The following is a 144,179-nucleotide window of genomic DNA, read 5'->3' as shown; positions in this document are numbered from 1 at the left end:
TTTAGGAATTTCCCATTCTGAAATAAAGAACCATTAACAGACTGGGTGACTTTTTTTTCTAGGTGGCAAAGCCTTTTCCATTTGAGAGTTGACAGGAAAGTATTGATATTACTCTAAAATAACATTCCCAGCTTCACTTTGAATTTAGATGAAATGGAAGCTATCTGTCATAATTGCAGGCATAACACCCTTGTGATGTGATCATGCCACATCTTGTGTGCTAAAGATACTTGGGCTGGATCAGTATTTGGATAGGAGACCACAAAGTCAGAGAAGTAAGTTTGAAGGAGAGAGTGATAAAAGACTATGGAGCCTTTCACTATTAGGCTGTTGGTTTAAATGTATCCCAGGTCAACAGTGGCTGAAAGATCTACCAAAAGATTTGCCTGTTTAATGACTTTTGCCAAATGAGTTATGTGATCTCAAGCTGTTTCCCAATGAACAGGAGCCCAAATAATAGAAAAATACCATGGCAGCAGGCATTAAGTGGCATCCTTGTTGGCAGGCTGAGAGAGGCAAAATATTAAACAAATATGGGCACTGAGCTATTCTCTTAGCCACAAGGTAGGTCCTCCAGGACAGGTTGGGTTTGAGCCACACTGGTGGGGCACACTAGGGAAGCTAGCATTGCCACCAGCCATGTTTTAACTGTTCTGCAGGTAAAGAGGGCAGTTCATTCTGAAAAGCTCAGCACACTTTCACAGCTAATAAACTCAGATCTGTTTTAAAAAAATAGTTTTGAATTTAAAATAACTAAAGCTACTTTAATTAAAAGAGATTTGCTATTGGACTGTAGCAATTTTCAGACAACCCAGTGATGGCCTAACCTACTCTACTTTGAAAGCTTTCTCTAAATACCCTTGATCTGTGTGCATGCCTGCAGGGACATCAGGGGTCCTGTGCTTAGGGAAGATAATGGGACGTGCGCCAAGTGATTATTAGAATATATTTTCTAACCTCCACATAGCAGATACTTCTCTCTGACAAAGTTTATTTACGAGGATCTTTCAGGACAGATTGTTGTGTTCGACAGTCTATAAAACTAATGGGATTATGCCAGTTTAAATGTGTTTCTATCATTCTTGGGACTTTATGCACTATAACCCTGATACTGAAATACCAGCCATGTGCCTGTTCACATGTACAAGTGTAATCCTTCTGCTAGGTGTTGTCAGCAGCAACAATGGTGGGGTTCAAATAGCTAGGGCACTTTTTTAAACCTTACAAACACCTCCCACTCAAGTCCCAACCCAGAATTTCTGGGATCACTAAATACCTTCCTTAATAGGCAATACTTCCCCACTCACAAACACTGATTATGTGAATGAAACAAATGTAAATTATTGGAGCTGCTCAGTATACCAACCCGCTAGAGCACCAGTAGCATGCCAGGTGTACCACGACTCAGAGGCAAGAACTGTAGGCGCTTTAGCAGCTAGGCCTCATAAGTGCTAACACTGGTGGGTCCCAGTGACCACTCAGACACATGGCTAAGGGAAATGGTATTTTACTAGGGCTGACAGGGAAGGGAAAGGTTTCATATACCCTGAGTACAGAGTCTGAAACAGTTACAGTTTCAAGTGAGCAATAGCAGTAAATGTTTGGGTCCCTGGGGCAGTCCAATCGAGAGTCAGGCCTACTGCTTGGAGTGCCATCTCCTGCCCAGTCTCTACTGGATATTTCAAGAAATAGGTACTTGCAGGTTTCCAGACCAGACCCGGTTAGTGTCTCATTGGGGCTGTTCTGCAGTGGCTCTCTGCCCAGCTGCTGCTGCTTCCCCATAAGTCCCACTCAGACCTGGTCCCAGCTGTAATGTCCAGCAGTCACAGGCTGTTCAACACACATCTCTGCATATGGTTCCCAGGGAAGTTTTTCTGCCTCCAGCTTCCCTGCAGTTCCTGGCTCTCCATGTGTCCTCTGCATCCAGCTTCCCTGCAGATCCTGGTTAGCCATGTGGCCTCTGTATCCAGCTTCTCTGCAGCTCTTGGATAGCCACATGGCCACCACTTCCCAGAGCCAGGACCTTTCCCCTTACCAGGCCAGGAGGGAAGGGGATGCACAGTGGGAAGGGAGCTGGTGGGAGTTGTAGATCCAGCTTAGCAGATCCATCACACAAAGAAAACTTTCTTAGGTAGAAAGGGAACACAGCATCAACTTAGGAAAACACAGCAACAATATATCTATCATACATAAAACACTCCTCCACACCAACTTTGGCAGTAGTCTAATTAGTTCCCCACCCGCTGCTCTTGCCAGGGAATGGACTCAATGATCTATGTGTCATAGGTCTCTTCCATCTCTAACTTCTATGATCTTGTATTCTTCTGGCTCAGTTCCTGCTATTATGTTAGGGGAAATGTACAAATCCTAATAAAGTGATCACTAAGTAGCGTATTATAAACCTACTATTGATGTAATTTAGTGCTTTTAGATGACATAAAGTCAACACCAATGATCTCTAATGATGAGTTGGCACACAATGGCCTGTTGCCAAATACACTGTAATGTCACATGTTGCCATCAAAAGGAACACTATACACAGCTGTCAATTTTGTGCGTTGCAAATAAAATTCGGGTTAAAAATGTTTTTTGTGAGCTATGTGAAATATATGCACATACAATGAAAGGAAATATGATATATAAGGCACCACATTATTGACACGTAAAACAGTAAAACTCTTAAAGTATCTGTATGTATTCCTCAACATACGGATGATTCTTAAGGCTAGAATAACTTGCTAAACCTAGCAAAATGATGTATTATAAAGCAAGGTGCTCAATGGATGCTGCTGTCATTTGAAAGTAAATATCAAAACTGCCACTTTTACAACAGGCCTTTGGATCCTACTACCTTTTGTTTGCTTCATTCATTCCTTGAATGGGAGCTGACTGTGCGTGTGCACTCTCTAAATAGCTGAAAAAACTGCCATAGAAATTATTACAAGTGAGTAGATGATGGCTGATTTGACTAATTTAACAGATTCAATTTGCATTATTCACAGTAAACATAATTATACAGGTATGTCAACCATACCTCCAGATAGCACTGTAATTAGAGGCTGATTGAACAGGCCATACACCATGAAACCAAAGCCACAATTATTCAGTAGCAAATGTGAACATGGCAAGATGCTTGTGCAGAATTAGATTATAATGTCACATGATATGACAGACAGGAGTAATTATATTATAGCCAACCATTTAATGCAAAACCCCAGTACTTCAGCAAGGGGGAATTAAAAGCAACACATCTTCAGCCTAATTACACAGGAAAGGTTGTCAAGCCAGCAACTCAAGGCATATTAGAGAAGATGAGATTTTTCCATTTGCTGATTGAAGTCTGCTGCAGTGACTCCCGTACTTCTCTATATTTACTATGCTCCTTTCAGTCATCTCCCCTGGCTGCCCTATCACCCTCCCCCTGTGTTTGCACTTCAGTCATTCTGTCCACTATGGTAGGGTCAGCCTCTCATTCCACTGACTTCATTGGTTCCACTGCATTCCAGGCCTTCCGCATCCCCATCTAGCTAGGCAGGAACAGACCCATGTATTCCTTTTCCTTTCTCAATCCCCGCCTTAAAGTCACCTTGTCTAGTGAATCCTTCCCATGTATTTCTCCTTGCCAATGTCCTCTGCACACCATCCCATAACTAAAAGTGTGTGTTCTGTCCGATTATTAATATGTAAGCTCTCTCCAACAGGGACCATCTCCTGGGTTTTGTAAAGCATGTGCACTCACAGCACTTGATAAATAATTAATTATAACAACTCTGACCTTTCATGAGGGAAAACATATAAACCACTAGCAGCTAATAATTAAATGGAGGACAGAGCACACAGACTTGGAAAACAGTGGTTACTGTAAGAATTGCATATCCCTGACCTGGGAAGAGCAGTAGACAATATCCTTTTTACAGTGCAGCTCTATGTGTCTTTAGAATTGCTGCTCTCCAGGGGGAAAGGGAGAAGGCTCATTCAGTATTTCTCTCTTCTCTTGAGTTATTTGTATGTACTTTTGTCAGCTCGACTCAGCCCGACGAAGTATCTCAGGAGCTAACTTACATTTATCTGCATGTTACTTTAGGGAATGAAGCTGCTCAGTTTGTTAAAGCCAAACCAGGGGCCCTCTGACTAATGAAGCACTGTGAGCCAATCTCTGAGAAATGCTGAGCACTGGCAACTTTCTCACTGATATCAGGAGGAAATGCAGATGCTTCGGCACACCTCTGGATTTAGCTGCCTGCCATTAGTAACTGTTAAGACAAAAGGTAAGGAACCTGGTATTCCCCACTTAATTTACTAGTCTTGGCAGTTCATTAATCCTGTTCCTCCCCTCCACGCAGACTTAATGAGATGCCACAGGAGCATATAACTCCCTGAGGGTCAGTCAGTCACCTGCAAGTGGTCTATGTATTAGCTATCATACAGTCACAAATCCCCTACATAATAGGGATCTAGTTGTTACTACAGCTCCAGAGCAACTTATGAAAAGATCGACTTGCATGTTTCCATATGCCTGCAGTGCAACAAAAGGTTACCATAGCAACATAGTTCTTTGCCCACTGCTGAGGTACTACAGAGCCCTCTCTTAAAGAAACACATCAGCCGATAAATCATGCAGAGCTTAGGATTCTGCCAACCAGTACCTTTAAAAAAAGAGCCTTCTGTGGTAAAAAAAAGAGCCTTCTCCCCCTTAAATGGACTGTGGATTTAACTATGATCTCACACTGGTTTTACTTTGGCATAACTCCACTTGAACCCTTAGGGCCTAATTCTGCCCTTATGTATATGGATTCAACTCCCACTGAAGTAATTGGGGTTGATTCTGATCTCTCTTACAGTGGTATAAATGAGAATTACTCTTCACTGAAATTTGGTTGGATAATCTGACCTATGTAATGTCCCTTACCTACGCATTGGGAGTATTGTAAGAATTAATTAGTGAGTGTATGGTGCTTTGAAATCTTCACATGAAAGCCCCTAAGAGGTGCAAAATATTATTACAATTATTCTGTTGAATATAATTACTTGTTCCACAATATTCTAAGAAGGCCACATAAGATCAGGTGTTTGGGGTATGAGGCACATAATAATGAATCATATCTTACTTTCCTATTGCATTTTTCATGTTGAAGGATCCTAAAGACTTTTATAAACTACGGCAAAAAATTTTTTTTCTAAAACCTTACACATGTTTTGGCTGCTTTGGCTCCTAGGTGTCCAACTGTAGACACCCATTGCACCATGGAGTCTGATTTTCAGTGATGCGCTGAGCACACACAACACCACTGGAGGTATGATGCAGAAAGTGTCAAAAGTCAGGAACCCAAAAATTGAGACAACCAAAACGAATGGATATTTTTGACAATTTGAATCTACATAAATTTATTACAACACCCCACCACTGAAATGCAGCCACCAGAGGGGTGGAAAGAGGCAGCTATTTAAGAGCATACTGCAACAGTCTTCTGCGTACAATAGGAAATGAAAACGCAGATCGTTGCATCCAGCTGAAACTTTAGGTGGACAGAATGAAATTATCAATTTGGCAAGCACATGAGAGTGAACACTCTTGCTCCTGCATTTCATCACTGCACCCTTGAACACTGTGAAAGATACTTATTGAAGCTCAAGGAAGAAATACCCTGTTTCTATTTCTTTATGAATAATCTGAATCTTCCTCCTACTGGTCTGGTTGTTGATTTTATTTTATTCTCTGATCCATATCTCTGAATGTGTATCTACAAGAACACATAAATGACACACATTCTTTTTTTCCAAATGATTCATTTGAGATGAACTATGCCCTCTGCAGTTTAGAAATTGTTTATTTTTCAGATGAGTCTGCCTAGTATCCAATAGACATTGTCCTTCAGCTATGTTTCCAATAATGTATTTACTTGCGCTTCGGGCTAAACTCTCAAAGAGAGGGAAATGCAGAATACTTTTTCTCAGTGGCTACATTATTTAAAGGGTTACCAGTGCAAGGTACTGTAACCCAAGCAGATTTCAAGCCAGCATAGACTTCTAACTAAGGCGGAGGTAGGGCTGTTAAAGAGACTTACAGCCTCTCAGTGAAGAGTGGATTTTGATTAGCATGTATCTTCTGAACCTAAAAGAATGGAATCCATTTAAGTCTGAGCTCATTTAGCTGTTCTTAGTAGCACAGGTACTTGTCTGGATTATAGATGTGAAGATTCTTAAAAGGAGCTTCAGGGATGACAGTAGTCCCAACTTTCACAGACAGGACACTCATCAAGGCCCATTTGTGCATATGCAGTTGTTCTGCCAGCTAGACCCGGAAGGAAGAAAGGATAGTCTGGTGGTTATGCACTGGACTAGACCTCAGGATCTGGGTTTATTCCTAGCTCTAGATACACTTCCTGTGTAACCTTGGGCAAGTCACATGTAGCTACTTTTTTAGACCACCATCATACTTTAAGGTGGACCCTCCTCCATATATTTAAAAACAGGGATCTTGGTGGAAATCTTGCAAACTTTGTCTGGCTTCCACCTCCTTACCTAGTCCCATAACCTCTTGTAGGTTATGGGACACATTCTTGTAAGAATTATACCAGCTAAAATCAAGTGTGCGTTTAATTGAAAGCAAAAGTTATTTCTGCTTGGGGAAGTCTGATTCAAACTACTTATTATTCACCTGTCTTGATGTATCTCCAGATTTTGTAAGGTTGCTGAGGAAAGGAAAATAGACTGATTGGAATTCATCCCAAGTGTAAGCAAGTGCCACTGCATTAAAATCAGTTGTTGTACCAGGACAAAATTGGTCCAGTATCTGCATCCAAAGATAATATGGCAAAAGTTTGAATATGGAAATTATTTAAAACAAAATCTTGGCAAATTCAAAAAATGTTTGAAGATACCTCAGAACCGAGTATGTATAAATAACTCTTGTAGACATGATGCAACAAGTGGCCCAGAAGAAAAATAACTGAATGACTCCATATAGACACAGCCACACAATTAAAAAAGCAGAGGCCATATTCTATCTTCACTTACACTTGTGTGACTCCATTGACTGCCATGGCATTGCACAAGTGGATGGGAGGGCAGAGTTTAGCCTAAAGTGTGTAGGCAATACCACCAAAAAAATGTGTGCAGTATCAGTACTATTTGTTACAGTGTTTGACAGTTTACGGAGATGCCCTAGAGGTTTAATGAAGACAGCCTGGTTAATGGTTTTCCATTGCTAGTTTAATTTTCCTCTGAGTATTCACAATGTACCAAGTTTTTAAGTATTTATTTACTTAATAAAGTATCTCTTCTCCATGAGGATTCCAAAAATGTAACCCTATCTTCACAGAGATTTTTACAGTAAATACTTCTGCTCCCCAGACAGGGTTTGATGTAGCTAACCATGCATAGCAATGAATATTTATAAAATTTGCATAGTTAAGTAGTCTGCCACTCTCCTAAGTACCTATATAATTGAAAATCTAAATTGCACATTGCTGTATTTGAGTATATAAAACTCCTAGTGCTAGGTCCACAAAAGGGAATGAGGCTTAGCATTGCAACATCTAACTTTAGACACCCTGTCACCTAATGGAATGCATAGCCCCGAGTTAGGCACCCAGGCTCCCTATGCAATGCAGGGGGAAAATTAGATGCCTAAAAAGGTGTTCCCCAAAAGCCAGCAGGCTGAGCAGGTCACCTTAGCTAGTCAATAGGAAATGCCAAGGAGAGGAGTGGGGCCTAAGCCCAGCCCTTCAAAGAGAGTTAGGCGTCTAAGTCCAGGTTAGAGGGAAGAGCCTATCTTTGCTCACAAGTCACAGCCAGAAACCCTTTCCTGGAGTTAGGCATAGGAGGAGATAGTCACTCCCCTGCTTATAACCTTTAGCGCAGTGGTTCATACGCTCATGCAGGACCTAAGAAACCCAAGTCCAAATCCCCCTTCTGCTGGATTTGGACCTGTGTCTCCAGCCTCTCAGTTCTAAACACTATGATATTCTAGGGTTGGTTTCTCTCAGTCTTTCCTGTTGACACTGTTCCACTCTATATAAATAGTTCATTGGGTAAAAGAAAGCATGAGAATGACTCTGGCTCAGTGATTACAGCACTAAGTTAGGAGGCTCAAGTTAAAATCCCTGCTCCAATGACTGCTTAATTATTTATACAAAGTGGAATGGCTTCAACAGAAGAGCTTCAATCACAGCGTATCCCAGAGCCCAGTTGTTAGGGCACTGCCCTGGAAGATGTGGGTTTAAATAAAACAGAGTAGGAATTTGAACCTGGTCTACCACATCCTGGGTGAGTGCTCTAGCTATTGGGCTAAAAGTTATATGGGTGGTGGCAGCTGTGTTTTGAGCATGCCCAATCTGTTTGGCAGCCTCTGAGAACACCTACTGGATTGGGCCTTGCAAGCGAGATAGACATATGAATACCTAGTTTGAGGATCCTGCCAAGGCTTAGGCTCTGGGTTTTGGGACTTGGGTGGCTGTGTGCATGCTCACTGGAAGATTTTTAGGTCCCTAGTGGACTTTACTGGTGGAAAATTAGATATCTAGGGACTTATAGGGTTAGGCACCTATAAGGTTAGGGGGCAGCTAAGCCAGGGTTTTGAGGATCTAAATTTTTGACTTAAGAACCTAAAGTGGCAACGAGGCACCTAAATCTCTTTGTGGATCTAGCCCCTAGAATTTAAAATGCAAGTCTGCCAAGGAACTAGAACTATGTGGGTGGAGGGCTTTGCTGAGTACAGTTTTGGATAAGGGTCTAGAGGAGAATGGCAGGGGGGGGAGAAGCAGAAGAGAGAGAGAGAGCACAGGAGAAGCACCACAGAAACAGAAGGCGCAAGAAGCTCCAGCCTAGCCTGAGAACAAGCATGGTACAATGATCCTGCGGAAGAGAGCTTTGGGGGCATGCTGGTTGAAAGAGGTTTGGTGCTGTGAGCAGTGAAACTGTCTCTGGCTTGTTTGATTCCTCCTGTGTTTAGGAAAACAGGACTTTGTACATTCTCATAAATAAACAGAATGGTATCAAAGGTACCTAACTTCTGCATCAATTTCATCTCCTCACTGGAACAACTTGCAAGACCCCAAAATTTTGGCTAGCTGCTTGGGTCTAAAGGCGTAACAACTGCAATAATAAAATAGCTATGGAATGTTATCCAAGTGTGTTTTATTATCCCATAACATGCATATTGTCCTCAGGTGGTTGGGAATCAAGACATGTAATTACAGAATCCTTGTGTGGCATATAGTTACTTTATACCACCCCACTCCTGACTGATGGTATAAGGAGTGTGTCTAGTGGACAGGAAGGCATGACTTAAGTTCCCTTATGCCCTGGTGATCCCCAGCTGCCAATGCAGATTTGAGCAACCTGAAGGCTGCTCTAATCTACACTGTGGGACTTGTTGGTTGCAGAGTGTCTTCAGGATCAGGGGAGTTCAAAGGGCATCTTTGAAGCCCTGTCATCTCAGTTGTTCCTAGTACTCCTCATCTGCAACACAGAATATGGCCCACACTGTTTTAAAATAATCTAAAAGTAAACTAGGTACACTAGCCAGCATAATACATAATCTTGGTGGTTTTAGGCAACAACATACTCTGACAGACTCTAAATAGGAATACAACACTGTGTCAAAGAGGGTTACAGGAGTTACAAATAATGTTTAAAAGTCATGAAAGGTAACATGAAATTTTTAAAAGTCATGCTATTTCTGCTTATACACTCAATTATTCAACTCAAATGTGTTTCTGCTGAGGGACTTTGATGTAGCCAGAGCTGAAACTAACAGGCTCCTGTTCCGCTTGTTAAAATGAACTGCTGTAACAAACAATACAGAATGCAGGGGAAAGAGGGAAGGTAGGAGAGATTCCCTTGTTAAAGATGTAGCATCTGAGTCCTGGTTGTATCCATTTTTTTCTACTTGTCATTTTACATAACACTTTTGATCACAGGGACATACTTTTAACATGGTTGTTTATATCATAACAGATTAAAGCTCCAGTCTTGCAAAAAGTTCCATGCAGGTGGACTCCTATATCCATACAAAGCTCCGTGTAGGACTGGGACTTATTATAAGCCATTGGATACAATTTTCAAACACACCTAAGTGACTTGGGAGCCTAAGTGCAAATGCTATGAGTCCTGCCTTTCTCCTGCAATCCTCCACCTCATTCACTACACATTTTCCAACTTCTGTAACAAATGAGACAGGGATCCGATAGATAGAGCCCTGCAAATCCGCGGGTATCCACTTTACATCCGCAGATATCCACGGACCATTTCTGCAGATACCAGCGCGGGTGCAGATACAAATTTGGTATCCACGCAGCCGCAGGGCTCTGACAGTAAGACCTGGTGGGCAGCTGTAAGGAACGGCGGTGCGGATCCTCCACCTGCCCTGGGCAGAGGGCCTGGGGGACAGGGACAGCAGCCGGGGGCTGCTCAAGCCCCACACCCAGGGCAGGTGGAGGGTCCGCCACAGCCCCCCATAACTGCCCGCCCAGCTCTTACCATGGCCGAGCCGTGGCTCTGACTCGCCGCCCTCCCCGGCCAGAGCCCAGTCGGGGAGAGACACACTGGCAGCTGTGGGGAGCCTGGGTCCCTCCACATGCCCTGGGCGGGGGGCTGGGACACTGGGTAGGGGTCCGCCACAGCTCCCCACAGCTGCCAGCGCGACTCTCCCTGACCAGGCTCCGGAGTGGGGAGTGCCTCAGAGCCTCAGTCCGGCCCCCAGCATAGAGCCCTGCAAATCTATGGATATCCGCAGATAATTTTTACGGATCATGGATTGGATGAGGATACACATTTATATATCCGCGCAGGGCTCTACTGATAGACAAGAGTCTCATTCACTTCAGAGCCCTCATTCATCCTCAGAACTTGTCCATCTTGTGCGCTGAATTTCCATTCTCTTGTCACTTCACGTATCCGGGCAGAGTTTCTTTGTGTGGTGTCTGCTGGTTCCTTGGACTTCTGGAGCCCTGATTTAGAACCTTTAACCCACACTCCCTTCCTGGTTTTTCATTTGTCATTCCGAACATTCAATTGATCCCCATGTTTTTCTGGTCCCTAGCCTCTTCAAGAGGGGAGGGGGCATGCTTTCAGTTTTGTAGGCAGATCCCTCTCACAGCCCCCCCACCCCCACCCCAATCCCTCTGGTCATGATCTTTTCTTCACTGCATTTGAACAGGCAGCTTCGTCCTTCTTACTGCCTCGGTCAGTCAAGGCTAGTGGGGACATTGAGAGCACATTAGAGGCACTCTCCTTGCTTTCAGTTCCAGTGTTCAGCCCCAGCCCACAGCAGCACAGAGCTGCATTTGGAGGGAAAGTCCTGCTCTACCCCTACTGGCATGAGCTGGAGCATACCCAGTGTGGACAGAATCTTTGGAATTCTTAGCTGAGAAGCTCTAGTAAGTTTCTATTGAGCATGTGCAAACTGATTTTTTCCAAAAGTTTATCACTTGGCCAAATTTGGGCAGATTTTTACAGGGATAGCACAAGTCACATCCCTGCCAAATTTGAAATCCCTGCTCCAAAGCACAGGGGTCCCAGCCCATTTCAAAGAAAGGGTCACCAGAGGTTTTTTAAATGGGCAAACTATATATTTTTCCCTACTCATGTTCTCAAAAATGGCTAAGCTGTTTTGCTTGCAATTTTCCCAGCTAAAGTTTGGCAAAGTTATACGCAACTGAAAAAAGCGTCTTATAATAGGAAGTGCTGGGCAACCTTAACAATAAACATTGCTACCAGCCCCAGTTATAATTGTAAACAAATATGGTTCCACACCAGCCCTGGCAGAGCTCAAATTAGGGGAGAATTGTGTGTGTTTGGGTGGGAGGGTGTAATATCAGATGAACACTATGGAGTTAAGACAAACAATCACTTTACCGTATAACAGTAAATGCTATGCAGTGAATCTCATTAATATCATGAAAGTTTTGTATTCTTTTATTCCAAGGGCCCTAAATGTAGGCCTGGCTTGACATGAGTGGAAAGAGGTCTCAGAGGGAATCTCAGAGCTAAAGAAATGAAGAACGGTTGACACTATACGAGAAAATACAGCTAATGCACGAAGTAGAAGAAAATAAAAAAGACTGGGGGGGAGAATGCTTCTGAACTTTACAGTAAAAATAGCAGAACAGCAAAGAAAAGCAAGATGGAATCCAGAATACAAAAAAGAAACTCAGCAAAACGAACAGAACCAAGCTAAAGTAAATGATTAAAATCCAATGCCCCTCTGCACAGCTGAGCCAGAGGCATATTAATATTTCATAAACACAACTCTTTCCCACACAAAAATGTCAATTCAAAAGAAAATGTGAAATAACAGACAAGGAAACATTAAAGCAAACTGCAAAATATACTCCACATCCTACTTGCTTCTCTGAAACGAGGGAAAATATTCATAAACTCTGTGATCTTTGCTTTAGAACACGGGTTTTAGTAAAGGGAAATCATGCCTCACCAATCTACTAGAATTCTTTGACGGAGTCAACAAGCAGGTGGACCAAGGGGATCCAGTGGATATAGTGTACTTAGATTTTCAGAAAGCCTTTGACAAGGTCCCTCACCAAAGGCTCTTACGCAAAGTAAGCTGCCACAGGATAAGAGGGAAGGTGCTCTCATGGATTGGTAACTGGTTAAAAGATAGGAAACAAAGGGTAGGTATAAATGGTCAGTTTTCAGAATGGAGAGAGATAAATAGTGGAGTCCCCCACGGGTCTGTTCTGGGACCCGTCCTATTCAATATATTCATAAATGATCTGGAAAAAGGGGTAAACAGTGAGGTGGCAAAATTTGCAGATGATACAAAATTACTCAAGATAGTTAAGACCCAGGCAGACAGCGAAGAGCTACAAAAGGGATCTCTCAAAACTGGATGACTGGGCAACAAAATGGCAGATGAAATTTAATGTTGATAAATGCAAAATAATGCACATTGGAAAGCATAATCCCAACTATACATATAACAGGATGGGGTCTAAATTAGCTGTTACCAGTCAAGAAAGAGATCTTGGAATTACTGTGGATAGTTTTCTGAAAACATCCACTCAATGTGCAGCGGCAGTTAAAAAAGCGAACAGAATGCTGGGAATAATTAAGAAAGGGATAGATAATAGGACAGAAAATATCATGTTGCCTCTATATAAATCCATGGTATGCCTACATCTTTAATACTATGTGCAGATGTGGTTGCCCCATTTCAAAAAAGATATATTGGAACTGGAAAAGGTTCAGAAAAGGGCAACCAAAATTATTAGGGGTATGGAACGGCTTCCATATGAGGAGAGATTAAAGAGATTAAAAAGAGATTAAAAGACTGGGACTTTTCAGCTTGGAAAAGAGACAGCTAAGGGGAGATATGACTGAGGTCTATAAAATCATGACTAGTGTAGAGAAAGTAGATAAGGAAGTGTTGTTTACTACTTCTCATAACACAAGAACTAGGGGTCACCAAATGAAATTAATAGGCAGCAGGTTTAAAACAAATAAAAGGAAGTATTTCTTCACACAATGCACAGTCAACCTGTGTAACTCCTTGCCAGAGGATGTTGTGAAGGAGAAGACCATAATAGGGTTCAAAAAAGAACTAGATAAATTCATGGAGGATAAGTCCATCAATGGCTATTAGCCAAGAGGGGCAGAAATGGTGTCCCTAGCCTCTGTTTGCCAGAAGCTGGGAATGGGCGACAGGGGATGAATCACTTGATGATTACCTGTTCTGTTCATTCCCTCTGGGGCACCTGGCACTGGCCACTGTTGGAAGACAGGATACTGGGCCAGATGGACCTTTGGTCTGACCCAGTAGGGTGGTTCTTATGTTCTTAGAAACACAGCAACCCAGATTCAAAGAATTTAAAGAATAGAATCAGTGTGCTGAGGAAAATCCACAGAAGTTCAAGTGAATCCAGAGTCTGACAATCTTTAGCAAGTATTGCAAAACCTTCATCTTTGAAAAAGCCTTTCCAGCATAAGTGACACTCACAATATGAATATGCCCTTCTATTCCAAAACCAATACTAATGTGCCCACTAAAAAAACAAAAACAAAAACAAAAAAAAATCCCTACCCTAAGTGGAGTTTTGATCCCAAAAAGGAAGAAGTGCTAGAAACTCCATGAAGTACACTAAGGACTTTGCTATTGCTATTACATAGACAGTGCTCAGATACTATGGTGATGGCCAGCTGTATAAAACAGATTACATAGATAGATTATATAGACAGAGAGATAGATAGAGTTTAAGGACAGAAGAGACCATTGGATCATCTACTCCAGTGGTCTCCAACCTTTTTATGCCCAAGATCACTTTTTGAATTTAAGGGCAACCCAGGATCTACCCCGCCTCTTCCCTGAGGCCCCGCCCTTTCCCCAAAGCTCTGCCCCACTCACTCCATCCCCCCCCCGTCACTCGCTCTCCCCCACCCTCACTCACTTTCACCGGGATGGGGTAGAGGGTTGGGGTTCCTGAGGGGATGCGGGCTCTGGGCTGGGGCCGAGGGGTTCACAGTGTGGGAGGGGACTCTGAGTTGAACTTGGGGCAGAGGGTTGGGGTGCAGGAGGGGGTACAGGGTGCTGGCTGTGGGAGGGGGTCAGGGCTGGGGCAAGGGGTTGGGATGCAGGAGGGGGTATAGGGTGCTGGCTCTGGGAGGGGGACAGGGCTGGGGCAGAGTGTTGGGGTGCAGGAGGGGGTGTGGGTGCTGGCTCCTGGAGGGGGGTCAGAGCTGGGGCTTCAGGAGCAGGAGGGGGTTTGGGGTGCAGGAGGAGCCTGGTGTGCTGGCTCCAGGAGGGGGCTCAGGGCTGGGGGTTGGGGTGCAGCCTTCCACCGGGCAGCATTTACCTCCAGTGGCTCCTGGTTGGCGGCACAGCATGGCTGCCACTAAGGCAGGCTCTTTGCCTACCTCAGCCTCATGCCACTCCTGGAAAGGGCCAATGCGCCCCTGCGGTCCCTGGGCGGGGGGGCAGCACGTGGCTCCGCGTGCTGCCCCCTCTGCAAGCACTGCCCCCACAGCTCCCATTGGCTACAGCTCCCCATTCCCGGCCAATGGGAGCTGCGGGGGCAGTGCTTACAGGCAGGAGCAGCGTGTGGAGGGAGACCCCTTCCCCCTCACCCCCGGGGCTTCAGGGCCATGCTGGCCACTTCCGGGAGTGGCATGGGGTCAGGGCAGGCAGGGAGCCTGTCTTAGCGGCAGCCCTGCTGCAGACGGAGATCATGATCAACTGGGAGATCCTCCAGGATCGACCAGTCTATCACGATCAACCTGGTGGTGACCACTGATCTAGTCAGACCTCCTGTATATCACATGCCATTAAATTTCACCCACTTACTCCTATATTGAGCCAATAACTTGTGTTTGGCTAAAACATATCTTCCAAGAAGGTGTCCCAGTCTTGACTTGAAGACACCAAGAGATGGAGAATCTAACACTTACCTTGATAGTTTGCTCCAATGGTTAATCACCCCCATTGTTAAAAAATTGTGCCTGATTTTCTAATTTTAATTTGTCTGGCTTCAGACATTGTTTCTTGTTATACTTTTCTCTGCTGGATTAAATAGCCCTTAAGTTCTTGGTATTTTCTCCCCACGAAGGTATTTATACACTGGAATTAAGTCATTTCTAAATCTTCTTTTTGATAAACTAAACAGATTAAGGTCTTTAAATTTCTCACCACAAGAAAGTCAACACTTTTTAATATAGAATCATAGAATCATAGACTTTAAGGTCAGAAGGGACCATTATGATCATCTAGTCTGACCTCCTGCACAACGCAGGCCACAGAATATGTTGACACCAGAACTGTACACAGTATTCCAGTATTGGTCTCACCAGAGCAGTATACAGAGGTAAAACCACGTCCTTACTCCTATTCACTACGCCCCTGTTTATACTTCCAAGGATCTCATTAGCCCTTTTTGCCACAGCATGGCACTGGGAGCTCATGTTCAGTTGCTCATCCAGTACGACTGCTAAATCATTTTCAGAGTTGCTGCTTTTAAGGATAGTCCCCTGTTCTGTAGCTATGGCCTGCACCCCTTGTTTTTAGCTGTCTAACTTAACATTTGGCTGTATTACATTGCATTTTATTTGAATGGGCCAATCTTATCAAGCAATCCAAATCACTCTGACTGCCCTGTCCTCATTACTTAATACTCCACCAATCTTTGTGTCATCCGCAAATTTTATCTGCAGTGATTTTATATTTACTTCCAGAACTTTGATGAAAAGGTTGAATAGTCAAGACTAATACCCCTGGCTGCACACCCCCACTAGAAACACCTCAATGATAATTCCTAATTAACTATTTTTTGAGATCTGATAGCTAGTTCTTAATCCATTTAACATGTGCTTTATTGATATTGTATAATGTTAATTTTTAATCAGAATGTTGTGCAGTAGTAAGTCAAATCCCTTATAAAAGTCTAAGTATGTTATTCCATCTACATACACTGGACCCTCGCTAGAACGCGGGATTTGGGATCCATGCACGGTACCGCGTTAGTGCGGGGACTGCATTATAGCGGGGACCACGTTAAAATGAATTGCAATTAAAGTAATTAAATTAGGGATCCATGGCCGCATCCACGTTATATGCGAATTTGCGCAATATAGATGCGTGTTCTAGCGAGGGTCCGGTGTAGTTACCTTTATCAACCAATTTTTTAATCTCATCTAAGAATGAAATCAGGTTTGTTTGACAAGATCTATTTTCCATAAAACCATGTTGACTAGCATTATTTATATTCTTTTGCTTTAATTATTTATCTGTTGAATCCCTTATCAGCCTTCCCATGATTTTGCCTGGGATTGATGTCAAGTTAATCAGCCTAGAGTTACCTGAGTCATCCCGCTTACCCTTTTTCAATATTATTGGTAGTATCACAATCACACAGCCTGTGATTAGGGTGCTTCAGAGGTGCACCCGCCCTCCTGGGCTCCTAGAGACATTGTCTCTCAGGAAGGCATAGTGGCCCTAAATCTGATCTCACACTTGTTCTGCACCAGCATAGCTCCACTGCCTCAGTCAAGTTGCTCCTGATTCTCACCAGTGAGGGAACAGGATCAAGCTTACTTCTTCCAGGGGCCACCAGGGAGCATGGTTGCTGTACCACCCTGGAAAGGTTTGCTGGGTGATGTGTAGGGGGATGGAGCCATTATTTTTATTACATATTATTATATACTACAGTAGCACCTATGGGCTCCAGCTAAGATTGGGGCTCCATTGTGGTAGATGCTGTACAACTACATAGTGTACTCCTGGGGGAATTCTGCAGCACTGTGCACCCACAAAATTCATGTCCCCTGCAGATTTTTTTTCTCCACAGAGAATACATTTTGCTGGAGAGGTGGTGCAGTTATGCCTTTTGCTCACCAGGAGTTGCTGTGGCACCAGAACATAGGTAGCCAGCTCGCCGGACAGAGCAGTCAGCAGCCTATAAGAAGAAGGAGAGACTGCGTTCCTCACCGCGCCTTGCCTATGGGGCCAGTGAGGAGGCATGGGATATGGCAGGGACAGACTGGGGCAGGGGCTGAATGGGAGTGGGAGTGCAGGCACACATGGAGTTGGGGGGTGAAGGGCTGAAGAGCAACATGGGACAAGGGGTGGGACGGTGCAGGGATACATGGGGATGAAGTACAGGATGCATGAGGACTGGAGGAGGTGGGTGCAGGGACACATGGGGACAGATGTGCCTGACTGAATGGGAGAGGCTAGGGGTCAGCCAGGGTCTACGTGGGGAGGCTCCCCAACTCCCTAACAATCCCTCCCCCCACAAAAAAATGTTCCATACTTCTCCCACCCACACTCAGTAACCCTCCAGGTTCACTCCCAGTCTCCTTCTCAGCAATTACTTCCCTCTCCCTCAGCTCCTCTGTTACCCCTGACTCCCCCAAGCCTTTGCACAACTTCTGAGGGGTGAGGGAAATACGTTTATGTATTGTAGTTTAAATGAATTATTACTTAAAGTTCTGTATTAATAAGCCTCGTAAGGCATCTATTTGTCAAAAAACATTTCCTGAATCTTTTCTGTTGTCTGCATTGTTACAGACACACTTGTTGACAGGTTATTTGAAATAAATTACCAAAATAATTGAAACTGGTGTGATTATATTGTGCTATTTTGACAAATAAAATATGCAGAATTTTAAAATATTGTGCCATGCATTTTAAATTTTTTAGCTTAGAATTCTTCCAGAAGTAATAGTAAAAGAAAGTCCCTGCCATTGGTCCATCAATGCCTATTAGCCAAGATGGGCAGGAATGGTGTCCCTAGCCTCTGTTTGCCAGAAGCTGGAAATGAGTGACAGGGGATGGATCACTTGATGATTACCTGTTCTGTTCATTCCCTCTGGGGCACCTGGTACTGGCCACTGTTGGAAGACAGGATACTGGGCTAGATGGACCTTTGGTCTGACCCAGTATGGGCCATTCTTATGTTCTTATGCCCTGAGCAATTTTGTCACTTCATCTGGGGAATGTAGTGCCAGGAGCAGGGCTGGACTCAAGTAGTCTTTGCACTCCTAGACACTAGGATTCTGCCTGACCTTTATCTAGGTATGTGGGGAAGTCTCCACTTCCCTTCCCTTTGTGCACCAATGCAGGAATAGGCAGAACCTTGCTTTTCATCTCTGTATGCTTTACTTTCTGCTTTTGCAGAAGGACATAATAAAATTCTCTACCCTACTTCACCGGGGTGTTGTGAAAATGTAGAGCTCTGTATATGTACTAAAAACTAGTATTATTTTGGAGTCCTAGAAAGGTTGCTAACCTGATGATATTTATCTTCGTAAGTACTTCTCAAATCAAATCAGAAGTACAGAACCTCCTGCGCCAATGGAAAGTTTGTCTTTTAAATTAACTAGCTGATCAAAAAGGGGGTTAACAAATACCAGGGCTACCAAAAAGACCCACACCTTACAGGGGTACTAGAACAATTTTTATAGTGGGGGTGCTCAGAGCCATTGAGCCAAACTGTGAACCCTGTATATAATGGAAACCACTTCAAGCCAGGGCGTGCGGCAGCACCCCTAATTCCAGCACCTATGAGTCACCTTAACTTTTTAATTGCAGTAACAAGAATAATTTCCACTCTTCCTCCTGCTGCAGCTACAACCCCTCACAGCTCAGCTCACAGTAAGAGGTTGCAACTGAAAGGTCAGCAGAGTGTCTCTTTTTACCTGGCAGCTTAAACACATTCCATTTATAGCTCTAACAAAATGTTAAACTTTTAAAGGTTATATTTCTTTCTTGGAGTAGATTAGAGAGAGAAGACAGAGAGAGATGAAATCAAGTGCTCATGTTTCTTTGATTCATGTGTTTGCTCTTTCCTTGTTTAGCAGCTTTTCTGGTTACCCTCTGCACAAATAAATTAAAAACAAGGGTCTCATGCCATCATTTATTTTGAAAACACAAATGAAAAGAATGTTACAGCATGAATATCTTAATTAATCATTGGGGGGAAAGCTGTTTTACTCATAAGGTATTACTGTTCGTATTGTTGGAACAGATAAAAGCGCATGAGTATATTTGTTGGTCTCCATCTCAAAACACAGTTGGAAAACGACCAGCAGTAAGAGTGCTTGAGTACCTATTATTGGTACAGGTAGTGCTCAGTAGACTAGCCCAAACATGGTCCCTCAGTAGGTGATTCTTCAAATCACAGTGCTCTACATGATAAGAGTTAAAGATATTTTTGTCATCTTCCTCCAGACAGCTGATTAGCTTCTTCCTGCCTCCTTGTACACTGCTCACATATCTTTCAGAAGGAATTTGGACTCCTTTCACAATGCTAGTCTCCATATTAAAGCTAAATGACTTTGCAATCTCAGCAAGGATCCTCACATCAGCATTTGCTTCTGTTCTAGGCTCAGGTAAAGATGTTGGTTTTCAGCTATAATTTTTTTTTTTATTTGGGTCCTGGGTATTTTAAAGACCCTGCTTATCTTGGTGCTTTGCTTTAACACCGGAGTTCAGCTCAGATTTTCGAGCTAACAGTCCCTAGATTGACATGTATGTGGGAGATGGTTGCCCTCCAATGATAATTCCCTAATTCTGGAATTTGATTTTCACATGGTCCAACAGAACTGAATATGTTCTCCTTTCAAGGCTCATCTATTTATTCAGGTTTTTTTAGAGGAGGTGGGTTGAATTAAGAGGGTTGGAGAATTATTTTTTTCAGTGCATTTGGAAGCATTTTTGTTTGCTTGTTTTTGTTTTTATCATTGGGCATTGATATTATGGACTGTTAGTTTTGTAAGTGGTGCAACACTATGTATACCGAATAACAAAAGTATTTCTGGCATGCTTACATGATTTCTATGGGGCTTAGTAGGTTGTTTGACATTTCTTAAACAATAATCACTGTTACCAATTTGCTGGCAAATGGAATGCCAGTTGTTTGTTCACCACAAGTATAGCCTGGCTAACAAGACCATCCCTGACAGGTGTTTGTCCAACCTGCCCTTAAAAATCTCCAGTAATGGGGATTCCACAACCTCCCTTGGAAGCCTATTCCAGTGCTTAACTGCTCTTATGGTTAGAAAATTTTTCCTAATAGCTAACCTAAATCTCCTTTGCTGCAGATTAAGCGCATTACTTCTTCTTCTACTTTCAATGGACATGAAGAACAATTGATCACAGTCCTCTTTATAACAGCCTTTAATATATTTGAGGACTGTTATCAGGTGCCCCTCAGTCTTCTTTTCTCAAGACTAAACATGCCCAGACTAAACCTTTTATCATTTTTGTTGCCCTCCTCTGGACTCCCTCCAGTTTATCCACATCATTCTTGAAGTGTGGTGCCCAGAATTGGGCACAGCTGAGGTCTCACCAGTGTCGAACAGAGTGGGACAATTACCTCCCTTGTCTATATACAGTAACTCCTCACTTAAAGTCGTCCCGGTTTTCGTTGTTACCTTGCTGATCAATTAGGGAACATGCTCATTTAAAGTTGCCCAATGCCCCCTTATAACATTGTTTGGCAGCCGCCTGCTTTGTCCACTGCTTGCAGGAAGAGCAGCTCGTTGCAGCTAGCTGGTGGGGGCTTGGAACCAGGGTGGACCGGCAGCAGGGCCGGCGCAACCCATTAGGCGACCTAGGTGGTCGCCTAGGGCGCTAACATTTGGGGGGGCGGCAACCACGGCGGCCAGATCTTCGGCCACCCCAGTTGTTGTCGGTATTTCGGGGGCGGGACCTTCCGTCGCCTAGGGCAGCAAAAAAGCTGGCGACGCTCCTGACCAGCAGCCCCCCATCAGCTCCCTTATCAGCTCCCCGCTCCCCTAAGTTCCCTGTGCGGCAGCTGCCCAGCAGGCTACCAATTGCCAGAAGTTCAGCTGTCCCTCCCGCAACTGTCATGTGCGTCTCCTGCCCTCTGCCTTGGAGCTGCTCCCGGGAGCCTCCTGCTTGCTGTGCAGGGGAGGGGGGAAGTGGGAGGCTAATGTCAGGGTGTCCCCCTCCCCCCTGCTCCTGCCCCCCGCTTACCCCTTCTCCATATAGAGCAGGGTGGGGACAGGACAGGGCTCAGGAGGGAGAGAGCTTGCTGGCCTCAGCTGCTATCTCAACTTCCTGATCTTTTTAAAGGCGCTGTACTTAGAATGGTGTCAGCATACTTAAAGGGGCAATGCGCATCTCTCTCTCCCACACACAGGGTGTGTATCTCTGTCTCTGTCTGCCATGCTGTCTCCCCTCCCTCCATTCATGCTGCCTTGTAGAGTGTGAGGCTACATTAACAACAATGTGTTAACCCTTGAGGGCTCAGCCGAATGCTACTTCATCATTTAGCAGTAAGGCATTCCCCGGAAAATATCCCACCCTCTGACTTCACCACCTCAACCAAGCTTCACAATCATCATTGCTGTGTACAGTATTAAATTGTTTGTTTAAAACGTATACTGTGTGTATATATATGTATAATATACTTTTTTGTCTGGTGAAAAAAATGTCCCTGGAACCTAACCCCTCCTATTTACATTAATTCTTATGGGGGAAATTGGATTCGCTTAACGTCGTTTCACTTAAAGTCGCATTTTTCAGGAACATAGCTACAATGTTAAGCAAGGAGTTACTGTACAACATTCCTGTTAATACACCCCAGAATGTTATTAGCCTTTTTAGCAACTGCATCACATTGTTGACTCATATTCAATTTGTAATCCACTATATCCCCCAGATCCTGTTCAGCAATGCTATCACCTAGCCACTTATTCCCCAGTTTGTAGTTGTGCATTTGATTTTTCATTCCTAAATGAAGTACTTTGCACTTGTCTTTATTGAATTTAATCTTGTTGAATTCAGACCAATTCTCCAATTTGTCGAGGTCATTTTGAATTCTAATCCTGCTTTCCAAAGTGCTTGCAACCACTCCATTCCACCAGGTTGGTGTCATCTGCAAATTCCATTATCCAAGTCGTTAATGAAAATATAGAATGGTGCTAGACCTAGGACTGACCCCTGTGGAACCCCAATAAATACACCTTCCCAGTTTAACAATGAACCATTGATGACTACTCTTGGAGTATGGTCTTTCAATCAGCTGCACATCTACCTTATACTACTGTAATGTTATCTACAAAAACAACAAGGAGTCTGGTGGCACCTTAAAGACTAACAGATTTATTTGGGCATAAGCTTTCGTGGGTAAAAACCTCACTTCTTCAGATGCAATGTAATGTTATCTATTTCTCTAGTTTGCTTATGAGAATGTCATGCAGGACTGTGTCAAATCAAGATATCTCATGTTTACTGCTTCCCTGCTATTCACCAGGCCAGTAAACCTGTCAATGAAGGAAATTAGGTTGGCTTGGCATGATTTGTTCTTGAAAAATCCATGCTGGATATTACTTATTACCTTATAATCCTCTAGGACCAGTGCTTACAAATTGATTGTTTAATAATTTGTTCAAGTATCCTCCCAGGTTTTGAAGTTAGGCTGACTGGTCTATAATTCCCTGGGTCCTCCTTGTTCCCCTGTTTTAAAGATAGGTAGTATGTTTCTCCTTCTCCAGTCCTCTGGGACATCACCCATCCTCCATGAGTTGTCAAAGATAATTGCTAACAGTTCTGAGATTGCTTCAGTTAGTACCTTAAGTATCCTAGGATGAATCAGGCCCTGCCAACTTGCAATACATCCAATTTATCTAAATATTCTAGTTTAACCAGTTCTTTCCCTATTTTGGCTTGTGATCCTTCCCCTTTGTTGTTAATGGTCTTGAGTATCTGCTCACCATTAACCTTTTTAGTAAAGATTAAAGCAAAATAGGCATTAAATGACTCAGCCTTCTTGATGTCATCAGTTAGCTATCCTTCCTTGCTAATTAGAGGATCTACACTTTCCTTTGTCTTTTTCTTCCTCCTAATGTGTTTAAAGAACCTCTTGTTATTGCCTTTAATGTCCTTGCTAGGTGTACCTTAGTCTTTCTGATTTTGTCCCTACATGCTTGTACTAGTCCTTTGTACTCATCCTTAGCAATTTGTCCATGTTTCCACTTTTTGTAGGATTCCTTTTGATTTTTGGGTCATTAAAGAACTTCTAATGGAGCCATGTTGGGCTCTTCCTATTCTTTCCTTTGCACCAAGATAGGTTGAAGTTGTGCCTTTAATATTGTTTCCTTGAGAAATTGCCTGAACTCCTTTTCCCCTTAGATTTTCTCTCCATGGGACCTGCCTACCAGTTCTCTGTGTTTGTTAAAGTCTGCTTTTTTTAAGTCCATTGACCTTATTCTGTTATTGTCACTTACAATCATGAAATCTATCATTTCATGATCACTTTCACCCAAATTGCCTTCCACCTTGAGAATTACTATCAATTCCTCCTGATGGTCAGAATAAAGTCTAAAATGGCTGTGCCCTTGGTTACCTCCTCCACTTTCTGAAACAAAAAGTTGTCCCTAATATATTCCAAGAACTTAATGGAAATTTTGTATTTTGCCATATTAACTTTTCCAACAGATGTCTGGGTATTTAAAATCCCCCATTACTAGCAGGTCTTATGTTTTGAATACTTCTATTTGTTCTAGAAATGCCTCAGCCACCTCCTTGTCCTGATTTAGTTGTCTGCAGTAGATGCCTACCATGACATCCCTATTTTTTACCCCTTTTATCTTTACCCTACAGACTTTCAACTGGTCTGCCTCTCAGCTCCTTCTGATCTCCGAACAAATGCATATATTCTTGATGTATAATGCAAAACCTCAACCTGTTTTATCTTGCCTGTCCTTCCTGAACAAGTTATACTTCTCTATATCAATATTCCAGATCTGAGATTTATCCCACCATATCTATGTCATGCCAATTATGACATAATTTAGTTTACAGACTAATACTTCCAGTTCTTCCTTTTTATTTCCCATACTCCTTGCATTTAAAGTCCAGTCCTGTTTTCTAGGACAAGACAGATACACACAAGAGGTGAGAGAAAATAACAGCAAAGATAGAAAATGGAGCTTCTATCTCTAGTGTTAACTTTCACTTGTAATCTCACTGCTGGAGAGACACAAGCACAACCCACAGCTGGCCACTTTGAGACTTGGCAAACTGTACCAGCATCAGGCTGTTTACGGCATTATTTTTAACTGCCTCTTTGGTTATAGCAGGGGTTCTCAAGCTGGGGGTCAGGATCCCTCAGGGGGTCACAAGGTTATTACATGGGGGGTCATGAGCTGTCAACCTCCACCCCCAACCCCGCTTTGCCTCCAGCATTTAAAATGATGTTAAATATATTAAAAAGTGTTTTTAATTTATAGGGGAGGGGGGTCACACTCAGAGGCTTGCTATGTGAAAGGGGTCGCCAGTAAAAAAGTTTGAGAACCACTGGGTTATAGGCTTTCACCAGTGTTGCAAAATGTACAGTCTTGGCCAGCTAAGCCAGCCTTTTATTAGACAGAAGACAAAAGGAGAGGGATAAGAAAGAGAAGAAATAAGCTGGGGAAGAAAAAGGACACATGGGGGAGGGAAGTATAGCAGGCACTAAAGTCTCACATCCCAGGTGGAGTTTAGGATTCAGCTGGAGCCAGTGGAGGTGGTGATGTCATCTGGGTCTCTCTCTTGGCCCAGCTTCATCAGGACATCTTTCAGGATCAGGACAATGCAGGCCCAATGTTATAATGGTGGATCCCAGGTGACACTGTGGATAGCAGCCATGATGATGAAGTTTGTGCCTTCTGATCCACCTCTCAGATAGCTGCTGTTGTCAGGTCATCCCGCACCCCCATTTTTAAAAAAAAGGCACCTAAAAGGAAGTGATGGGCAGAATAGCCCATCCCCTCATTATTTTGTTAATCAATCAGGCCTCATTTCCAACACATCAATTTTGATTCATTGAGTTCCAGTCCCAAACTTTTCTAGTTTACCAGGCATGGTTTTAAAAGTCTTTGAACTATATTAGTAGGCCTTTTTGTTTGGATTAATTTAGTCTGTCTCCCTTTTGCACTTTTTCCTGTTAAAATTTATTGTTATAGGTTATTGTAACACTTTATGAACTTTCACTCACTTCTAGGGTGACCAGATGTCCCGATTTTATTGGGACAGTCCCGATATTCAGGGCTTTGTCTTATATAGGCACCTATTATCCCCCCGCCCCCATCCCGATTTTTCACATTTACTGTCTGGTCACCCTACTCACTTCTTACCATCAAACTCAATTAGGGTAAATTTGTAGGCCCAATTATTACAATAGGGGTTTGAGGAGTTCGTTGTTTTTGAAAGTTATGGTGAATTAGCCCTGCTGTAACCAAACCAAACTCTATCATGGTCAAAAGAGTTATGCCTGTTTGCACCAAGCCTGAATTTGGTTCCTACTAGCTCAGGCCTGCACAACATGCGGCCTGGGGGCCGCATGCGGCCCGCTTGGGCTCACTGTGCAGCCCGCGGGGGTTGAGTAGATGGGCTTACTGTGTGGCTCGCGGGGGGGGTGAGTAGGCAAGCGGCGGGTGAGGAACGGGGGGCTGAGGAGGCGAGTGGTTGGGCAGTGGCGGGGGGTAAGTAGGCGAGCCGGGGGGGGGGGTGGAGGGCTGAGGAGCCGAGTGGGCGGGCAGTGGCAGGGGGGCAGGTGAGCCAGTGAGCCGGAGGGGTGGGGGGCTGAGGAGGCGAGCGAGCAGACAGTGGCGAGGGGTGAGGAGGCGAGCCGGGGGAGGGGGGCTGAGGAGGCGAATGGTGAGTCGGTGGCTGACCTGTTCTACTGATCTGGTCTGGCTCCCATCCCCTCTCCCAGGGCCGGCTCCAGGCACCAGCAAAACAAGCAAGTGCTTGGGGTGGCATTCTGGCGCTGGCCATCATAGGTGCCGACTCCGGGGCATGGGGAAAAAGTGCCCTCGCCGCCCCAGCTCGCCTCCGCCTGCTCCCCTGAGCGCGCCACCGCCGCTCCGCTTCTCCCCCCTCCCTCCCAGGCTTGCCACGTGCAAAACCACTATTTCGCGCAGCAAGGCTAGGAGGGAGGAGAAGCCAAGCGGCGGGGTGCTCGGGGGAGGCGGCGGAGGTCAGCTGGAGCGGGGAGTGGTTCCTCTACCCCCCCCGTTACTTCCTGCGCCCCCCCACCCTAGCTTACCTCTGCTCCCCCTGCTCCCCTGAATGTGCCGCCGCTCCGCTTCTCCCCCCTCCCTCCCAGGCTTGCCACGTGCAAAACCGCTATTTTGCGCAGCAAGGCTGGGAGGGAGGAGAAGCCGAGCGGCGGGCGCTCGGGGGAGGCGGTGGTGGTGGAGCAGAGGTGAGCTGGAGCGGGGAACGGTTCCTCTACCCCCCCCGTTACTTCCTGCGCCCCCCCCCCCCAGCTCACCTCTGCTCTGCCTGCTCCCCTGAACGCGCCGCTGCTCCGCTTCTCCGTGGTGAGCTAGGGCGGGAGGTCACTGGGGGCCCGCAGGAAGCAATGGGGGGGGAGAAATGCGGCACGCCGGGGGAGGAGGCGGTGCTGGGGATTTGGGGAAGGGGTTCAGAAGGGGTGGAGTTGGGGTGGAGCCGGGGGCGGAGGGGCACGAAAAAGAAAGGGGAGGCGGCCAAAAAATTTTTTGCTTGGGGCGGCAAAAATCCTAGAGCCTGCCCTGCCGTCTCCAAGGGTTGCAGCTGTCTGGAGGTGCCTGCCTTCCACGCCTTCCTCATTCACACCTCATTCATTCAACAGGGCAATTGATTACAAAGTGGGGGGAAGATCTTATTCTACTTCTAGCAAAAAGACATTTTTCTTTTACCTTAATTATACTACCTTAGGGGCCCGCTATAACATATTACCGAGGTTCAATACTGCTGTTTTGGTGGGGCGGTGCTGGGGAAGGAGGGTTTGTTTCCGCGGGGCAGGTGGTGTGTGTGTGGGGGGGTGTTTCGGCGGCGCTGGGGGGGTTGTGTTTCGGGGGGGCTGGGCGGCGCTGGGGGGGGTTGGCGGCGCTCGGGGGGTTTCGGCCCTCAACTGTTTTCTTTGGAGTAATATGGCCCTCGCCGCTTTATGAGTTGTGCAGGCCTGTACTAGCTCTTTATCATGGTGAACTTTAATTATACAGAGCCCTCTACAGCTTTCCTTGTGTATAGCTGTCGTAAGAAAGATCCAAGATCCATCCATTTGACACTGTTGCATTTGGAGCCATAGTACTGTTGCAGAATTCTAACAGGAATAAAAATTTGTTCTTCCCAGCACGGAATGATCTGAGATACTTAGAGATGAGATAAAGGAGAACAATCTATAAAGGTTTTTTAGAACAGCTGGTTAAACTTTAGCTTCTGCCTAGTTTCTTAGAAGAGAATGGGATGTATTATTACAATATTTAATCATATCAAGAATTAGTGGTTTTTTAGGTTGGTTCAGCATTTTTCTTAGACTCAGGTGTGTGTGAGACAAGACAAGCAGCACTTTCAGAATGGGAATCCAGGTGACTGATTTTTAATTCTATGGATGTCAGTGAAATCCAAAGATGATAGTAAACTGGGTGGAAGTGTGAAATACCACGGAAAGCAGGCCTAATGCAAAGGGACCCAACGAGGTCAGGAACATCCCTTCAGGAAAGAACAAGGAGTTTCACTCAGACAAGAAGCAGCTGCAGGAAGAGGCCCCACGTGACAGCAGGGAGTGCTCTGCCATGGGCACTAGCCTCGAAGCGTCTCCCCACTGATACAGCGCCTGCTGCCGCTGCCAGCTCCGCGAACCTGCCTTGTGCCCTCCACGAGCTCAGAACAGCCCCCTCCGCGCGCCCAGCGTCTCTCCGCTCCCCAATCCGCCGCCCGTCCCGCGTCACGTGACCCCGCGCGCTGCCCCAACCCGTCCCTAGTCCCCAGGGTTGGGCAGAGGCTTCTTGCTCTCCACGCCCCATCCATTTCTTTCCTTCCTCTCCACGCTCAGGCCCCGCCCCCTCGCTCTCTTCGCGGCCGCGCTTGGCCCTTCCTGGGCTCCGTAGCGGCCCCGCCTCTGTCTCTGTCTGTGCCCTCTCGGCCCCCATACGCCGCGGAGCTTCCGTTGGTGGGTGCAGGATGGTGAGTGAGCACCGGGCCCGTGTCTCCGTCACCGGTAACCGGGGGGCTGCAGTCAGGAGACCGAGGGAAGGGGGGATATGGAGAGGGGCTGGGCCCCCTGCCTCTGGGGCCCGGCTCCTCCCCCCGCCGGCCCGGCTTATGCGGAGTCATCGCCCATCCCCCGCTGAGGCCTGTGCCCCGCCGGCCCCGGAGCGAGGGGAGCGGGGCAGGAGTGGGGGGATGAGGAACGGCATAGGGGGGGGGGTATTTACCGATTTCGGGAGGCAAATTATTTCTAAGCCGTAAAATCATCTCCCGGAAGGGAGCGTCCCCCAGAGCCCTGTCCAGAAGGGGCCGGTCCCCCTCAGGCACAGCCCCTCGTCCTGCGCCGCCGGCCAGCGAAGGGGGCAGATCCCCGCTGCTACAAGGCACAGGCGAAACAAAGGAGGGTGGAAATGGCAAAGCTGCCACCCATGTTAACAATCTCCCGTCTTATCCGGTACCCCATGAGGAGACTGAAAAGATCTCTCTTCTGTAGGCCTGCCTGGTATTTAGCAAAACGGAGAAACAACAAACTGGGGCTGGTGCCGGGTCCTGTCCCCTTTCCCACACCCATAATTGGTTTGTTAATCTTCTGTTTAAATAATAAAAATACCTAATTTTGACATAACGTTTTTCATCAGTAGATCTCAAAGTGCTCACATCGTGTGGTGCTGTGTAGGGTATTGCCAACACGAAGTGTTCAAAAACCCCAAGTACCTTAACATTCTTGAGATTTTTAAAATACAATTTTGGGTCTTTTTATCTCCTTTTTAATGTTTGAGTCTTTGGACAACACTTGGGTCACATTTTCAGTTTTCATAACCACAAGGTTGAGAAACCTGTTTGGTTTTTTCTTAATGGCAGCTGAGATGCTCCTATAATCACATGACTCTAGTAGCGAGTGCTTTGAGAAAAAACACCTAGAATCTCAAGAGCTGACAATAGTGTATTAAGCATACAATGCACAATTAAAATACACAGCTTTATTGTTTCATTGCCTTAATTGATTAGCAAAAGCTAACCCATTTTATAGTCTAACTCACTAAAAATGTGAAAAGTCATATAAAAACCTGTGGACTTAATAACACCGTTTGCCCAGTGAACACCCATGTCTGATAGTGAAGGGTAAGATTATGTCATGGATTTTGTGACTTTCAGAGACCTCTGTGATGTTTTCCAGCCCTGGGGTGGTGGGCTGGAGCTGGCAGCCGCCGTGGAGCCCTGCAGCTCTGAGCCGCCACAGGCAGCGGTTCGCAAGTGCCGTGGGCACTGGGGGGACCCTTGCAGCTCCCAGCTGCCATGAGCGGCAGGTGCTGGATTCCCCCACTGTGACAGTGGGGCTGGGGCTCGGGTTCTCATGCCCCTCCCCCGAGCTTGGGCTTCAGTCTTCCCCCAGTCAGCCCCATTTTGTTACAGTTATTTTTAGTAAAAGTCAGGGACAGGTCACAGGCAATTTAAAGGTGACCTGTGCCTGAGTTTTACCAAAAATACCTGTGACAAAATCTTAACCTTATTGATAGTACATTCTTTTCACTAGCTTTAATACCAATCCTTGATTTAGTACAGATGAGTACACTAGCTTTATGTGATTAGTTGTATTATTGACAAGGAAATCGTTTACAGGCCTTGGAAACAGGGATTGCCATCTTCCTGGCATATCTAGTTCAACTGTGGCCAATACCTTATGCTTCAAAGGAAGGAGATATAACCATTATGCACCAAGCTAGTGCAATGCTGTATCAGTCCAAAACATAGCCCTTTGGTCAGTCCATATTGCTCCACTCTTCAAATCCCTTCACTAACTCTCCTGCTTGAGAAGATTGATTTATTCTAGGATTTACCAGCAGTTTGTTTAGTCTTATTAAAATGTATCTAATTGCATATTCTTTTTGCAAGATTCTTTCAAGATTCTTAGTATTCCAGATACAAATAGCTTGCTTTCTTTCATTTGGGTGTCATCTTTGTTTTCCTTTAGGGTCAAAGTCAAAGTGGTGGACATGGTCCTGGGGGTGGCAAGAAGGATGACAAGGTAAATAATAAAAAATCAATTGCCCTTTTTTAATAGGGTAAACTGCATGACTAATTCCTAAGTTTTCAGCAATGGATTTTTAAATAATCTTTTGTTCCATGTACTCAAAACTCCCTAAAATTTGCCCATTGCTTATATTTCCTAGCCTCCCCAAATATCACTTTCATATGCATGTTGTAGAAGAACTCACATGGTTTATTCAGAAAATGGCTTGCTCTGTAAACTGTACAAGAGGCACTAAAAATTACATGGCCGTAATATCCTATTTACAAACAGTGAAATAAAAATAGCTCTTGGTCACAAAGGAGTTGACTTTTCAAAATCTGCAGGCAGATACCCGATTTGTGAGTACCGAGTCAGCACTTGAGCGCATCGGCTGCAAGTGCATTTTAAAAAATCCAACTAATACGGCTTTTTTTCTTGTGGTTTAGGAAGAAAAATGAGTCCTTCTGAGCTAGAATTCTGTTTATTCAGGCAAACTTATAAATATACAAATTAACAACTGAATTTAATATATTTGGATGTAGATTAAACTGCAAAGTAAACCAACTGCAAAACCTGACTGCTCCTTTATGTTGTAAAATAACACTGGGATAAGTCTCCACAGTGCAGTGCTGCTGCAACAGAGCAAAGTGTTCTGTTCTGCGTGTGGAAGCTGTGCGCTGTGTGACATAGGATGGCTAGTGTAAACACTTTGCCTTGCTGCAACTTACACCATCACACCAGTGCAGAGAGCAGTAGTGTGATTCTCTAGTGTAGACTAGGCTTGAGAGTCAACCTCCTCTCTCCCTTAAGCCTCACTTTAAGAGGCCTGGAAGATTTACAGTTCAGGTTTCAGCCTCCTGTGACATCAGATTCCTAGTTCTCCAAAAATTGGCAAAGTCCTTCATCTGAAAGAGGCAACTCAAGATCTGATATATCTAATGTATAAAGTAAGCAGGAAAAAAAAATTTTTTTTTTTTAAAGCCTCCCTCTTTATATATTATACATCATAAAGGTGGAGTAAAGGGCACAAACCCAGTATATTTTTGCATTGTAATTCACTTTCAAATTGAGTTATTTTTCAGCTTGGCACTGTGGTGGATTTCTGTGGCTTGTTCTTGTGATAGCTATTCTGATTTTTGTTTTGTGCTTGTCTGATTTGGTTTAAAAGGATAAGAAAAAGAAATATGAACCTCCAGTTCCAACTAGAGTGGGGAAAAAGAAGAAGAAAACAAAGGGACCAGATGCAGCCAGCAAACTCCCACTGGGTAAGTATGTTTATTTCTCCTACAATCTCACCAGGCTCTTATAATATTGTGGGATCTAGGGTTCTGATCCTGCAACAAGCTCCACAAGGGCATATAGTGGTCTGCTCCCACAGATCATACTGCAGGATTAGGCCTAAATCTCAAATGACTAAATTGTAAAACCAAAGGTAAAACTGTAAAGATTTTATTAGAAATAATTTCCCTATTGCTTGGTTAAGGTTATTAGAGATTATCTCAGTAATTCTTAATGTTTTTTCTGACGAACGCTCTATAGGGCACCCAATTTTTTTTCTTTTTCTTAAATGAGGTCAAAAGTGGGGAAGATCCTGTGAATAATATAGTTGGAGTAGCATTGGAATATGCAAAAGAGTGACTGACCCTCCTGTGCATTTAGGAGCTGGGAGAAGTGATGTTGAGAGTCTCTTCTGTCTGTATAAACAACAAAAATAAGTCTTTTATTCACCTGAATTATCAGTAAACTGTGAAACATTGTCCTTGTGCAGGACCAGTAGGATTTATTCTCTGTAAAATGCACACATATGTTTGAATGGGTTACCTATTCTGTCCAGTAGTAGAACAGTGACACAGATACATGGTAGACAAATGGACAGTAGTATATCAGGTGTTTTTTTAACTGTTGCAGAGGATCTGAACAGACGAACTCACAAGGGATACAGTATTAAATTATGCAATGTTGTGGTTAAGGTGCTTGCTCACAGTCATTAACAATTAGATTTTTGCAATTAGATTTGCTCTGTTATATGAGGTTAGGAGTTTGTTATGGGTTAGGGGTTTGTTACAGGAGTGGGTAGGTGAGATTCTGTGACCTGTGTTGTGCAGGAGGTCAGACTAGATGATCATAATGGTACCTTCTGACCTTAAAGTCTATGAGTATGTTTGCTGCTGTTGTAATTCTCTTCACATTCCCAAATGAAACTTGCAGAATGAAACTAAATGAAATTGGGGAGTGGAATGAGGTGGTTGTGGGGGCTGTTTTTTTTTTCTTTTTTTCAGAGGCCCTTTCTGGATTTAGAAGGCTGTTAAGGGGGAGAACTCTTGTTTTGGCACTTGTGTGAAACTTTAGCTGTGAGTAGGACATGTGAATTTGCTTTGTATCTATGGCCTTTTCTATACTAAGTTTTCAACCACTGGTGTAGCATGCTGGTGCAAGCAATAGAGCAAACAGGATTTACTCTGATTCCACATAATTTGTTGTAGCTGGAATAAGCTGCACTGGTATAAATTGTGCAGTACTTCTATAACTCATGTGTATACTGTGCTTTGCACAGGTGTAGCTAAGACAGTGGATAAAGCACCAGTTCAAGGAAGACCTGTAAAATTCCTCCTGAACTGAGCCTTTTGCTGTGAGATTGTGGCTGGCATTTTTGTTTTCTTTAAGTTCTCCATCAGGTGAAGCACTGGGGGTCTGTAAGGATCATTCAGAGTCCGGACTGAATACTGTAGATATGCCTAATATATGAGGCAGGACAAGGGAAAAAGGAAACTGTGGTTCCTGATTTTGTTTATAAACAGTGGTGAAATTGTGCATTCAGTAATGCTATTCCAGCTGACTTTTAGTAAAAGGGGGAGGAGAAGAAAGGAGAAAAACATTAAACTCTCTAGAATTGGGTCTTCCAGGGTTTGGGGCATTTAAGATGTATTGCAGCTGTTCTATTGAACTTGCTCTGTTTAAGGGCTGTACTTTTTGATTAGCTAATAGCCAGTTGCTTTGTTAAAGTAACCTTTTCTTTACTGTGGTTAATTTATTTCTACCACTGTGGTTTTTGTTCCGTGGTGTCTTAGTGATTCTTCTGTGAATTTTTCTCCTTTTGCTCTTCTGCTCAATATGCAACAGCAGTCAAAAAAGCAGTCAGAATGTTAGGAACCATTAAGAAAGGGATAGATAAGAAGACAGAAAATATCATCATGACACTATATAAATCCATGGTACGCTCACACCTTAAATACTGCATGAAGTTCTGGTTGCCCCATCTCAAAAATATATATATTAAAATTGGAAAAGGTACAGAGAAGGGCAGCAAAAATGATTAGGGGTAGGAAACAGCTTCCATATGAGAAGAGATTTAAAAGCCTGGGACTTTTCAACTTGGAAAAGAGATGACTAAGTGGGGTATGATAAAGGTCTGTAAAATTGTGAGTGGTGTAGAGAAAATTAATAAGGAAGTATTACATACTCCTTCATATAACATAAGAACCAGGTATCACCCAATGAAATTATTAGGCAGCAGGTTTAACACAAACAAAAGGAGCTACTACTTCACACAACACACAGTCAAGCTGTGGAATTCATTGCCAGGAGAGGTTGTGTAGGTCAAAACTATAACAGGGTTTAAAAAAGAAATAAGTTCATGGAATCTATTAGCCAAGATGGTCAGGGATGCAACCCAATGCTCTGGGTGTCCTTAGCGTCTGAATTCCAGAAGCTGGGAATAGACAATAGGGGATGGATCTCTCGATGATTGCCTGTTCTGTTCATTCCCTCTGAAGCACCTGGCATTGGCCACTGTCAAAAGACAGGGTACTGGCCTAGATAGACCATTGGTCTGATCCAGTATGGCCGTTCTTATGCTCCACTGTCTTTAAAGTGGAATAAAGTATTGCTTTACTATGCTGCCTGATGGTTGGAAACCCCACTGGGAAATTACATCCATATTCTAGGCCACTGGAGCTTTTTTGTGGTGAGGTATTAGCATGGTAGTGGCTATGGCTGCCAGAGCATAATCTTAGGCCTTATCTACACTACGAGAGTACTTCGATTTTAGTTAATTCGACTATGTGGAATCGATATTACAAAGTCGAATGTGTGTGTCCACACTAAGGACAGTAATTCGACTTTGTGAGACTTTGTGAGTCCACACTAACGGGGCAAGCGTCGACATTGGAAGCGGTGCACTGTGGGCAGCTATCCCACAGTTCCCGCAGTCCCCGCTGCCCATTGGAATTCTGGGTCGAGCCCCAAATGCCTTCTGGGTAAAAAAATGTGTCGAGGGTGCTTTTGGGCGCCTGTCGTCATCTGTCCGTCAATCCCGCCCTCCCTCCCTCCCTCCCTGAAAGCGCCGGCGGGAAATCAGTTCGCGCTTTTCTGATTACTGACAGCGCGGACGCCACAGCAGTGCGAGCATGGATCCCGCTGCGACCATCGCTGCAGTTGTGGCAGTTCTCAACGCCTCGCAGCTTCTCATCCACCTTTACCAGAGGCAGCTGCAGATAAATCATGAGAGGAGGCTACGGCACCACCGTGACAGCATGAAGTCGGACACTAGCTCCGACCTCTCAGAGAACATGAGACCCAGCGCCCATGACATCTCGCTGTCACTGGGTCTTGTGGATACTGTTGAACGGCGATTCTGGGCCTGTGAAACAAGCACGGAATGGTGGGACCGCATAGTGCTGCAGGTCTGGGATGAATCCCAGTGGCTGCGCAACTTTCGCATGCGGAAGGGGACTTTCCTCGAACTGTGTGAGTTGCTGTTCCCTGCCCTGAAGCGAAAGGACACCCAGATGCGGGCAGCCCTGACTGTCCAGAAGCGAGTTGCCATAGCCCTCTGGAAGCTCGCAACGCCAGACAGCTACCGGTCCGTCGCTAACCACTTTGGTGTGGGCAAGTCTACCGTGGGGGTTGCTGTCATGCAAGTAGCCAAGGCAATCGTCAAGCTACTGCTATCTAAGGTAGTGACCCTGGGAAACGTGGAGCTCATCATAGATGGCTTTGCCGAGATGGGATTCCCAAACTGCGGTGGGGCTATAGATGGGACTCACATCCCTATCCTGGGACCGGACCACCAGGCCAGCCAGTACATCAACCGAAAGGGATACTTTTCCATGGTGCTGCAAGCACTGGTGGACCATCGGGGACGTTTTACTAATATCAACGTTGGATGGCCTGGCAAGGTTCATGACGCTCGGGTTTTCAGGAACTCTGGTCTGTTTAGACGGCTGCAGGAAGGTCTTTACTTCCCGGACCACAAAGTAACTGTTGGGGATGTGGAGATGCCTACAGTCATCCTCGGGGACCCTGCATACCCGCTAATGCCCTGGCTCATGAAGCCCTACACTGGCGCACTGGACTCAGGGAAAGAACTATTCAACTACCGGCTCAGCAAGTGCAGAATGGTGGTGGAGTGTGCTTTTGGCCGTCTCAAGGGGAGATGGAGAAGCCATCTCAAGGGGAGATGAGATCACTCGCTGTGATCTCAGCGAGACCAATATCCCCATTGTGATAGCTGCTTGCTGTGTGCTCCACAATTTGTGTGAGAGCAAGGGGGAGACCTTTATGGCGGGGTGGGAGGTTGAGGCAAATAGCCTGGCTTCTGATTACGCCCAGCCAGACAGCCGGGCGATTAGAAGATCCCAGCGGGACGCGCTGTGCATCAGGGAGGCTTTGAAAGCCAGGTTCCTGACTGAGCAGGGTCTCCAGTGACTGTTTACTTTGTGGACACAGATGCTGAACCTGCCCCCGTTTCTTTACCCAGTTACTGTTGACTATCCTTCCAAGTTACATACCCCCTTCCCCACCTTCCCAACAAATAAAATCTGTTCCGTTTTGTTAATGAACAAAGTTCTCTTTCTTACTGTTTTCGCGGGAATTTTTTAAACCGGGGACGCAGACTGTGGCGGGGGGCGGGTTTAGTGTTCTGATGCAAATGATGCTTCTAAACTCCGGGAATGACAGGCTCCGCAGTGCTGGATTGGTTGTTTCAACGCAGCCTGCCAGCAGTCCTGGGCGGGACTGCGTGTATGTGTCGGCCAAGTGACTTTCTGGCAGGGGGCGGAGGGTAACAGACCCCCTGCTGCGTGGCTCTGTGATCCAGGATAAGGACCGCTGCATAAGATCTCTAACTGCCCTCCCCCGCCACAAAGTCACAGATCAACCCCCTTGCACCCCAGAACATGAAAACCGCCTCCCAGACTGACCAGGGTAACTGGTGACTGCACTGTGTATGTGTCCTGATGCTGGACCTGCCCCCGCCTCTGTAGCCTGCTACAGGTGACTGTCCTGTCCAAGTAACAAACCCCTTCCCCCCCTTCAGACAGAATCCCCTCTAAAAGACACTCTCGGAAACAGTACTTAACAGAAACAGATGTTTTATTATGAACCGCACATGAAAAGGGGGGGGAGGAAACTTGGACGTGGGCTAGTGTGAGATGGGTAGGAAAGGACTTTTCAAACTTTGTGGAACGAGAGCCTTCCAGTGCTGCAGCAGTGTGCAGGGGCCGACTGAAAGTTTTAACGGCCCTTGCCGCCCCTCCTCCTTTGGACTTTTGGTGAGGGGTGTGTGGGACTTGGTGGCGGGGGAGGGCGGTTAGAGATAGACAGCAGCAGGGCTCTGTCCTCCTGCCTCCGGTCTTGCAGAACATCCACTAGGCGCCGGAGCGTCTCCGTTTGCTCCCTCATTAGTCCAAGCAGGGTTTGAGTAGCCTGCTGGTCCTCCTGGCGCCACCTCTCCTCCCGTTCCATGACTGCTCTGTGCATTTGTGACAAGTTCTCCCTCCACTGTGTCGTCTGGGCTGCCTGCTCTCGTGAGCAGTCCATAAGTTCATAAAACATGTCTTCACGCGTCTTCCTCTTCCTTCTCCTAATCTGCGCTAGCCTCTGGGAGTGTGATGCCAGGCTGGGTTGGGAGACAGTCGCAGATGTGTCTTGTGGGAATGGGAAAAAGGGAGTGAATTCCTGAGACAGAGAAATGAAGTTGCTAACAAAGAACATAGTCTTTCTCTGTGAACAACACCATGCACTGGACCTTTCACATGCGCACTCAGGACAAGGTCGAATTTTCGGCCCTCGCCTTCAGTGCCTGGGGTCCTGCAGTTGCGATCAGAGAAGCGTGGCAGGACACCTCTACTTCTGTTGCAGGAAAGCATGGTAAGCCGTAGACTTGTGGCAGCTTAAAAATGTAATAGTAGCACTGGGCTCCTTTCGCACTGAATGCAAGGCCACTCTCTGCTGGCAGCAATCAGGGAAGCATGAGCTCTGCCCCTGTCCCACCACCTCGCAGCTGTCCCTGGGAAAGCTCCCTGTATGCTGCCCCTCTGCCGCCTCCACCGCGTGGCTGCAAAGCAGTCCCAATACTAACATTCCCCTCCCTAATTTAAAGCAGGGCGTCATGTGTGATATTACTCTCATGAGGATCTCGGAGACCGAGAGGGGAAGGATGCTTCGGGAGACCATGCAGAGGCCAGGGCCGTATGCCGCCATGCTGTGCCGTGCCATGATCCCGGACTACCTAATGGACTCATGGCGTGGGAACGTGTGTTACCATGGTGGACCGAACAAGATCGCCCTGCCGCGGAACCTGATGCGCATGCTTGAGCGGTACCTCCAGGAGAGCTATGCCGAGCTATCCCAGGAGGACTCTCTGTCCATTCCCGGGCACATTGACCGTCTTTTCCTTTAAGTGCAGCATAAGGGACTACAGAGTGGAGCGTCCTGTGGTGGCCTAATCATGAATATCCGGACATTATTTGATTTTTTTATACATAGTTAGGACTAAATAGTTGACTAAGCCAAATAAATCATGAACACCAAATTGCTAATATAGTTACTATTCCTGTTTTGTTATAAATAAAATTTTCTATGTTTAAATGAGTGAATGAAAAGCCCATTCTTAACAATATAAATATTCCAGTTATGTTAAAATGAAATGTTTAGATGTTTAAAGCACTCACTGCTTGATCCTTCCCCTGATTCGGTGTCCGGGGTAAGGGCTGTGGACGGTTGGTAGGGGATCTCGGTAAGGATGATGAAGAGCTCCTGGCTGTCGGGGAAATCAGCGGTGCAAGCGCTGTCGACTGCCTCGTCCTCCTCATCTCCTTCCTCATCTTCCCCGTCAGCTAACATTTCCGACGAGGAACCGGCCGTGGACAATATCCCATCCTCGGAGTCCACGGTCACTGGTGGGGTAGTGGTGGCGGCCGCACCTAGGATGGAATGCAGTGCCTCGTAGAAACGTGATGTGTGGGGCTGGGATCCGGAGCGTCGGTTTGCCTCTTTGGTTTTTTGGTAGCCTTGTCTCAGCTCCTTGATTTTCACGCGGCACTGCGTTGCATCCCGGTTGTATCCTCTCTCTGCCATGGCTTTAGAGATCTTCTCGTAGATCTTTGCATTCCTTCTTTTGGAGCGCAGCTCTGAAAGCACGGACTCATCGCCCCACACAGCGATGAGATCCAAGACTTCCCGATCAGTCCATGCTGGGGCCCTCTTTCTATTAGATTGCACGGCCATCTCTGCTGGAGAGCTCTGCATCGTTGCCAGTGCTGCTGAGCTCTCCACGCTGTCCAAACAGAAAATGAGATTCAAACTGCCCAGACAGGAAAAGGAATTCAAATTTTCCCGGGGCTTTTCCTGTGTGGCTGGTCAGAGCATCCGAGCTCGAAGTGCTGTCCAGAGCGTCAACAGAGTGGTGCACTGTGGGATAGCTCCCGGAGCTATTACCGTCGATTTCCATCCACACCTAGCCTAATTCGATATGGCCATTTCGAATTTAGCGCTACTCCTCTCGTTTTCGAGTACAGAAGTCGAATTTAAAAGAGCTCTATGTCGAACTAAATAGCTTCGTGGTGTGGACGGGTGCAGGGTTAATTCGATGTAACGGCGCTAAATTCGATATAAACTCCTAGTGTAGACCAGGCCTTAGTCTGCAGTGCCTACCTCTGCTTGATGCACTCTTACCTTGTTAGATTCTGGAAGTATTGACTCGTCTACTGATGTGCCATTGAAAACCCTGGTAGTGGTTGGGTAGATTTATAGAGAAACACACCTAAAGCCATTACCCCAGAGACTGTTGTGGTGGAAGGTAATTATGACATTTGGAAGAAAATCCGATTAGAAACTTTCATTTAAATAACTAGTATTTTGAAAAGATTTGCTGGTGGATTTCTTAGTTTACAGGCCTTTGGGTAATGATTCAGACTGGTCTGTTAATAAGGATTAGGCCAGCAATTTCTAGCAATGAATTATTGAATAGCTTATACCATATCTAAATGGGAGTCAGATATACAGTGATTCGACTTCTTTCATTACAGTGACACCTCACACACAATGCAGACTCAAATTGCTGAAATTAGAGAGAATTAAAGATTACCTACTTATGGAGGAAGAATTTATCAGAAATCAGGAACAGATGAAACCTTTAGAAGAAAAGCAAGAGGTAAGTCTTGAGGAAATTATTACACTCTTATTAAAACTGAGATACTACTAACCTAGATCTTTAGAAGTAAAATTGTAAACAATGTAAACTAGTTGATGCACAAGACCTGGAACTAAAGTGACTGAAATTTATAAAAACAGATTAAATATTTAATATTTATTTTAATTGTATTTAATAAAGCATAGAAGGTACAGTCTCCTTACCGAGCGGCTCCCTAGTTGAAGAACAGAGGGTGGAGGAGTCTACTTTCAGGAATATTGGGGACTGGACTAGTGGGTTGAGTTTCGATACAGTTTATTATAGGTGGGGCATGTGTTTTTGTTTAATGGGTCTCTGAAGGTGGAACTCTCCAAGGTGGCCAGCCAGCAGAGAAGGGAAGGAATGCGCTAGACACACACACATTCTTATAGGGTAAGCTACAGAGGCATAAAGCAACATGAGATTAAACAAGTGTTTTAGCTTCTTAGCTGCCCCAAAAAGAGAGCTCCTATCCTCCTCTGCTGGGGAAGCTACATTTTCAGGGACCGTGGGATCTATACCGCATCACAAGCAGTAGAAAGAACTTTTTTTTTTTTTTTTTCAAATAGTTGTCAGAAGAACTGGGTAATGAATTTCCATTTTTTTCCTCACACAGGCAGTAGTTCTTACTTTAGTATATATGTTTAAAGCAGTACAATACATGTTTTGCAGAAGCTATTTTTTTTATTTCTGTGTTTAGTTTTTTGCTTTTGCTTGTTTGTTTCTTGCAGGAAGAGAGATCAAAGGTCGATGATCTGAGAGGAACCCCAATGTCTGTAGGTACCCTGGAGGAGATTATTGATGATAATCACGCTATAGTGTCTACATCAGTGGGATCTGAGCACTATGTCAGTATTTTGTCTTTTGTGGACAAAGATCTTCTAGAACCAGGCTGCTCTGTTTTGCTCAATCATAAGGTAAGTGGTCTCACAATATGAAGATGGAGTGGTGTGAAAGTTCCAATATCCCTCTGAACTAGCCTTTGTTTTTGGATCTGTTACAAGAGTACCATAGTGCAAGATCCAAGAATAAGTGCTTTGTGTGTTTCATGTCGCTGTGTGAATGTACAGTACATTTAATCTTGGATTCCTGTGTAGTTTTGTGTTTTATCTTTAGGATCATTCTTCAGTAAAATGCATGCTATTTTACTTATGTTTGGTATTGGTATACCACTTGGACTAGGTTCATGCTGTGATAGGAGTCCTGATGGATGACACAGATCCTTTAGTTACAGTGATGAAAGTGGAGAAGGCCCCTCAGGAGACTTACGCTGACATTGGTGGCCTTGACAACCAGATTCAAGAAATTAAGGTATTCATATTTAGTAATTTATCTAATTAAAAAGAAAACTTTTAAGCATCTGTTATCAGGAAGTTACCTAGTTGATGGTCCAAAACTTGTGCATGAATTGTCACAATTGCTGTGGAACCCAAGACAGCATTGAGCTTTCTGGGATTTTGTACATTTTAAATCCTCAGCCTTAGCAGTCTTTTACAATTATATCAAGATTTTCAAAAGTGACTAGTGATTTTGGGAGTCCTATTTTGCCTCACTTTAAAGAGACATGATTTTCAGAAAGTGCTGATTTCCTACCCTCTGAAATAGGTACCTTTTAAGGGTGACTCAAGGTGGGCACCCAAAACACTAGTGAAAATGTTGGCCTTAATAATTGATAATTAACACATTGAGGAAACCAGATTTCTCTTGTTGAATAATCCTCAGATTATAGAGGCGTCCTCTAGTGCTCTGCACACAGGATTAGGAGCCATGAATTCCTGAATTCTAAATTAAGCTCTGACATTGACTTGCTATGTGGCCTTTGGCTGTGCACTCATTCAGCCTTACTGTTTTCATTTCTAAAATGGAGACCGTAATACTCAATTACTTCATGTGACTGTTGTGCGGATTAATTAGTCAATATTTGTAAAATACTTTAATACTTGTTCTTATGCTATAGGAGTCTGTGGAGCTTCCTCTCACCCATCCTGAGTATTATGAAGAGATGGGTATAAAGCCTCCCAAAGGAGTAATTCTTTATGGCCCACCTGGCACAGGTATCCTACATAACAGTAACTTTAAGTATGCTCAATTAATCCCATTTAAGGTATTAAGTGCAGATCCACAAAGATACTTAGGCACCTAAGTCCCAATTCTGGCTCCACTGCGATTCACAAAACTCCTACTGCACCCCATAGCTGCTGGATGAGGTTAGGGCCTGAGTCTTCAGGGTAAAAGTTCCCTCAGCGCTTGAGTTTTTGCCTCTGGGCGTGCACACTACTGCCTCCCTGTAGGTGTTCCGAAGCTTATCTCCCGCATAAGCCCTAGAGCAGTTCACAAACTGGGGGAAGATAGGTGTCTTCCACCTAAGTCACATGTGTAGCCACCCCATTCAGGTGGGTATGTTCAGAGGCCACTTCCTGGATCGGGCCCTGTTCAGAGTCTTCCCGGAGGAGGAGGTGGTGCCCACCTTATAACTTTAGCCAGTGGTTAGAGCACTCACCTGGGGTGTCAGAGACCCAGGTTCAATTTCCCCATCTGCTGGAGAAAGGATTTGAATAGGGGTCTCCCACTTTTCAGGAGAGTGCTCCAATCACTGAGCTATGGAATATTCTGATGTGGGGCTTCCTCAGTTTCTCTGGTTGAAGCTGTGGATAAATACTTGAGTCATTAGAGCATGGGGACTGGACCCTTGGTCTCCCATCTCCCAGGTGGATGCCTTAACCCCTGGGCTTAGAGTCATTCTCACTCTGTTTCTCACTGGCCCAACGACTGATCCACTGTTGATAAATACTTAAATAGTCATTGGGCCAGAGAGAGAGACTGACTCTGCATTGCAGTGGTTACAACACTCCCCTGGGATGTGGGAGGCTCGGGGTATGGTAGCTTTGCACCTGTCATGTCCTGCAAGAAATGCCTTAAGCACCTAAGCCTTTTGACTCAGAGGCGGGTCTTCTTTCATGGATCACTAAGCAGAGGTAGGTGCCTGTCTCCAGGATACACTCGTCATTGTCTAGCTTAGGTGGGGAGCTGCCTAGAACGTTGACTTTTGTGGATCATGTTCTAAGGCTCCTAACCCTCCCCATTCATTGTATAGGAAGCCTGTGTGCCTAACTCAATCATTGAGGATCCCAGTGTTGTTTCTGTGATTTTTCTAGGCACCTAAAAGTTCAGCGCTGTGATGCTCAGCATTGCAATGTCTTAGTCATTGAGTTGTAATTTTAATATAATTAGACTTGGTATATCAGCACTGTTCTGTATTTCATGCATATTTTTTCTTAAAGTTAATAATTGTTACTGCAAACTCACTGCAGTGTTTCTTTACAATTGATAATAGGTAAAACCTTACTAGCCAAAGCAGTGGCAAACCAGACCTCAGCAACCTTTCTGAGAGTTGTTGGCTCCGAGCTTATACAGAAGTACCTAGGTGATGGTCCAAAACTTGTCCGTGAATTGTTCCGCGTAGCTGAGGAGCATGCTCCATCAATCGTCTTTATTGATGAAATAGATGCCATTGGTACAAAGAGGTAGTGTATTGCATTCACGCTTCCACACTGAATATAATAATTTTGTCAAGAACAATAGGGAAGTTATCTGAAACATTTCCTTTTGTGTGAGTTTGTGTTGAATTTCTCCTTTCGTCATTGCCATTTTGGTAGGTTAAATCAGGGGTTCTCAAACTGGGGGTCGGGACCCCTCCGGGGGTTGCGAGGTTATTACATGGGGGGTCATGAGCTGTCAGCCTCCACCCCCAAGCCCTGCTTTGCCTCCAGCCTTTATAATGGTATTAAATATATTTAAAAGTGTATTTAATGTGTAAGGGGGGTCGCACTCAGAGGCTTGCTATGTGAAAGGGGTCACCAGTACAAAAGTTTGAGAACCACTGGGTTAAATGATTTTTAATGCGAACAACATTTCCATTTGTTGACAAGTAAAATTTGAAGTAGTTACTACAAAATTCTCAAAAAATTTATCTCAAAACATTTTTTGTTATAAGATATGCCAAAAGTTAGCTGCTAGTGTAGTAGAACCTAACAGTATAGCTAGAGTAATGATGGATTGCTTTAGGCAGAAAGAGATGGCTTGTGTAACAAATAAATTCATCATGCCTCCAACATTAGCTGAGTACGACATTTGATTACTTTAACTTATTTTTCTATTGTGTTATTATTTATATAAATCTGTAGATGCTTGTCTATACATTCTGCTATGTAGATATGTAGGACTGTAGATAAGTTTAAAATAACATTGGGTGTATCATGGTAAAAATCCATGCTCAATAACTTTCCATAGCTTTTATAGCATTTTTAATTGTTACGCTGTCCACAGCAGAAGTTAATAAAATTGATCCATGTGAGTGAGCCATTATGTCACACTGAACTAATGTCAGCTTGCATCCAGGCTGTGCTGTTTTAAAGATGGAGCAAGGTTTAATTGGGACTGACGCACTTCACAGCTTAAGGTGTCCTTAAAGCAGCCCATTATCACCCTAAAAATCAAAGTGTTGGAAATAGCAGTATATATTTGCACATTTTGGGATGTCTGGAGGTGCCATTTTCATACTTCTGTTTAAAAAACAAACTGTTTCAGTAAAACACACTGCAGGTCTGACTTGAATCAGCACAGGCAAAGAAATTGTTAGAGGGATGCTGTCAAGTCCTAACAGCTGGAAGCTAAAGTCAGCAATGGTCAAATTGGAAGTGACACACATTTTTAACATTGAGGGTAATTAATCATTGGAATAGCTTACCAAGGAATGTGATACATTCATCACTCTACGCCTTTACATCAAGATTGGATGTGTTTCTAACCTGTATGTTCTAATTTTTTATTATGGTACTGCCTAGGGGACCAATCAAGCATCAGGCCCCATTGTGCTAGTCCCAGTCTCTGCCCCCAAAAGCTTACAGTGTAAATAGACAAGACTGAAAAATGTAAGGGGCATTATATACCAGCAGAATGATTGTTTGTAAATGTCATGTTAGTTCTTAGATTTAAAAAAACATGGGGAGGGATTTGTTAGGAGGGGATTAGATAAACATAGGGCTCTGGTTCAACCTGAAATTATTGGACTAGATGCTGGAATCATGTGAAATTCTGTGGCCTTTTCTATGAAAAGGTCAGACTAGATTATTGTAATACTTTCTGACCATAAAATCTGTGCATATATGAAAAACTGGAAATGGATTAATTTAAATAATCAGTTTCTGAGAACGCACCCTTCTAAATAGTATGTTTACAATTTTTTTAAAATTCCTGTTAAAAAATTGAGGATTTTTCTGCTTCCCTATTTATAAGGGCCTTTTCATTAAGGGACAAACTAACTATTCACACTGATGCACAAAGTAAACACTGGAAAAATAAAAGAATATTTGCTCATCTTTCAGTTTAGTGTTACACCTCTACCCCAATATAGCACGAATTCAGATATAACGCGGTAAAGCAGTGCTCCGGGGGGGGGGGAGGGGTGTACGCACTCCGGCAGATCAAAGCAAGTTCGATATAACGTGGTTTCATCTATAACGTGGTAAGATTTTTTGGCTCCCGGGGACAGCGTTATATCGGGGTAGAGGTGTACTTCTAACTGCAGAAGAGCCAATGTTTTCAGTCAGAAATGTGACTTTAAAGTTGGGTGTCCCTTTTTAAGGCTGTTTCTCTGTCTTCTGCTTACCTTATTGGACCCAGGTGGTATATAAACTGACCTATTGTGAATGCTTTTGTATTTGAGGGCATATTTACATTCCTATATAACCTGGGTGTTTTAAGCTCTGACGGAAAAAGCTGTTTATAATCATTGGTAGAGTGTCAGAGCATTTATTTCTGATATGCTGATCATTTTATTATTGGTAAAGAAAAGTATTTTTTGAACAGGGTTTAATTTGGTTTGGTTATATTTCTTTCTCTTGCCCATCCTCAAAGATATGACTCAAATTCTGGTGGTGAAAGAGAGATCCAGCGTACGATGCTGGAGTTGCTGAACCAATTAGATGGGTTTGATTCCCGTGGGGATGTGAAAGTTATCATGGCCACAAACAGAATAGAAACATTGGATCCAGCCTTAATCAGGCCAGGTAAGAGACTTTTTATTATGCATTTTTATTAAGTCGCATTTACTCCAAAAAGCTTCTTGTGCCAGGTACTGAATTTCATTTCTGCTTTTCTTTATAGAACATTGTTTGAAACGCTCCATAATCGTTTTATGGCTTAGAAGGAATATTGATTTAGGAGTATAAAAAGTCAGTCCTTCTGAACAGGATGTAAAATATGAATCATGATGTATGTGCATGGAGAAAAAGGATAGTTTTCAGTTACAGGAGAAATCGCATTATAAATGCATTATGTATCGTTAATCCCGAGGAAGAATATGAAAATTATTTTAAATGTATCATGCTGTTGCTTAGGTATTTTATATGTCCATCTTTACCATTGTAGCTGAGTATCTCATCATTTGTTAATCATTTATCCTTAAAACATCCCTGTGAGGCAGGGAAATGATGTGATATCCCCATTTTACAGATGGGGAGCTGAGGCAGAATGACTAAGGGCTATATTCACAAAAGGACTTAGGTGCTTAACTGACACTTCAGGTACCTAAATCCCCAAATCAGGTCACAATGGGGTTAACAAAAGCCCTGTTCAGCTGCCCCAGAATGCTGTAGGCACCTAAGTTTTCACAGTAAAAGTTCCCTACATGCCTATATTTTTGCATGTACTCATGTGCAATGCAGCAGCCTTCCTCTAGACGTCCAGATGCCTAAGCCCCCAGAGCAATGTATAAAATAGAAGAAGATAGGTGTTCCTCTGCCTAACTTGCCTGTGGGGCCCGATCTGGTGCGCGGCTCAGAGCTCACCTACCAGATCAGGCTCCCATAGGTGAGCTCACCCAAAATACTGGGGAGGTGCTGGGGAGGGGGAGACCTCCCTCTTACATTTTAGCCCAGGGGCTAGGCTACTTATGCAGGAGACCCCCTCACCCCCCACTTCAAGTTGCTCCTCCACGTAAGTGTGAAGGGATTCAAACAGGGCTCTGCCACCAGTAGGTTATGGAATAGTCTGTGCGGTTCCCTCAGTCTCACCTCTTGAGGTTGTTCCACCATGAATAAATGATTAGTCACTGGTCTAGAGAGAGAACAAACATAAGAATGACTCTATAATGGGGGGTTAAAGCACTCATTTGGGCCATGGGAGAGCCAGGATACAGTCCCCCTGCTCCAATGACTTTTTCTTGTTTATTTATCCACAGTGCAACAGCTGCAGTAGGAGCGAATGAGGGAGGCCCACATCAGATTATCTCATAGTCCAGTGGTTGGGCACTCACCTGCGAGGTGGCAGATCCCTGTTTGAATCCTTTCTTCCCCTCAGGCAAAGTGGGGACTTGAACCAGGGGTCTTCCACAGCCCATGTGAGTATCCTAACCACTGGGCTAAAAGTTATAAGAGAGGTCCTGGCACCCCCAGCTCCTTGCAAAATGGCATAGGCACCCACTGCTAAGAGAAGATTTGCACTGAGAGTCTCAAGCAGTGGGAGGTGCCTCCCTGCAGCCCAGACTTAGGTGCTGAACTCTGAGAGGGGTGGGGATGAGGACAGACCACTTGCCTTGGCATCACCCATTGATGAGGAGCAGCCTAGCATGTTGGCTTTTGTGAATCCCCTTCTAAGGCACCTATCTCAGACTTTGAGAATCCCAGTGATTTTCTAGGTGCTGAAAGGGTAGGTGTGATGATGCTTAACCTCACCACACCTAAATTCCTTTCTAAATCTAGCCCACATTCATGCAGGATGTCTTTGGTAGGGCTGTCTGTCCTAATTGCTATCCTTCCTCTTAGGCCTGGTCCACACTACCCCCCCACTTCGGACTAAGGTACGCAAATTCAGCTACGTTAATAACGTAGCTGAATTTGAAGTACCTTAGTCCGAACTTACGGCGGGTCCAGACGCGGCAGGCAGGCTCCCCCGTCGCTGCCGCGTACTCCTCTCGCTGAGCTGGAGTACTGGCGTCGACGGCGAGCACTTCGGGATCGATTTATCGCGTCTAGACAAGACGCGATAAATCGATCCCAGAACACCGATTGCCTGCCGTCGGACCCGGAGGTAAGTGTAGACGTACCCTTAGTCTAGAAGCACATTTTCCATTCAGCTATCGAAAAATAGAACACCAGTATTAAATACCAGTACCATAATTTCTGGGCTGATTTTATTTTTTTCCTCTGAGTATAAACCTGGCACCTACCATTCTGTCTGCTCTGGAGTATGCTGCTCTTTAATAAAGGTAAAACTATCCAAGCACTTAATTCAGTGCAAACACAATGTGAAGTGCTTGTTTTTGATCACTTGTATTTAATTCACAGATAAAGCTGGTGAACTTTAAGGTTACTTGGAATACTTGTATACAAAGGAACTCCAGTTTGAAAAATAAAAGTCTAAGCATTAAAAGCTTTAAACCTCACTCGTGTTAGCAGGTACCTGTTTTAAATAGGAAAGGGCGAATGCCAGGATGTTCTCTGTGACAAGTTTTTACTTATTGAACTTGCTTTCCTTCCTTTGCCAGAGCCTGGATGTGGCAACCTTCAGGCTATGATGCAGGAGTGTCCTGTTTGGTTGGAATTTAATAATAGGGAATGGAGAAGATTGGGCTGGATGATGATGTTTCTTTTTAAAGATCTATAGGGTTCAGTCCTTATGTGGGTTTCTTGCCTGGAAAAATATTAAAAATCAGATATAAAAGCTGAGCAGCAACAAAACTTGAGCTGGGCACAGATACACTGCTGTAAAGTTGTAAAAACAGCCAGCAAGAGATTCTAAGTGTTTGGGAAGTAAGAAGGAAGCTACCCCACATCTGCCTACTGTGAGGTTCTTACACCTTTCCACTGAAGCTGGTCACTATTTGAGACAAGATAATGGACTAGATGGACTTCCCTCTGATCCAGTTTGTCAATTCTTATGTTCCTTTATTTAAATATGACTAGGCCAGTAGTAGTTCTCTCCCTATTTCATTTAAACATTATGGGGCAGTGACTGTCTATTTTGTCTTGCACACAGACCCTACAGTGCAACACTGCATAAACATTAATAAAACGGTCACAGCTTGTTCATATTCTCATGAGCATGGAGCCTCACCTACCTTCTGACCTCAGTTTTTCTTCCAGAATATGGCTGTGGGACATTGCCTCCACACCTCTGCCAATGTGGCGGAAACAGTGACAGCTCATTCTGTACTTCTTCAGGGGACAGAGCACTTCAAACTTCACTGCTTTCAATCCAGAATCACTTAAATGTCTTTCCTACACACAGGGCGTATTGATAGGAAAATTGAGTTCCCCTTACCAGATGAAAAGACCAAGAAGCGCATCTTTCAGATCCACACAAGCAGGATGACTTTGGCAGATGATGTAACTTTAGATGAGCTTATTATGGCTAAAGATGATCTGTCTGGCGCAGATATTAAGGTAAGGTGCACTAGTGCTGACTAAGTTTGTAAACATCAGTTATGATAAATGTGTAATATCTGGGGTGAATTAAGACCTTGCGCTATGATCCAAATAAGCAGCCCCTTCCTCTACTACTGTAAGACAGTCAAACTGTCCTTCAAAGCTTTTACTGTTTTCTCTCCTTTGTCATTGATTAGAGCAGTGATACTCAGGCCTCAGTGGTGCAGAAGCCAAATTAGCAATCACCATCACCCAAAAGAGCCACAATAGTGTGAATTCATTGTTCATTTACTATATGTATATATTCTTACAGCAAAATGACCGACCAAGTATTGATTTTAGCAACTATAACAACATAGTAAAAGCATCCTGATTGGTTAATACAGTAACTCCTCACTTAAAGTTGTCCTGGTTAATGTTGTTACGTTGCTGATTAATTAGGGAACATGCTCGTTTAAAGTTCTGTAATGCTCCCTTCTAATGTTGTTTGGCAGCTGCCTGCTTTGTCCACTGCTTGCAGGAAGAGCAGTCCATTGCAGGCTTGGAACCAGGGTGGACCGGCAGCCTCCCTATCAGCTCCCCTAAGTTCCCTGTGCAGCAGCTGCCAGCAGTTCAGCTGCTCCCCGAGACTCCTGCTTGCTGTGCGGGGGGGAGGAGAGGAAGAGGGGGGCTGTCAGGGTGTGTCCCTCCCCCCTGCTGCACCCCACTTACCCCATCTTCCATAGAGCAGGGGACACACACCAGGGCTCAGGATGGAGGGAGTTTACTGGCAGCAGCTGCGGTCTCAGCAAGCTGATCTAATTAACAAGGCAGTGTACTTAAGAGTAGGGTCAGCATACTTAAAGGGAAAATGCGCATCTCTCTCTCACACACGGTGCGTGTCTCTGTCTGTGATGCTGTCTCCCCTCCCTCCATTCCTGCTGCCTTGTAGAGTGTGAGAGTTAACCCTTGAGGGCTCAGGCAATTGCTAGTTCATCATTTAGCAGTAAGGCATTCCCTGGGAAATATCCCACCCTCTGACTCCTCCACCTCAACCAAGTTTCACAATCATCATCACTGTTTACCAGTATTAAGTTGTTTGTTTAAAACTTATACTGTGTGTGTGTTTTTATATATCTATATCTATATCTATCTTTTGTCTGGTGAAAAAAAATTCCCTAGAACCTAACATTCATTCTTATGGGGAAATTGGATTTGCTTAACATCGTTTTGCTTAAAGTTGCATTTTTCAGGAACATAACTACAACGTTAAGTGAGGAGTTACTGTAACTAAAATCATAGTGTTTTAATATGTGCTACAAAGAGCTGCAGGAGACACATGAAAGAGCTACTTGCAGCTGCCAAGCCTCAGTCTGAGTATCACTGCATGAGCGGGGACCATCAGTGCCACTCTCTAGCTCCTCCATTTTTTTTTATTTATTTATTTATTTATTTAAACATCAACAATCTCCTGCATTTGGGTGTCAACAAATACCCTAGTGCCATAAAAACCTCTTCATTTAGTGTAGGTGGGTACCAAAACTCTACTTACCACACCATTGCTAATGGCTGAGGAGCATGTTTTTCTAAATGCTGAAAATGCAAATGTTAGCAGTGGTTGAGTAGAAATTAAAGTCTAAGGGGCTAGAGTCACAAAGGGACATAGTTCCCAGAATCAGGCCCTACTGGAGTCACAAAACCCCTGCTCAGTTGCTGCTGCACCCTATAGGTGCCTGGGTTTCTGCCTCTGCGCATCCACAGTGCAGCCTCATTCTGTGTACCTAAGCCCTACTGTGATGTACTAACTGTGGGAAAATAGGCATTCCTCCACCTTACTTGTCTTTGGGCACACGCCAGTATTTATGCTCAAAGCTTGCCTAGTGGAGTGGGTCTCCTTAGGCAAGCTCCCACAAGAGCTTGCTGGGGACCATCCTTCATAACTTTTAGCCCAAAGGATATTCTGATGTGGGGGTTCTTCCGTCTCTCCTGTTGAAGCTGTTCCAATGATTTTTTTTAGATAATTTATCCAGTGGAACAACTTCAACAGGAGAGATTGAGAGTGCCCCACATCAGACTTCTCATAGCTCAGTGGTTAGGGCACTCTTTTTCCCCCTCAGGCAGAGGCGAGACTTGAAGCAGTCTCTCTCACATTACTGGTGAGTACCCTAACCACTGGGCTGAAAGTTTTCAGGGAGTGCCTCCTCTTGCAAAATCATTGGAGATACTGAACTCTCTGAGGGTAGGGAAGCTTAGTACATAGCATCTCCCATTGGCTAAGGCAAGGGATAACTTAGGTGGGTAGCATGCTGGCTTTGTGAATCTAACCCAGTATTTCGTATCCCATCTAGAGGAGCCACTGTCTTGGAGTTGGTTAGTAGTCCTTAGCTACAATGCTATTCATCTAAGGCTTTTGAAGGAGGTCACAGTTACAGGCTCTGTGAAGCTGCTGTACCCAAGTTGTAGATGAGAGAAATTTTATATGGAGATAGTGTAACTTGTCTAAAGCCATACAGCAGGTCAGTGGCAGAGTTGAGAATAGGGACTAGGAGTTCTGGCTCCTTGTAATTTCACCTCTAGAGAGACCCATTTTAAAGTTCTGCTTAGCTGATTAGTAAACTGATCTACAACAATCAAGTTCACACACTGGCAGCCTCAAAGAGGTAGAGTTATGGACTGTGCTAAATGTATCTGATTTCCTGTTGGCATGCAAGCACTGCTTGGATTGGAAACAGAACTATTTGTTCAATACAGGTGTAGAGAGAACTTGAGTTCCAGTCTTATTAGCTTTATAACTTAATATGGCAAGTAATGATTAGCGTGGTTTTGATTAGTTCTGTTTGCACTGGCCTCTAGAAAATATTTGAAAACTGTGCGTCACAGTAATGCATGTGTGGTTTGAATTAGTTGTCTATAGCTAGCAATTAATATCAGCTTTTCTCTTTGGTAGGCAATTTGCACAGAAGCTGGTTTGATGGCTTTGAGAGAACGCAGAATGAAAGTAACTAATGAAGACTTCAAAAAATCAAAAGAGAATGTTCTCTATAAGAAACAAGAAGGCACCCCAGAGGGGCTTTATCTTTAGATTAACTATGTCCACATAGGGACTTTTCTCATTTTCAAAATACACAAAATGGCAACAGATGTTTCTCAGGCCTCATCAATAGAGCATAATGTCTTAGCCTCTCCAAGCATGATGGATGGGACTGTGTTTAGTTGTAAGTCTATAAAATACTTATTTCTAAATAAAACATTTGTTTCAGAATTATTTTTTTAATTGAATGTCTTTATCAACACTTCAGCCATATGTATTAAATTGCCTAGTTACCTATTAGTGGCTTGATGAATTTTTTCATCAAGCTACTGGCTTCTATAGACTATTTCAGAAAACAAGACCTGCAGCCATTGTTCAATCTCATAACTTACTAACTACTGTGAGCAATTTTGACAAATCCAATTCAGAGAAATTTTATAATAGTTATATAGTACCTCTGCTGTCTATACATCCTAAATGAATCTCCTATACTTTTGTGATAACTAGATTTAGGCTTACTACAAGATTAACAATTACACCTAGTCCAGTAACGATGGTATTCTTTTTATAGGATATTTCAATATAATAGTACCCAGGCAGTTATAAAAATGGTTAGGAGTTCCTTTTTTTTTTTTTTTTTTTTTTTTTTTTTTAAATTAATTCAGACCCTGTTTGTTAGAATCACAGCTGACCAAAACTTTTCACTGACACCTTAGAAAAAGACAGTCTCTAGGTTATGTCAGTTAAAACAGCCTTTTGAAAAGGTCACATTCATAAAGTTAAATGCAACAAAATAATAAAATTAGTCCATTAGTAATACGCTGATGTTTTGGATAAGTTTTAAAAGCTGGTGTTCATATTTAACAGAGTTTTAAATACAAGTGTTACTAAGATGACTTAGGCTAAGATAACACAATTGTTATTTTCCCAGACATACAAGTGGTGTATTTTCAGTTTGAGAAGATTCTGCATTTAAGACAACCACTTTTTTTTAAAATTAGAACAGTAAAGTATACATTTTATAAATCCTGACATCTGCTGAACAATCGTGACTTCTGAAGTTTTACGAAATTGTTCAAAGCACTCACATTGCAATCTCCCAGCTCCTGCCCCTATGAGAATAAACAAAGAAAACTGCTTAGATTACTATTTTTTCATTTCCACTTTATTTTAGTCACAAAGAATCTCTCATCACTTACTTCAAATTATTCTACTCATCCTCTGACCACAACCTGAGTGAAATGCAATGATTTATAATATCCTGATTATCTGGATATTGCTGCATTCCATAAGCATTGTAGTATATTAAGTTCTGTATATATTTTCCCAAAAGTACTGAGAGCTTCCTAACATGTAGCCACAAGAAAACCCAGAAAGAGAGCTGGGGACTCTGTATTTCTGCCATATTTGGTCTACTCTCCCTGCAATCACATTCTGATAATTAGTTCTTACATAGTGTTAGGGGGCTTATTCCTTCACCCTCTCACTTCCCTGGTCCTTCTCGCATGAACAGAGTACAATAATACCTGAAGTCCAAAGGTGCAAACAATTCAATGTTTATTGGGGTGAACTTCCAGCAAGCATGATTCTAGTTTCCTTCCTCAGTGTCCTCCTTCCCAGCTCTGACGCCACAGAGCCTTGCCTGTGTCCCTGTTCCCATTTCCTCCCCCTTAGCGAAACATGATTCCGATTCCCCCACCCCCATTCCCCCCTTACTTCCTGATTGACTGCAGACTATATAGTAAAACTTTTGAGGTCTGCTTAGCTATACCTTAACCAATCATTTTACTGAAATTTAACCAACCAATCTTAACATATTGTAACATGATTATTTAACCAATTATATCCCACCACCTTAACTGGTTTACACCTAACAAAATTAATTATACAGCAAACAGAAACAATCACAGAACCAGACAGAGATTGTACAGACAAACAATAGGGAAATGGGGACTACAGTGATAGAACAACAAAGAAATGAAGATTTCACATCCCAGCTATTGATAAGTGAGTTCTTGCCTGACAGGATGCTATCAAACTAAGTTTCCTTTTACATCTTCTAGGCTCTTCCCTTTCTCTGGAGGTGATAGGAATATCAGGACAGGATTGTATTCCTAACAGCCCAATAGCACCTTATTTCAATGTGACTAGTTTGGAATGTGAGGATGTGACCGTTCACTTCCCAGCTTATGGCTGCCTCTGCTGCTTAGCCTAAGAACAGGGCCTCAGACTGTCACAGTAAGAGACAACGTTTACACCAGCAGACAGTGATTTTGATTCTTTCTTTTATACCTCTGACTAGCTAAGTGATAAGAATACACCTAAATTCTTAAAGTATAGGCCTTTGCAGACAGGCCTGAATATCTATATCTTAACACACAGCCACGGAGGTACTTCCCTGTAATATTGAAAATTTGTTGTTAAAATCCCCTGTACATTGATGTACAAATTATTAGGGTGTCTAATCTTCCAAGGGTCTCATGTCATTGATTCTTTTCCATTATTTATTTAAATGTATACTACGGTAAATGAGCTCTCGACAGACTTAAAAATACAAATCCGAAACATACCCCAGTAATCACTCTCAGAAAACACCAGCTTGGCAGCAAAAAGATTAAAAACTAGTGCAAACTATGACACTATGTGAATTAGTGACAGAGCTAAAATTTAACACAGGTTAAATTTTCACTCTTCTATACAATAGTTAACTTAGTTGATGTAGCACTTTTCATTCCAGACATAAACCATAGTCATCACTTACTACAAAAATGAAACCGTGCAAAGCAACACTACCCAACAACTTAAGAGATGAATACTGTATCGAATCAAAATTGCAGTTAAAATGTATGTACTTACCTGTCCAGTTAAGGCCGTTGCACAGCAATGGAAAGCACAGTAACTTTGATCTGATAATTTTAAAGATATACTTGACAATGGAAAGCAACAGAAATTCGCAAGTTACTCACAAACAGCAATCCCTATGAAAATATCCAGTGCTAAAACGATGATGGCAGCAAAACCAGAGAACTGGTGTTCATGTTAAAACAAGGTGGTTCATTGTCAAAAATCAGAACACGAATTTAGTTGGTCTATCTCAAGGATCTTGCCATCCAGCCAAAGGCAAAACTTGTTCTTCAGCTGTAAAGAGCAAACATGAGAGTGTTATTTCCTGCTCCTGTCAATGTGATGCATGCCTAATCCTGTGCACTGTTCAGGAAGAATCAATATTTTGTGCTAACCTTTATGTTCTCTTGAGGTAACTGGATTCACTACAGCTTCAAAGTTAGGGCACAGTTGCTTTAACAAAAATGGGCATAATGAAAACACAGGATGCTGCAGCAAACAATAATTAAAAGTCCCGCTTGCCACGTGTGATCTCTACACCAGAAATATGTGGAAATCTTAGAAGGAGTTTTGGAGAGGAGCAACAAAAATGAAGATGCTGGATTAACAGGCTTGCAAGGAAAGCTAAAAAGTAGTAAATGCAGACAGTTCGACTCAACAATAACTGAGGAGATGAGATGACATTTTTGGTCCATACTAACAACCTGACAATTACCATTTGCAGGTAGAATTAAACTTTCTGCACTTTTTGCAACATTTCTATCCCTAGAATATGGAATGTTACAAATAGAGTAATCTTGCTGCAACTTCTATGTATCAGGTTTAAATGGCACCATAGTACAAACTTCAAAAAGGGAGAAAAGTTATTTTGTGCAGTGGGATGGGGAATACAGTAATTGCATGAAATGTTAAAAATTAGGTGGAGATCTGGTAGAGTATGGAATAGTCTCCCAAGGGGAGTAGTGGAAGCCCCATCACTTGGCACATTTAAAATTAGCCAGGATAGAATACTGGAAAGTGGACTGTAGGGAACAATTTTGTATTGGCCGGGAGCTGAACTTGAATCCAACGAGGTGAAGGGGGCTGCTGAGACGGGGTCTGGGCTGGTGCTGTGAATAGAGGAGGGTCTTTCTTCCTCTCCTAGTTCACGTTGCACTCAGCTCCAGGGCAACACCATTCTGAGAGGCTGTGAAACTCTACAGCTCCTTGAAGCATGAAATATCCCGTCCTGAAGCACAGCACTGTGTGGATGCTGCAGAAAGAAGGCTGAAAAAGGAAGAGTACAGAGAAGCAAGTTGCTTTTTCCCTTTTCCGCCCCAGAGATTTTGCTGCTCTCATCTGGTATGGTGTGACCTGCCAGGTACCCATTCTTGAACCACTTCCAAATCACATCCCACCAGTTGAAAACTACTGGACTTCATGATCAACTAGGTCTTCTCTAACATGTAAGCTCTACATTCTCTTTTCTACTCCCCAGGGGATGGAAATGACCAGGAACTAGAAAAATAGATCACCTAACAAAATAGTTACTGTGAATATTTGCTCAGATTTTTAAATGTAGCCACTTTGTGCTCCTTGTGTGTTCACTTCCCAGGGAGCCAAGTTTTACTGATAAAGGATGTTTGTGAAAAGTGTACTTTAAAGTCACGTGCTTGCGTGTTCACCGAATACCAGGATACAAAATATATAGGAATGACAGAGTAGGTCATGCTGGTAGGGGAGTGGTACTATAAGTTAAAAAAAATCATGGAATCAAATAAGGTGAAAATCTTAAATGAATCAAACTGTGCCACAATCTCTACAGCTAGAAATTCCATGCTTGACTAAGAGTATAGCAGCAGGAATATACCATCAAACACCCGACCAGGATGGTTACAGTGACTGTAAAATGCTTCGGGAGGCTAGAGAGGATACAAATCCAGAAAACACAATAATAATTAGTAATTTAAACTACCCTCATATTGACTGGGAACATGTCACCTCAGGACAGGATGCAAAAATAAAATTTCTGGACGCCACTGATGACTGCTTGGAGCAGCTAGTCCTGGAACCCACAAGGAGAGAGGCAATTCTTGATTTAGTCCTAAGTGGAGCACAGGATCTGGTCCAAAAGGTGCAAATACCTGAACCGCTCGGTAATAGCGTAATTAAGACTACGATTTAGTCATGGGTATTTTTAGTAAAAATCATGGACAGATCACGGCAATAAACAAAAATTCACGGCCTGTGACCTGTCCATGACTTATACTATAAATACCCCTGACTAAATCTTGGGGGGAGCTGTGGGCTGCTGCAGGGAGGAAGGGGCACTCCACTGATCAGGCAGTCCCCAGAGCCAACTGCCCAAGGCCGCTTGAGCAGTGGCTGGCCCAGCTGGCCCGGGGCCGCTCCAGCAGTGGCCAGTGTGGCTGTCCCCGGGGCTACCTGAGCAGCTGCTACAGAAGTCACTGAGGTTGCAGAGAGTCATGGTATCCGTGACTTCCACAACCTCGGTGACAGACGCAGAGCCCTAACCATAATGTAATTAAACTTAGCATCCTCATGGGGGAGGTGGGAATACCAACAACAACAAAACACCACAGTAACATTTGACTTAAAAAAGGGGAATGACACATGAATGAGGATGTTAGACAGAAATTAAAAAGCAGTCACAAGGGTAAAATGCCTGCAAGCAGCACATAGACTTTTTAAAAACACCATAATAGAAGCTCAGACTAAATGTATACCCCAATTCAAAAAAAAGTCAGCAGTCCAAAATAATGCCACCATAGCTAAATAGCAGAGTAATGGAGGCTATTAGAGGCAAAAAGGCATCTTCTAAAATTAAGGCAAATCCTAATGAGGAAAATAGGAAGGGGCATAAACTCTGGCAAGCAAAATCTAAAAGTATAATAAGGGAGGCCAAGAAAGAATTTGAGAAGCAACTTTCTAAAGATGCAAAAAGTGGCAGTACATTTTTTTTTTTTAAGTACATCAGAAGCAGGAAGCCTACCAAACAGGCAGCGGGGCTACCAGATGACAGAGGTGTTAAAGGAGCACCCAGGGAAGACAAGGGCATTGCAAAGTAGTTATATCAATTCTTTGCATCGGTGTTCACTACAGAGAACGTGACGGAGATACCCACATCAGAGCTATTCTTTTTAGGAGACAAATGTGAAGTACTGTCCCAAATTGATGTGCCAGTAGAAGAGGTTTTAGTACAAACTGATGAACTAAAAAATAGTAAGTCACCAGGACCAGATGGTATTCACCCAAGAGTTCTGACGGAACTCAAACATGCAATTGCAGAACTACTAACTGTAGTATGTAACATAACAAAAGAAGCTAAATGAATTCTTTGCCTCAGTCTTCACAGAGGATGTGTGGGAGATTCCCACACTTGAGCTGCTCTTTTTAGGTGAAAAATCTGAGGAACTGTCTCAGATTGAGCTGTCAATAGAGGAGGTTTTGGAACAAATTGATTAACAGTAGTAAGTTACCAGAATCAGATGGTATTCACCCTTAGCTCTGAAGGAACTCAAATAAGAAATTGAAGAACTACTAACTGTGGTATGTAACTGGTCACTTAAATCAGCCTCTGTACCAGATGACTGGAGGATAGCTAATGTTACACCAATTTTTTAAAAAGACTCCAAAGGCAATCCTGGCAATTCCAGGCCAGTAAGCCTAACTTCAGTACCAGGCAAACTGGCTAAAAATATAGTAAAGAACAGAATTATCTGACACATAGATTAACTCAATTTGTTGGGGAAGAGTCAAAATGGCTTTTGTAAATAGAAATCATGCCTAGCCAATCTACTAGAATTCTTTGAGGGGGTCAACAAGCATGTGGACAAGGGTGATCCAGTGGATATAGTGTATTTGGACTTTCAGAAAGCCTTTGACAAGCAGGGGCGGCTCCAGGCACCAGCGCACCAAGCACGTGCCTGGGGCGGCAAGCCACGGGGGGCGGCCTGCTGGTCGCTGTGGGGGCGGCAGTCAGGGAGCCTTCGGTGGCATGCCTGCGGGAGGTCCGCCGGTCCCGCAGCTTCGGCGGATATTTGGCAGCAAGTACGCTGAAGCCGCAGGACTGGCGGACCTCTCGCAGGCGCGCCGCCGAAAGCCTCCTGACTGCCGTGCTTGGGGCGGCAAAATACATAGAGCCGCCCCTGTTGACAAGGTCCCTCACCAAAGGCTCTTAAGCAAAGTAAGCAGTCATGGGATAAGAGGGAAAGTCCTGTCTTGGATCACTATCTGGTTAAAAGATAGGAAGCAAGGGAAATAAATGCTCAGGAAGATTAGAGAGGCTATTAAAATAAAAAATTCAATAATAATGGGGAATTTCAACTATCCCCATATTGACTGAGTACATGTCACCTCAGGACGGGATGCAGAGATAAATTTTCTTGACACCTTAAATGACTGCTTCTTGGAGCAGCTAGTCCTGGAACCCACCAGAGAGGTAATTCTTGATTTAGTCCCAAGTGGAGCACAGGATCAGGTCCAAGAGGTGAATATAGCTGTACCGCTTGGTAATAGTGACCATAATATAATTAAATTTAACATCCCTGTGGCAGGGGAAACACCACAGTGCCCAACACTGTAGCATTTAATTTCAGAAAGGTGAACTACACAAAAGTGAGGAGGTTAGTGAAACAGAAATTAAAAGGTACAGTACCAAAAGTAAAATCCCTGCAAGCTGCATGGAAACTTTTTAAAGACACCACAATAGAAGCTCAACTTAAATGTATACCCCAAATTAAAAAACATAGTAAGAGAACCAAAAAAGAGCCACCATGGTTAAACAACAAAGTAAAAGAAGCAGTGAGATGCAAAAAGGCATCTTTTAAAAAGTGGAGGTTAAATCCTACAGAGGAAAATGGAAAGGAGCATAAACTCTGGCAAATGAAGTGTAAAAATATAATTAGGAAGGCCAAAAAAGAATTTGAAGAACAGCTAGCCAAAGACTCAAAAAGTAACAGCAAACATTTTTTAAGTACATCAGCAGCAGGAAGCCTGCTAAACAACCAGTGGGGCCACTGGACGATTGAGTTCCTAAAGGAGCACTCAAGGACGATAAGCCCATTGCAGAGAAACTAAATGAATTCTTTGCATAGGTCTTCACGGCTGAGGATGTGAGGGAGATTCCCAAACCTGAGCCATTCTTTTTAGGTGACAAATCTGAGGAAGTGTCCCAGATTGAGGTGTCAGAGGCGGTTTGGAACAAATTGATAAACTAAACAGTAATAAGTCACCAGGACCAGCAGGGCCGGCTCTAGGATTTTTGCCGCCCAAGGCAAAAATAATTTTGGCCGCCCCCCTCCCCCCGTTTTTAAATTACCCCACCCCCGGCCCCGCCTCAACTCCGCCCCTTCCCTGCCTCCTCCCCCCAGGCTCTCAAGCCTAGGAGGGAGGGGGAGAAGCGGCGCCCGCACCGCGGCCACTCGGAGTCTCCCCCTCCCTCCCAGGTTTGAGAGCCTGGGAGGGAGGGAGAGCAGCGGCGCGCGAAATGGCTGTTTTGCGTGCCACGGCTGCTCGGGATCTCCCCCTCCCTCCCAGGCTTGAGAGCCTGGGAGGGAGGGCGAGTAGCGGCGCGCGAGCGGCAGCAGCAGCAGAGGTGAGCTAGGGCGGCCGGGGCACATTTTTAGGGGCGGCATTCTGGCGCCGGCCATGCCGCCCCTAAAAATGTGCCGCCCCAAGCACCAGCTTGTTTTGCTGGTGCCTAGAGCCGGCCCTGAGGACCAGTTGGTATTCTCTCAAATGTGAAATTGCAGGACTACTAACTGTAGTCTGTAATATCATTTAAATCAGCTTCTGTACCAAATGACTGGAGGATAGCTAATGTGACACCAATTTTTAAAAAAGGCTCCAGAGATGACCCCGGCAATTACACGCCAGCAACCTTCAGTACCAGGCAAACTGGTTGAAACTATAGTAAAGAACAAAATTGTCAGACACATAGATGAATATATTTTGATGGGGAATAGTCAACATGGTTTTTGTAAAGGGAAATAACCAATCTACTAGAATTCTTTGAGGGGGTCAACAAGCACAAGGACAAGGGGGATCCAGTGGATATAGTGTATTTAGATTTTCAGAAAGCCTTTGACAATGTCCCTCACCAAAGGCTCTTAAGCAAAGTAAGCTGTCATGGGATAAGAGGGAAGGTCTTCTCATGGATCAGTAACTGGTTAAAAGATAGGAAACAAAGGGTAGGAATAAATGGTCAGTTTTCAGAATGGAGAGAAGTAAATAGTGGCGTTCCACGGGGGTCTGTACTGGGCCCAGTCCTATTCAACGTATTCATAAAAGATCTGGAAAAAGGGGTGGAAAAATTGAGGTGGCAAAATTTGCAGATGATACAAAACTACTCAAGATAGTTAAGTCCCAGGCAGACTGCGAAGAGCTACAAAAGGATCTCTCAAAACTGGGTGACTGGGCAAGAAAATGGCAGATGAAATTCAGTGTTGATAAATGCAAAGTAATGAATATTGGAAAACATCATCCCAACTATACACACAAAATGATGGGTTCCAAATTAGCTGTAACCACCCAAGATAAATCTTGGCGTCACCATGGATCGTTCTGTGAAAACTTCCACTCAGTGCGCAGCAGCAGCCACAAAGGTGAACACTTCAGTCTCCCTGGTCATTCTATTACAGATTTAAAAGTCACTATCATTGAACAAAAAACCTTCAGAAACAGACTTCAAAGAGAAACAGCAGAACTAAAATTCATTTGCAAATTTAACACCATTAATCTGGGCTTGAATAGGGACTGGGAGTGGCTGGCTCATTACAGAAGCAGCTTTTCCTCTCCTGGAATTGACACCACCTCATCTATTATTGGGAGTGGACTACATCCACCCTGATTGAATTGGCCCTGTCAACACTGGTTCTCCACTTGCGAAGTAACTCCCTGCTCTCCATGTGTCAGTATATAATGCCTGCATCTGTAACTTTCACTCTATGCATCTGAAGAAGTGAGGTTTTTACCCACGAAAGCTTATGCCCAAATAAATCTGTTAGTCTTTAAGGTGCCACCAGACTCCTTGTTGGTTTTACAAAGATTAACAGTTCGTTAGGAACTATTAGGAAAAGGATAAGACAGAAAATATCATAATGCCACTATATAAATCCATGGAACGCTCACAGCTTGAACACTGCATGCAATTCTGGTTGCCCCATGTCTAAAAGGAGCTAGTGGAACTGGAAAAGGTTCAGAGAAGAGCAACAAAGATGATAAAGGGAATGGAACAGCTTCCATAGGAGAGACTAAAAAGATTAGGGCTGTTCATTTTAGAAAACAGATAAAGGGGAAATGATATAAAAATCATGAATGGTGTGGAAAAAGTGAACAGAGATGTGTTATTTATCTTTTCACACAATACACAAACCAGGAGTCACTCTATTAAATTAATGGGCAGCAGATTTAATACAAAAAAGATGATGTACTTCTTCACACAACGCACGGTCAACCTGTGGAACTCATTACTCTGCGTTGTGGTGGAGACCAAAAGTATAACTGGGTTAAAAAAAAAAAAAAGAACTGAGTAAGTTCATGGAAGAGATCAATAGCTATTAGCGTAGATGGTCAGGGACACAACCCCATACTCAGCACAACTCTAAACCTTTGACTACCAGAGGCTGGGAGTGAAGGACAGGGTTGGTTCACTCCATAATTGCCCCGTTTGTACACTCCTCCTGAAGCTCTGCTGCAGGCCACTGTCAGAGACAGTATACTGGGCAAGATGGACCATGGTCTGACCCAGTATGGCAGCTCTTACGTTCTTAACTTTGGATTCACATTCCCAGGCATTTGTGCCAGAAGTGCTTGTTCAGTAACCCAATCTGAGAACAGAACCACCACCAAAAGGCTTATCTGAGACAACAAAACTAAGCACCAAAGATCAACACTGAATATTCACAAAGACGAGTTTGTGATCAGTCCACAGAAGTAAAAATCTTGCATCAGCAGATCTGCCAAACATTTTTAAAAAACAGTTACCTTTGAATATCATCAAATGTATCTGAATATCCTCAGATGCTTCCTGAAGATGTTCTTCAAGCAGAAAGAGAGGCTAAATTTGTCAGTTAATTTATTCATTGTGAATCATTCACTCATCTCTAACCAGGACACTTAAAGCTCTGCTTAAAAATGCTGAAATATCCACCTATAAAATCTTTTGCTCTCGCTACTGCTATATAAATCTCTCTGATTAATCCCAATTGTAGCCATTTGTTTTTTCATAATTATTAAATATGTCATAAGTAAAGGTTTAAAAGGTACAGTGCAATTGTCTGAGCAAAGGGCACACTATGTATGGAAATGAGATGGTTGAGTTCAGGATCCTGACAAAAGGAAGAAAGGAGAGCAGCAGAATACGGACCCTGGACTCCCTCAGGGAACTGATGGGCAGGATCCTCTGGAGGCTAATATGAGGGGGAAAGGAGTCCAGGAGAGCTGGCTGTATTTTAAAGAAGCCTTATTGAGGGCACAGGAACAAACTATCCCATTGTGCAGAAAGAATAGCAAATACGGCAGGCGAACAGCTTGGGTTAACAGAGAAATCTTCACTGAGCTTAAACACAAAAAGGAAGCTTACAAGAAGCGGAAATTTGGACAGATGACTAGGGAGGAGTATAAAAATATTGCTTGAGCATTCAGGGGTATAATCAGGAAGGCCAAAGCACAACTGGAGTTGCAGCTAGCAAGAGATATGAAGGGTAACAAGAAGGGTTTCTACAGGTATGTTAGGTGGTGGTGGTCAGGGAAAGTGTGGGACCCTTACTGAATGGGGGAGGCAACCTAGTGACAGATGATGTGAAAAAGCTGAAGTACTCAATGTTTTTTTTTGCCTCAGTCTTCACAGACAAGGTCAGCTCCCAGACTGCTGCACGGGGCAGCACAGTATTGGGAGGTGGTGAGCAGCCCTCAGTGGTAAAAGAACAGGTTAAAGACTATTTAGAAAAGCTGGACACGCACAAGTCCATGGGGCCGGATGCAATGCATCTGAGGGTGCTGAGGAAGATGGCTGATGTGATTGCAGAGCCAATGACCATTATCTTTGAAAACTTGTGACGATCTGGGGAGGTCCCGGACAATTGGAAAAAGGCAAATATATATTTATAAAAGGGAAGAAGGAGAACCCGGGGAACTACAGACCCGTCAGCCTCACCTCAGTCCCCAGAAAAATCATGGAGCAGGTCCTCAAGGAATCCATTTTGAAGCACTTGGAGGAGAGGAAGGTGATCAGGAACAGTAAACATGGATTCACGAAGGGAAAGTCATGCCTGAGCAACCTGATTGCCTTCTATGATGAGAACTGGCTCTGTGGATATGGGGAAAGCGGTGGACTTGATATACTTTGACTTTAGCAAAGCTTTTGATATGGTCTCCCACAGCATTCTTGCCAGCAAGTTGAAGTAGTATGGACTGGAAGAATGGACTATAAAGTGGATAGAAAGCTGGCTAGATCATCAGGCTGAACAGGTAGGGATCAATGGCTCAATGTCTAGTTGGCAGCCAGTATCAAGCAGAGTGCCCCAGGGGTCGGTTTTGTTCAACATCTTCATTAATGATCTGAATGATGGGATGGATTGCACCCTCAGCAAGTTCGCAGATGACACTAAGCTGTGGGGAGAGGTAGATACACTGGAGGGTGGGATAGGGTCCAGAGTGACCTAGTCAAATTGGAGGATGGGGCTAAAACAAATCTGATGAGGTTCAACAAAGACAAGTGCAGAGTCCTGCACTTAGGATGGAAGAATACCATGCACTGCTACAGGCTGGGGACCGACTGGCTAAGTGGCAGTTCTGCAGAAAAGGACCTGGGGATTACAGTGGATAAGAAATTGGATATGGGTCAATAGTGTGCCCTTGTTGCCAAGAAGGCTAACAGCATATTGGGCTGCATTAGTAGGAGCATTGCCAGCAGATCGAGGGAAGTGATTATTCCCCTCTATTCGGCACTACTGAGGCCACATCTGGAGTATTGCGTCCAATTTTGGTCCCCCCACTACAGAAAGGATGTGGACAAATTGGAGACAGTCCAGTGGAGGGCAATGAAAATTATTAGGGGGTTGGGGCACATGACTTATAAGGAGAGGCTGAGGGAACTGGGTTTATTTAGTCTGCAGAAGAGAAGAGTGAGGGGGGATTTGATAGCAGCCTTCAACTACCTGATGGGGGGGTTCCAAAGAGGATGGAGCTAGACTGTTCTCAGTGGTGGCAGATGACAGAACAAGAAGCAATGGTCTCAAGTTGCAGTGGGGGAGGTCAACGTTGGATATTAGGAAAAACTATTTCACTAGGAAGGTGGTGAAGCCCTGGAATGGGTTACCTAGAGAGGTGGTGGAATCTCTATCCTTAGAAGTTTTTAAGGCCTGGCTTGAAAAAGCCCTCGCTGGGATGATTTAATAGGGGTTGGTCCTGCTTTGAGCAGGGGGTTGGACGAGATGACCTCCTGAGGTCTCTTCCAACCCTAATCTTCTATGATTCTAAATAACAAGGTACTAGTTGGCTGGATTTGGAGAGAATAAAAAGGAATAACAGAGGCTGACTGAGATGCCTGTATTGTACCCAGAGGGGTTGTAATTGTTCTGTGAACACAAAGAAAAGGTGAACTCAGAAATGTGTTGCTTCAAAGTGACAGCATAACACATACCTCCCATTCTATGTAATAGGCCACTATAGCAATATCAACAGTCTCCTTTGTACTGTTATTGCTGAGTGTTATAGAGATTTCTTGAGTGAGTTCTTTTACCTGCATTCAACAAAGAGCCATTTAGTTACAAGTGCATCTTTCCAAGGGGAAACCCATCTTGATTATTCAACTTTGTGACTAACCAGCTGTCACATAAGAGGTGACTATGAGCTGTTATCCACCTATCCTAAGCCCCTGATACCAAATGTATTACCAATGGCTCTATTAGCACTGCAATGGTAATGGCCCTCGTTTTATTTTTCAAGAGATTCAGAATGGTTTCTCCATTGTCTTCCTCAGAAGGCTGGAGTACCACAGAGGAGGATCAGACAATGAGTTACCTCCCTGCTTCCAGGGTTAGCACCAGTGATGAACCTTTCCTCGCCCTCCAGCCCCCCACAGTGCCTGTGCAGATCATCCTACAACAATAGGGAAGATTCTTTGCTAGAGATCTCAAGAGTTCAAATCCTCTCGCTAGTAAAATACAGTAAAACTATTTTAGGCAAAGGGATTTTTAATGACCTCTAAAGTGTCCACGAGTACCAAACCTGCAAAGTGCCTCTTCTTTTCCCTTGAGAAACAAACTCAGCCTTGAAACTGAAGTCTATTTGGATTAAACTGGAAAGCAAAAACATCAGAAGTAGCCTGTGAGCCAAACATAAAACTCCAAATGTTTTATTCAAACAAACAATTTGGAGGTCTATTTTTACCTCTCTCCTGCACTAGGAAAAACACCATTAAACTGTAACAGATTCCCTCTACTTGTAAATTATAACGTGTGTTTTGGAAGTCTTAGAGGGATCTCTCATGGCTCCAATGAGCAAGTTAAGCAATGTAAAAAGCAAACTGCTTACGTATTATCTCAAGCTCAACAATGTAAACTGTCAGAAATAGGTCATTAAAGGTGGAGTTGAAACAAATAAGGGCTGGAGTAAGCAAGTGGCCTTTCCAATGGAGAAGAGACTACTATGGAATATACAATATGGAGCATACACAGAATCAAGAAGAATGCTTCATGAAACCTTGCCGCTAGAGTTGGATGAATATGGTAGCAACAAGGTCTGCAAACATTCACTTGAATATTGAATGGCTGTTTGCTTTAACCATGTTCGTACCTTTACTCTCAGCTTGCAGGGATTTGCACAAAAAGGGTTTTGTTCGCACTAACATTTGGAGACTGGCTGTTCTTCATATGAATTAATCTCCGTACTTACACATGGACAAGAGGATTTGAGTGCGAGAACAAGAGGATTTTCAATTTATTATTCAGAATTTGATATTTCATATTTTCCTGTTTAAAAAACGTCACTCATCCAAACAGGAAGCAAAAATGATGCCATGTGACTTAGGTGATAAATTACACACCACAATTAATGAACAGTGAAGAGCACAAAGTGAACAGTTTGTGAACACCACATACAGCATATTGGTTGGCATGAACTATTTGGCAAATACTTGACAAACTGTTCCTGATTTCTGCATTATTCACAATGATTCACAAACAGGAAAAGGGGCTGAATTCATTGAATAATTCATTCAGGTCTCTTTCCATGTTCTCTGCTCATAGCATCAAGTGGTGGGGGAGCAAATTGTGCTTACTCCACTTTTTAGCAATGCAAATAACCCAATTTAAACTAGGTTCAATATGCCAGACCTCCTGCTGACTATCATCTTGTAAATGCATGGCATAATCAATAGATGGGGTACAAATCTAAATACACACACAGATATATATACACACCTAAATGATATTTCTCCCTCCTTGGTGTTTATACTAACTTATGATCCAAGAATGATGCCTGTGTTTGGGGAGGTGTCAATCTCATTACTTTTTCAAATATTTATGTCAAGCTCAACACCAGATTATGAGTGCCTCATATATAAAGTTACTGTCACAACTCCTACAGTATGTAATGACTCGGCGGCTGTATCATAGTGATAAGCATGGCATAAAAACCTAGATAGATTATACCAATAGTCTCCAGCTCTGATAAAGAGGAGAAAGTAAATGCTATTGTTATGGGAGTCTTCCCCAGACACCAGCTAGCTATTCTCTGCTCATATTGGGGCAGGGTTCATCTGGCATTTACTCACTGCACCCGAACCAGGTGGTTGCATTTAGGATCATCTCCAGTTTTATCTGTGACCCTGGCTCCAGCACTGTGCACACACCAACACAAGTCTTCGTCACACTGAGTAGCTTTAAAGGTGCCATTTTCCTCACATTCAGGGTCATACACATTGTCCACATCTAGTTGGCCACTGGGACGACTCAGACCATTTCTGCTCTTGTAGAGTAGCTCTAAGTGCATCAGGCAACACTTTGGAGTTACTAAAAAAAATATGAGAAAAGCCACAAGGAGAGAGTGTGGTGTAGTGCATAACTGGATGCTTTGAAGAACAAAATCATCATGGACTAGTCTCCTCTCTCACCACCTGCATAGCTGGTGCCCAGATACCATGGTGATGAGAGTGGTATAACTATTTAGACAGTGCCACTGACTGTGAAAATAGCAGTATAATTGTTCTATTTGCCTATATAAATCACTGCACTGCCAGTATCTTATTATATTCTCCTGTTATTAAATAGCTCTATTAGCCCATAACCAGTTGATGACACAAACTGTATGTAGCTGGTACTTTTAAATAGCTTCTGCAGAAGGTGGTTCCTCCTGCACAGGAATGAAGATTTCCCACTTCAGGTGTTCAACAAAAGGAACGACAATCCAAGTGTAACACTAACACCCCCAGTGGTTCGTCTGCAGCAGGGATCAAACTGAGCATTGCCTGATCTTAATGGAGGAGCCTCTACTTCCTGAGCTACAAGACAGAGGCTGTAGCAGGCTGTCAACAGAGGCTGTAGCAGGCTCAATCTCTAGCTGGCCTATTCACGACTAGAGGAGGATAGAGTGCCACACCAAGCAGGTATGGCTTCCACAAGTATGGCTAAAGGAGGGCTGCAGTATGACACACCCAAAAGGATCACCATGTACCATCGCAGGAATAGCCAGGAAAAGTCCTAATGGGGACTAAAGAAGCAGCAAAGGGAGTCTTTTCACATGGAAGGAAGAAAAGCCCCACTACACAATTGAAGAACCAAAACAACCAGGTCACTAGTTTAGCAGATCTCATATGTATTTGTATTACCACACTGAGATCACAGACTATTTAACTGTACAGTATATGTGTGATACAAGGTGTGTGAGATAATATCTTTTATGGAACCAGTTTCTGTTGGTGAAAGAGACAAGCTTTTGAGCTACACAGAGCTCTTCTTCTGTGTAGCTCGAAAGCTTGTCTCTTTCACCAACAGAAACTGGTCCCATAAAAGATATTATCTCACCCATCTTATCTCTCTCGTATTCTGGGACCAAAACGACTTATGACACTGCAATGTACAATGTATATGTAAGTGACAGGAATTCCCTCCTCCCCCAAAATGACTTACACTGGTTGCAATTTACAGCGAGGTTGTCATAGCCCAGAAAGACAGCTCCACATGTCCTACATCTGTTCAAGTGACAAGTCACATACTCATTGTATGGCAGGAGGCATCTTCACACACATCAGTCACAGTTTCCATGGGCAGGCAATGCATCTGAGCAATCATCTAAAGGAGGGGTTTGCTTTCATTAAACACTATCTTTGACTTTCTTGGTCACTGCCATTTCCTAATTAACTACCCCAAATATATAATTGGAGAATCTCAGTCATACTGACAGCCTTGGAGACTGATATCTTTGTATTTACAGGCCAGGTACTACAGAATATGATTAAAATTCAAAAAAGACGGCAAACAAAAATATACAGCAACAACACCATAGATCCATAGATCTCAAAGTGCTTTACAAAGGAGGTCAGGATCATTATCCCTGTGAGGCTCAGTCAGGGAAGTCACTTCCCCTAGGTCACAGAAAACCAGCGGCAGAGCTAATAATTGAACTGTGTGCTCCTGATTCCCAGTCCAGTGCACTATCTCTTAGGATACACTGCCTCCCAGATCTTGTTAGCTGAAAGTTCAAAGCTCAGCCTCTGAATTCCCACTCTATAGAATATAACTGGTTTGGGTTCATCTGGTCTCAGGCAAAGATTTAGAGAAACAGATATTTTGGGAAGAAAAAAAAAAAAAAAAGACTTTCCATGCAAACAATCAGTGTTGATGAGACCTTGATATGAAATCCACACAATCCAGAATCACAGATGGCAAAGCAAACTTCATCCAGGAAAGTTCTGCTAGGTTCCCTTCTTAGTAATGAGAGAAAAATGATCATTCACTGTTACTAAGAACCACTGGTCCAAGTACCTTTTCGCTTACCTAGGAATAGGAGATACATGGCAGATGACTTCTAAAATGATTACACAGAAGAAAACACTGTGGAAACATCTTTTTCCCTTGGCCCTATGCAATAGAAACAGTGACATAGTAGTTCTGAAAAGGTTTTTCCCATTTACCCACTACATGGTTGGCAGCTTAATCTCCAGCAGTCAGTTCCAGTTCATTAAAGCTCCAGTTTGCCATTATGTCTTCCAGGCACAGTTCATCACACAGATGTGGAGCTACGTATTTTAAATCCAAAGCAATGTGGGACATTTATGGTACTGAAAAGAAAGCACTGCATGCTCTAGCTCAGTGGTCTCCAAACTTTTTTGATCACGCACCCCATCAGTATGTTGAGCACGCACCCCCGCCGCGCTGAAGTAAAAAAAAAAAAAAAAGCGCCGCTCGGACTCCCGCCCGAACTGCCGAAGGGGGTAGAGGGGGGAAAAGGCTTCTGCCGCACACCCCCAAGGATCCTCTTGCGCACCCCACTTTGGAGACCACTGCTCTAGCTCATAAGCACTTTTCTCAGTGAAAGGGCCTATTTGAAGAGGAAAGTACAGTCGTGTTGTGGGACTAAAATTAACTTGACAGTATATCCAATTCCATGGAAGGAAGGTGAAAATTTGGCTCAGGATGAATTTCACACAGTAGGCTGGACTCTCAGCTGGTGTAAATCAGTGTTGCTAATAGAGCCACACCAATTCACACCAGCTGAGAATCTGATCCTGTATCTTCAGGCTTATACACAATAGAGAGGGGTGGATTTTAAACTGGACTACTGCAATGAATCTTACTAAATTAACTAAATGACCAGTCACAGAATCAGATATCGTTTCCCCTCAGTCTTTTACCCCTTTTCCCCTAAGCAGTCCTCCTCAAACTTCCTCCTGCTCCCTACAGCTCTTGAACTTCTTGCAGTTATCTATCCAGGCTCCTGATTTTCAATGGCTCATAATTTGGGCAGGTTACCAAGACCAGGGGAACCCCCCTGCCAAATTTCTAGACCCTCCTTTCCCCACCCCCACTTCTCTTAGCTTCAGGCACTTAAAGCCTCCCGATACTGCAAACATGGCTGAATAAGCACTAGGCTCTGTAGGTCCATGCCCTAGGAACCTGGCTCAGTGAGCAGTATGGGAGCATGCTTAAAATGCACAAGAATCTAGTCTGCTGCACCAGGCACCTCTGCTCCAGAAAAGGGAGAAATCAAAGAGGAACCAGGTGCAGCTGTGAGGCTGCAGAGAAAGGAGACTGCTCAGCCATCCCTCCCCACCCCAAGTTCCTCCCCCATAGGGCTGGGGTCAGTACCTGCATGAGGGGTCCAGCCTGCTGCCATTGCTGCTGCTCCCATTCTTCAGACAGGGAGGTGGGACAAAGGTTTCCTCACCCTGCTCCTGATTTTTCCAGCTGAGGTCTCCCTCCTGTCAGACCTACTATTACCATTGCTCCATGTCTGCTGATGGGCTGAGGGAAAATGAGGAATCTGGCTTAATACTCCATTGCTGCTACTCCAGTTCTTCAGCAAGCCTAGGGCACCCTCCGGTATTACAAGGGGAGGAGCAGGGCCTGGCTCATTGATACAGATCAAGACAATGAGGTATGAGAACAATGGGTTCTGCATGGCGAAGGAGCAGGGGCCAATACAAGGGTGATGCCAAACTTTCCTTTTATATACCTGAGGAGTGACTTCTTTTACAGAGGTCCTGCAAAGGAATTTGTAAACATTGGGCTTGTGCGCTCTCTTGCTGCTTTATGATGGATAAAGATGACCTGAAAGATTTAAAAATAAAAAATCTGCTTAAAAAAAACAAAAAAAACTTAGAAATGTCAGGAATATACAGTCCAATTCTCCTGCTTTTGCTGCAGAACTAGTTGGGTGTCTCAGAGATGCTCTAACCCCTTACTCAAAGGGTCAGGGATGTGGAAAAAGGACACTTCCAGAAACTGAGTAGACATGTAATATTTCTGTGACCCATGTCTTTTTTCCTCCGGCTAGGCTGACATTGATCCCAGGCAAAATCATGGAAAGATTGATACGGGGTGCAATCAGTAACAAATTAAAGGATGGTAGTGTAGTTGATGACAATTAGCATGGTTTTATGGAAAAGTAAGTCTTGTGACACAAAGCTGATTTTTCTTGATGAAATTACAAGGCTGAATAATAAAAAGTTAATTCTGAACATGGTATGCTTAAGACTTCTATAAGGTATTTGACTTAGAACTGCACAACATTCTGATTAAAAAATTAACAATATAAAGAATAGCAATGGAATACCAATGGAACATAACCCATGAAATGGATTACATACGGACAAATCTCAAAAAGTAAATTGTAAATGGGAAACCATCATCCAAGAGGCTATTTCAAGTGGGATTCTGCAGGAATCTGCTCTTGGCCCAATGCCATCCAATATCTTTATCAGTAATCTCAAAGGAAATATAAAACCATTGCTGCTAAAGAAGACACTAAAATTGGTGAAATGGTAACGAAGGACAGGGGAGTTTTACAAAGCAATCTGGATCACATAATAAGATGGGCTCACTTGAACATGTGTTTTAATACAGCCAAACTACCAGGAACACAGAATGTAGGTTACACTTACAGAATGGGTAACTGTATCTTGGAAAGCAGTGACTCTGAAATAGATTTAGGGTCATGGTGCCTAACCAACTGAACATGAGCTACCAGGTTGAAGCTGGGTTAAGAGGGCTAACTCAGATATATAAGCAGGGGAAATATCATGTATGAATAAGGAATGGCATTACATCTGCATACAGCATTGTACAGTAAGTTCATGGAATTGGGGGCCAGCCAGCCACTACTGCTGCTCTTATTCTTCAGGTGCGGAGAAAAGGGTCTGGGGAAATGGGCCTGCACCCACCACCCCCAACCTGCTTACACTTCTCTGAGGGTGGAGTGGAGTCAATGACTTGCTCTTATGCATGAGAAATGAGACCCATGAAACCACACAAGCGTTCTAGCTCTGGTGCTGGGAGAAGAGGGGGCACGGTAAAATGAGCTAGGAGGAGAGAAAATGGACAAGTGTGAGCAAGAGGATCAATGTAGGGAGAGAGGTGGAGAATAATATAGAGCAGGAGCTCCATGGACTTCCCCATCCTGTGGGAGAAAAAGCAAAGCAATGTAGCAAAGCAGAAACAGACCTCCAAGGGTGGGCAGAGCCTAGGCATGCCAGATCCTCTTCCACACCCCTACCATTGGCCACATCTCAAAGGGGAACAGAGAATGAGTGATTCAATTTTTGACCCATCAAAGAAACAGAGAAGTTAAGTCTGACCTCTCTTTCTTCGCCTACCACCCAGTAACAAGCTGCTAGCTCTAATTTGAGTGTTCCTGCCATCTCTCAGACTCACATGAAACTGAGGTTTTAGAAGTAATGGGTTTTTTAAAAAGAAAAATATCATTGAATCCATTAATTTTGAAACAAAAAGGTGGCCATACTTACACTTAATCAGAGCGATAATATGAGGCTAAATTTACTAAGTAAAGAAATTTTAGATCTTCAGTAAAAGCTGCTTCAGAAGTATTATAAAATTTAAGAACATGGTCAAACATCTGTAAATGCCCTACTATATTCAAAATAAGTACACAAGATGGATAAATGAATTACAATGCAAACTAAAATGGACTTAACAGCCTGTGCTGCAATGCTAACAGATCTCATCAGCTGACCAGGGTTGGGCTGGACAGGAGCCCTCCGAGGTATATCTTATTGCTGCAGAGATAAGTATAAGTGATTGAGTAGCTCGCATTCTTCCTTCAGAGTCAATACAAAACCAATACCCCATATGATATTGAAGGGCTCTGCTATTGGAGGTAGTTTCTTTCACAGATGAAAACTCAGATCCTCATCACTTCCAGTCTTAACAACAAGGATGCGAAATCCAGTGTCTTGTTCATATTTTAGCACTTTCTATATAACTAAATTCCCTATTTATTTTCACCTGAACATAGTAACACTACACATTTGTTTATGGTGGGAAGTGGAAAAAAACATGCAATGTACTGTTAAACAGTTGCCATATTCCATCTTATATCAGTGGCGAGTAGTCTGTAAAGTACAGAGTTGCTATAAACAGTCTAATATCCTGAGTATTCACCTTAGGAAGGAGCACCTCAAAACAGAATTACCATTTATTTCTCTCATGACAATTACCCAGTGTATGTTGGGAGTACAGGGAAGTTAATTATAATAGCTTGCATATTTAAAACAAAACAAAAACTTGCTGCTAGAAAAGATCTAGATATTAAAAATAAAGATGAATACATTTTCCTCACCAAAATTAACATTTAAAAAATAAAAAATCCAAGTTCCAACTAGATTAAAATATTTAAGTATGTTTTAATAAATATTTACATTAGAATTGTCATATCATTACACATGCAAAGACAAAACTGATACCTTGTCAAACAAGTTTTGGCATTTAACAGTTTATCAATTGAGCTAACTGTTTGGATATTTTTTCAAGAGTTTTACTTATCTTCTTGTTTTGTACAGAGAGCAAGATACTGGAACATATGTGGATATTTATAAATATGTCTTGCTTGGTGTGCATGTATATAGCCTGTTGACAGCAGCAGATTGTAAAGGGTACATTTGGCAGATGTTTACTTCCTGTGCTGCCTAGCAAATTGTAGTAGGCATGTCTTGACATTCCACTGAATTCAAGGGAATGGCTGTATTAAACTGTAGCATACGAGTTGTAGGTGGGGTCCAATAGCCAATTAATTATCGGTAAGTATCATTTTGTGGATTTTGCTGTACTTTCCAGAAAAACAGATGTATTTACATGTGTAAAGCAGCCCACTACAAGATGTGGAACAAATTCTAGGATATTTACAGCTAGTACTGTGGCACAGTAATAGCAAAGTTTTTAACAAATTATTCTTAGTAAGAAAAATATGTGCATAGTCCATTGAAGTCCCAGTCAAAGATAATAGTTGAAGACAGACTTTTGGACATCAACATTCCCTTTTTTGCTTGTTTTTTCTTTTTCTTTTTTGTTGATGTTGTTGTTCTTTCACCATCTTCTTTTAATCTTCCAGTAGCAATTCCAGTTCTTCTATAGGTACCCTTACTCTCAATTCTTTTTCAGTCATTAGATCTAGGGTCTCTTGCAGTTGATCTGGAAAATACTCTATTGCATCCATATACAGCACCTATGAATACAATTTAAAAAAAAACATTTACTCAGCCATCTTTCTGTTCAAGAAAGAGGGACTAGACAGAAAGGAGTACATACAACTAGCAGATGCAATCAGCATTTCAGCATACATAGAAGAAAGAATCAAGATAGGGTGGCAATCCTGTAGTCAGGGGTATGGACTATAAATGACTAGGTCTCTTCTGTTTCTAAAAATATATTTCTTTTATTCAGCAACCAAACGTAGGGTCTGAAATGTGCTGAAGTTCTTGAAGCTCCTTTTAATTTCAATGGGAGTCATAGGTGCTCGCCAATTTATTTATTTTCTGCTATTCTCTGAATTCCTTCTAATTTGTCTTCTACATATTTCTGCTACTGAAGTGCTCAGAATTAAACACGGAACTCAAAACACCATCTCTCCAGGGTCACAGGGAGGGGGATTGTCTCCATGCTTTATACAATACGATTCCTCAACTTATGAAACTGAAAACTCCACTGGCCACTTTATTTATTTATTGTTTGCCTTGCAAATTCACCTCTCATTTGTAGTCAATCTTTAGTATCTTTTACAGTAAGAGATCCCTCAGTTTTCATTCTTTTTCCACATATGTATCATGGCTAATTACATCCTAAACTTCTCAAATTTATTTCTAAATATAAAAATCTTCATTTCTTGATGACCAATTTAAATTTAAAAAAACAAAAACAAAACACTTACCTTTGCCCAGGGACAGTTCTGAAGGGCTTTATAAAACAGTCCTTTGCTCCTTTCTTTATTTCCTAGAGAAAACTGAGGGGGGGGGAAAAAATCCATATTTCAAATAAATTGTGGCTGCTGAAGTGATATTTTATGTCTTCTTAGAAGCAGAGAAACTACCACGGAAAAGTTCAGACAGAGTTTCCCTGGTGAGGAGTCCTTTATGAACAGATTGTATAATAGGCATATATGTAATATGGTATATTATATTAATGGACTATGATATGAGCAATGCCTTTATGAGTTAAGAGTTGGCCCTTCATAACTCACAAGTGGCGGAGTGAAACAGAAACACATCAAAGAATGACAGAAAGAACCTGTTTGACTTCACTTGCAGGACAGCACTCATCTAATACCGCAGTCAAATGTTAGCATTAAGCAAGAACACAACTCCTAGCATGGAAGACCAGGGCTCCAAGGCAAGTACATTAGCAACTGAGCTATACTATCTTTTCCTGCTAATCTCGAAATACTCTGTCATCTTAACTTTTCTCTTTCCTTAAAAAACTAGAATATCTAATTGTTCCATTCCCAGAGTTTCCTCAATTCTAAATTTGCTAAGAAGTGCCCTCCATTTGTCCATACAATGTTAGTATACTGCTATTTGTACGCAAGTAATAATATTTACATGCACAACAATATTTGCATTTTATAAAGGGGTTACACGGGCAAATTCTATCACCTGCCTACAAAAGCGATAAGCCCACAAAAAATGTGCGTAGGAATGATAGTTTCTCACACACAGCAGGAGAAAGGGTTGAGGTCTTCTTGAAAATGTAGACCCTTTTGTTTGCAAAAATTAACTTCGCATCTGCGATAAATTTGGCAGATCTAGCTATACAATTTATAAATTCTGTGTGAGATTATGAGCTCTCTATCTTTAGCAGACTGCAAACTCCATTTTGAATATCTGGGGGTAGATGTTTCCTCTGTTGTACTTTTGCCTCCATAATGGACAAAAATCCCACGGGGGAGTGATACAGGGCTGACAATAAAGGTTCATTAACTCGGGATGGTCCTCTATTCAAATATAAATATAATTGACAACAGATTGACAAACCACTTCTGGGTGGGAGCCTGAGGAGGGCACCTGGCAACAAAGTCACCTGATAAGGATTTGAGGTGACCTGACAGAGACTAGACAGTGATTAAAAGGACAGGAGTTGAGTGATTTGTGATCTTTAGCCACTTTCACCAAGTATCCACACCTACTGTAAGCGCCAACAAAAAACCTTGCTGGAACTATTAAGAGCAAATTGGCCCAGTTTTATAGCACATTATCTTTACTGAAGAATCTTATATGCTATTTACAAGAGCCATTTATAAAGCTTTCATCACGTCAATTCCAAGAGGTTGTTATAATGTCTACATTATCTAGATAAGGAGCATGCAGAACTCCTCAATCAGTATGAAGAAAGTCGTGATCCAGACATCACCACACATGTTGAGACAGCTTGAATATTTCTAGAAGAGATGAGAGCAGGTTAACATGGAACTAAACACCTTGAGATCCAGCCACAAAGCCAGGGCATTAATCAGAAAACTTGGTGCTGCTCAGCAACCTATAGCATAGTGCCAACACCCACTCTCTCCAACAACATTGCTACCCACCTGATAAATGTTGCAAAGGCAGATAAGGACAAAAAGTTTGAAGGAGAGATGAAGAAATAATGACGGCACTAGAAACAGTGTATACCTAAAACTGAAGACTTCAGCCTTTTGCCACAGATGAAACAGAAAGGGCGATCAGAACACTGAAAACACATGAAGCTACGGGCTTGGTAATATCTCAGCTGAATTCCTGAAGAGCCTGGGAAAAACTAGCAAACACTGAGTAACCATTTTGCTATCAAGAGTCATCTAGAAGAGACATCTAGAATTAGATGCAAGAGTCATCTAGAAGAATAAAAAGCCTAAGATCTTGCACAGGACCAAAGGTAATAAATAGTCTTGCCAAAACCTGAGAAAGGCAATTGAGTTGCAGCATATTACCACAACCCGATCTCTTTGTTAAGATTTGTGTACAAACTACCTGAAAGGCTTATCATTCAGAGAATTGCTCCCACCCCTTATCCTGAGTGTAGATCAAGCAGGTTTCAGACCAAACCACAGTACCTGTGGTCAAGTGCTGGCACTCACTGCCTACATCAAGAATGGCTTCCAGACCAGGCAGAAGACAGGTGCAGTATTCCTAGACCTTGCTGCTGCATATAACACGATCTGGCATATAGGCTTAAGGTGCAAAGTGTTATTGGTCCTACCATAACAGGCTGTCAGAGGTGTGGAACTGCTGCTGAGAGGCCGCCAAAACAATGGTATACCTCAGGCTCAGTTCTAGCACTGACACTTTTCAGCCTCTTCACAAATGACCTTCCCTACACCACAGCCAGGCCTTTTATCTATGCAGACAACATCTGTCTGGCAGTGCAGGACCAGGATTTCAGTCACCTAGACAAAGTCTTCCATGCAGATATGAGAAAGTTGGCCCACTATTGTAAAAAATGGAGACTCAAAGTAAGTGTCAAAGACCATTTCCAACTGTTTGCATCTAAACCACACATAAGGCCAACGAACAGCTCAACATCTTCCTGAATGGACTCAGACTGGACAACGACCTAATGCCTGTGTATCTAGATGTCACACTGGGCCACACCTGGACATGCAAGGAACACCTTACCAAGACCTCACTGCAAATAAAGACAAGAAACATCCTGATCAGCCAGCTATCTGGTTCAAACAAGGGAGCCAATGCGAAGTCACTAAAATGTTCTGGGCTTTCCTTGTGCTATTCTGTAGAAGAATATTGCTACCCAATATGGCTTAGCCCCTCTCACATAGGACTAGTGGATATGCAGCTGAATTAAACTATGTATATAACTGGTACCATGAGACCAACCAACCTGGCCTGGCTGTCGGTCCTGCCCCTTCTGACATCAGTTGACAAGTCACCTTACAGAATCTGGGTCCATCACTGTTTACAGAGGTCTCTAATCCACCAATCTACCATTTTAGCTCAAGGCACCCAATTTGGACAATTCCTTTTAAGGAACCTCGATGTCACCTGCAGGCAGCGTACTAGGTGGCAAGAACAAGCTTCCAACATAGCTAGTGCCTATCTCATGACAGATCCAACAGTCCAGTCCCCTGGTTTTGACTTTCCACACCATCTGTGGGCAAAGCTCAATTGCTTCAGATTGAGTGATAAGATATACTTCTAGTGACTATAAGTAGGGCCTTCATGACTCCCCCCATTGGCACTGTGGCCAAGAAGACGTAGATCATATACTTGCAGGCTGCATCCATCGGCAAGAGCTGCCTGGTTTCCTCATGGACTTGCACAATGCCTTACCCTCAGTTATTAAATGGTTAAGTTGTGTACACTGGAACGTCTATGTAAATGCAATTTCAACAATCACCACCAGCACAAGGTATGAAAAGTTGCTGCAGGAACCTGAGTAGGAAGGGGAAGCCCTGCCTATCTGAACACAGATGGGTCCCCAAGAACTCCCAAAGGAAGGATGAACTAAAGTGAGCATTATGTTCAGGTTGTTTGTTGTTTTCTAGATGATCTGTACTCTGTGTATTTCTTGTGCTTTAGTAAAGAATGCTTTAGAATTCTGTGCAGCGTCTGTGCATTTAACAGTTACACCTACCACGAGCCCCCCTGGAAGTAGTAAACCAGAAGGCTCACACTTCTGAATGGCGTTCTGGGAGAGGGTAGGTTCAAACTACAAGGGGAGATTGATAGCTAAGCACTGGTTCCAATGATGGGGCAGTGGGCTGTGTGATCTCAGTGGGGATGACAGAAGATCTGCACCCTGAGAGCATGCTCAGAGGCTGTAAGACTGTCCCTGTTCACTATGCCTGGGCTCTGTTTTAAGCCTCCGGAGTCTGGACAAACAGGATCTAGCAGCTGAATCCCCTCACAGCAGTCTGATGAGTGGCCAAGAGGAAGCTGCTCATCAGAACCTCTGACAGCACCTAGCTAAAGGAAGAAAAATCCTCTTCCTAGAAATGCCAGCTTGGATATCTGATGGGGAAAGTACAGAACACACCAGCAGCACAGAGCTTTAAAACAGTTTTGAGTGCATTGGTTGGCTAGTCTCATTATTTGGTCATCATTTATATGTAAAGATTTTAATAGTTTCTTGCAAAGGGAATATTTTGAATTGACCACGTTTGAAAATAACTTTATGTAAAGGAAACTCTGTGGCAAATCTAGATCTAAACAATGCCTTCCTACACCAACAATTTACAAAGTTCCTTGGGGTCTTCAAGGAGCAGGAGATTTTTCAACTGTAAGTGATTTAACATTTTCACTTGGTTTCACTACATTAATGATTCTATTAAAATCAACAGGTTTCATGCTGAAGTGTAGGATTTCTATTTCACATAGATGAAATATTATTTGTAGATACCAATTGGGTTCTTTTGGGTCACTAAACCTTTTATACTGCATGGTGAGATTTACGAATGCTAGATAGCAACACACTTCATTTAATGGTCACAACTGAGCACTAAAATTTACATCTCCTGTTGTTCTGCAAACAGCTCTCAATATCATTCTGCCTCTAATTCTTTTTTTAAGAATAAATGGGATTTTAGGGGAAGGGGAATACTGAATTAATCCAATACTGAATTCAAAATCCAACTGAATTACTAATTCTGTTAAAGATGGAGAAATACCTTGTCGAAAATACTTAAGACTGAATGAACTAAACACATCTCAAGATCTGATAAGATCTACAGGACTTCCTGGTGACATTGGACAGACATAACATTTACTTTTAAGTGGTAATATCTGCAGAGCTGAACATTACTAAATAATTGGTTTTACCCCTCAAGAAGCTTTTTGGTGCCATCGATGTTAGGTGAAGAATTATTATTGTGTCTTATTCTCATCTGACACCAATAACTCTTCCACAAGTGAAAGTGTAAGGATCACATTTTATCATAGGTAGCATTTTTATCATTCAGACACACATGGTACAAATGTCAAACCAATTTTTGTTTAGCGTTGGGTATGTGACACTGGCAGACCAGGTGCCAGCTCATGCCAAGGCCCAGGGCCTCATTGAGCACTGACAAATGCTTAGCTGGAAACCAGTCCATCTTACCTATGGGTTAAGTTCAGAATAAAAAAGCCCCCCTTTATCTTCCTTTTCTGAAAAGCTTGATCCAAAAAGTTGGAAAATGGAACATTTAGAACACTTAAAGTTCTCAAACTTTAGCAACCTGTGGACCCTCATTTTGATTTTAAATTTTTCACAGACCCCCAAGCTCCCTGCTCAGCCCCAGGCCCCCTGCCCCACCTCTTCCCGTCCCTGTTCCACCCCTGCCCCTCTTCCCGCCACCTCCCATGAGCGCGCCCCATCCCCGCTCCTCCCCCTCCCTCCCAGCATCTCCTGCACACCGCTGAACAGCTGTTCTCTGGCGTACAGGAGGCACTGGGAGGGAGCGGGAGGAATTGACCAGCGTGGCCGGTGGCCCTGGACATGACTCGCAGACCCCCTGGAATACCCTCGTGGACCCCAGTTTGAGAAACCCTGATTTAGAGAAATGATACAAGAGGGGCTCAGAGATCAGATCACTTTCAAAATAGAAAACAGGATGAAACTTTTTATAAAGAAGTGCCCAGCCCACTATGGCCACCTCAGCAGACATTTCCATTTTGACTTTACCAACAAAAACAAAATCTAATGGAGACATAACCATAATTATCGCATATAGCTAGTAAAGCAGCTACAGCTTAATCTTCAAGACCTTAAAGATCCTTATCTGCTGTGCTATCTAAAATAAACTGAGTTGACTTCTATAATTTTCCTATTTGTTCTTCCCCTTTCCTTAACTTCTGTCCACCTATCTTTAAACTGCAAGCTCCATAACAGGGACAGTCCATTCCTGAATGTCTGAAAAATGCCTACCACATTGTGGCTACTGCCATAAGCAAACAGTAATACTACTTAGTATCTCTTACTTGCTAAAACTATGTTGCAAGGACATTACAACTCTTCACTAAACCAACACAGTTTAAATCAGCAGTTCTCAACTGGGGGGCTGCAAACAGGTCTCAGGGGGTCTGCCAAGACCCACTGCCCCACAGGGGCCAGAGTCCCAAGCCCCGCTACCTGGAGCTGAAGCCCGGAGCCCCACTTTCCCACTGCCTGGGGCTGAAGTTGAAAAACACCAAAGCTGCAGAAAACAACTGTTTTTCTGCATATAAAAACCTGAGCAACTGAGCTTTGCGGGGGTCTGGGCAATTGCCCTGCTTGCTACAGGCCCCAGCTTTTACATGCAGAAAAACAGTTGTGACACAGGTGGGCAGTGGAGTTTTTATAGCATGTTGGGGGGAGCTTCAGTAAGAAAAAGGTTGAGAATCCCTGCATTTCCTCAAATATTCCCTTCTGTAGGAACTGATATGACTAACATGTGCACCAAACTTCAAAATGATAAATGTAAGCATCTTTCAACCCACCCATATCATATAGTGCCCACTGTTAACCAGAAATTCCAAATATGGTAAATATAATAAAATTAAGCCCAAACACTGTTCTAATCTCACCAGAAAGTTCAAATACATTCTCCACAGCAATGGACAATGGGCACCATTTTCACTCTGAATTGCGTGTTCAAATAAAGCTTTGATCCGATTTGTTAACCCAGTTTCAGGAATTGTTGAATGTATTTCTCCAACATCTACTCTGAAACAGAAAAGCAAATAATATATACATGAGGTAAACAACTGTGTCCTTATACAAGAAGGCGAGAGTAATTTCACTGCTTCCATTCCACAGAAAATTGCACAAATGTATTAGGAACTTCATGCTGCTTTCTCTGTTAACATTTAGTGCTCTCAGATTAAACTGATTTGGAATATATGCTGGTCCAACTGGCATTTTAATATATAAATCAACAAAAAACACAATGAGGTATTTATTTTTCTTTGTGGAAAGGACGTCTGGCATATCAAAGTAATTATCACTCTAAACTCAGAGTTGAGAAAAATTATCATTTTTTTCTAGGTTATAATATCCTAATTCAATGTAACCTGAGGGCACCTATGGATTCTAGTTTTTACCCAGCATGACATATTACTATTCTTCAGACATTTTAGCCTATATGTTAGAAGTAAATAAAACAAGGCTTTTAGCAACATCAACAATTGTAACACACACACACACAAAAATCAACATATGCTCTCAAGATTATGCAACATATTTAAATTGTCTAATGTGTTCTGCACATTCTGTTCTGCATTCAGAAACATACTGAAGTATGACTAACAATAGTTTAAATAATAAAAATAGTGTAATTAACACAGAATGCTGAAAACAGCACAAAAACATCAGTGATCGGAGATTAAATATTTTTGACACCATTTAAGAATACTGTAGTCAGGCTCAATCACTTGTAGGTGCAAGTTTCCATAACGAATCACAATGGAGTCGGGGGGGGGGGGGGGGGAAGAGAGGTGAATTAAAAGGCTAAAACAAAAACTTAAATTAAGAATAAGTTTGCATTCAACTAACTAGGCTGGGGGGTGCATTTAGCACATAAACTATAACTAGCCTATAAAAAAAAGTTAATGACCTTCAATTTTGCTAGCTCCTTCTCCGTTCTCTAGAAATTTCCCAAAATACATCTTTAGCAAACCTGAAAGAGCAAATAGAGTTTGTAGAGGCTAAAAAGAATCTTTAAAAAGAGCAGAGATTTTATTTACTGAATTCCTCTTATTCCTCATTAGTGGGGGCATTCAACATATTTTATGCATAATTAATCATTTGTATCTTTGTCCTGTAATAGGAATTAATACAAATGGATAATACAATCTGCACAAAGGTGTCTGGGTTAAAGATGACTTCATCCAGGAAAGAATGAAATACTGCAGGGAAAGTAATCTGACCAAAGGCAAACACCAACAGCACAGAGCTGCAATCATCCATTTTTTAAAAGCTTGTAATATTTTGATCTCTTCTCCATGACAGCACTAGGTCTCCTTGATCTCTCTCTGCGCTGCAGTGATACAAATTAAATCACTTAATGCGTTCAGATGATGTAAAATGAGCATTGTGGGCTTTTCATTTATTAAAACAGTCCAGCTAGCATACTAGGCAATTCTTTGCTCACTATAAAAGACCTGAGAATTGCCCCGTCCTCTTTTAATGTCTGAAGGAAGAAGGCATGGGCTATTCTCAAATTTCCACTAATGAGCAAAGATTAATCTGATATTTATGATAATTAGTCATCTGGTGATTTAAAGAGACTTCTCGTTACAATAGTCAACATACAGTATCCAGACTGCAACCAACAGCAAGTTCTAAATTGCAACATGCTGTCTTCCTTTACATTTTATCACAAACTATTACAATTTATGACTTCATTATACTGACACCTCAAGAACAAGACTGTCACTTGTGTGGTTTAAGAAATGTTTGAGGGCAGTGTGATCCAGCAGAAAGAATATGGGACAAGAGTCAGGAGATTTACATTTTATTCATGATTCTGCCACTGATTCACTGTGAGATCTTGAACAAATACCCTCTCCACTTTTACAGATGAGGAAACTGAGGTTTGAAGATAATGACAGTACCCACCCTCTTTAGTAAAGTGATTTGATAGCCACAGATGAAGAGTGAAGTGGACAGTATTACTGTCTGGAGTTCTATTACCTCTGAACATTCTCGACAAGCTTCTTTCTCATCTCCTCTGCTTGGATTGCAAACAGCCACGGCTCTAGGGACTTAGTAGACCTTGTGACACTATCAAAAAATCTTCGTGCTTTGCTAGCATTGTGAGACTTGCTTTGGATCTGGATATATGACCTCCAAAGAGACTGGTTGCTAGGATACAGCTTCAAAGCCTCCGTTAATGCCTCTCGCAGTGGATTTAAAGGGTAAATGCTAACTTTCATATGGTACCTGAGTAAATTTGTGTGCATGAGTGTGACAGCTTCAAGAGCAGTGGGGAAATTATGAATGCCAAGATTTTCTCCAATGCTTTCAAACTTCTGTGAAGCAGAACCTTTAAGCTTTTCAGAAATATGTCTACATATTAATACAGCAGCATCAATCCCAACAGTCAAATACTGGAAAAGTGCATAACAACCAACTAAACTAACCAGTCGGCTAGAACTGCTGGCCTGATCCCAATTAGAGACTGGACTTTCATTTAAATAATCTTGCAACGCATGCTCATATGCCTTCCGAGCTTTCAAGATATTCACAGATAGCACTTGCCCAGTATAAGGTACATATGGTCCACTTTCAGCCAGTTTGGTCAATATATGTAAAGCACGTGACATAACAGTTTCCTCCAAACTCTCTAGTAGCTCCACTTCCAGTGAAGCATAAAGCAGGCTCAGATTACAGAGTTGGGTATTTCTCATTCCTTCAGTGCCTGCCAAGCAAAGAGCTGTATCAAACACTTTTCTAGCATCTTCAGTGTTGCCAAGTAACCATTCCAAGTAAGCATACAGTTTCCAGAGGGAAAGGTTGTTTCGGTTTTCAGATGCCTTAAGGAGATCCTTGGCTAGTTTTTTGCTTTTCTTTCCCTGTAACTTCAGTTTCTTCTTGTTTTTTGCTTGGAGACACTGAACAACCTGCATGGAAAATTGACAGAACAAAATTTGGAGAAAAAAACCCTAAAAAACCCAACCCACAGTTGTATTTGGGTTCATTGTTCTATTTCTGTATTCTTCAGCATCACTAGCCCATTAAAGATTACTGAGTCAACAGCATTCCCCATAGGCACAACCACTGGGAGGACGAGGGGGAAAAAATGCCCTCACCACCTTAGCTTCGCTCTTATGCCAAAAAAATTAATCTGTTTCCCTCCCCATGCTGGGCCACCAGCCAGCTCATGTCATATGTCACTTATACTGCAGGGAGTGGTTGTATGGAACAGAGAATCAGCAAAGAGAAACTGAGGCCTTCTCCACACCAGGATTTTTAGCCACCAGTGCAGCTACACTGCTGCAAGCCTCTATCGTAGACTCGGAGTGTGAGTGTAAACCCATTACTTACCAATGTGCTTTACTATGGTTTAAAACTGTGATAAGATATACCAATGCATCCTACCTACAACTAGGGATCTGCACTAGTACCTTCACTGGTGAAGCTACACCAGAGGCTAAAAACCCCTTTGTAGGCCTAAAAAAGACTGAATCCTTTGCCAAGTGTCTGATCTGTTTACTGCAGGTGAATACCACTCCCTATCAAGCTGCCTTCACATGCATTCCACCCATATTAGTATTTCATGACAGGCAATTTGGGAAGACTTTGCAAAGTGCTGAAAATGTTATTACAATTTAAAGCAAAGAAACTCTTTCCTCTGCCCCAGTATTCTTTGTCAACCTCTCAAAAATATACCCAATTTATATAAAGCAACAGAGAGTCCTGTGGCACCTTAAAGACTAAAGGATGTATTGGAGTATAATTTTCGTGGGTGAATGCCCACCTCAATTATATATAGGTTCATCATTCTTATTGATACATTTTTTACTCTTATAATAAATTTAAAGGGGATTGTAAAAAAATTTTTTTTTTTTACACTTTGAATAAGGGGTCACCAACCTGAAACGGTTGAGAAAACACTGCTCTATACAGTCAGACACAATCATGGCTAGTAGAATTAAAACTGAATTACATGATCAGATTCTACTTTCCAAATGATACTATACTATTTTTTCAACAATGTAATGTGAGTAGCGAGTTTCCTTGTTAAGTACTCAGGTACCATATCATTTTGGCACCCAGCTAAGTATTACACAAAATGTCTTGGTAGATTAGATTTCATAGGAGCTCTTGCCTCACTAACTGTGCATCTTGCATAACCATCGCTTATGGACTCTCTCTAGCATACACTAAGTATTACACAGTAATAGACAATGTAATGTATCTAAGAATGTAGAAAAATTATACTATTTTTCAAAGAATAACATGTTATTGTGTAATTATAGACTATTGTGATATATATGCATAAGTGAACAGAGTTAAAGCTGAGTACACCACCTTAACTATAGCTTTTCCTGACGTTTGAGTGCTCAACCTCCACTTTATCTTAATGTTGCTTATTTTAATGGTATAAAAAATGTGCACACAGAGACAGTGCACAAATACTTAATTACCTTTGAGATTTCATATTGTAGCCAACAGACAGAAAGGTGTGACTTTTCCTTTCCTGAAAACAACGGTAATATTAAATGAAAGACATTCTGTATGAACTCCTCTCCTTCCTTACAGTGTCCTATGCGCTGTCTCCCTCTGGTCATTGTGTCCATATGGCCAATACTATTGACTCCAGAAAGCAGTGAGTCAAAAGAAGTCAGTGGCTTTTCAGACTGCCCAGTGTCAAAGATACTGTTCTCATCCATAGCGATATAGAGATTTGAAGGAAAGAGACTACACCCACATGGGACTCCCACGAATTGCAGAAATGAGTATAGCAGCTGAAACTGAAGATCTGGGCTAGAAAGTCTGATTAAAGATGACCCAAGATCATCAAACAATACCTAGAAAAAGGAATAAAATAGTTAATTTAATTATAATTCAACCAAATAAGTCTATAATTTATCAAGCAGCTTTCTGAGTTAAATGAAGATTTTCAAAAATGAATATGAAATGATGATGGAACTTGATTCGAATTAAGAAAAACATGGCAAATTAGACGAGTAATAGCCCCCTTCCAGAGAAGACTGCAGGCCCAATCTGCAGATAATAGACTTCTACAGTTCTGGATTACTGAAAGGAGTGCAGGATCTCCAATGACCTCTTCAAGAAACTTATATACAGGGGTCCAAAAGGAATAGTTTAAAAATTATTCCTTATATTGTTTTATTTGTCTTTACCTTGATGCTAATGTCTGATCACTTATTCTAACTATATTTTCTTTGTCTAAAAATCTAACTTTCCTCTCTCTATTTGCACGGGTTTCAGTTTTACTTATTTCTCCTGGTTCTATAATAAAATTATAATTGATTATATGTATCACAGTAGTGCGTAGAGCTCAAGACCCCATTGTGTTAGTCATTGAACAAACATATAACAGACGGTCACTGCCCCAAAGAGCTTGCAATCTAAGTGTAAGAATATAGTATCTTATATAAAATAACTAACTACTCTGGGTGATTATTTACTTTTTGTTAGTTTGTTTTTTCCCCATGTTCTGAAGTCAGATGCTTATTTTTTAAGTGGTCAGCTTTCAGGCAGCAAAATGGTCTTTCAGTTTGCTCATTTAATAAGGAAGTCTTTTTTTCTAAATGCAGGTTTTATTAACCACTCTGCAGTGCATCTCAGAACGTTTATAAAGATTAAGTCTCACAAGACTTCCATTTTACAGATGAGGAAAAAAATCAAGGAACAGAGAGGTCAAATGACTTGCCCAAAGTCAGACAAAAGAGCCCACAGGACAGATATGCAAATACAACACAGAACCAGTCCGACACTTGAACTTTACTGAAACATAAGTGATTGAGTTACTGTCTGTGTCTGTTCCTCTGTAGAAATGCAATGGCAAGTAATGAGGTGGGATGTATGTGGAACTGGGAGTGGGATTTGGGAGGGGAGAAACAGAGAGCACAAACAGCTTGAGCTCCTTCCCTCACCTGGTACAACTCCAAAGGCAGCCACAAGGCTCCATGCAGCTCTCCTTGAGAACAGGGGCTGACTAGCAATGATAGCAGCTCTACACTCCTCAACATATGCACATGACCAAGGGGACTGGGGACATGGAGTGTCACTAGTACCCGGAGACAAGTGCTGAGGGAGGTGAGTGCTGCACCCTTTAAAGAAAAATGTATGGTATTATGATTGCTACTAATGCGCAAACTTCTTCCAGCACTCATGGAGCTATTATGCCTTCTTCCCTAGGCAGGCAAAGGGCCTCCCAGCCACTATTGCTTAGTGCTTTGTTTCTGCATACCTGCACACCAAGGAGCAGAAGAATGGTATTAACAAGGCAATGGCCAAGTTCACTGTCTATTTAGAACCCTTTGGGCAACAGTAAAATTGCCAAAATCACATCAGTTTCATACTGCTTGAAAAAGCAATGCATGACAGAGGCAGGTACTCAGCTATTCACAAGGAATGAGAACACAACTGGAAGAATGGTAAAGAGGCTGTGGGAGAGGGAGAGTAACGGACACCCTCCCCACTTCTTACAGCAGTTAGGGAAGTCTGGAAAGGAGAGGAGAGACAGAAAGATTACTTACCTGTACAGTAACTGGAGTTCTTCAAGGTGTTTCATCCTTATGGGTGCTCCATGTGAGGATTTGCATGTGCCCATGCACTCTTGATCAGAGATTTTTGTCATCAGTCCATGGGTCCACACTTGCACCCTACACATTCTCATGCTCTTATATAAGGGTACAAGAAGGGGTGGACCCACCACCACTCCAGTTCCTTTTCAACCATAAAGTCCAAAGCAGAGGGGAAGGAGAGTGGGTAGTGGAGCACCCATACTTCCTATCTTTCCTATGTAGTGGGATAGTTTGCTCTTGTGCCCTTAATAATGGCAGTTTTTCAAAGAGACAACTTTCTCTAACTGTCTTTCCCTTAGACTTGCTTCCCAAGGGAACTTACCTACCAACTCCCTGAATTTGCTAAAGTCTGCCTTCTTGAAATACATGGTCTTTATTGTGCTGTCTTCCCTCCTACCATTCCTTAGAATCATGAACTGTATCATTTCATGATCACTTTCATCCAAGCTGCCTTCCACTTTCAAATTCTCAACCAGCTCTTCCCTATTTGTCAAAATCAAATCTAGAACAGCCTCTCCCCTAGTGGCTTTCTCCACCTTCCAGAATAAAAAATGGTCTCCAATACTGTCAAGGTTCCTTCCCCACTCTGAACTTTAGAGTACAGATATGGGGACCTGCACGTGAACCTCTAAACTGAATTACCAGCTTAGATCTAGTTTTGCTGCCACCACTCCCAAGTACTAACTCCCTTCCCTGGGTAGCCTTGAGAGACTTCTCCACCAATTTCCTGGTGAACATCGATCCAAACCCTTGGATCTTAAAACAAGGAGAAATTAACCATTGCCCCTCCTTTCCCCCACCAATTCCTAGTGAGTCCAGATCCAATCCCCTTGGATCTTAAAACAAGGAAAAATCAATCAGGTTCTTAAAAAGAAGGCTTTTAATTAAAGAAAGAAAGGTAAAAAATCATCTTTGTAAAATCAGGATGGAAAATAACTTTACAGGGTAATTAGATTTAAAGAGCCCAGAGGAACCCCCTCTAACCTTAGGTTCAAAGTTACAGCAAACAGAGGTAAACCCTCTAGAAAAAAGGAACATTTACAAGTTGAGAAAACAAAGATAAACCTAACACGCCTTGCCTGGCTGTTACTTACAAGTCTGAAATATGAGAGACTTGTTCAGAAAGATTTGGAGAGCATGGATTGATGTCCGGTCCCTCTTAGTTCCAAGAGCGAACAACCCCCAAAACAAAGAGCACAAACAAAAGCCTTCCCCCCCACCAAGATTTGAAAGTATCTTGTCCCCTTATTGGTCCTTTGGGTCAGGTGTCAGCCAGGTTACCTGAGCTTCTTAACCCTTTACAGGTAAAAGGATTTTGGTGTCTCTGGCCAGGAGGGATTTTATAGTATTGTACACAGGAGGGCTGTTACCCTTCCCTTTATAGTTATGACAAATACATTCCAAGAACTTGTTGGAAATCTGTGCTTTGCTGTGTTATTTTCCCAACAGATGTTTGGGTAGCTGAAGTCCCCCATCACCACCAAGTCCTGTGCTTTGGATGATTTTGTTAGTTTATAAAAAAAAAAAAAAAAAAAAAGGCGCCTCATTCACCTTCTCTTCCTGGTTAAGTGGTCTGTAGTAGATCCCTACCATGACATGACACTTGTTTTTACCCCTTTTATCTTTACCCAGAAACTTTCAACAAGTCTGTCTCCTATTTTCATCTCAACCTCAGTCCAAGTGCATACATTTTTGATATATAAGGCAACACCTCCTCCCTTTTTTCCCTGCCTGTCCTTCCTGAGCAAGCTGTACCTTTCTATACCATATTTCCACCAAGTCTCTGTGATACCAACTATGTCATAGTTGTGTTTATTAACTAGCTTTTCCAGTTCTTCCTGCTTATTCCCCGTACTTCTCACATTAGTATATAGACATCTAAGATACTGATCTGATTTTCCCCCTATGTTCTCTCTTGTCTCTCCTTTATCCCTGCTATAATAGCCCATGTTCCCCCCAGTTTCCGATCCTTCTCCCAAGAGGATCCACAGATGCCGGTGTTCTTGGTGAGACCTCAGAGTGCACTTCAAGGGAGGAAGGGTGGAAAGGGAAGGTGGTGGAATTCTGGACAAACCCATCTGAGTCCAGAAAGTGTCCTTACCCATGTCCAGTGGATGAGGAACAGGTGTCAATACTTTGAGTCAAGGAAGGATAGGCAACCGCATCAGTAATGACAGCCGAGCCTTCATAGAAGGGTGCGGTGGTATAGTACCAGATGGTAATGTCAATACGTGTGGGAAATCCCTCTCAGTAGCCCTCAGCAGAGGTGATTTGGGTTCTTCCAGGATTCGAAGGTCTTAATGAAAGAGGATCCTGGATGATACCAGAGAATCTGGGTACTGATTTTCGGGAGTCATCATGTCGAGAGATACCTGGAATGGTACCGAAGTACGGTCCATGTGCTCTCTCTCGTGGCCTGAGCACAGTGACACCAAGACTCAGGACTCAGTCATCGTCCTGAGTCTTCAAGGAATCCTTTTGTTTAGAAAGCTCCTATTCTGGTACCAACACTGGTACTGCACAAGGCTTCTCAGTACGCATTATGAAATTGTACTGGGATTTCAGTACCAGAGGAGGGAAAAGCCTTAATGGTACCTATACTGGGACATGAAGTCTCCTTGTTCCCTAGTTAGAGGGTGACTTTCTCCCTTCTCTTGGTATCTTTCTCAGGGAAATGGGGTCTCTTCTTTTCAGATGTTCTTGAAGACTCTGAAGGCTCCCCTCTCAGGTCTTTGGTTATCGAGCAGAGGCTTGGGCAGCCACTGGAGCATTCTGAGCAGTTGAACAATAGGGGGGACTCGGACCCTGCAAGTCTCAGGGAATATTCTATAAGAAGCAGTTTCAAACAATTCGCCTTCAGCTTTCTGGATATGCTGCTGATCAGATGCTACACTTGGAGGGGACATGCGCCTCTTCAAGGCAGCTGGAATGCCCCTTGCTGACAAGGAAGGGCCTGTGGCAGGATCTTTGGCATAATCCATGAAGAAAGGCCATGGAAGGAGAGGGGCTGAGTGGAACAGGCAAAACAATACTGAGAGACAAAGACACCCCCACGCTCCCAAAAAAGCACAAAGCTGTGCTAAATTAAACAAGAAAATGATGAAATAAAGAAAAAAGTCAGCAAACTGGGTCAGCAGGCTACCAGACACCATGACGCTCAGTCTCAAGCCACAGGTGGTTGAGAAGGAACTGCAGTGGCAGAGCATCCGCCCCTTCCTATATACTCTCATATCAGAGCAAGAGGTTATGTAGGGAGCAGGCATGGAACCACAGACACTGCTGACAAAAATCTCCTGACATGAAGAAACAATAGTGAGGATAATTTGAAGAAATTCCTTTTCCCTTAGAGCAGCTACAGCAGTAGAAGTTTAAAATTTGTAAGACACCTACTAGCAAGAGGTTACTATAATGGTGGAAGCCTTCAAGCAGGGGTAGAAGTCTCAGCACCTTCTTCCTTTCAAGCACATGAAATGACAAGGGTACTGGGCTCATAAGCAGAGTATGGCCTCTAGATCTTGCTGAGAAGCGCGTCCCCCCTCTCCTCCCCCCCATCCTTGTCTTTTGCAACTTCCTTGGTTAGGAAGTTTTCAGAACCCACAGCAGGGGCACCTTAACTATTTCACTCCAGGCGGTGTGTCAGGAATAGATCAATAGGAACACAGCAATTCCATCTGATAAGATTAATGCAAGTAAGCGTGCTCTATCTAAAACTGCAGTTTATTAGATTTAAGCACACACAGACATAAGCAATAGGTTTAGCACATCCCAGATATTTACTTAATATCTGGAACAGTACTGAGTAATTAACAGCAGGTTTGCAGTTGCCAGTTTCTCACCCAATGGGGAGAAAAGGTGTCCGGAAAAACGTCTTTCAAGATGGCTTCAGAGGACTGCTCCAAAGTACACTCTATTATCTAGACTTTTTATAACTAACTTCTGTAAAACACATAGGTCATAATGACCCCTACTAGATCATTACTTTTCCTAACTTTCAATAAACTTTCTAATATCAGAGGCATCCAAACTCAAGGTCTTCCTTCCACCAAGGTTTTCAGTCTCAGTTGTTTATTTTCCTCTCCCCTCCTCGCATTCTGATTAGCAAAACTGCCAGTAGTTTTGACCTTGCTTCTGAAAGCCAGTCTACAAATTAACCCTTAACTATGTGGTGTTCTATTTCATTAATTCATGGTGGCTGAATGCACATAATATGGTTGCAATTAGCTTGATCACATTCTGGGGTACACACAACCCTCAAATCCAGAGCAACACCTTGACTATAGAGATTATGGTTTGATGTCTGGTAAATTTTTCAAGCCTTGACTTATAAAACTGTAGGGACAGTTCAAGCATGGTCGTGATTTTATGAACAAGGACTTATCTGCACAAACATTGGACTGGGAACACCACCACACTTCAGAAATGCCACCACAGAGCTATCACTCACCACTGACACAGGCTGGATATAAACCAATGACCTACAGGTCAAAGGCTCCCACTACCAATCCCTAGGGCCGAGTTTTTCAAACTGTAGGGCACAATCAACTAGGGGGCAGGGGCAAAACAACCAAAAAAAAAAATTCAGCCAAACCTTGCAGTAGCTAGGACCCAGAGACAGTCTGAGGAGAGAAGGAGCAGCACATTCCACCCCCACCCCTAACCCACAGCAGCTCCTCCCTTCTCGATGCCTGCACTGTGCTCAGCTCCAGGGGAGGTGAAGCAGTATGTCCAATAGGCTTTGGTGCCAACAAGACAGCTCCAGCTTTGTGAAGTAACACAGTTCTGGAGCTAAACAATAAGAGGGAGAAGCATCACCTCAACCCCCATGCCGTTTCCTAGTTCCACTAGTCTTCCACTTCCTTCTGGGAACTTCCCTCCCTGCAACATAATATCTGATCTCCATGAGCCCCATCAGCCTACCCTCACCAACAAGTACCTCCTCACTCCCTGGAACAATCTTACCTCAAGCCCATCAGTCGGTTTGGGGGGGGGGGGGGGGGGACTTCATGGCTCCCAGCAAGAAACCACTGGTGAATTTTCAGTCCCACCCAAGTAAAAAAAAAAAAAAATTTCAGAACCACTGCCCTAGAGATATCCAAGATCTTCCAAAATTATTATTTTTTGTTTAAAACAATTATGCATGGAGTCCTTGACAGATTAACTTAAATGTAAAGAAATCACACACACACACACACACACACACACACACACACACACACACACACACACACACACACACACACAGAGTCTTATATATCACAATGACCTGTCTCTCTGGGTCTTCACAATCTTCTTCAGTCTGCTTTTTAGTTTTGTCAGGTCGCCAAGGCAGCCAATGCCTTGTTTCACGGGAACATTCAATGTCCAGCCAAATTTGCCATTTAGGTAGAGTTTTATCCTTTATTTCTTGATCTTCATCTACATCTTCCTCATCCTCATCTACAAAATAAACAAACAAAAAACCCAGACACTAAAATTTTAAGTCACCCATCCAAAAACTTAAACTTCATATATGGAAAATACATTAAAATAGAAACACAAGCAGTCTTAGTGGACTGGGCACAAGATTGAGAACTGAAAAATTCTAAGTTCTCATTCTGGTTCTGACACCAACTCCATGTGTGGCCTAAAGAAAATCATAATTTGCTCTGTCTTATTTACCCCATATGTAAAATGAGCATCACGCTTACTTACGTCATATGTACAGAATGCGTTTTAAAAATGCAAAGCACTAGCTGTATGCAAAGTATTACTAAGGAATTAAACATTACAAATTAAAATTGGTATCATTGTTTTAAACTGACTGATATTTTCAATGACTGTTTAATTTTACATGCATTAGATCTTGCCAATGCAATTAAATACTTCTCAGATTAAAAATATTCACTGAACCTAAAATCCAAGTATTAGAATCAGACTACAGTTTTATAATGTACAGCAGGATTTTAGATGGTTAAAAGCTTTTTTTTTTTGGGGGGGGGGGGGGGAGGGGGGCTGTGATTTCAATTCTGTATGGAAAAATGTGTAACCTAACACTAGGATTGCAGGGGAAATTTTTCAAAACCATGGGGTTAGCTGCAGTTTTTATAGAGGAAAATTGCCATTCCTCCAGCCCACCCTCACAAAACTACTGTAGCACCAACTCTAAGCTCTTGTTCCTGTCATCTAGCATTGACAGAAACTCAACTCTCTCCCCCACACTTCAGATAAAACAGGTAATGATGAGACCTTCAGTCCCTGTACTCTCTCCTTGAACCTATACTCTCCACTTCAACCAGCTCTTTCATGAGAAACAGCAGCACTCCCTTAGGCCTTGGCTACACTTGAGAGTTACAGCGCACTAAAGCCGCCCACAGCGCTGTAACTCACTCCCCATCCACACTGGCAAGGCACTTACAGCGCTGTATCTCCGTGGCTACAGCGCTGCAGGTACTCCACCTCCCCAAGAGGATTAACAGCTGGTGCAGAGTGGCTGAGACGCTGGTGCTCCAGTGTAAACGGGGAGTAACCTTATTACGCAGTGATTGACCTCCAGAAACTCCCCATAATCCTTTTAAGTGAAGGTTCCGCTCCTTGTTTTGTTGTGATGCCTCTCTTTGTTTTGTTGCGAACTCCCGTGGCTCCGGGAGCTGCTTATAAAAAAAACAAAACACAACTACTGTTTGCTGTGAATGAGTAGAGGCAGGCAAGGGGGCTCCCTTTGGAACGCCCACAGCTAATGTTTGCTTGAAGAGAGAGGGGGGTGGGGGGGATCCGTTTCCGCAAGTGGCTGCTTATCTGGTCTGTGAGAAAAAAACAAACAGCTGCTGTTTGCTTTCAGTGAGTGAGAGGGGGTGGAGGAGGGAGGGGGGTCGGAACTTGCAAGGCAGGGTGCTGACACAATGCACCGCTCCCAATGCCGCTGCAAATGCTGCAAATGTGGCCATGACAGTGCGCTGGCAGCTGTCAGTGTGGACAGACTGCAGCGCTTTCCCTACGCAGCTGTACGAAGACAGGTTTAACTCACAGCGCTGTACAGCTGCAAGTGTAGCCAAGGCCTTAGTCTTCTAAGTTACCATTTCACACCTAGGACAACAGCAAGGTGAAAGGTCTCCAGCAGGCACTGCTGAACAAAGGGGGTGGGGTCGTCACAGGGCAAAATGCTCCTATCTCTCTGCCCCACATGAAGAGGGAAGCAAGGCTCTACTATACTGCTGTGTGAGAGATGTTTGACTGTGGAGGCAATGCATCCTTCCAGAAGTAGCATCACAGACAACAACCCCTAGTGAGGCAAGGGGAAGCCAACAGAATCGTAAAGTTTAAGCTGGAAAGTATTACCAGGATCAGTGCTGCTACGATTCTGCTCCAGAAGAAAATTTCACTCAAATATATTCAAAGGGGCTCATAAGGATAGTATCTTTAACCCATGCAGATACAGGTAGGTGTCAGCTGAATATTCACATCCCTCTCCCTTGAACGATGGGCTGGGGAAATGGGGGAGGGGCCATTTTCAAGGAAAGATGGACAATCATGGAATCCATTTTTCCATGAGCAACATAACAAAAACACACGAGACAAGTGCTTTGGGATTTAAAATCACTACAGCACTTAACTAAATGAAGGAGGGAGGACACCAAAGCCCTGAGGTAAGTGGGGAAGTGGGATACCGGGAGTAAGCATGAGCAGGACAGCACAAGAGGGGAGGGCTCCTGCCTCATACTGAGAAAGCAGGACTATCAGCGAGTTATCTTAAGTGCCTATACACAAATGCAAGAAGCCTGGAAAACAAGCAGGGAGAACTGCAAGTCCTGGCACAGTCAAGGAATTATGATGTGATTGGAATAACAGAGACTTGGTGGGATAACTCACATGACTGGAGTACTGTCATGGATGGATATAAACTGTTCAGGAAGGACAGGCAGGACAGAAAAGGTGGGGGAGTTGCATTGTATGTAAGAGAGCAGTATGACTGATTCAGAGCTCCAGTATGAAACTGCAAAAAAACCTCAGAGTCTCTGGATTAAGTTTAGAAGTGTGAGCAACAAGGCTGATGTCGTGGTGGGAGTCTGCTATAGACCACCAGACCAGGGGGATGAGGTGGACGACGCTTTCTTCCAGCAACTAACAGAAGTTACTAGATCACAGGCTCTGGTTCTCATGGGAGACTTCAATCACCCTGATATCTGCTAGGAGAGCAATACAGTGGTGCACAGACAATCGAGGCAGTTTTTGTAAAGTGTAGGGGACAATTTTCTGGTGCAAGTGCTGGAGGAACCAACTAGGGGCAGAGCTCTTCTTGACCTGCTGCTCACAAACGGAAGAATTAGTAGGGAAAGCAAAAGTGGATGGGAACCTGGGAGCCAGTGACCATGAGATGGTCGAGTTCAGGATCCTGACACAAGGAAGAAAGGAGAGCAGAATACGGACCCTGGACTTCAGAAAAGCAGACTTTGACTCCCTCAGAGAACTGATGGGCAGGATCCTTTGTAGCCCACGAAAGCTTATGCTCTAATAAATTTGTTAGTCTCTAAGGTGCCACAAGTACTCCTGTTATTTATGAGGGGGAAAGGAGTCCAGGAGAGCTGGCTCTATTTTAAAGAATCCTTATTGAGGTTGCAGGAAGAAACCACCCTGATGTGTAGAAAGAATAGTAAATATGGCAAGCGACCAGCTTGGCTTAACAGTGAAATCCTTGCTCACCTTAAACGCAAAAAAGAAGCTTACAAGAAGTGGAAGATTGGACAAATGACCAGGGAGGAGTATAAAAATATTGCTCAGGCATGCAGGAGTGAAATCAGGAAGGCCAAATCACACTTGGAGTTGCAGCTAGCAAGGGATGTTAAGAGTAACAAGAAGGGTTTCTTCAGGTATGTTAGCAACAAGAAGAAAGTCAAAGAAAGTGTGGGCCCCTTACTGAATGAGGGAGGCAACCTAGTGACAGAGGATGTGGAAAAAGCGAATGTACTCATTGCTTTTTTTGCCTCTGTCTTCACGAACAAGGTCAGCTCCCAGACTACTGCACTGGGCAGCACAGCCTGGGGAGGAGGTGACCAGCCCTCTGTGGAGAAAGAGGTGGTTCAGGACTATTTAGAAAAACTGGACATGCACAAGTCCATGGGGCCAGATGCACTGCATCCGAGGGTGCTAAAGGAATTGGCGGATGTGAATGCAGAGCCATTGGCCATTATCTTTGAAAAATCATGGCGATCGGGGGAGGTCCCAGATGACTGGAAAAAGGCTAATGTAGTGCCCATCTTTAAAAAAGGGAAGGAGGAGGATCCGGGGAACTACAGGCCAGTCAGCCTCACCTCAGTCCCTGGAAAAATCGTGGAGTAGGTCCTCAAGGAATCAATTCTGAAGCACTTATAGGAGAGGAAAGTGATCAGGAACAGTCAGCATGGATTCACCAAGGGCAAGTCATGCCTGACCAACCTAATTGCCTTCTACGACGAAATAACTGGCTCTGTGGACGAGGGGAAAGCAGTGGATGTGATATTCCTTGACTTTAGCAAAGCTTTTGATACAGTCTCCCACAGTATTCTTGCCAGCAAGTTAAAGAAGTATGGGCTGGATGAATGGACTATAAGGTGGATAGAAAGCTGGCTAGATCGTCGGGCTCAACGGGTAGTGATCATGGCTCCATGTCTAGTTGGCAGCCGGTATCAAGTGGAGTGCCCCAAGGGTCGATCTTGGGGCCGGTTTTGCTCAATACCTTCATTAATGATCTGGAGGATGGTGTGGACTGCACCCTCAGCAAGTTTGCAGATAACACTAAACTCGGAGGAGTGGTAGATATGCTGGAGGGTAGGGATAAGATACAAAGGGACCTAGACAAATTAGAGGATTGGGTCAAAAGAAATCTGATGAGGTTCAACAAGAACAAGTGCAGAGTCCTGCACTTAGGACGGAAGAATCCCATGCACTGCTACAGACTAGGGACCAAATAGCTAGGCAGCAGTTCTGCAGAAAAGGACCTAGGAGTTACAGAGGACGAGAAGCTGGATGAGAGTCAAAAGCGTGCCCTTGTTGCCAAGAAAGTTAACGGCATTTTGGGCTGTATAAATAGGGGCATTGCCAGCAGATCGAGGGACGTGATCATTCCCCTCTATTCGACATTGGCGAGGCCTCATCTGGAGTACTGTATCCAGTTTTGGGCCCCACACTACAAGAAGGGCGTGAAAAAATTGGAAAGAGTCCAGTGGAGGGCAACAAAAATGATTAGGGGGCTGGAGCACGTGACTTATGAGGAGAGGCTGAGGGAACTAGGATTATTTAGTCTGCAGAAGAGAAGTATGAGGGAGGATTTGATAGCTGCTTTCAACTACCTGAAAGGGGGTTCCAAAGAGGATGTATCTAGACTGTTCTCAGTGGTACCAGAAGACAGAACAAGGAGTAATGGTCTCAAGTTGCAGTGGGGGAGGTTTAGGTTGGATATTAGGAAAAACTTTTTCACTAGGAGGATAGTGAAGTACTAGAATGGGTTACCTAAGGAGGTGGTGGAATCTCCTTCCTTAGAGGTTTTTAAGGTCAGGCTTGACAAAGCCCTGGCTGGGATGATTTAGTTGGGGATTGGTCCTGCTTTGAGCAGGGGGTTGGACTAGATGACCTCCTGAGGTCCCTTCCAACCCTGATATTTTATGATTCTATGAAATGGAGGTGGCAGCTACTGCAGCAATGAATCATCACAGCCCAAGACAAGGAGATGGTTTCTAATTCAAGGCAGGAGGGACATTGCATGTCTGACTTCCTTGCCTCTGGGCTAGGCCTGCCATATCAAATAAATATATAAAAAATGGTCAAGAAATAGTGGGATTTGCAACATAGTTAAAATGAACACGAAAGAACCATTTTTCAAATATCAAACACTATCAGGCACCAAATCCACATGCTCAAATTCTAAGGATAAACCTTGCCACTGTCTTCATATCTCAATGAAACCCCTATACCCGATACTGACTGGGATGGGCAATGCAGGTTATGTTACACATATTTACGGATATGATTTAGTCACAGAGGTTAAGGAAGTCATGGATTCTGTGATTTTACTGGACCTCAATGACTTTGCTTCAGTTGGCAGCAGCGGGGATGGAGCTGGGTCTGTGCACCCCCGACCGGCAACTTCGGCTGGAGCCGGGGACGTACAACCCTGACCCACAGCTTTGCTAGAGCTGGGGCGGTGCTCCCCCCTCACAACTGCAGCAGAAGCTGGGGCTGTGCACCCCGGACCCGTGGCTTCAGCCAGAGTCAGGGCTGCACACGCGCCTCGCAGCTACAACAGGAGCCTGGGCTGTGCCCCCACCCATGCAGCTGCGGCTGGGGCTGTGCGCCCCACAGCTTCCCATCAGTGCGGGAGCCGGGGCTGTGCACCGCTGACCCTCAGTCCCGGCTCTATCGGGGCTGGGGCTGGAGCTGTTTCTGTATGCTTCTGCCCCACGGCTTCGGCCAGGGCTCCAGCTGTCATTCCTTCCCCTTCCCATTGCAGCCCTCGCCCCACCCCATTATTTTTAGTAAGAGTCTTGCACAGGTCACAGCTCCCATGAATTTTTGTTTATTGCCTGCCACCTGTCTGACTTTTACTAAAAAAACCAGACAAAATCTTAACCTTACACATAGTACAAGACTGAAGAGCAAACTGTTGGAGTTCATATGTGCACCAAAGCAGACTTAATTTGAGTACAGTAACTGGTAAGGCTCTCCAACTTATAGGAAGATCATGGAAAGTAGATTAGGATGCAGAAATGGCATGGAGGTTGGAAATGGAATATAAACTGGAGTTTCTAGTTTTAGGTTGTTCTAATTTCAAATAAATCTCTATTTTTTTTAAAGGGCAATATATTTTTAACTTTACCTCTATCTTGGTGAAGATTTTTGTCTGGGAATAGCCTGTAACATGCAAAGGCACATGAAGAAAACTACAGTATATTTCCCTCAGCCCATGTGGCTTAATTTATTTTTGACATATAGATATTTATGGTAACTCTCAGTGTTCTCAGGCTATGAGTAAAACCAGAAGCCTTTATGAGTTAATAAATAGGAGAAAGCAAAGAAAAAACTTGTCAAAAACAAATGTATGAAAGGGTACAGTTTTACCAGGTTTATTGATGATAATCCAGCCTCCCTTTTCTTGTTGATGCATCCATGATTTCCAGCCTTTTGCTCCTTTTTCTCCAAACCGAGGCTCTCCACTATCCCAAAATGGTTCAAAGAACTCCACCTATTATTGAGGCAAGAAACATACTACATATCATTTTCAACATTGTAGCCACATTTAAAAATGACTTAGCAGTCCCATCCTGTCAAGCTATCACTAATAAAAAAAGGAATAACTAAATTAGCACACAGTAGAAACAAAGTAACACAGAAATATAGGTAAGTTTTAAAAAAAGTTTTGAAGATATACTTTTAACATGGATGAGCAGGCTCGCTGCTGCATACAACATGGGCAATGAGGCTCCTAGAAATCACGTCAATAGTGGAAGCAGGACAGTAGTTACTCATCATCCCCCTCTGGCCATACAAGCACCTGTGAGACATTTGTGTGGGGATAACTACTCTAGAAATAAATACTAAATGGGTCACTGAGCTATTTCAGTACATTGTTGAATTGGATGCTGAAAACTGATCAGAAATAGTGCATCTAATTTCATATAATTCTGCATCACAACTCAACGTTCTTATTGTGGTACCAAATCAATAAGTACAGAAATAGTTATGGGCACCAGAACACCATGTAGCTATATTTAAAGCAGAAATATATAAAAATATACATAGCAGATCAGAAGCCTGAATATGTTCTACAATATATGACGTGGTAAGATGAAGAAGAAATTGAACAAGGTATTAGAATTGACAGTCAGACCTTAATGTACACTAGGAAAAATTTTACAAAAAATTCTCACCATTGCTAACACACTACTGGTATTAGTAAAGATGCAAATCCAAGTACAGATGAGCCGTTGGTGTTTTAATAAACCATGTCAGTTGACAGGATTAAAGGACAGTGCTTAAAACATGAGTGACAGTCTGCCTAAACCAGGGCTCCTAAGGTGCTAACACCATATGAGCTAAATTGGTGTTAGCAAAGGTGGGAAATTAAAAAAAAAAAAAATGCCCGGTACAGACAAAACTTTAGAAATGAGGCGAGTCTATCCTTTCCCAGATTTTTGTCTGACAGCAGGATGTGAATATACAGTGTTGTATGCAAGTTGTTAGTTTGTTTTGTTTTAGGTCTTCATTGTGTATTTTTGTATTATATACACAGAGATGTGTAACTGCCTGCATTTTATAAATTTAAAATAATTAAGTTTATGATTTCACAACTCAATAGGTGTCGCTTTTCTTTACTACATGGCACAGAAAGCCATAAATGATTTAGGTAATAGAGATGGAGGAAACTCTGGAGTGAAATTTCATCACCCAAACCAAATAGCTTTTCAATGTGAAAATTGCAAAAGAGCAATAAAATTTTTCACCTGGGAAAACTGCCTCTTGCTTAGGTTTTTTTTAAATTAATTATTAATTAATTAATTATTAAAATAGAACCAAAAGTGATTTCTTTTTTGTGAACCTCCCAAAAACATGATTTCTTTTTGGTGGCAGTAAATCTATTTCTATACAGCTCCTAACAGTGCATATACTAACTTTGTGAGAGAGTGCTTCTTCTTAAAATAGATATACAATTTTAATAGTTTGTGCACGTTCTTGATACAACCTGCCAATACATTTGTTAAACAAGAAAAAGTGAGCAGAGATGAGAAAGTTTTACTGTGATGGGGTGGACTAGGTCCGGAGGCCCCCTGCTGGAGGCCTTGCAGCCCGCTACACCCTGCCCCAGAAAAGGGCAGTAGAGAGGTCCTCCAAGCAGCCTAGAGTGGCTGTGTGGGAAGCAGCCAATGAGGGCCCAGCAGGCTAGTCTAAGAGGAGCTGCAGGGCCAGAGTGAGAGCAGTTCCTTGGTGGAGCTGGTGGAGTGTGGATAGTGTGCCTGGCTGGCTGAAGGAACTACAGGACCCAGACAGAGCAGTGCTGGCAGAGGCCAGGGGGAACACAAAGGAGTTCTGGGCTGCTAGCACTCAACCAGGACAAGGCCCTGAGGTAAAGGTGAAGAATGTGCTGGAGCCACGGGGAAGTGGCCCAGGGAATTGTAGCTGGCAGATGGTTGCTATCTTTAGGGTCCCTGGGCTGGGACGCGGAGTTGAGGGCAGGCTCGGGTCCCCTTTACCAGCCACTGGGAAAGTGGTCTGGACTTTGATACATCCCTGAAGGGGAACAGAACTCTCTTAGTGGGCCAGCTAAAAGCTGGGGCCAGAAAGGCCTAGAGAGGCAAAGACTCTCCAGGAAGGGAGCCCTGGGGGATGTGGCCCCACATCAGGGCCAGGACTGCTTGAAGAGCAGGGACAATTCAAAGGAGCCCAGAAGGGGATGAGACACATTTCAAACCAGGATGCTGCAATAGGAGCTAGGGCTGCAGATAAAGGGACCTTACAGAGGGCGCCGCAATAAGCCCCCATTGGACTTATATCCCTGAAGGGGTTTGATTTTATCTCACATACAGACTATGACTCGGCCGGAGGGCTGAGTCACCAAAGACCCATCATAAACTGAGAGAGAGTGTGCAGGCACATGCACTGAGACAGGGGACACTTGCAAGAGGCAAGTGCACCCCATTACGTTTATGGCCAGATTCTAATATCAATGTAAAGTCACACCTGGGACTCTTTCAAAGATTCTGCCGCTGCACAGATATAGGCGCTCAATCATAGATTTTTGTTTTAAGTTATGTGGCAATACGTGCTGAATATCCATTTAGAATCTAGCCTTTAGTTAAAAAGGCAACAAGGGAATGGTAGGCACAAGAACAGCAAAAAATATGTATCCTTGTGACATTTCCTTTTTAAGCCTCTGTTTCATTGCCATACTTGAAGAAAAATTCAGTCACTACCAATATATTTTAAATTTAGCCCTATAAAAATTCCAACTATAAGGAATAAATCAGTCCTAATGTGCATAAAAAGGACATCCTTGCCCTAAGTTTTATTTGATTTTTGTGCTTATCTTTTTCCTCATCCGCCACTTAACATATATGCACATTTGTATCCCTTGAGATCTTTGCCTCTGTCAAGAATAGTTAGTTACCCTCCCTCCAGTAACTGTGGTTCTTAGAGATGATGTAGTCAATGTAGATCTCACTGTAGGTGTGCGTGTGCCTCATGTGCATGAGACTAGAAATTTCAGTAGCCATGTACATCGTGGCTGCGCATGTGCCCTTTGCTTCCTCATGCTCCCATATGAGGCCATGAAGGATGAGATGGCAACAACTCTCCCTAAGTTCCCTCAGAAGTTGAAGCCCATGGTAGCTGGGGACTCCAAAAAGCAGGGATGCAGAGTGGGTTGTAGGACCCACACTGACATCATCATCTCAAAGCAGCACAGATTTACTGCAGGATAAGTAACCATTTTCCTCCTTCTTCAAGCAAATGACAGTGTGGCCCACACTGTAAATAACTGACAAGAAGCACCCTCCGTGGATGGCGAGAGCGTGGACTAGTGGCTGAATCAAACTGTGACTGTAGTACTGCTCTCCCATGTCAAGGGCACAGTGATTCATGAAAATTAGTGGGTTACTCCAGGTTGTAGTCTCACAAATCTCAGAATGTTTCTGAAGCAGGCGATAGATATAGTCTGGGCTCTGGTTTAGTGTGCCTTAATGTTCAAAGGGGGACCCTCACCGGCCAGCTGATAGCAGGTGAAAAATGCATTACACAATGCACTTGTGATGAGATGGCTTGGCCTTTGGATGAGCCACAAATAGCCACAAAGAGGCAGGAAGACAGCTAAAATGGCTTGATCCTATTAAGGTACTACAGTAAAACTCTGGATACATCCAAAGTATGCAGTTTCTTCTCTCCTGGCATCGGGAGCAGCTTTAGGGAAAAAATTGGCAAGGTAATTTACTGGTTCAGGTGGAAGTCCGAGAAAATCTTAGGGATGAACTTGAGGTTTGGTCTCACCACCACCTTGTCTTTAATAAAGGAAGTGTAAGGCGATCCATCCATAAGAGTTCAGAGCTCGCTGACTCTCTCAGAAGGAAAGGGTCTTGATGGTAAGTTGTGGAACATTTTGACAGTAGTACAAAAGGGGGCTCCATGAGTTTAACGAGGATGACACTGAAGTCCCACAAGGGTTTCAGGTCTCTAACTGGAAGATAAGTGTGAAGGAAGTTCTTGAGAAACTTCAATATCATTTGGTGTGACAAGATTGAGTGTGACTGTAGTGGTGTGCAACATGCAGATATTGCTGGTACGTGGACCCACCTGTTCCGGAGTAGTATATAATCTAAGATCTTTGGTACTGGTGCTTTTACTGGGCCCAAATTTTTGGCTGCCCATATACAAAATCTTCTCCACTTTTAGGACAACTTTTCCATTTTCTGGTGGAGGACTTGCTACTTTGTATGAGAGTTTGTTTAACCTGAAGGGAACAATCTCTGTCAGTAGTGCTCAACCAACCAACATCCAAGCTGTCAGATGACACATCTGCAAGTCTGGGTACAAGATCTGACACTGGTTCTAAGATATGATGTTTGCATGAATGGGAGATCACATGAACATTTACAGCAGGTCCAATAGCCAAAACTGTCTTAGCCTCTTGCTGGACATCAGAATAACCTTAGCCTTTTCCCTCCCGATCTTGGACACTACCCTGAGTATCAAGAGAAATCAGTAGGAAGACAGAATGAAGTCTTCAAGACCACTGAAGAAGAAAGGCTTCAGGCAACAAACCTGAGCTTACACCTCCTCTAGAGTAGAATTTCTAGCATTTGATTATGTCCCTCTGTGGCAAACAAGACTATTTCAGGGTCCCCCCCATTCGTGAAATATGGTGTCTATGATAGACTTCTGTAGTCATCACTCGTGGTTGGCATAGAGCGCATGCATGACCCCAGTGGACATTACCACTCAAATTGTTCAGTCTAGTCTACATGAGGCACATGCACACACCTCCAGTGAGTTCAACCCTGACATATACTTGAAATTAAAATACACCAAACCCACATTCAGAAACTAGATTTACTAGTAACAATCAGGAAGAGTAACACAGTGATGTGGGAAGAAAACAGAGGTTACTTATTAGTAAATGTAGGTCTTGGAGAACTATCTTTGCATATCCATATTCTGGAGAAAAAGCAAAGCTGTACCCATGGGGAAATGCACACACGCCCTTTCATTGCACCAAACATTTGATGCCTGAGATTATATAAGGAGGTGCAGTCCCCAACCACTTCCTTTCCTTCACCTGAACATCAGCTTTCAAAGACATACAGAGAATTCCAATGGGAAAGCGAGAAGGGAATGTAAATATTCAGATGTAACACTCAAAGAACTATAAAAACTAGAAAGTAAACTCTTCCTTCTTTCAGGTTGCCTCTACATAGTCTTGGGAAATTAACAAGCTGTGCAATACATAAATCAAAAGAGTAGTATTTTGTGAATGGAACACCACATAGCTGCTCTATAGAGCTCAAGTAAAGAAACATTTGAGACAAACCATGGATTTAGTTTTCGCTCTGGTGGAACGAGCTCTATGGCCTAGATGAACTTGCAAAAATGATTTTATCCATTTGGATAGATACAGAGGAAGTGACATTCCTCTTACAACGATCTTCATAAATCAAAAAACTCTAGAGGATGTCACACTGATTATTTTCCTGCACTATGATAAGTTCAACTGTAATATAGTTTCTAGGAACTCAGAACAGTTTGTAATCTTTGGTGGAAATACAGCAGAAGAGTCAATATGGTCATTTGTGCCATGGATGCTAACACAGCAATCTGTATATCTGATGAAGATTCTTCTACCTTCACACCACCGCCTCCTGACACAGCAAGATCATCACTGATACTTACCACAGAAGTCGTAAACGATGGAGAGAACTCTAGTAATTTTATAGGCTAGGACTGTGTTAATTTAGGAGAAAGAGACAGAAGGGTCGTGGAGCACCCAAAATCCATTAGAAGTGGGTGGAAAATGACTCCAAGAGGTGGTTTTACGCTCCCTGTGACCCCAACTGTCAGACTCGGCGATCGTGTCAGGCATTCCCGAATTCCTTGAGCGTCATAAGTTTCGCCGGCATAAGTAGTAGTGTGCACACCACTGTGTTGGCAGGACAGCTGCTCCTGCTGACACAGCTACCATCACTTGTGGAGGTGGTTTTATTATGTCGACAGGAGAGCTCTCTCCTGTAGGCATAGAGCAGCTACACAAGCGATCTTACAGTGGCGCAGATGCAGTGGTATAGCTGTGCCGCCGTAAGCTTGCTAGTGTAGACATGGCCTTAAAAGGCTGCAGTGGTGCTACTACACAAATGCAGGTGCACCGCTATAGTGCTTCAGTGAAGATGCTACCTACGCTGACAGGAGGGCTTCTCCCATCAGCTAAGGTACTCCACCTGCCCGAGAGGCAGTATCTATGTTGACGGGAGAAGCCCTCCCATGGACATAGCGCTGTCTCCACTGGGAGTTAGGCCTATATAACTGTCACTCAAAGGTGTGGATTCTATGGCCTGAGGACATTCCTACTCCTGAATGTCAAAGGCCTGCTGCAAACAATGGAAATGTGAGAGCATCTCAAAGAAAAGCTTTCAAGAATCTTTTAGAATGGAAATTGTTAAGTAATCTAAATAATAGGGTCACTACCCGCTCTCCCTATAATAATAAAAGTACATAATAATATTTACACTACACAATCCTATTTACACCAAAGATAGAAAAGGGATAAGGAAAGTGTTCACTATAAGTTGGGCAAACCAGACATTGGGCACTCAGTTAAAGTTCTTCCACTTGCAATTGGGCAAAAGGAAGAGATGAGGTGACAAGGTGACGGGGGAGGGGGCTGCACCTTCTTTATATAACCCGCAGTACCAATATTCATTGCCATAAGAGTGCACATTCCCTGTTGGGTATGTGTTTCAGAAGGTTCCAGAAGCTCACAGCACTATGGGTGCCTTTCCCAACCAGGGGAGAATGCATGGACCACCCTGAAGAAGTGCCAAATAGTGAATCAATTTTTAATTTTAACTAACATCTTTAAATCAGCTAATATTTTTCTGTCAGTGTGAAGTTCCAACGTAAACAGATCATGCAATGAGACAGAGTGAAAAACAGTTCTAAATAGACAATGCTACCTGTCCTCTTGTTGGCAGATCTTTTACGCTGTCAGGTTTAAAGAAGGTGAAATCAACCAGGGCTTGGAACAAAGACACAGCTTTCTCAGAATGGCCCGCCTGTCTAAGAAAATGGCACTGCTGAAGAAAGACAGCTGGAAAGCAAAGGGGACAAAATCATAATACTTTAAAGTAATATTTAGTTCCCAAATATTGGATTGCAACACAAAGATAAAGAGACATATCTCCTCCACTACCCAGTGCTGTGGAGACTCATTATGTTGGAACAATAAAACGACCTTCCAAAAAATAATTAAAATTGTTACTGGCATCTCCAAGATTTTTATCAAGGCCTAAGTTCCCTGTAAGCTGCGCGGCTGCACAGCAGCCTATTTAGCGCTGCGCAAGCGCTCAGGGAACCTGCCCAGGGACCTGCCACAGCCGGGGAAGGGGCACCCCTCCCCCGCCCCCAACCTACCATGGCCGGGGCGGCCCCAACTATGCAGCAGCCCGGATCTGCGGCCTGGCCCTGTCAGGGGGCACCCCTCTCCGAACCCAGCCCCGGCCTGGACCTGTCACGACCGGGGTGCTCCTCCCTGAACCTAGCCCTGGCTGGACCTGCAGGGGCTGGGAGAGTGGCGCCTACGGCCCCCAGCCCCAGAGCTGCCACGGCAGGGAGAGGCGCCTCTTCCCCTTATCCCAGGTGCTGCTGCGGGGAGAGTGCGCTGTGGGGAGTCCTCACCAATTTAGTCCAGGTGGATGTGGTCCACTCCCAATAACTGATGAGGAGGTGTCAATATCAAGAGAGGGAAAATTGCTTTTGTAGTGAGCCAGCCACTCCCAGTCCCTATTCAAGCCCAAATTGATGGTGTTAAGTTTGCAAATGAATTGTAGCTCTGCAGTTTCTCTTTGAAGTCTGTTTCTGAAGTTTTTTTTGTTGAAGAATGGCTACTTTTAAATGGGTTATTGAATGTCCAGGGAGATTGAAGTGTTCTCCTACTGGCTTTTATATGTTACCATTCCTGATGTCTGATGTGTGTCCATTTATCCTTTTACGTAGAGACTGTCAGGTTTGGCCAATGTACATGGCAGAGGGGCATTGACACTTCCTCATCAATTATTGGGAGCGAACCACATCCACCCTGACTAAATGGGCCTTCAACATTGGTTCTCCACTTGTAAGGTAACTCCCTTCTCTTCATGCGCCAATTATATATTTATGCCTGTATCTGTAATTTTCACTCCATGCAGCTGAAGAAATAGGTTTTTTACCCAGGAAAGCTCATGCCCAAATAAATCTGTTAATCTTTAAGGTGCCACCAGACTCCTCATTGTTTTTGTTTATTTTCATGCAGCTAGCAATACATTCAATTAAACACTAGATGGCATAATTCACCAGGTTTTTTAATCCGTTCATGTATCCGTACTTTTCAAAGGCTGAAGATAGGAGACGGCATACATCTGTAGTACACACTATTTTCATAACAGGATTATGCCACCTGTAAAAAACCTGGTGCATTTATCATGACTGACAATTTGGTAATTTTCCTAATAAGTAAAGGGACACTGTCAAGTCAAATTTAACCCAAGATTTAGGTTTGGTTAAAAGAAGCATTCGCAAAACCTGAAACTATCAGAAATGTTTCCATTAGTATTATTTTAATTCTGACGTCAAAACCATTCTCCTAAAGTGTTTGCAACCCAACTATAACAGCATTATGCTAGTGCATGGGAACCAGAAAATGAAAATGACCAGAAACAAAAGTTAAATTGAGTCTATTTTCATTTCAACCAGAGAGATATCAATAAACAAAGAAAAAGTTTGTTTCTTTGAAAAAAAAAAAAAATTGATCATTGTCCATTTAACACAAGGTATTTGCAAACTTTTTTCCCCAAAGGAAGTGGCAAACATGGAGAATAATTTAAAGGTGTTTGGTAAGAAAAAGAATTTACAGATTAAGAAATGAGGATCAATAAGGATATACATACTCGGAGAAACATCCCTTACTGTGATGGCTGTAGGATGTGGTTAAAATGTCAGAAATTGGAGATGTAAGAAGCTATTATCATGTGGTCCAATGCAGGATTTGTTCCTATAGTATATTTCCCAGTGCTGTGTCCAGCCCAGTTTAAATGAACAAGCAATGTAGAAGCACTCTAAACCAATTGGTAATCCAGCACTTTAAGTCTTTAAATCAAGACTGGATATCTTTCTAGAAGCTATGCTATAGCTCAACCAGAAGTGAGGGGCTAGATGCAGAAATTATTAGGTGAGAATCTGTGGCCTGTTATGTTGGTCAGACAAGAGGATCATAAATGGTCTCTTAGGGCCTTAAAAGTCCATGAATCTAAAAGAAAAACGGTGTTGGTTGTGATACAAAAGGATACGTATTTTATCTACATGCTGTTTCTCAAGTGTTTATGAATTTGTCACCACAATAAACCTGTGAGGTAGGGAAGTATTACAACCTCAATTTTACAGATGGGGAAGCTGAAAGAATGAGAGTTACATGACTTGGGATACAGCCACAAAGGAAACCTGTGTCAGAGCTGGGAACTGAACCCAACTCTCCTGCCACCAGTTCAGTCTCTCAGCCACATGACCACCCTTCCTCCCAGTATACATTATTTTATTCATATATTGTCAGTGTTTTGAATTCAAATTCTCTACAGGGGATTCTCAGGACAAAAAAAATATAGACTTCCCATTATCCTTTCCCCAATCATTAAGAGTAGGGCTATCAACCGATTACAAAAATTATTTGCGATTAATCGTGCTGTTAAACAATAGAATACTATTTATTTAAATATTTTGGGGTGTTATCTACATTGTCTACAATGTCAAACTTTAGAGCCTACAAGTCCAATCAGCCCTACTTCTTATTCAGCCAATCACTCAAACAAGTTTGTTTACATTTGCAGAAGCTAATGCTGCCTGCTTCTTGTTTACAATGTCACCTGAAAGTGAGAACAGGCATTTGCATGGCACTGTTGAAGCCGGCACCACAAGATATTTACATGCCAGATGCACTAAAGAGTATGATCTTTGGTGTTTCAACCACCATTCCAGAGGACATGCATCCACGCTGATGATGGGTTCTGCTCAATAATGATCCAAAGCAGTGCAGACAGACATGTTCATTTTCATAATCTGAATCAAATGTCACCTGCAGACGGTTGATTTTCTTTTTTGGTGGTTAGGGTTCTGTAGTTTCCGCATCGGAGTGTTGCTCTTTTAAGACTTCTGAAAGCATGCTCCACACCTCATCCCTCTCCGATTTTGAAAGGCACTTCAGATTCTTAAATCTTGGGTCAAGTGCTGTAGCTATCTTTAGAACTTTCACATTGGTATCTTCTCTGCATATTGTCAAATTTGCAGTGAAAGTGTTCTTAAAACGAACAACATGTGCTGGGTCATCATCCAAGACTGCTAGAATATGAAATATATGGCAGAAGGAGGGTAAAACAGAGCAGGAGACATACAATACTCTCCCAAGGATTCAGTCACAAATTTAATTAACGCTTTTTTTTTTTAAACAAGCGTCATCAGCATGGAAGCATGTCCTCTGGAATGATGGCCAAAGCATGAAGAGGCATATGAATCTTTAGCACATCTGGCAGATAAATATCTTGCGACGCCAGCTGTAACAGTGTCATGTGAATGCCTGTTCTCACTTTCAGGTGACATTGTAAACAAGAAGCGGGCAGCATTACCTCCCGTAAATGTAAACAAACTTGTTTCTCTTAGCGATTGTCTGAACAAGAAGTAGGACTGAGTGGAGTTGTAGGCTCTAAAGTTTTGCATTGTTTTGTTTTTGAGTGCAGTTATGTAACAACAAAAAAATCTACATTTGTAAGTTACACTTTCATGATAAAGAGATTGCACGACAGTACTTGTATGAGGTGAATTGAAAAATACTATTTCTTTTGTTTTTCATTTTTACAGTGCAAATATTTGTAATAAAAATATAAAGTGAGCACTGTACACTTTGTATTCTGTGATGTAACTGAAATTGATATATTTGAAAATGTAGAAAAACATCCAAAAATATTACATTTAAATTGCTATTCTATTGTTTAACAGTGTGATTAATCGCGATTAATTTCTGAGTTAATCGTGTGAGTGAACTGTGATTGACAGCCCTAATTAAGAGTACTTCAAAAGTTTCATCTGTAACAAATGATATAACTGCTATTTGCTGCGTAAACCAAAGGAATTTATTTTGTGAAGGTAAACAACACATTTATTTGATGTTGGCTACGAATCCCTTGCCTTGAAATTTGTACTTTAAACTCTTCAGAGCATTACTGGATGTGATATTACAAGCTCTCTTGGGGAAGGGAAGCATCTGTTGTATCCATATTAGGCTTGAATATTTACTTTTACTATCACCTAAAGAGGCAAGATGCCAGACATTTTCAGCAGGCTCTTTGCAAAGCAAAAAATTAGCACAATACAGAGGAGAATCTCTTCCTAAAATATATTCAGCCGGTGTGAAAATCTTAATGGCCATAAAATGAGATATAAAAAGATAATCTTCTTACCTAACATAGCTTCCTCTGTGCCAGGCAGTACAGGATGTGACACCATGCTGCCATCCTGTACAGCTGCCAAAGTGCTCAAACATTTTCCATATAAACTATGGACTTTTGAAACTGAAAAGGTGCTGAACTGACTTTGACAAAATAAGAGATATTTCTGCCACAAGACTGGATTATTGGGATGCAAAAAAACTAGTTTCTGCCATTCTTTGATCAAAGTTGATGGTTCCCAGAATTCTGTACAAAGCTTCAGCTTGGCAAGTTTCAAATCAACATCATTTGGGTTGCTTTCAATAGCTCTCTCTAAAATGGCCAGTTTCTTTTCTAGGATTAGCTTGAATGATTTTCTCCTTATTTCCTGCTCTCCCGCTTTGATGGCATAAGGGCTGGGTCCTCTCATTATTTCATCCTTAAAAGAAAAGGAAATCAACTCAAAGTTATAAATACAGAAGTGTCTCAGGCTTTGTAGAAGCACTAAGGAGAAGGTTGACATAAGTGACAGTGAATGACTGCATCTCTTTCTATTAGTGCAAGTTGTTGTTTTTTTAAAAAAACATAAATCATACAAAAATATTTCATGTACAATAGCATAAACACACATATATAATTTAACTCAGAAACAAGATGTTAAGCAGAAAATTATTACTCAGATACAAATAAAATAAATATATCACAAAGTATTGCAACGAGAAGTACAAGAATGTGTACCTGAAAAGAAACAAATTCCATCCAAGTGTGAACATCTCTTGGATTTTCTCTGACCATCCTATTATATTCTTCCACTTTTGCAATTAGAACAGAGTTAACATTCTCACTGGTCTCTTGGGATGCCTGCTGCTTTAAAGTCTCATGCTCTGGGGGACCTTTTCCTTGCAACCAGAGTGTGGTCAATGGATCATAAATCCCAAGAGGATTCACATATGTTGTTGTAGGAGGAGCATCACTGTCCAGTTGTGAAACCGGTATAAAAGTGCTTAGACCAGATGAAGAAGTTTGGCTTTTACTGTAAACTGGAATTCCATCTGTGCTCAATAAATGCACACTATTCTTCGTGAAGTAGCGTTCAGGTCGCTTGTGGGACTGTTTCTTTTCTACCATGGAACTTTCCCAAGTTATACGTTGTTTCTTTAGGTCAATACCAAGGCATGAGTCACCTTTCCGCTTGTATCTTAAAGAAAAAATACAACAATGCATTTTTTTAAAATGTGACCATTAAAGATACATTAGTCAAATATGTATTTTTATCTTTTATAAGACAGAAGTTCACTTTTCAGTATTTCCTAATTGAATTAGACATTTGTACAGAGCTTTAAAAAGGTACAAAGTGCTTATTTTTTTTCCTCTTATTCCAGTTCAACTTTTCTTTCCCGTCAGAACTTCTACTATATGTGTTAGAACTGAAGGAAGCATTAAACTGCCACTTAATTAATACTTTCTAAGCAAGATCTGTAGTACTCCATGAAAGATCAACTTTTCTCTTCCTTCTAGTAGCATGAACCACTCTTCTCATGTGGACAAACTGGGGGCCATCCAATCAAGATATCGCTACATATTTAAGACTCCTAATATAAATTGGATTATTTTTATATAGGAAAAACAGAGTATAAGTAGCCTAGTCCTGTGCTAGTTCTCTGTATCTCTAGGTCTCTGTTCCTTTTTGTATTATTCATTAAAAATTTCACAAAACTGAATAGACCAAATCTACATGGACAAGACCACAGGAATCAGAGCTACATGAAAACATGACAAATACGTACAGAAATTTAATACAAAGTATACAAAATACGTCCAAGGAAAAGGGTATACAAATGTGCTGAGCTTTAAATATTTTTGGCAGCAGAATTGTGTAACAAATTATATACATATTGCTCTAGCTCAGCATACAAAGTACCAGCGTTAGATTTATAACAACATCATGAAGGAGTGTTTCTAGGGTGCCATACATTGGACTAGGAGTCAGGCATTGAGTTTTATTTCTGCCACTGACTTGTTGTGTGACCTTTTCTGTACCTCAGTTTCCCCACAGACTTTCTGTGATTTTCAGACTTTGTCTCGTGAACCTTAGCTGGAGCTCCACAAAGAGGAGAAGGAACTATAAGAAAAGAAGAGAGATGTCCCAAGTTCTCTCTCCCTTCATCTCTACTCACAGCACTGACAACACCTGAAGAACAAAGGAAGAAGCATTGGACTGGGGGAAAGATCCTGACTGAAAGAGTTTCAGCCAGTAAGACTGTAGTGAGAGACCTTTGCTTTGAATTCACTTAGCTTGTTAAGTTAGGCTTTAGTTGAGTTTTACTTTTATTTTCTTGTAACCAATTCTGACTTTTATGCCTCATTACTTGTAGTCACTTCAAATCTATCTTTCTGTAGTTAACAAACCTGTTTTACCTGTTTTATCTAAATCAATGTGTTTGGACTGAAGTGTCTGGGAAACGCCATTTGAGATAACAGGATTTATGCATATAATTTTCTATTAATAAAATGAGGGACTTTATATGAGCTTGTATTGTGCAGGAGAGAGCTGGGTAGAACAAGATGTACATTTCTGGGAGAAAGGGAATTTGCTGGTGTTGCTCTGCAGTGTAATTCAAGAGTGGCTGGCTATAGCACTCATATTGTATAACTGGGAGTAAATTACATGCTGTAGGCTATCTGTGAGCAGACCCGGAGTGGTAGCTCTCATAGCGAAGCAGTGTAAAAGGCGCCTCAGACTGGAGAATTCAAAGGATGCAGCTGTTCATCAATCCAGCTTGTACCCTGCTTAATGTCACATACCCCCATTTAAAACCTTGTGAATTTTTGAAATGCCTTTTCCTGATTGTGCATTTTGGTGAGCACACCTCTAGCAGCTCACCATTGTTGTGCACAACTGCCCAGCTGGCCATGCCAGCTATACGCTCCAGATGTGCTCTGGCCAGGAGTAAACAGGAGATAAAGGATCTCCTGGGCCTGTTTGGAGAAGAGGCTATGCACACACAACTACCAGCCATAGAAACGTGGACATCTGCATCCCCTGTGCAATCTGCTCATAGAAGAAGGGGTGTGATAGGGATCAGCAGCAGTGCCATGTGAAAGCGAAGGAACTGTGGCAGGCATTTCAGAAGGCCAGGGAGGCCAACAATCAATCCTGTGCCAAGTCACAGACCTGCTACTTTTACGAAGAGCTGCATGCCATACTTAGCAGAGACCCCACCACCACCTCCACACATGGATATCCCCAAGCAGGATGAATCACAGGCCCCTGCTGTGAACACAGAGCACAAGGAGGTGGTGGAGGAGGAAGAAGAGAATTGGGAATATGAGTCCGGGGGGGAGGGAGGCTGCTATGCTGTGAACCAGGACCTGTTTGAGACTCCACCACAGTACAGTCAGTCCCAGTGGTCAAGCATGGGCAAGCCTGATGCAGGGGAAGGAATCTTGGGTAACTGCGTTCATTTGTCAGTAAAGGCACCCCCAACTTCTCAGGACACAGCTATTGACTTTTCATTAATTTACTTGTACCAGAAGAGGTACAACAAAGGTAGAAATGTGACCAGCTTTTCATTCTCCCTCTAGAGTTAGGCAGGGGGCCATGCAAAGCAGTTTGTTTATGTACACAGGGATGTCCCTTGAATCCTCCTGAGAGATCTCAATGCAATTTTCATGGAGATACACTGCAATCCTCTCCTGAAGGTTTCTAGGGATGGCAGCCTTATTTCTTCCTCCACAGTAGGACATTTTCCCATGCCAGTCAGTGATAACTTTGGCAGGCACCATTGCAGTAAACAAGCTAGCATACATACGGGCCTGAACAGCTTTGGGACACCCGCACAGCTATATTCTCTGTGCCTTTATTACCTTTAGGAGTGAGATTCCAGCTAAAATCACCACTGCCTGTGGAAAATGGTGCCAGTATTCAATGCCATTGCCCTATACTCCCACAGAGTTTCATGCAATCAAGCAATTCCCTCATTTCCCTCATCACAGCAGGCCATACTCACCATGGTTGGTGCTGTGAGTGGCACTCTGCACAATCACTGCAAAGCAGAAGTGTCAATAAGCAAGTCTTGTTTAAAACTTTAGGGGAGCAAGGGAAGGGAATTCTGAATCTTAACTTCTGATTTCCTTTGCAAGTATACTGACTATGGCACCTCTGTGTTTTATCTGTAGTTGCGCTATAGCAGCTTTGAGGAGTTTCCCCTCCACACATACAGAACACCTGAGCCAGATAAAGAGGAGAAAAAAAGAGGACTCAGGATGGACATGTTCTGTGAGATCCTGCAAGCCAGTGCTGCATCAGTCTGTGAACAGATGTCCTGGAGGATGAATATCACAGACTATGTGGAGATGGAAAGAACGGATAAGAAAAAGGCCCAGGGGGCCTACCAGGAAAAGAAGGAGATGCACCAGGACATAACGGGGCTTCTCCAAAAGAAACACAGATGCTGCAGATTCTTGTGGACCTATAGGTTCAACAATCACAGACTCGCCTCCCTTTGCAGTCCATGGTGTACTGCAGCATAGTGCCTTTATACACCCTCTACCCCAGCATTCCACGTGGCATCAGGGGCCGCATCCCTACCCCTACCAGTCCAGACAAGGGGACAGTAAACACAAGCACAGCTTCACATACATCAACCGTGGCTCTCGCAGGTCATAAGAACGGCCATACTGAGTCTGATAGTGGCCAATGCCAGGTGCTTCAGAGGGAATGAATAGAACAGGTAATCATCAAATGATCCATCCCGTCGCCCATTCCCTGGCAAACAGAGGCTGGGGACATTACTGAGCATGGTTTTACGTTTTATAAATAAATATTTTTAATGTCAAACTTTTAATATCATCTCACCACTAACATGTCTTGAGACATTTTAAGATCAAAACAAAACAGCCCATTGTACCTTGCTATGTCCCCTCGATACAGTGACTTGTATTCCCAGTTTGCAGGGTCTGGATTCTTGTCTGTTCTGAAGGTTTCTGCTGTCAAAGCCTGAATATCCTCAAGCCAAACAAAGCGACTGGTGGCACCATTTGATGTTATGTCTTCTAGACTGAAGAAGGGGATGAAGAAGCATTTTCTGAACATCTGAGTTAAACATTAAGCATTTACAAAACCAGGAAATTTAACATTTCTAGATCCCATTATAAATTATACACATTAAAAAGGCCATGATACATGTACCATTTAACAAATAAGTCACACGCTGGTGAAAGATGGGAAAACGGAAGTGGAAATTTACCACTGGAGCCACCAATACAGTGAACTTTCAAAAGAAAACCATTCACTGCATTTCCAAAATGGACTTCCAAGAGCATGGAAAGTGCTTAACAGGATTTAATAAATGGGTTTCTTACTAAGTCTAAAGCCTGCAAGAAAAAATATTGCTATTTACTGTAACTTCCTCTATAAGAAAAAGTAAATAAAAAAGGGAACAATCTGTTAGTATATTGTGCTGATTTTCTGTAACAATACCAATGCAATTCAGTAAAATGTAAAGATTTTATGAATTAGTTACATAAGTGATTTTTTTTTTAAAGATGCAGCTAAGTTACCTCTCTAAGAACTGCAAGGTATGGTGAATTCTGATTTCACATTTGTATTACAAAAAAAAGGAGCTTCAGCGCTCTGAAAAGGTTTCCAACATTCACCTATGACAAGGCGCTCAAGAGGGTTTCACAGTTTATGTTTCAGATGGAAATGCGAACAGGAATAATACTGTGCATAAGTCCCATTTTAACATCAGTGAGAGTTTTAAACATAAAATTTAACACAGACTTTATATTTAAAGAGTGTTTTAAGTTTTCTCAGAAAAAAAAAACTATATAAACAATCCATATGCACAGTACAGGTACCGTACAAGAATATCAATCCTTTTGTTTGGGCACCTGAATTACATTTAAGTGATCAAAGACCAATGAGAGTGGTCAGTGCAAAATGGAAGGCCCACTTTTTGAGCCTGGGCACCCAATGCGCCCATGCAAGCTCTTTTTCCTATTTAAATCATCATACTGGTCACTTTAAAACATTTTTCTTGCTACATACAGACTAGTTACTGGTTATTTTAGTGTCTCAAAGCAGCAGCAAGACAACAGGTGATACAATACAGTGGCTCTCAACCTTTCCAGACTACCGTACCCCTTTCAGGAGTCTAATTTGTCTTGCATACCCCAAGATTCACCTCACAAACTACTTGCTTACAAAATTAGACATAAAATATAAAAGTGTCACAGCACACTATTACTGAAAAATTGCTTATTTTCTCATTTTTACCATATAATTCTAAATAAATCAATTGGAATATAAATAATATATTTATATTTCAGTGTATAATATACAGAGCAGTATAAACAAATCATTGTCTGTATGAAAATTTAGTTTGTACTGACTTTGCTAATGCTTTTTATGTAGCCTGTTGTAAAAACTAGGCAAACATCCAGATGAGTTAATGTACTCCCTGGAAGACCTCTGCGTACCCCCAGGAGTATGTGTACCCCTGGTTGAGAACCACTGATATAATAGAACATCACTCATTCAAATCTTGATTCACATATACAAAAAATAAAGTGTATGAAGCATCCTGCATACTAATGAATGGCTAAAGGCCAGAAATAAAACTAAAAATACTAAATTAATACAAACATCAATATACATCTTATAATGAATGCCCACTGTTGCGAGGGGAAATTATGAATGCATAGTATAATGAAACACTTCCCCTTAGGTAAAAAAAATTTTTGCTTCATTATTCAACAACTTCAATTTTCTGCAGTATCTAAGAACATCGTTTAATACAATTCCTCTCAAAGCACAATAGGTTACTCAAGGATTAATATAAGGAAACAAAGATTTACAATAATTCACAGGGAGCATTAAGATTAAAAAAGCACCACATTTTCATTGCTCTGCTATTCTGTTCAGCTCTGGAGAAAAATACTTCATAAAATATTCCTCGTCATAAAGTTTCAGGTGCAACAATGAATTAAAAAAAAATGTTTTAGTGTTTCTTGTGCTGTTCTAAGATAGTTACAATGGAAGTTTAAACTTAAGAGAATAAGAGTTAGAACTGACCCACTGGTGAGTATTCTCATCTAACCAGTTCAAGCAACACATACTAGAATAGGATTACATTTATATCCAAGCATATTAGTAAAATGCACATACTTCAATGTTGCTGCTTCTCTTTCATGGTTTGTGTCACTTCCTCTAGGTTTATCCTTCATACACTCACTGTTCGAGTCTGACTCACTGTTACTTGATTCCTCTCTGGTTTTCTTTTTTCTTTTCTTGTGGTGATGATGCTTTTTCTTTTTCCCTTTCCTTTTCTTAGTTGATTTTTTTAGATCTTCATTGGTATCACTTCCTCCTGAGAGCTCTGATCTTGAAGGACTCCTAAGAAACAAATAATTCCTTACATAGTTAGAACAATTTTAAAGAAATCTCATCAGTGAGAAAGTTCATAACCAGAGTTTTCCTCATCCCCCAAATTATAGGGAAGGATAGCTCTTAGACAGTGAATTGCGTCAATGGTTGCCACAACCATTTAAAATTACTGAAATTTTTTTTTAAATTACTACTTGAGACAGATCTTACAAAGTTGTACTTGCCCATGGTAAGTACTCTTTGATAAGTGAATAAATATCAGTAGTCCTTTCTATTATCACCCCAGAGTAAAAGCGAATGAGTTGCTTTTGTACCTGGGCTGATAAATTTTCAAGACAATTTTGCAAGGCCATTTTCACGTTAGATCAAGTTAAAATGATTGGAGGGGCCTTTAAAGGGGGGGGGGGGGGGAAATGACTAGTGCTCTTTTTTGCTTTTTATTGATGCATAAGAAATACCTGAAAGATGTGTTGTAATATATATATATATATATATATATATATGCTTTTTAGATTAGAAATCCCTAGAAATATACCAAAAGTTAAGTAGTCAAATTTATAAAATAATTCCTCTGTATATTTTCTCTCGATAGTTTAATTCAAATTATATTTTTATTTAAAATATTCGCTGTTTACATAATGTCATCTGCAAGGTAATTTTCAGAATTCCTTTTGCTTTAATCACATTATAAGCCTGTAAAGACTTGAAGAAAAATGACAAATACACAAAGTTTTGGCAAGTTTAGCTGTAGAAGTTATATTGTGATAACCCAAGTCAAACATAAGTTGGTGAATAGAGATGGATTCAACTTTGATTTTTGTAATGAACACATTTTCTGTCAGTACAAAGAGCAGCCAACACATCAAACAGAGGACTTTGTCCAAAATTAAACATCACTGAAGTTCAGAACTTTCCTGCTTCAACGTGACTCAGACTTTAAGGTAAGAAAGGACCATCATGATCATCTAGTCTGACCTCCTGCACATTGCTGGCCACAGAACCTCACCCACCCACTCCATTAACTACTGCAGAATGCATCCAAAACTTAAATCAATATGTCTAGTATTGCAACCTCTTGGGCAAAGTGTTTAAAATACAACCCTGTATTCTATAGAACTGGATCCTTTTTTTTTTTTTTAATCAAAATGCGCTTTAATCGGCCATTTAAGTGATCTATAAGATTGAATTGCAACTCCACAACTTTACATGGGACAGTATTTCATTAATTCACATCTCTGCACAGTTTATAACTTCTTTATTCAACCATGGTAGGGAAAGTGGCTATTTGAACTGGTTTTCATAAAGAAGGGGGGGGGGGGGGGGAAACAAAGATGGTACCTAAGCCTTAGCATTCCTTCTAGGATTACTTAGAATATTTAAAAGCTAATGAAAAATCATGATTAAGGCTGTGAGTTTGTCATGGAGGTCACAGATTCCGTGGCTTTCCGTGACTTTTGCAGTGGCTGGGGCGGCTGGCCCGGGGGCCACCTGGGCAGCTCAGGCAGCCCCTGGGCCAGCCGCCCCGGCCGCTGCTGGGGCAGTCTCGGGCCGCTGTGCACCCCTCCCACAGCAGCAGCAGGAGTTTGGATGTGGGAGGGGACTGGGGGTTGGGGCACAGGAGGGGGTGAGGGCTCTGGGCAGCGCTTACCTTGGGGGGCTCCCCAGAAGCAGTGACATACCTCGGCTCCTGTGCAGAGGCACAGCCTGGGGGCTCTGCGCACAGCCTCCGCCTGCAGACACTGCCCCCGCAGCTCCCATTAGCCGGGAGTCGCGGCCAATGGGAGCTGCGGAGCCAGCGCTCAGGGCAGAGGCAGCGTGCAGAGCTGCCTGGCCGTGCCTCCGCCTAGGAGCTGAGGGAGTGGGATGTCGCCGCTTCCGGGGAGGCGCGGAGCCAGATAGGGAGCCTGCCAGCCCAACCAACCCTCACCCCCCAGCACCTGCGGCGCCCCCCGGGCCACCACCACCACCCCGAGCACCCCCAGCACCCTCTGGCCGCCACCCCAAGATTTAGTATGTAGTACAAGTCATGAACAGGTCACAGGCTGTGAATTTTGCCCGTGACCTGTCCATGACTTTTACTAAAAATACCAGCGACTAAAACATAGCCTTAATCATGATCACTCAGCTCCCTCCTATCACCAAAATTAGCAGTGATTTGAATTCATCAATGAGAAAAAGCTAAAGGAAAAGTAATTTTAAAAGGCTAATTTCTCATTACTTTAAAGAGGGCAAACTTTTTGGCCTGAGGGCCACATCGGGTTTCCAAAATTGAATGGCGGGCCAGTTAGGGGAGGCTGTGCCTCCCCGAACAGCCAGGCGTGGCCCGACACCCGACCCCTATCCGACCCCCCCCCGCTTCTCGCCCCCTGACAGTCCCCCTGGGACTCCTATGCCATCCAACCCCCTAACCCCCCGTTCCCTGTCCCCTGACGACCCCCCAGGACTCCTGCCCCATCCACCACCCCCTGCCCGCTCCCAGACCCCCCGCCACCCCATCCAAACCCCCTCTCCTTCCTGACTGCCCCCGACCACCACCCCGAACTCCCCTGCCCTCTTACCGGGCTGCCTGAAGCACCGGTGGCTGGTGACACTACAGCCGCGCCGCCCAGAGCACCGTGCTGCCCGGCCGCCCAGAGCATTGCGCCGCCGGCACAGCGTGCTGAGGCTGCGGGGGAGAGGGAGTAGCAGGGGAGGGGCCAGGGGCGAGCCTCCTGGGCCAGGAGCTATGGGGCCGGGCAGGAGGGTCCCCGCGGGCTGCATGTGGCCCGCAGGCCATAGTTTGCACACCCCTGCTTTAAATGAAAGGAAATGCAATAATTATTCATAGTTTTACAAATGACACCATTCTGGCTTTCTAACCAGTGAACTGAGCGACAAGGTGGGTGAGGTAATATCTTTCATTGGAACAACTTCTGTTGGTGATATAAACAGTAAACCATGCAATGAAAAGCTACACTGTAAGCTCCTGAGTTTGGCCACACTTACAACAAAATAAAAGTAGGACATTAGAAAAAGGCTCATTAAAAAGTTGCAAAGAACCTGCTACCTTATAAGTTGTGATCTCTCAGGAGTAAGATCTGCAGCCTTTGCAGTGCGCTGGTGCAGTTTCAGTGCATCTTCTGTGCAGAAGCTTGGATTGCTAAGCCAGTCCAATTCTGCAGGTAGAGAAAAATGTGAGATCTACAAAAATTTGCCTGCTGTGCTCTTTAAAGTTGCAGATTCATCTAGTCAGCAGACAACCTAATTCACAGCAAACATCACTAAAGTCATTTATAAGAGGCAAGGACAGTTGAAAGCAATCCATGAAATTTTCACTTAGCAGAGCACTGAGTTTTAGCACATTGTAAAACGTTTTTAGGACCTGGAATCCTCCCATGACATCAATCTACATTTTAAGTAAAATGCTACAAAACAATATTTAAAAGTGTAAACTGAAAAGCAAAGAGTTTCACATACTCTAGAACTCCCTATATGGTGAATGTCAAAACCAGAGTGACTGTGGGTTTTAATGCCCCAAACAACAGACATGTAGTTACTAAAATAAAAAAAATACCAGAGGACTTCAAAAGGAATGTATTGCTCTCAATGTGAACAATGTTTATTATAATGCATAAATACCTGTATTATTCAGATAGAGCTTTCCCTAAACAATATTTCAATACAAAACTCTCAACCACCATTCCTATACAGAAATTATTTTATCTTAAAAAATTCTGAAAAACAATAAGATTGTGCTACACGTAAATAAATAAACACTTTGTATTTATTTCCTTCAAGTATATCAAAGCACTTCATGTATACTAACTAATTATGCCTCATAATACTATCTGTGTGAAAAGTAATTTTACAGATAGGGACACTCAGCAAGTTTAAGTTACTTATACAAGTTCACATAGCAGAGCCAGAATTAGAACCCCAAATCCTAGACTCGCCCTCCTCTAACCACTAACATAACATTACCCCTTTATCAAATTAAAGCAGACACTCACATTTAATTCTGATATACTAATATGAATTTTAAGTGATTACTTCTCCAAAATTTTGCTTATGTCACATTTTCTGGATGGTGGTAGGATATGGAAGTGGGTTCACTTCCCAGGCATTTTATTGCTGGAGATCTGTCCATGAATACCACCTCTTTGTGTTTAAAAATTCATCTGTTCAGGCTACTTAATCATTGCCATAATTTTTACTTGTGCCATCAAAATTATCTCCACAACAACAGAATGGTAAAAGAGAGTGGATATTGACTTCTTTTGGAGAATAAAGAGAAGGAAATGAACTATTCAAAAACAAAGACCTATTTTCATAAACATTCAGAATAGTAAAAGAGATGAGGAAGAATACAAAAAATATTTATTCCAGCGTTTCAGAATCATGAAAAAATAGCTAGTGAAGGCACAAAATCTGTTGCCATGATGCTTGTGGTGGTGGTGATAATAATTGGGGGGGGGGGGGGGACTTCCGATTCCTTCCCTCCTCCTCTCTCTCCTCCTTCAAAATGCAATTCTTCCAGGAGTACTTCCTTACAATTCCACATCAAAACCTTCTCTTCTGTCTCACTTCCCTGAACTGTTGTCCTGTACCTTGTCCATCTTAGGGCCTTACATGAACAAGGTTCACTCATTCAAGTAAGACTTGCCAGAAGTCAATAAGGTTTGATTGTAAGTGAAGGTTTCCTTGTTGGCCTGAATCCGCAAGCCTACCATACACAGTTCCTCAGAAGCCCTCAATGTGTGAGACTCAAGGTGGATAAAACTCAATGATTTAAAAAGAAAAAAAATCTGACTTTTAATTACAATCAGATTTCTTTGATTTTGATAACAATAATTCTCTTTATGATAAACTTGTTTAAAATGAAATTTGATTTTATTACAAAATATGTTAAAGCCTAAATTTATTATAATCTATTCAAACATTTTAATAAAAAACAGATATGCCGAGAGCCTTTATCAAAAACTGAATTAAAAGCTACTTTTCTATGTAAAGAAAAAATTAGGAGGAAAACATCTAACTTTTGAGATCAAGCTTTACGAATATGGCACAACAGGTCAGCCTAAGTAAGTTAGTAAACTGTCTCATTTTCAACAGATTTAGGCAAGATTAGGAACTTAAATTCCAGTCACTTTCACACAGGCATATTTGAAAATTTTCCCATGGTGACCTGAAATAATCAGCCTAATTCACTGACTACAGTTAATCCCTCTGTTAATAAATCATTTAGTTATAAATGTGAAACACGTTTTAGATACATAAACTTCTCTTATTAATACATTTAAGGATATTTTGTTTAATAATTCATTTTATATGCTGTTGGGTGTGTGTAATTAAATTCCAGTTACAATCCTAACAGTTGACACAAATCATGAGTAAGATTAAGATTTTGTCAGGGTTATTTTTAGTAAAAGTCATGGACAAGTTGCAGGCAATAAACAAAAATTCACAGAAGCCCATGACCTGTCTGTGACTTTTACTAAAAATAATGGAGGGAGGGGCTGACCGGGGACGACCAAAGCCCAAGTCCTGCGGGGGAGGGGAGGGGGGGAGAAGAGAGCCCAAGCCCCACTGCAGGAGGAGCAGCAGCTCCGGGTCCCCCCACAGCGGCTCGGAGCTCTGGGTCCCCCCACCGCCCGAGGCTGAAGCAGAAAACGTCAGGGAGGTCTCGGAAAACCACAGAATCCATGACCTCTGTGACAATCTTATCCTTAATCATAAGCAAAATGTGAATTATCTAGTCCATAAGCAATATATCATTCACCATTTTCTAACATACTAAAAATGTACAATCAATAAGATCCTGAATATACTAAGTTATTTGTAGTAGAAAGAGAGAGCCATGAAGCATGGGCCTGGTGTAAGGCCTGAGGCCTGAACCAAAATCAGCAAAAGTTATGCTATGAGCAACAGTCAGGCCATAACAAAAGCAGATGCTTGCCTGCAAATCAGTGACCAGTACACAAACTCGGCACCAATATTGCTAGCATTGCTAAAAAACACCGAATATGTAAATACATTCCAGCAGGCCAGCACAAGAACACCCTAACCTAGTACATGATAAAATGGTTTGACAAAAGTGATGAATAGAGATATTTTGTCTGAAACATCAGGAGTAAAGGTACAAAGACAGGTGGTAAATAGGAATGTTTTGTCTGAAACATCAGGGGGCAAGTACAAGGAGAGGTAACAAACATGTCATGCAACACGTAAGGTGATATGCAAGTTGTTTATCCCAGATTGTTTGTCTCAGTCTATAAATGTTGGGATAACTTGCTTTAACCCTTCGTCCGGCCTACGGGACAGTGGAAAGTCCTGCCACTGACTGAGGTGGTTCATTGTCACGGGCATACATGTCTCGGTATCCTCATAGAGTCTACGAAGTGCTATTACCGTGCTTCGTCAACAATAAACCTGGCCGGGCGCCTTCGTACCTTAATGATGTTGTGGTCATTGGGCAGTTTGATTAAGGTCTGCTGTGCCAACTATCTGCGCAGAGCTGGGACAGCACATAAAGAACATACATACATACACATACACACACACACACAGAGTCAAACATTGACAACATTGGTGACCCCGACTGTTGATCTGGTAAGTAAGTGAGCTATCCTCTGTAAGAATCGTAATCTAACATGGCAGAAAGCTACATGCTAAGCCCTTAGCCCCTCCCTAAAAAGCCCCACAAAGTTTGATAAGGTATGGACACACTGGGTTGCCAGCAAAGGAGGTCCATGTGAATTTAAAAAATAAGGTGGGGAAAAAACATGTAATGGAATCTGTAGTGCAGAGACTACAATATAGCCTTAAAAAATAAAAGTAAAATATTGCAAACTATGGCCATGGCTGTTAAATGGTTAAGACAACACGCCACAAGATTGGCGGGACAAGTAACAGAAACAAAGAAAGAGTTAAAAAAAGCAGGAGAAGCCACACAGTCCTGGAATGCTCCCACTCTCCTAACAGGGTGGCAAACAGTCAAGAGATAGAAAGCACAGGAACAGAATATAACATTGGAAACAGCTGTAAAAAACCTACCAAAAAAAGAATGTGCCGTCCCTTGCTATAAATATTTGTGGTCAACAGCAGGCTTCAGGTAGCTACCCTGTGCCTGAAGAATGGGAACAGAAATGGGAAAAGGTGGCCCTAGCAAAATTAAAAAATAAAATAGGGGCCACTGCACTGCAACCAGCATCGTATGATAAAAGCCAAGATCCGGTAAAACTTAAACCAAGACCTAAACTGGTGCCTATCAGAATCAGAAGTAAGTGCCCAGGAGGGAGAAGTAGCAAACAATACTGTCACAGGATTGGTAAATCAGATGAAGGAAAAAATGGAACAGTTCACAGAGCACATTAGGAGATAAACTTGATCGTAGAGGAGCAGGGTGGATTTTGATTTAAATCACTAGTCAGGAAGACTCGATTTAATCATGGATTTCTACATAAAAGTGCACTCTTGTTGGTTGTTATAACCAGGGCCGGCGCTTCCACTAGGCGACCCTAGGCGGTTGCCTAGGGCGGCAGGATTTGGGGGGTGGCATTTTGCCGTCCCCGGCGGCGGGGGTCCTTCCGCTCTGCGTCTTCGGGGTGCTTTGGCAGTGGGTCCTTCACTCGCTCCGGGACCCGCCGCCGAAGCACCCCGAAGACGCGGAGCAGAAGGCTCCCCGCCTCCAAATGCTCTGAGGAGGAGCGCTGCCGCCTAGGGCGGCAAAAACCCTGGCGCCGCTCCTGGTTATAACCTTAATACGTATTCTTCACGTAGATGTAGGTTTCATTTTTAGAAGGTACTGTGACGGGCTGGATCACAGAAACCCCCTGGGGAGCTGCCACCCAATGTACCAAGACTACCCCTGCTCCTGTTTTCCCTGCCAGCTCAGGACTCCAGCACCCTGTCTTGCCAGGCCAGACACTCCCGTCTGCTCCACCACAGACCCAGGGTCTGAATCACTTGTCCCAGAGCTGCAAGTTTACCTGAAAACAGCTCCCAGAAGTGTGTTTGTCTTTAGCACTCAGATGCCCAACTCCCAATGGGGTCTAAACCCAAATAAATCCGTCTTACCCTGCATAAAGCTTATGCAGGGCAAACTCATAAATTGTTCGCCCTCTATAACACTGATAAAGAGATATGCACAGTTGTTTGCTCCCCCAGGTATTAATACATACTCTGAGTAAATTACTAAATAAAAAGTGATTTTATTAAATACAGACAGTAGGATTTAAGTGGTTCCAAGTAGTAACAGACAGAACAAAGTAAGTCACCAAGCAAAATAAAATAAAATGCGCAAATCTATGCCTAATCAAACTGAATACAGATAATCTCACCCTCAGAGATGCTTCGGTAAGTTTTTTCTCAGACTGGACACCTTCCAGGCCTGGGCACAATTCTTTCCCCTGGTACAGCTCTTGTTGCAGCTCAGGTGATAGCTAGGGGATTCTTCATGATGGCTCCTCTCTCTCCTTTGTTCTCTTCCACCCCTTTATATATCTTTTGCATAAGGCGGGAACCCTTTGTCCCTCTGGGTTTCCACCCCCCCTCACTGGAAAAGCACCAGGTTAAAGATGGATTCCAGTTCAGGTGACATGATCACATGTCACTGCAAGACTTCATTACTCACTTGCCAGCACACACATATACAGGAAGACTCACAGGTAAACACAGCCATCTGCAGACAATGGGAGTCATCAAGATTCCAAACCATCATTAATGGCCCACACTTTACATAATTACAATAGGCCCTCAGAGTTATATTTTATATTTCTAGTTTTAGATACAAGAGTGGTACATTTATACAAATCAGATGATCACACTCAGTAGATTATAAGCTTTGTAATGATACCTTACAAGAGACCTTTTGCATGAAGCACATCCCAGTTACATTATATTCACTTATTATCATGTTTTTATAAAACCATATAGACTGCACAACGTCACAGGTACACACTATACCAGGGGTAGGCAACCTTTCAGAAGTGGTGTGCCGAGTCTTCATTTATTCACTTTAATTTAAGGTTTCGCGTGCCGGTAATACATTTTAACGTTTTTTAGAAGGTCTCTCTCTATAAGTCTATATTATATAACTAAACTATTGTTGTATGTAAAGTAAACAAGGTTTTCAAAATGTTTCAGAAGCTTAATTTAAAATTAAATTTAAATGCTGATCTTACGGCGCCAGCCTGCTCAGCCCGTTTCCAGCCTGGGGTTCTGTTCACCTAGGCCGGCAGCGGGCTGAGCGGGGCCTATGGCCGGGATGCCGGCTGGCAAGGGACCAGCAGCCGGGACCCAAGACCTGGGGGGGAGGGGGTTCAGGGGTCAGGGCAGAGGGCTGGGGGTGTGTGGGGGGTGAAGGGCAGAAGACTGGGTGTGTGGGGGGAGTTCAGGGGTCAGGGCAGAGGGCTGGGGGTTTGTGGGGGTGCAGGGCAGACAGCTGGGTGGGGGGGGGAGTTCAGGGCAGAAGGCTGGGGTGCTTGGCTCGTGGGGGTGCTCCCAGCCCCCTGCCCTGAGCGGCTCATGGCAGGGGGCTGGAAGGGATATGCCCTGTTCCACCCCCTTCCCCAAGGCCCCGTCCCTATCTCTTCTCTGCCTCCTCTATGGAGCAGCGAGCACGCTGCCACTCATCCCCCTCCCCCTCGCAAGGGCCATCAGCTGATCAGCGCAGGGAAGGAGAGGAGGAGGGGCAGGGAAGCACCATGCTGAGGGAAGAAGCGGGGGAGGGGGGAAGCTTGGCTGCCCGACCAAGCTTCTGCCTCCTGCCCCCATAGGGGAGAGCGGTGGGCGGGGGGGCTGAGTGGGGCTGGGGGCCGGGACCGCGGCAGGCAGCAGCGTGCCACTCAAAATCGGCTTGTGTGCCGTGTTTGGCACGCGTGCCGTAGGTTGCCGACCCCTGCACTATACATTTTTAAAGTGATTTACTTTGAAAACTTTTCAGGTTAGTTTTACAGCTTTATCAGAAAATGAATGATTGTTTGGTTATTTCATTTACCAAAGGTAACTGAAGCAGATATTTATGAAGTCATTGGGAGGTGAACTATCATTAATATTTGGAGGATTTTCTTGCCATGCTGCATTACAGGGGCGGCCAACCTGAGCCTGAGAAAGAGCCAAAATTTACAAATGTACATTGCCAAAGAGCCACAGTACTATGTCAGCAGACCCCATCAGCTCCCCCCACTCCAACCCGTAGCGCCTCCCACCCGCCGGCAGCCCCGGCAATCAGTGACTCCCCCACCCTCCCCACATCTCCCGCCTGCTGCGATCAGCTGTTTTACGGTGCACAGGAAGCTCTGGTGGGGAGGGGGGGAAGAGTGAGGGCATGGCTGGCTCGGGGGAAGGGGTGGAGTGGGGGCAGGGCCTGGGGTAGCACAGAGGATTGAGCACTGAGCACCCCTCAGCACATTGGAAAGTTAGCATCTGTAGCTCCAGCCCCAGAGTCAGCACCTGTGCAAGGAGCCGCATATTAAACTATGAAGAGCCGCATGGGGCTCCGGAGCCACAGGTTGGCCACGCTTGCTGTATTAGGAGGAGAACGTCACCAGACAGACATTTAAATTGTTTTATTTAACTAAAACAACAATGTTATGTATTCTGGATTTTTTTCTTCAACAGCAAACATATAATATTTTAACAAAACAAGCATATGAATTTTTGAATTTAGTTAAACATTCAAGTTTTTTAAAATCAGGTTGTTTTTAACTAAAATAATTACATGAAATTTAATTCAGTTATCTTCACCTTCATTTTCCTGTTTGTTCATAATCTGGAAAAGAAAAACAAGCTTTCCTGCTTTCTCAGGTCCCAAATGATTTCTCAATTTGGAATGAATTAGTCCAAAGGAAGAAAATAGTCTTTCTAAACCAGCAGAAGAAGCTACTGCTGTTAAAAGTGAGATTATCACTTCAACAGTTTCTGAATCCAAGTACTGAAGTGATTTCCACCAGTTCACCAGTGTGACTTTCTTTAAAACATCATCAGCAAACATGTATTTCTTGAATGGTTCTTATTCCCAAACTTGGTTTCTTTTACAGCCTGCTGCCATTATAGGTTTTCCCTTCTAGTGAGAGAATAGTATGGTAGGTCTCAAATCAATGAAGGCTACACTCAGAAAGACTTCAAGAATATGCTGCTCGAACAGTTTCACTTTTATTTCTACTGCTTGTCCCTCCCTTCTCACATTTATCTCCAGACTTCTTCTCCTTGTCCAGATCTATTCCGCCCCCAACAATTTTCTATTCATTGAACTTTTTGAAACTTTGCACTTTTAGAGAGAGGTAAGTGATTGACTCTGTGTACACAAATTTGCAGGGGGACAATAGAGATGAGGTCTGTTATTTCTCACCTCTAAATATTATTTATTTATTTAAAAACATTTTTGCTGTTAACAAGCATGTTCTCTCTGGAGACACAAATTCACAGTTTGAGAACTGAAAAACTAAGCATCTCTGATGGTATCTTCTAGACTGAGAACTGAGTCCCATTGGGTAGATAGAAAAATTAACCTAAATAATCTATACAGAAGCCCCTGGTACCCCATAAGATTGGGTCCCTAATCCATGACCTATTGGAACTCATTTCATAGAATATCAGGGTTGGAAGGGACCTCAGGAGGTCATCTAGTCCAACCACCTGCTCAAAGCAGGACTAATCCCCAACTAAATCATCCCAGCCAGGGCTTCATCAAGCCTGACCTTAAAAACCTCTAAGGAAGGAGATTCCACCACCTCCCTAGGTAACCCATTCCAATGCTTCACCACCCTCCTAGTGAAAAAGTTTTTTTCTAATATCCAAACTAAACCTCCCCCACTGCAACTTGAGACCATTACTCCTTGTTATGTCATCTGTTACCACTGAGAACAGTCTAGAACCATCCTCTTTGGAACCCCCTTTCAGGTAGTTGAAAGCAGCTATCAAATCCCCCCTCAGTCTTCTCTTCTGCAGAAGAAACAATCCCAGTTCCCTCAGCCTCTCCTCGTAAGTCGTGTGCTCCAGCCCCCTAATCATTTTTGTTGCCCTCCGCTGGACTCTTTCCAATTTTGACACATCCTTCTTGTAGTGTGGGGCCCAAAACTGGATACAGTACTCCAGATGAGGCCTCACCAATGTCAAATAGAAAGGAATGATCACGACCCTCGATCTGCTGGCAATGCCCTTACTTATACAGCCCAAAATGCCGTTAGCCTTCTTGGCAACAAGGGCACACTGTCGACTCATATGCAGCCTCTTATCCACTGTAACCCCAGGTCCTTTTCTGCAGAACTGCTGCCTAGCCATTCAGTCCCTAGTCTGTAGCAGTCCATGGGATTCTTCCGTCCCAAGTGCAGGACTCTGCACTAGCCCTTGTTGAACCTCATCAGATTTCTTTTGACCCAATCCTCTAATTTGTCTAGGTCCCTCTGTATCCTATCCCTACCCTCCAGCGTATCTACCACTCCTACCAGTTTAGTGTCATCTGCAAACTTGCTGAGGGTGCAGTCCACACCATCCTCTAGATCATTAATTTACAAAACTTTTCTTAAACATTACATGAATATATTGTCTCATACTATAGAATTAGAATTTATAATCCCTATTCCATGATGAGATATCTTTGAGCTATAATGTATCTTAATTAAAACGATCTTTAGACAGGTTTTTTCCTCAAAAAGCATTTTATCCAAAAAATCCAATTTAACTCAAAAAAATTTGATTTAAATAAAAAAATCCGTTTTTTTTTATTTTTTTAAAATCATTGATTTATATCCACCCTGTAGGAGAGCGAATAAAAAAGAATTTCAAAATGAAAAAACGAGATTAAGCGGGTTAGATTTGATGCATTAACACACGGGGCTGCCCAAAAAACAGTGAATTGCAGCAAAAAAGGGCACTCCTGCAATCCATTTGGCATGCAAACAAAAACAACAGACACTGGAGGAACAAATTCAGGTTTTGCCAGAGCAAGTAATGACCCCCGCTCTCCTCTCAGAGCTAGGATAAGAACCAGGGGTGCAGGTTCCCAACTGCTTTAACCTACGGAACCACACTCCTCGCTCAAATCTAAAAATATAAACCTTCTTTCTCAAATATTTTTACATACTGGTTAAGTTTTCCTTTATATCCTTTCTCAGTTTGCTAAACTCGCTGCTGCTGTCTGTACCTAAATACATCTTGATAGAGTTAATCTCTCTTGGCTCAGGTCTCCCTACTTTCCTAGGTTGCTCCCAACCTTTTCCTCCGCCTCTCCACATTATTACTTTCTCTCTTTGTTTTAAAATTAAAGTTTTTAAAGAAACCTCCAAAAGATAAAGCAGCTGAAACCAGAACAAAACAAAGAGAAAACAAGGTAAAAACCTTACTTTAAATTAATCTAGTAAATTAATTATTTTAACCCTTCAGGAATGCAACAGCTGGAATTACTCCTACCTTTCTTGAAGATACGGTTGCAAAGTAACAGACAAGCAGACTCTGTTTCTAATCCTAACCACTGACTAATATTTGAAACATGGGCATTCCTAATTTCCAAATAGCAGAGTTCTAAAATAAAGTTAATATAAAGTAATGAAAAATGCCTTAAATTACTAAATTAACAACAGAAATTTGGCAAATAATATGAATTATCAATTTTTATTAAAAGTTTTAAATAAAAAGGTAGTAACTTGCTTATTTAAATGTTTAACCCTTTTATCTGCTTGGTTTTGTTTTAAATGCATTGTTTTAATAACTAAATTCTTAATGCCTTATTAATGCCTTAATGCCTTAAATAGAATTCTGGCGCCATTTATTTTTAATTGTAAGGTTGTCCTGTATGTCATGCATGTTGTGTGTCATGTGACTACTTTTTAAATTATTTTTATTTTGCTGCAACAAGTCAATTTTATAACCTTTTTTTAAAAAATATAAGTGGTACCACACTATTTTAATATTATGATTGGGATATAACCATGAAACCCATCATAATAATATTACCATTTTTTCCAAAGTTCAAAAAGGCCTCAGTTATAAATATATGCCTCAACAAATAATGCAATTACAAACAAAAAGAATTCTCTTTTATTAACCACAGTTTTGTTTTGTTTTTATTTTTTATTCAAAGAAAAAATGTAAGGGGAAACCTCAACATTAAGATTAAGGTAATATTAACAAAATGTTAATTTCTTGTTTGGGTTTTTATAAACTTGTTTGCACTTTTAAATATAGTTATAAGAATGTCATAGCAAAAATGTTTAAAAATAACAATTTATGCATAAAGCTAACCAAACAATTACAACAGGTTTCCACCTTTGGCTCCCAAACACAATAAAGCAGGGGTGGGCAAATCCGGCCCTCGAGCTCTGGCTGGGGAGCGGGATCTGGGGCTTTCCCCCTCCAGCCAGAGAGTAGGGTCGGGGGGGCGGGGCACTCCACGCGACTCCCAGAAGCAGCGTCATGTCCCCCCTCTGGCGCTCCAGCCGGGGCGTAGGGTCAGGGGCCACTCCACACAGCTCCCGGAAGCAGCAGCATGTCCCTGCTCCGGCTCCCACGTGAAGGGGCAGCCAGAGGGCTCCGCTCTGCACGCTGCCCCTGCCCCAGGCGCCGCCCCCGCAGCTCCCATTTGCCGGGAACCGCAGCCAATATGAGCTGCAGGGGCGGTGATTGCAGACAGGGCAGAGCTGCCTGGTCGCACCTCCGCGTAGGAGCTAGAGAAGGGACATGCTGCTGCACCCAGAGCCTGCACCTGAACTCACCCCGCCCTCCAAACCTCTCAATCCCAGCGCGGCGCACCTGCCTGCACCCCAAACCGCTCATCCCCAGCCCCACCACAGAGCCCACACCCCCGTCCGGAACCCTCACCCCCAACCCCTTGCCCCCAGCCCTGATCCACCTCCCACCCTCCGAACCCCTCGGTCCCAGCCCAGAGCACCCTCCTACACCCCAAACTCCTATCTCCAGCCCCACCCCAGAGCCTGCACCCCCAGCCGGAGCCCTCACCCCCCTGCACCCCACCCCGAGCCCCCTCCTGCACCCTGAACTCATTTCTGGCCGCACCCCGGAGCCCGCACCCCAACCAGAGCCCTCACCCCCTCCCGTACCGCAACCCCAATTTTGTGAGCATTCATGGCCCGCCATACAATTTCTATTCCCAGGTGTGGCCCTCAGGCCAAAAAGTTTGCCCTCCCCTGCAATAAAGTATCATAAAAATTTAATACCCTCAAAGTGTTTGCATGAACTTGCATTTAAAATGTATTTTAGTTTAATTGTTATACACTTTTCTTTTATGTTATGTAGTGGTTGTTAAAGTTTGTGATTCTAAACAGTTAAAAGTGGAATTGGTATCACAAGCAAATTAACTCTAAAAAGCTTGGTAAAAATTATGTTACTAACCCTTTTGTAAAACGGAGTGCTCAGCAGGGAAAAGCAATACACCTTCTCACAGAAGATTGTGAGCATCTATTTTAGCAGTTAAGTATTAAATTTAGTATAAAATATTAGTAATGCACCTCAAGTGAAAAATGAATGTCTATACAACAACTGCAAAAGTATAGCTTGTGTTATAAAAGACTTGGTATCTATTACATTGTAAACACACTAAGTTAATAAGTATTAAATTTGGGTTACTGAAAACAAGAAGAAATGTAAAACAAACAAAAAACTTTTATTATGTTAACTAACTAGCTGTTTAAGGTTGCATCCCACAGACCAAAGACACCAGAAGATATCACACCACAAAAACACCAGAAGATATCAGTATACAGTGAAGGAAGCCCCAAGCACCAAGAAAAGAAAAATGAAGTGCTTTATAAATAAGAGACTGGTCAACTACACCTCAGTCTACCATATATGAACAATCAAGTTGGCAATCAGCTAGAAACCACTAGCTAGATAGACCAGGTTAAACTGTCATTTAATTTGAATTTGGCTATTGTGTAAAAGCAACTGTATTATTGCTGTATTACTGCTGTATTGTATTATTGCTGTACATCATTTACAATGTGCATAACTTTGCAAAGCTGTTTAACCAACACACTGGTAAAAATTAACAAATGAATGGCAGCAAACAACATGAAGGCAAGGAAAAGACAAATTGGTAAAATAATCATTAAGTTATATAGAAACTATAAATTGTGTAAACAAATTCCCAGTTAGTACCTGTCATAATCTGGGTCCTAACTGAGGCACATGTTATTCAAAACAATCTTGTTCAGTGTCTTGAGTACCAATACTAAATCCTGACACAGCAATGTTGGATAAATTGGTTACTGTCCATTGAGTACGTTATCTGGAAGACAGCAGCTATAAGAAACAACTGGACCTATGTCAGCTACTGGTAAATCACATAGGAATGCAACCAATGGAACAGAGAAGCTAGCCGCTCCTGTTTCCTGCCCAGCGAAGCTTATCCTAGAGGGTGACAACCAGCAGTAAGGGTAACCTATAACATGGATGGACAGTACTGTAGCTAATTACAAGAAATTATACATAAAGGCCTCATTTGTAATGTCACTACTCCAAATTTCTGTTTTACTTTTTATATACATAGCACTGTGGGACACACTGCAATAATAACTATCCCAGTATTTCAAATCACTCAGCCTACTACTACTGAGGATATAGGTGGTAATTGTAACTGCCCGAATAGGAATGTGTTGCTATCTGCAGTACCAAAGTAAAAGGATCAGACTACACCACCAGATTGGAAAAGGATTGTTATGCTTGGTTATGAGGTGGTGTCATATGTACACACATATATATATATATACACACACACACACACCCTCTATAGGCCCATACACTACAAATACCGTATCCATATTATCCATAAAAGTTAATTATTTGGGAGTGCCCCCAAAGCTCAATCATAACACTACACTGGATAATTGCTTAAATAAATGCACATAGTTATAGCATACCCTCCTAGGCAGCAAAAAATACACCAAACCTAGCGTAAAGGATCTATTTAGTTAAAATCAACGTTTTAATGGTTATATCAACCAATAAGAAAGAATCTTTCTTTGTACTTCAGTTTTTTCTAAATCGAAAGTTGATTTAAATCAATCCACTCTGGTGGGACTTATGTTGGAAAATTTCCATGTAAGTGACCTTTAAAGATATTTGACTCAGCCATCAACAATGTTACTCAAGCCAGGTAGGAAACAAGGAATTTCACAGGCTAAAGTATTGTCTTACACAGTCCCTGTAACTGAAGTACTTCAGAACTGATATATAGGAAGAACTAATTCTAAAGAGAATGCTTCTTAGGGCATGTCTACGCTGTGATAATAGACATGCAGCGCGGCCACAGCTGGCCCTGGTCAACTGACTGTGGCTTTGTCTTCACTACCCGCCGATCCGGCGGGTAGCAATCGGTCTATCGGGGATCGACTTACCGCGTCCAGTGAAGACGCGGTAAAATCGATCCCTGATCGCTCTGCCGTCGACTCCGGAAATCCACCTCGGCAAGAGGCGGCAGCGGAGTCGGCGGCAGCGGTCGACTTTCCCGCGTCCTCACCGCCAGGTAAGCCGACCTAAAATACGCAACTTCAGCTACGGTATTCACGTAGCTGAAGTTGCGTATCTTAGGTCGGACCCCCGCTGTAGTGTAGACCTAGCCTCAGACTCACAGGGCTCGAACTGCAGGGCTACAAAACTACAGTCTACACGTTCAGGCTCAAGCTGCAGTCCCTATGTTTTCCAGGAAATATCAAGAGTGGTTGATTCTGGGCTAGTCCTGCAGTCTTTCTACATTCAAGATCCATGGAGCTTCAACTTACACTCATCACAATTGCATAATGAGGACCTAAAGTAATAATTAAGTCAATGCCACACAGTGTGTTGGAATAAAAGACAGCCTTATTTCCTAATTTTTATCACTGAAATACATATTCATAAATAGGAATTGCTCTTATCAACTTCTGCCATAACATCAATGTTCTTTCCGAGTGCTTTTTTTTTCTGGGCAAGTGAGGGGAGGGAGATAGGAACTACCCTACCAAAAACTACCCAGACAAAAAGTTGTTTGATCCCTTGGTCATACTCTGATCTAATTTATACCTGTGTAATCCAGAATAACTGCACTGACTTCAATGGTATTATTCTGGATTTACAGAATTTTAATTAGATCAGCATTTGGTCCTTTGTGTATATGACATTTTTATTATTTATTTGTTTACACAAACACAGCAGAATTTGTAAAGTGCCTATTTTAGCTTGTGCAATATCACCCAGATGAACATAATGAAAGACAAAACTGACTGACTGGCAAAGATTCAAGTTGTGCAGATATGTGGCATAACAGCACAGGACTGGAAATAAGTCAGTTAGCCCTCCTTAAAATCATTACACCTATCCCAGAAGATATATTGAACACGTTTATATTTTTGGCCATATGCCTAACAATATACTTGAGAACTGCAGGTATTCTGTATAACCACACAGCTTCCCTTATTAATAAATTATTGCTTACCTACATAATAAAATATGTAATAACTCACTATTGAGTAATTATTTATTTTGGCTGAAATACTTTTCATAAGTTTGTATAAAAAGTAACTACTGCACAGTAAATACTTTTACATTTCATGTTTGATTTTAAATTTTAAATATTGACAATAATACTTTGTACTTAGTAGAAAGTGTTCTCACCATTTGCATTATATAAAGAACTAGCTTCATTTTACAGATGGCATAGTGAAGCTAAGTGATTTGTCCAAAGTCACAGAGACTGTTGGTACAATGTTCAGAACCCAGGAGTTCCAATTCCCAATCTGTTAGATAACAGTGCCTCAGAAATTCTTCCTAAACAAATAAGGCATCTTGCACCACTGAAGTGAAGGAAATCTGTGTCACTGACTAGAATAGGCACAGAATCAGGCCCTTAAACAATTAACGTGGATAGGTGCTAAGTTTTAGTTGACAATAAAACCATTTGAGATATAAAATGGTAAAAGTACCCCAATAAGGGGGGAAATATTTTTGCATTACCAATCTTATTACTAGAACATAAGAACGGCCATACAGGATCAGACCAAAGGTCCATCTAGCCCAGTATCCTGTCTTCCAACAGTGACCAATGCCAAGTGCCCCAGAGGAAATGAACACAACAGGTAATCATCAAGTGATCCATCCCCTATCACCCATTCCCAGCTTCTGGCAAACAGAGGCTACAGACACCATCCCTCCATTCTGTTATATGGGGCCTAATTTTTAGGGACCACTGCTCCTTGTGACTTTACTGGGAGTTGTAGGTGCGCTGTACCACTGAAAATCTGAGTCTTAAAACCGTAAAACAAAGGCAATTTGACATTGAGAAATGATTTATATAAACACATTAATTCCTTGACTATGTCCATAGCCCAATCTTGCCTGCGTAGACAAGACTGAATTGTGTTTTAAACTTGTAGAATCATGGTAGAAACTCCAACTCCACCCCCGGTACAATCAATGTACTTGCATAGATTCCCCCTAAATGATTTATACCAGCCAGATGTTAAAAATGCTCTTGCTACTCTGTACAAAATGGCAAACCATGCCAACCTAATACTTTGGGGAGAATTAAACAACTATTCCATTACATAACATGTACCTAGTTAAAGCCTACTTGTAAATAATCTCCAGTGAAATACTAAGCTGGGAAGAAATATTTGAATTGCTTTTAATTCCTCACATCTCATCATCATTTACCTAAAATTGTACAGTTTTCAAGGAAGAAACTTCACTTTAATACAACTTTTAAAAACACCTGGCATATTGTTGGTCTATATAATTTGTGTTAAAATTTAATTTTTCCTATTATTTTCCATGGTCATAGGCATAACACCAGAAAGATAATGCATGGGACTCTTTCTACCCTTCCCACCTGAAAAAACCTCACAGTACCTGATAGCAGAGTCAATGTCAAGAATCTCAAAACAAGCTTTTTTGCTTTGCGAACTTCTAAAAGTCTGGTTCTAGCACAAATTGTGGGACCTACTGATACTTTTCATTTTTAAAGCACTTTTCACTGGAGGATCTTAAGGCACATTATAAAATACAGGCCCAATCTTATAAGTACTACAGACTACCATCAAGGGGCTGCTCACATTAGTAAGCACTATGTTTAGTAGTAGCCTTCTGCAGAATTGGGTCCTAATTAAACTTCATAACATCCCTTCACTTCACTCACCACTAAATTGCAGTGACGTCTAGAGTACAAAATGGCAGAGCAAAAGTTTCAGACAAGAAGTCAAACTATAAAAATCCAAATAAAACGGAGGGGAAAGCATAGGTAGGCAGAATGCAATTACCCAAAATGAAATCTGGCCAGGGCATCAGAGTTAATACCCCAGCTCTTACAAAAAAAACGCACAGAAATCTTAAATGATCACCAAAGAGCACCTCAGTTTTATGTATCATCTAAAAAAAAAAAAAGACACATTCAGCAGCACAATGACCCCTACACCCAGGTAGGACACCAAGGAAAGAGTGCCATCTTTCATCAACACCACATTCTACAGTACCTAGTTCTCAGCCAAGTATTCATTTTATTCTATTTCATTTGTGAAATTTGATGGGATCACAGTTTATGGTAGTATAACAGTTATTTTTGTTTAATATTTAATTGTTATAACATTACTAAAATATGCTTCATCTGTTAATTAGTGGAAGTTGATCATTTATAGAAGATATTTCCACAAATTCTGGAAAAGTAATTATGTGTTAGTTTGCTAATCACTTTCTATCACTACCTCTCCAATCTCAGGCACAAAAAGTGAACTAGCACTGAGCCTCTGAGGTTGAAATATATCTAAAATATTTGTACTCAGTTTCAGAATTAGGAGTTTAAAAACCAGAACAAAATACAGCAGAAAGTGCAATGTAATTGAATGATTCCCTCTTAAAGTGTCAATATTCCTAAAATGAATGATTTCTTTAAAAAATTACTTGTGGACAAAATGTGGTCTAAAAATAGTGCTAAAAAACAGAACCCAAATCTGAACTTCAGTCTCAAGCTCTTGTTCTATATGCCTTCAAGTCTATAAGATGAAAGATTGTTGTAGGGACATGAGGTCCATACACAGTAAGGTTAAGCTAAGGTCACAATCCTGCAAGTTACAATGTGTGGTCAGAGCCCTGCATCCATGAAAAAAACCTACTGGATCTCCATATGGGCACAGAGGTCTTCCCATGCAATGTAATTTGCAGGATTGGGACTTTAACCAGTACCATCTATCCTGTCCAGGTTTCACTACCCAACAAGGTCCCCTAAAGTGGCTAAAAGGTCCCCTCGTTGTGAGGGCAGTACCAAAGGTTACAGTGCCATATAGCGGATGCACAGCATGGTGCATAACAGCAGTTCTCAGCCAGAGGTCCAAGGCCCCCTGGGGGGCAGCGAGCACATTTCAGGGGGTCAGACCAAAAAAACCAAAGCGCAGAGCCGGGGTTAGAGTTGCTGGAGCCCCAGGGCAGAAAGCAGAGCCCCACCGTCCAGGGTGAAGCCTGAGCAACTTAGCTTCGCGAAGCCCCCTGCGCCATGGTGCCCGGACAATTACCTTGCTACCCCTAATGCCAGCTTGGCTTTTAATCTTCTGGATATGCAGAAAAACAGTTGCTGTGACACAAGTGGGCCATGGAGTTTTTATAGCATGTTGGGTGGGCTTCAGAAAGAAAAAGGTTGAGAACCACTGTTGTATAACACAGGAGGGTGGGCTCTCGTGGAAAAAATTGTAGGCGTCACTATTTTAGGTTTTCTCTGCAATCGTCTTACTGTCTCACACAAAAATGATAGTTTTATTTACAGAAACCATATTTGTGTTGTGGACCTGGGTAAAAGGAATAAAAACCAACTTTGTCCAAAGTTAACACAACCTGGACAAAGAATACATGGGGAAAGATGTGTACCCCGAGGAGAGGGCCTGAAAATCAGCAAAGTTCATGGTGTTTTTAGATCGCCATACCCCCAGCGCAGTCACAAGTTAGGGGGAGGTGTGCCAGAGGATTGATAGCCTTCGCACACGCCCCTGACTTCCCAGCAGTAGCCTCACTGAACGCATGTATTACAACTCAGTAAGTGCGCTCCCGGGTACCAACTGCAGGGCATAAAACGGGGGTCACCTTGACAGCCGGACATAACTAACACCCCCACGTGTGGGCAGCAGGCACCTTCGTGTACCTGATGCCGCCGCTTTCCCCGGCCCTCACCTCCATGCACGGAGCAGCAGAAGCGGAGCCACCCCTGGGAGGGAGCGTGTGTGCAGGGCGGGCACCGGGGGGTTGCTGAGAGGGGAGCGCCGGGCGGGGAGGGGTCTCTATGGGGAGCAGGAGACCCAGCAGGGTTTCTGGATGGCGGTCTGGGGGCGTGAGCAGAGGGACTTGGGCAGGTTCACTACAGAGCACTAGGCCGCTGATGACGACCCCCTAGGAGGACGTTACCTCTCCTGGAGCCCTCGCTACCGCTGGCTGGCGTCTCCCCGGGCTCAGCGGCGCCGGCAAAGGCCGGGAAAAGAGCCATAGGCTGAACCACAGCTTCCTCCCCTCTTGCTTCCCAAGAAGACCCCGGCCGCCCAACGAGGCAAGATGGCGCCGCTCGCTGCCCCGGCATGCTGGGAAATGTAGTCCCGCCTGCCCCTGCTCCCAAAATGGCGTCGGTGGGAAGTCACTGGGCAGCTGTACAGCTCCAAGGCTGCCTGGACGTGCGGATGCTCCCGCTCGTGGGGGGAGCAAAAGGAAGACGCCCCGGTAGCCTCCTCGCGATCATCCAATCGCTTCCCGCGACAGTTCTCTCACTCATGGGAGAGGGCGGATTTTGCCCAACAGTTTAGGCCTGACACCCTTTGGGGCTCTCTCAGTGTTGGAGAGATACACTCCCCTCTTCAGCCCGACTCCCCTCCACACACCGGGGTGTGCTGCTGCTTAGGAAAGCCACTTAAGTGCCTTGATTTCCATGGGTGAAAAGCTCTGTTTTGATATGTGAATGTGCAGCCTCCACACACATAGGCGCTGACTCCAGGGCTGGAGCACCCAAGGGGAAAAATTAGTGGGTGCTCTGCACCCACTGGCAGCTCCCCGCCCCAGCTCGCCTCTGCCTCCTCCCCTGAGCGCGCCACCGCATTCTGCTTCTCCCCCCTCCCTCCCAGCGCTTGCGCCACGAGGAGGAGGAATGCAGCGTGCTCGGGGAAGAGGCCGGGGCGGGGATTTGGGGAGGGGTCCAATAGGGGTAGGGAGGGGGCGGAGTCAGCGGGGGTGGGGGGGCGCAAGCATCCACCGGCGCCAAGGAAAGTTGGCGCCTGTGTCCACACACAGGCTTCCCATCCTTCCTGAGCAGAAAGGGACACCTCTCCTACAGCTCTTCTCTGGCTCATAGGTGCAGAGGGGGAGCAAACTAGGGTGACCAGGTGTCCGGTTTTTGACCAGAACACCCAGTCAAAAAGGGACCCTGGTGGCTCCGGTCAGCACCGCTGACCGGGCCATTAGAAGTCTGGTCTGCGGGGCTAAGGCAGGCTAGTCCCTACCTGTCCTGGCTGGCACCAAGCTGTGCCCCGGAAGTGGCCAGCAGGTCCAGCTCCTAGTCAGGGGGGCAACAGGGCTCCATGCGCTGCCCTGAGCACCGGCTCCACACTGGCCAATGGAAGCTGGGGTGGGGCGGTGCCTGTGGGCGAGAGCAGCGTGTGGAGCCTCCTGGCCCCCCTGCCTAGGACCCAACCCTCTGCCCCAGCCCTGAGCCCCCCCAAACCCAGAGCCCCCTGCTGTACCCCAAACTCTTCATCCCCAGCTCCACCCCAGAGCCCGCACCCCCAGCTGAAGCCCTCACCACGTCCCGCACCCCAACCCTCTGCCCCAGCCCAGTGAAAGAGAGTGAGGGTGGGGG

At 43.1% G+C, this 144,179-nt stretch overlaps 2 protein-coding genes across 2 annotated transcripts; one reads left to right on the top strand and one right to left on the bottom strand.

Moving 5' to 3' along the window:
• Positions 1 to 28,305: 28,305 nt before the first annotated feature.
• PSMC1 (proteasome 26S subunit, ATPase 1) lies at positions 28,306 to 52,560 on the top strand. The gene is made up of 11 exons (XM_065404445.1): positions 28,306 to 28,414; positions 30,411 to 30,464; positions 31,618 to 31,714; positions 39,758 to 39,882; positions 40,632 to 40,817; positions 41,083 to 41,211; positions 41,858 to 41,954; positions 43,235 to 43,424; positions 45,817 to 45,968; positions 49,189 to 49,343; positions 52,252 to 52,560. Exons 1-11 carry the CDS (start codon positions 28,412 to 28,414, stop codon positions 52,384 to 52,386), a joined length of 1,323 nt encoding a protein of 440 aa, XP_065260517.1. The 5' UTR covers positions 28,306 to 28,411; the 3' UTR covers positions 52,387 to 52,560.
• A 22,663-nt stretch (positions 52,561 to 75,223) lies between these two features.
• Positions 75,224 to 142,913, bottom strand: NRDE2 (NRDE-2, necessary for RNA interference, domain containing). Its single transcript, XM_065403633.1, has 14 exons — positions 142,745 to 142,913; positions 123,441 to 123,549; positions 120,176 to 120,403; positions 117,915 to 118,064; positions 113,743 to 114,202; positions 113,038 to 113,443; positions 108,514 to 108,647; positions 101,423 to 101,546; positions 94,620 to 94,792; positions 87,227 to 87,610; positions 84,771 to 85,699; positions 82,664 to 82,802; positions 76,063 to 76,134; positions 75,224 to 75,360 (listed from the first exon to the last, which is right to left on the bottom strand). The coding sequence occupies exons 1-14, from the start codon at positions 142,911 to 142,913 to the stop codon at positions 75,235 to 75,237; spliced, it is 3,603 nt and encodes a 1,200-aa protein (XP_065259705.1). The 3' UTR covers positions 75,224 to 75,234.
• Positions 142,914 to 144,179: the final 1,266 nt, after the last annotated feature.

Source organism: Emys orbicularis, chromosome 4 (genome assembly GCF_028017835.1).
Source record: "Emys orbicularis isolate rEmyOrb1 chromosome 4, rEmyOrb1.hap1, whole genome shotgun sequence".
Taxonomy (NCBI): domain Eukaryota; kingdom Metazoa; phylum Chordata; order Testudines; family Emydidae; genus Emys; species Emys orbicularis.
This window is presented reverse-complemented; position numbering and strand designations above follow the sequence as displayed.

Excerpts from the sequence above, each read along its gene's own strand:
- PSMC1 (XM_065404445.1), top strand. Across the intron at positions 31,715-39,757 it reads AGCCAGCAAACTCCCACTGG|TGACACCTCACACACAATGC; the intron begins GTAAGTATGTTT and ends CTTTCATTACAG. Across the intron at positions 45,969-49,188 it reads TCCAGCCTTAATCAGGCCAG|GGCGTATTGATAGGAAAATT; the intron begins GTAAGAGACTTT and ends TCCTACACACAG.
- NRDE2 (XM_065403633.1), bottom strand. The coding sequence starts at position 142,913 with ATGCCGGGGCAGCGAGCGGCGCCATCTTGCCTCGTTGGGCGGCCGGGG. Across the intron at positions 76,135-82,663 it reads GAATGTATTTGAACTTTCTG|TTTTCTCTAGGAAATAAAGA; the intron begins GTGAGATTAGAA and ends CCCCCCCCTCAG. Across the intron at positions 75,361-76,062 it reads AGAACTGTCCCTGGGCAAAG|GTGCTGTATATGGATGCAAT; the intron begins GTAAGTGTTTTG and ends TTGTATTCATAG.